Genomic DNA, 144,179 nt, shown 5'->3' on the forward strand with positions numbered 1-144,179 from the left:
GTTTTAGCGCAAAATCGGTATGTAATGTCAGAATCCGGTTAAAAAACCTTTGTAAGGATACATCATGCACCCCTGTGTTATTAGTAAGTATTGAGAAAACGGAAAATTGAGTTGAGAAATAATATATATGATTACATTAAAATTCTCCTAATTGCTTCTTGTCTATAACCGTCCCAGTTGTGCCAGCATATTCATACAACGAGAAACACCTGCAGTAGAATGAGAAATCCGACGCTGTGACCGTCATGGTAACAGGAGAAAATAAGTCAGGTAAGAAAACGCCAATCTGAGATTACGGAAGAAGGCGACATTTAGGAAGACTAGCCGCAAGTGTTGCAAACGTACACAGAAGCAGCGATTTTCGAGACCCACATCCCTCCAAGTTCTGCAATCATGGTGTAGAGAGCGTTTCAATATGACGAGATAAGTGATTTCGTAATTATTGAAGGGGAACACAATGCTCCACGGTATGGTGCAGAAATAGTAAACACTATGTCATACTTCAAATGAACAAGATACCAAATGGCATTGTAGCAGAATAATACAATACCCTACACTGCAGTTCACACGGTAAACGCGTTGAGGAATGTAGGTATTGTCGACTGGTCTGCCTGCTCCCGTGATTTCTCACTCACAGAGCACGTCTAGGGTGTGATGTGAAGACGTATGCTTTCATACCAGTCTCCAAATGGTTCAAATGGCTCTGAGCACCATGGGACTTAACATCTGAGGTCATCAGTCCCCTAGAACTTAGAACTACTTAAACCTAACCAACCTAAGGACATCACACACATCCATGCCCGAGGCAGGATTCGAACCTGCGACCGTAGTGGTCGCGCGGTTCCAGGCTGAAGTGCCTAAAACAGCTCTGCCACAGCGACCGGCTACCAGCCTCCTGCGAGTAATTTTCATGAACTGGCGTTAACAACTTAAGAAGCCGCAATGAAGGCACTAAAAGTAACATTTGCCATAGGATTCCCGAAGATTCTTCTGACAGTGACACACAATTTGTATGAAAGGAATTCAGAGATTTCTGTGGCAGGTATGGCGTAGAATAGCTATCTGACTACAGCTCCATTCCACCCTTTCAAATAGCGAAACAAAAAGATTTGTTAGGACTTTGAAGAAATGCATGAAGAAGGCCAACTGTGTAGGAATTTTTTATATCTGAACTTTTGTACATTTTAATACGATTTCTATGCATATGTGGAATCACCACGACTTTCAGTTTTCTATTTAGTTGTTGCTAATTTACTACGTTCGTGTAGTTACAATATAACTCTACCGAATTCTACTTTGTGGTTTGTCCTAAAATGCATGTATACTCTAAGGCAAAACAAAGTGATTACAACTTCAGAAAAATTGGATGATTCATTCAGGAGAAAGAGCTTCCAAGTTAAGCAAAGACAGTAATGTGTTGATCCACCTATGGCTCTTATGCAAGCAATTATTCGGCTTGGCATTGACTGCTAGAGTCTTGGATGTCCTCCTAGGGGATATCGTGCCAACATCTGTGCAATTGGTGCTTTAGATCGTCAAAACACAGAGCTGGTTGGAGGGCCTGTCCATAATGCTCGATACATTCTCAACTGGGGAGAGATCCGGCGACTGGCCAAGGTAGGGTTTGGGAAGCATGAAGACAAACAGTAGAAACTCTCTCAGACGTTATGTTATCGAAATGTAATCCCAGGATGGCCCCCCATGTAAGGCAACAAGACGGAGCGTGGAATATCGTCGACGTACCGCTGTGCTGTAGAGGTACAGCTGATGACTACCAAAGGGGTCCTGCTATGGAAACAAAAGGCACCATAGACCATCACTCCTGGATCTCGGGCAGTGTGGCGAGTGACACACAGGTTGGTATACCATCACTATCAGAGGCGTCTTCAGACACGTCTTCGCTGGTCATCAGGATTCATTTCGAAGCGGGACTCATCGCTGGAGATAATTCTACTCCAGTCAGTGAGCGACAACGGGGTACCAAACTGACTGTCGCACACCAAACAGCCAGATAATCTGCTTCTCTTAGCAGGACACCTTTGCTTCTCACGGCACCCTTGCAGCACAGCGGTACGACGACAATATTTTATGACCCGTTTTGTTGCTCTTCATTACTAGCCATCTTAGGTTTTCATTTCAGCAGCCTGCACGTGGCTTGTCTTCATACTTGCCAAACTCTACCTTGGTCAGCAAGGCCATCCGACCAGCTCGACATTTTCACAATCTAACTCACCAATTGGACAGAATTTGGCTCGATACCCCTTAAGAGGACATCTAACAAATCTATTAATCAATGCAATGTCGAATAACTCCTTGCATAAGGACTAGAGGTCGACCAACACGTTCTTGATTTGCGCAATTTGTGAAGCTCTTTCTCTTGAATAAATGATCCAGTTTTCCTGAAATGGTCATCATTTGTTTGTCTGTACATGTCACGTGACATCTATCGATTTCCATCCCATTCGTAAAAATGATCTTCGGAGGCTGTTTGTTTCCATGTTACAATAAATGCAGGAGTATATTAGTGACCATGGGGTCGCAACCTCATCCTTACGTTGAATGATGATGATGGACACCAGTTCCGAATGGAATAAAAGTTTAATTACTAATACGCATTGTCCTATGGACTTGTCCACAAGTGTCGTTTAATGTCGGGATGGTGCTTCATGGTGTAATGTTTTCCAAATCCATCAGCGTAAATGAGCTGAAGAATGGCGCTGTCAGGTCATCCGGCCACAGGAGAGGAGGCGCTGGTGTGGAAGGCCGTGACGCGACGCCGCCGGCGCACCTCGGCGGCCCCTCGCCGGCAATCCCCCCCCCACTCCGCCACCTCGGCCGCCGCCGCCACCGCCGCTGGTGACCTCGACCTTGCCCTTGGCCTGCTGCTGGCGTCTCGGCTGCTGCTGGGGTCTGCAGCCGGCCACACACTCCGCACCGAGCAACGACCTGCGTCAATAGGGGAGCCTGCAGGCGCATAGCTACAACTTGCACTGAAATGTCTCAATTGTCAAATGTTCGGGTATCGGTTAGTGTGGTACGTTCAATTCGATAACATTTGTTTTGTATGCAAGGTGTCCTACGGCCTATATGGAATTGATGACTAACATTAGAACATCGAGAAAAAGCGATTTTAATGTTTGAACAGTGATTACTCCAGTATATAACATACAACACTTTTTATTTCATAATCAAACATCATGTGATCGAATGTGGAAATAGGGTTAAAGACATCCGTTATGTTTCCAGAATCAAGCAATTACCCTAAATGCAGTCAGACGTTACCCTGTAAGGGGGAAAAGACAGGCAAGCCAAATGAAATGGCTCTGAGCACTATGGGACTTAACATCTATGGTCATCAGTCCCCTAGAACTTAGAACTACTTAAACCTAACTAACCTAAGGACAGCACACAGCACCCAGTCATCACGAGGCAGGCAAGCCAAATGAAGCAGACCCGATAATTCCATAATAATAACGACTAACTGAGTTTCTGGTTGGGATATTCAGCAATAGTACTCACATCACGTATATTTAGCTGTGGGGCAATTGACTGAAGAGCTTCACAGCACCAGAACGGAGAAACTTCATCAAACTTTGCAGATCCTTATATTTTAGCCAGGAAATTCGAAGGAGGTCTAGAATAAAATTATTGATCACTAGACAAGTAAGGAATTCTGAAGTTCGACGTACCATTACAAGAAGGTATGGGCGGTTCAAACAACTCATCCAATGGTTGGTACTATCAAGGAGTTCTTAAGTTGCCAGTTTGCATTCCTCCGTTGTATGACGGTATGACATCCACGCAGTCATTGGAAAGCCACAATCTGAGTGAACAGTACGCCATCGAGAACAGATACCGTGAGCTGTTAGTGCGACTGTTTTATGTGAGCGGTAGCAATTACAGTGCTACATTGAGAAAGTGTCGCTGACTGGAAGGTCTGAGGTGAGGCCCAATGCCATTAAATGATTTAAAGAAGATGATAATGGAATTGGAAAATATGGGTGAGCTTGCTGTGGCACCTGGGAGAGGAAGGCCTCTTAACCCAATGGAAGTTCAGAACGAGGCTGCTGCTGCTGTGACTGACCATGCAGCACTTGCCCCGCGTAGTGCTAGTGCTCGTGCAGTGTCACCAGACTTGTCCATCCCATGGTCAACAGTGTGGAACGTTTTGGTATCCGTACAAGTTTCAGACGGTGCAGCAACGTTCTTAACTTCATCTTTGGTTTCTGGTACGGACGAAGTTGACGATATATGGTCGGGCAATATTCTGTGGAGTGACGAGGAGTGGAGTGGAGTGACCTCTGATCTCCGTTTGTCTCTGAACTGTGCTGCACTTAAAATATCTGCTCAACAGTGCAAATATAGACGGTATGTTTTATTGAAAACAAACTTGTGCACTCACTTGTGGGACTTTCTGTTGACAACAGTAATGCCCATTTCACTCTTTGCCCTCCAGCTTGCATTCACTGCTGCTATGTTCAGTAATGTGTCTGCTTTTACGGCAGTTGTACATTAACAGCGATACACAGCAGTATGGATATTTTCTTGAGAGTGTAAGACAATCGATGATGCGTCGGTATACACTCTGCCGTGATCATGGTGGTCTACATTTCGAACAATACCTATAAGGGAACAGTTCTGCTTCTGTTCACTGACAGAACGGATTGTAGATACTGTGATACAAGAGTGCGAGGGTTGCTGCTGTAGTGTACCACATTGTACACAACGGTGAGGCGAGGTGGGCTACGAAGGGGTGCAGCAGCTGTTGTCGTAGGCAGCTGGACAGGAGCAGAAATGATTAGCGAACAGTAAACTGAAGTTTTACTTAACTTGTAGCTTTCTTAAAGTGTTGCGAAGAAATTCTACAAAAGAACAAACAGCAGTAAAGTCCAGTCATTACAAGAAGAAAATTGAATAACTTTGTGCAGTGTCAGGCTCCCGGTAGTAATGTATGAGCGAACTGTCGAAGGCTAGCTAACACTGAAGGCTGTCGAAGACTGCGACTGAGACTGGCCGCGTAGCTGCCACCGGCCATCCTGTATCGCAGCAGCTGAGTGCACTCGCAGTGGAGCTGCAGAAGACTTGGCTCAGCGGGCACACATCATTGGATCCGCCGCTATCGGTGTCTGTCAGAAACGTGCGCTTCTGTTGCCAGCTGTGAAACGCTGGTTGGGGTGGTAGTGATCTGTGATACCACAGATGCATTATCTCCGTTTTGTGTTGCGCATTTTGATGATAAATACACTCCTGGAAATTGAAATAAGAACACCGTGAATTCATTGTCCCAGGAAGGGCAAACTTTATTGACACATTCCTGGGGTCAGATACATCACATGATCACACTGACAGAACCACAGGCACATAGACACAGGCAACAGAGCATGCACAATGTCGGCACTAGTACAGTGTATATCCACCTTTCGCAGCAATGCAGGCTGCTATTCTCCCATGGAGACGATCGTAGAGATGCTGGATGTAGTCCTGTGGAACGGCTTGCCATGCCATTTCCACCTGGCGCCTCAGTTGGACCAGCGTTCGTGCTGGACGTGCAGACCGCGTGAGACGACGCTTCATCCAGTCCCAAACATGCTCAATGGGGGACAGATCCGGAGATCTTGCTGGCCAGGGTAGTTGACTTACACCTTCTAAAGCACGTTGGGTGGCACGGGATACATGCGGACGTGCATTGTCCTGTTGGAACAGCAAGTTCCCTTGCCGGTCTAGGAATGGTAGAACGATGGGTTCGATGACGGTTTGGATGTACCGTGCACTATTCAGTGTCCCCTCGACGATCACCAGTGGTGTACAGCCAGTGTAGGAGATCGCTCCCCACACCATGATGCCGGGTGTTGGCCCTGTGTGCCTCGGTCGTATGCAGTCCTGATTGTGGCGCTCACCTGCACGGCGCCAAACACGCATACGACCATCATTGGCACCAAGGCAGAAGCGACTCTCATCGCTGAAGACGACACGTCTCCATTCGTCCCTCCATTCACGCCTGTCGCGACACCACTGGAGGCGGGCTGCACGATGTTGGGGCGTGAGCGGAAGACGGCCTAACGGTGTGCGGGACCGTAGCCCAGCTTCATGGAGACGGTTGCGAATGGTCCTCGCCGATACCCCAGGAGCAACAGTGTCCCTAATTTGCTGGGAAGTGGCGGTGCGGTCCCCTACGGCACTGCGTAGGATCCTACGGTCTTGGCGTGCATCCATGCGTCGCTGCGGTCCGGTCCCAGGTCGACGGGGACGTGCACCTTCCACCGACCACTGGCGACAACATCGATGTACTGTGGAGACCTCACGCCCCACGTGTTGAGCAATTCGGCGGTACGTCCACCCGGCCTCCCGCATGCCCACTACACGCCCTCGCTCAAAGTCCGTCAACTGCACATACGGTTCACATCCACGCTGTCGCGGCATGCTACCAGTGTTAAAGGCTGCGATGGAGCTCCGTATGCCACGGCAAACTGGCTGACACTGACGGCGGCGGTGCACAAATGCTGCGCAGCTAGCGCCATTCGACAGCTAACACCGCGGTTCCTGGTGTGTCCGCTGTGCCGTGCGTGTGATCATTGCTTGTACATCCCTCTCGCAGTGTCCGGAGCAAGTATGGTGGGTCTGACACACCAGTGTCAATGTGTTCTTTTTTCCATTTCCAGGAGTGTATATTACAGTCTTTTTGGTTGTTGTGAAGTTATTTTCACAGAAATAACGAGAATTCAGACAAGAAACTAATTAAATAATGGCTACATTGTTGTTCTGTAATCTGCTTGGATAGCCGCGCGCATTAGCGCGCCGCTTCTGGGGTTTAGAAAGGAGCACTGGCCCCGGATTGAATCTACCCATCAGATTAACAATGAGGGTCAGTTGGTGTGCACACTGGATGTGGTTTTTAGGTGGGTTCTCACAAACGACTAGGTGAATACCGGGCTGGTACCCACGTCTTGCCTCAGTTATGCGATTCGAAAACGTTCTCACACTTTCACATGGATAACGCTAGACGCAAAAAAGTGCCGGGATGGGCTAGCGGAAGGGGAGAGGGAGAGGACGGGATGCTGGCAGGTCGGGCATCCAGACACATTCTATCACTAACATTGCAAAATACACAATTAAAATGCCGACGCGGTGCAGATACAGGATTAAGGGCAGGAAAAATAAGAAGAAAGACTACGTAATAAGCCATTGGACACTGCGGATTGGTAGTATCAAAATACTCAGAAAAGTCTGTGAGAAAACTACGAAATTATTTCTGTGGTGTTCACTTTATACAACTTCTTAGAGAACTGATGGAGTGGCAACAACATCGTAAGAGCTATATCTGTAACTCTCCTTGCTGCTGCTACGGTCGCAGGTTCGAATCCTGCCCCGGGCATGGATGTGTGTGTTGTCCTTAGGTTATTTAGGTTTAAGTAGTTCTAAGTCTAGGGGACTGATGATCTCAGATGTTAAGTGCCATAGTGCTTAGAGTCATTTGAATTTTGTAACTCTCCGGCGCGAAGTGCACTGGATAGATTTGCAATGAAACTTCATACATCAGTTTTCATTGTTCCATGTCCATATCAGTTAGACTGACAAGGAATAGCCTGCTGTCTCTCAGAAGATGATTTCCACCTGAAGTAAACAGGAACAAAGAGAAGCCCAAAATGTGGGATGACCGAGCGCATAGGCACTCCCTTCTACCCAACACAAATCCATTACTTGTCTTCATCTCGATGCAAAGTAACAAACCTTCAGCCTTGTTGCAGTTTATGTAAAGGATTTTTCTACCGCCGACGAAGATTACACACGTCAAGGTTCCGTCGAAATACCTAAAGGAACTTTCTCGGCATTTCAGTTTCTAAGCGTGTCACTTGTAGATTGTTGTGCAAACGGAAGTCTTCTTAAGGTAAACAAGAGAACGTTAGCACGTGAAGTGGCAAACGCATCGAGCGGACGGCCGCTGCCGCTGCGGCTGACGGCTCTAATTAAATTTGCAGCCCGTTGTGCCTGCAAACACAAACACAAACAGCGGCGCTAAGCCGGTGTCAACAGCGCTGCACTGGCCCGGCGTTCCGCGCGCGTCACCTCCCTAGCGGCCCACTCGCCTTCTTCCAGGTCGTCACCTATTACAGAACTGCACAGCCTACCACACACCGAGCCGGCAACAGGAAAATATAGCGTAGGCTTGAAAAACACTTAGAAAGGTACGTGAATGGTGACAGGTAGCTCAGTCTTCTACAACCCTACAATCGTCTGAAACTGCACGATATTCACGTGCTATTGCCTTGCAGCGGACGAATATTCACTGCACATGTAGCCATTATCTCTTCCTCTCCTTCCTTACAGAAATCGACTATCGCTGCATGTATTATACAAGGTGATTCAGTTGCCCTTACGAACTAGTTTTAGGCAACCCAAAACGCCTTCAAAAACCACCTGTAAGATTCTCAGTTCTGTCGCTCACTACGCGCAAAGTATTCGTCCTGCAGAAAAAAGGAATTTGTAGGAATTTTAATGTAGATAAATTTTATTTAGGGATACGTTTTTCCCGTGAGGCTGTAGTTTTCGCGTTATTGAAGAAAACTGTACAAAAGTGACCTTCTTGAATAACTGGAAAACAATACGACTAATAGTGTGCGCATAGCGAACCGAGACAATATGAAACTCTCATGTGTGGTTTTCACAAGTGCTGTGGGTTGGTCGGCCGGGGTGGCCGAGCGGTTCTAGGCGCTACAGTCTGGAACCGCGCTACCGCTACGGTCGCAGGTTCGAATCCTGCCTCGTGCATGGATGTGTGTAATGTCCTTAGGTTGGTTAGGTTTAAGTAGTTCTAAGTTCTAGGGGACTGATCACCTTAGAAGTTAAGTCCCATAGTGCTCAGAGCCATTTGAACCATTTTTTGCTGTGGGTTGCATAAAGTCCTTAGGTAGGAGCAGCTTAATCGTGCTGTGCATGAGATGTTAAAACAGCATTTCATATTTTGAGAGGTGATAATATGGACAAAATAAAGATAATATGTCCGATAACCACGGGCCACGGGTTCTGTTACGGCGTCAAGTCAAGCGCCGGTACGACAGTCCGAAACTAGAGAGCAGAGAGGGCTGTGAAGAAGAGGTCAACCAGCTGCACGCTGACCGACCCCTCTCCAGGACGACAACGCGACGGCAGCACCCCATAAGCGGAGAGGACATAAGCGTTGCGCCGACTGGTCGCTGCCAACTTCTACAGCAGCATCAAGATAAGGCACTTCAAGACCAGAGACTCAGGAATTGTATTGTGGTGTGCGTACTGTAAGACCTTCAGTACACACACCATCAGGTTATTTGACTTGTCGCTCTAACGAAGTAGGCGAGTGTCAGCAATATGTCTCGTGGTCTTATCGTGGCGTGTTTATTTTCTGCCGTTAGGTCAGACGATAGAAATGCACTTGCACGCTTAGAGTAGCAGATTGACAGTGACCAACTTTAAACAGAACTTGATTGATTTTCACAAACATTTATTAAAATAATATAAAACATAGACGTTACGTAACTTGATTCTGGATGCTGTTTACAATTGACAATCTGAAGTTCCTTTGGTCTTCGTACGTTAATCTTATTCTCACATATCTCTGATACTTGACAAAGTGTCTATACATTTATCTTCATGGCTATGTACAGGAATATGATAATCTTACTAGGCGCAGACTGAACCTGGACTATAGACTGGTACAGACTAATGCAGACTGGTAATCGGAGGTCTGTACACTCGTTATAATACCTCGCGCGTTCAGGTATCACTGTGCGAGTGCGATCCACGAGGAGGAAAGGTTCTACGTTAGCAGCAATCTCATTGGCTGCGTTACATATTAATACGCGGATCGGCGGAAGCAGAATTTGGTCCGTCTCTAAGACAGCGCCATCTCGTAGTGCGGAGACGGACGAGCGCTGCGCCTGCGCTGTTATGCTTAGTGAGGCACACTCTAGTGGGAAAGTTGCGTACGCGCCGACTACGCGGAACTATGTACACAACACGTATATACTGAAGAGATTTCTTATTTGTATGTCGCCCTTTGCTTGCGAAACTTCTGTGTTCTTGTCGAAGTATTGTCATTGATTCTTTTCATAATAAAACTCTATAATACGATTTGCTTGAATTGTTGTCTAGCGATCCGAGAAGCAGGTTTCCTGGACACCCCATCTTTGACAACTAGGCAGGATCCATCAGGTTCTATAATACATACGTTTAAGAGTTATGAGCAACTGCTCATGTTTGCTGCTGTGGAACACTTCTCTTCTACCGCAAGCTCTTTGCTTTTAGGAAATAACTGAATGCAGTAAATAAGTGATGAGACATTCCTCTGTCATTTTCCGTGGATACATCATGTAGTAAACATTTGTTAGCGTTGTTACTGAGGCGACGGTTGCTTCCATTCGTCAGACCACGACAGAATTTCCCGTGGAACAATACGCACCCATGATGCTGGTAAGTGCAAAGATAAAACTGGAGTGTAAAAGTATTTCAGAGCTCTATCAAACACAGACTGGTTTCGCTAGTACTATGTCCCACACTTGCTCAGAATTACGAATACAGTTTACGTAGCATCAGTAGCAGATGTTTACTGCACGCTGTATCCATGGAGAGTAACAGAGGAAAGCGTCCGCATTTTTTTATAACAACGTTCGTAATAGCAAAGGGCTTGCAGCAGAAGAGATGTGTTTCATAGTAGCAAAGATGAAGTAATGGGAAGCTACAAGATTAGAGTTTATCGCCCCGTCGACAGCAAGGTCATTAAAGATTACGGAAGGATAGGGAGGGTATCGACCGTGTCCAAGGAACCACTCCGGCTTGCACCATGAACGATTTAGGGAAATCGCAGAAAACCTTATCAACTTCACCCTGTTCCACAATGAACTACAGTTGTTAACCTTGAGGTTTGGAAACCAACTGGCATAGTTCACAACACTGCCACCAGAGTGCACTGTCAGTCCTACCCAACTCCTCTCCCATGACGTAAATCACGATGGCGGTCCAGAAAAAAGATGGTAACCAATATTAGACTTGGATCCGGTCACATGATAGGCCGGTCAATAGAATGGCAGCATCTGGTGACATCATCTGAAGGGATATATGGCGGGCTCAGCAACTCTGTGGCCTCCATCTCACTCAGTCAGTCAGCAGCAGCAGCAGCAGCAGCAGCAGCAGCAGAAGAAGAAGAGCAAGATCCATGAAGTGTCAGCAGCAATTCAGATCCAGCACAGCCCTGTAAAACAGGAAGAAACGGAAAAGTAAGTATCCCATATTACATCCTTGTCTGTAGTTAGCTTTTTTTGTTACTATTATTATCATTATTGGTTGTTCTTGTGTCTTGGTCTGTATGTAAGGCTTCCTCCTCCTGCTTGTCCAGCAGTAGCCTTCCACATGTCGAAGCCTGCAGGGGCGAGTGTGAACATGTCGACCTCGGCCGCGTCCGGGCATGCAGCAACCTCAGCCACCATCTTGTTGAAACCTGTACCGGTTTCTGGACCTGCAGCAGGAAGAACATCCAGCGTGTCTGAACCTGTAGCGACCACATGGGATCCTCCAACGCACATAGCCCACTTGATGGAACAGGACAAGAAGCTGTTATTGTTTGTGCCACTCATCGATTTGCGCAATGCGGACGCCTGGTCTGTTCCTAACTCTCTGAATGCTGCTGGTGGTGGTCCTAAACAACAGCAAGATGGAGGACAGTACTGGTCACCGACATACGACCCATTGCAGCAGAACATCTCTATCCTAGTGCAGGGACAGAGGGCAGATGCTGTGGATAAGAAGGTATCAAGTGTGCCCATGCTTTTCGATTCTACATACAATTTAACTCCTAGTGGAATGAAACGTGTAAAAGTGGCTATAGAAGGAGATCATGACTGGGGCTTGCACGTGAGAATATAAACTGAAAATGCATTGAAGGATGTTAAAATGCCTATTTCTGAGTTCGACTGGGACGAAATACGTCGTGCAGAGCGCTACATCAATCAGCAGATGAACACAGAGTATTATCCAACTCATAACCCCCTTGACATTTGCCTTACTAGTGTGACACTATCTATTACAATAATGTATGATGACTCAGCACTATGTGTGAAATCGGGTGACAAGAATGTTTGTCTATGGCATGCCTCAGTTACGAACTCATACGATCTGGATACTGCACTACGCCTTGCATTGGAGAGAGTGAGTGATTGGTTGCGGAGCGTAGACTCCACATACATTGATATTGCAAACCTTCTACGTGTGCGTAGTGTAGATGTTGATGGTTTGGAACAGTACCTTTGTATGGGCATGAACGCAGAGCCAAAAGAGAAACAGGTTAAATGTGTGTGTGAAAAAGTATAGCATTGTGAGGTATCCAACAGTTTGAAGGAGATACAAACAGAATTTATTGCATATCAAAAAGCTTTGTTTGGAAAATACTGTACATGTGCGAAGTAGAAGATAAAGAAAGAGTCTGATGATTTTTTTTTAAATTCTGCGTCCGACGTACGATATTTACATAAATAGTATGTATATATAATCTCAAACTATGTTTGTGTTTTATTTCATACCTCTCTCATTACAGTCTAAATATTACACTTATTCATTTAATACCATTATTTTCAATGCTGCACCTATAACCATGCTGCAGCAGACAAGTGCTTCAAACACCTCCTCACCAGTCATTGTGAAAATGAGTGATGAAGTTACTCTTCAAGACTAAATATATAGCAGAATTCTCAGTGTAGCCAATATAGCCGGCCGGGGTGGCCGAGCGGTTCTAGGCGCTACAGTCTGGAACCGGGCGACCGCTACGGTCGCAGGTTCGAATCCTGCCTCGGTCATGGATGTGTGTGACGTCCTCAGGTTAGTTAGGTTTAAGTAGTTCTAAGTTCTAGGGGACTGATGCCCTTTATAAGTTACGTCCCATAGTGCTCAGAGCCATTTGAACCGTTAGCCAATATAGTTCAGTTGAAGAAGTGATGGAGCTATAGTAGTTACACATACTATTACCATCCTTACAAGTGTACCTTATCCGACTACTTGTCAGTAACTGACGTAGTCAGTATTATGGCAAGTTGAGTGAACCATCCTAGTCAATATTATGACAGGTTGGTGAACCATCCTCGTCAAAAGGACTTTGTTGTTGGTGACTCGTCCTGTGAAGGTGTTAAAGAAGACCTGGAGAAGAAGAAGAAGAAGAGTGGAATACTCATCCTGATAATATATGAGCAATTGTTGTAGGCCCATCCAATGAGGGCAAGACTAACGTCCTCACGACGCTGCTAACACACATAGATGGAGTCCAATTTGAAAATGTTTGTGTATTTTCAAAAACAATGTTTCCGCTCAAGTATCAGCTATTACGGGAGATATTGCGTAGTGTGAAAGAAGTTACATACACGACATTCAGTAAAATTGGTGATATAACCGCTCTGAAAAAGTAAAGCCAAATATTGTGATCAGACAATGTTTCTGTGGAAAACCAACACCAAATTCGAAAATATATGTTTCGGTCGTCATATGAGCACTGGTGTATTTTATCTAAGACAAACATATTTCAGTGGGCGCTGATGACCACGCTGTTTAGCGCTCGTAAAACTCAAACACACACACACACACACACACACACACACAACATATTTCAGAATCCCGAAACGGTTTGTTAGGTATAATGCACACCTCATTATAGCCTTCAAACAAGACAATCTGAATTTCAAATACCTTTACAAGGACATGTTGCAACTGACATGTCGTTCAATGATTTTGTAAAGATGTGTGCCGATTGCTGGAATCATTCACAATATGGATTTCTCGTTTTTGATAAAACAAGAAAACTGAGCGATGGTAGGTACAGCCGAAACTACTAAGACTTTTTGTGTATATAGCCCGGTGAGTACATCAATATACGCTGAACCACGGACAAATTCGCGCGCATGTGTAACTCTCAACCCGAGAGAACGGGTGTTCACAGAAAGAACATTCGCTTGTACTAGGATGCGAAAATTCAGGCTATCGTGCATAAAACTGCAGGTATGTGCAGGGAGGTAGAGACATATTACCAGACTCTTCCGAGAATGATCAATGCATTAAATGAGTTAATTAGTGAAATCGGTAAAAAAGTAACTGATGTAACTGAAAAGGGCGAGGTTACTGAGGGGAAAATACACTCCTGGAAATTGAAATAAGAACACCGTGAATTCATTGTCCCAGGAAGGGGAAACTTTATTGACACATTCCTGGGGTCAGATACATCACATGATCACACTGACAGAACCACAGGCACATAGACACAGGCAACAGAGCATGCACAATGTCGGCACTAGTACAGTGTATATCCACCTTTCGCAGCAATGCAGGCTGCTATTCTCCCATGGAGACGATCGTAGAGATGCTGGATGTAGTCCTGTGGAACGGCTTGCCATGCCATTTCCACCTGGCGCCTTAGTTGGACCAGCGTTCGTGCTGGACGTGCAGACCGCGTGAGACGACGCTTCATCCAGTCCCAAACATGCTCAATGAGGGACAGATCCGGAGATCTTGCTGGCCAGGGTAGTTGACTTACACCTTCTAGAGCACCTTGGGTGGCACGGGATACATGCGGACGTGCATTGTCCTGTTGGAACAGCAAGTTCCCTTGCCGGTCTAGGAATGGTAGAACGATGGGTTCGATGACGGTTTGGATGTACCGTGCACTATTCAGTGTCCCCTCGACGATCACCAGTGGTGTACGGCCAGTGTAGGAGATCGCTCCCCACACCATGATGCCGGGTGTTGGCCCTGTGTGCCTCGGTCGTATGCAGTCCTGATTGTGGTGCTCACCTGCACGGCGCCAAACACGCATACGACCATCATTGGCACCAAGGCAGAAGCGACTCTCATCGCTGAAGACGACACGTATCCATTCGTCCCTCCACTGGAGGCGGGCTGCACGATGTTGGGGCGTGAGCGGAAGACGGCCTAACGGTGTGCGGGACCGTAGCCCAGCTTCATGGAGACGGTTGCGAATGGTCCTCGCCGATACCCCAGGAGCAACAGTGTCCCTAATTTGCTGGGAAGTGGCGGTGCGGTCCCCTACGGCACTGCGTAGGATCCTACGGTCTTGGCGTGCATCCGTGCGTCGCTGCGGTCCGGTCCCAGGTCGACGGGCACGTGCACCTTCCTCCGACCACTGGCGACAACATCGATGTACTGTGGAGACCTCACGCCCCACGTGTTGAGCAATTCGGCGGTACGTTCACCCGGCCTCCCGCATGCCCACTATACGCCCTCGCTCAAAGTCCGTCAACTGCACATACGGTTCACGTCCACGCTGTCGCGGCATGCTACCAGTGTTAAAGAGTGCGATGGAGCTCCGTATGCCACGGCAAACTGGCTGACACTGACGGCGGCGGTGCACAAATGCTGCGCAGCTAGCGCCATTCGACGGCCAACACCGCGGTTCCTGGTGTGTCCGCTGTGCCGTGCGTGTGATCATTGCTTGTACAGCCCTCTCGCAGTGTCCGGAGCAAGTATGGTGGGTCTGACACACCGGTGTCAATGTGTTCTTTTTTCCATTTCCAGGAGTGTAGATGCAGAGGCCCTTGTTGTTGAGAAGGGAAGCAAGCACATCGTGAGAGGAAGAAGCGCGGATGCATAAAGCCTCACGCTGCAGAGACGTCTGATTAGTGTACACCGAGATGTCAACGAAGCAGAAAGTCATTCAGGCGCGGAAAGCCGTTCGAGAGAAATCACGGTTGCTAAGGTTAGGACATATGGATCGACAGAAAACATTAAGAGAGACCTTTAAGCCGGTTACTGAATTTCTCAGGCAGCTCTTAGCAAAAACAAAACCACACGGTAACAATTGTGTTGCCATTGACGAATTCATTATCCGTCACGCCCCTGGGCAGACAGGACATTCGACGTCAGCAAGGGAAGACCATACATGCTGGGTACGTAGCATATAAATCTAACTGATGACACAACACACATTAGTTTGAGAGAATATCTGGCTTAATGAATGTTATTTTTCTAAGACCCACGAAAAACCCCATAAATTATTCAGTTAATGATAGGAAAATTTACGGCGAATTACTGCATTTGACTGATGTGCTTAAGACTGCTAAAAGCCTGAGCAACAAGAAATATAAAACCACTATAAGAACAATACTTGATAGTGAAAACAACAACAGCAGCAGCAGCAGCAGCAGCGATGGTATTGACATTGAGCATAAAGCACTGAATAATCGAATCCCGCAGTATATGTGGTATTACGACCCCAGCGAGCTAATAAGTCGACTACATCTGCTTATAGCATCAGTTGCTGCAGGTAATACAACTCATTCGAATGAGGCTGTTCCAGTAATCTCTGAGCGTAGAGAGAGAGGTATCATTGAATAAGTATGGAGACATTAGTTCGAGAACTGCACAAACTAGCACGCAAAACATACCCTCGTAGGCATGTTATGATTAAAGCTTTGGATGACTTACGGCAGGTTGATCTTGTAGATATGAGGGAATATTCGCATGAGAATAATCATTTCATATACAGGGAGAGTCACAAACTATTGCCACCTAGAATAACTCCGAAAGTATGCTAGCAGCTGAAATGTTAGCGGGACAAATTTTGCACGGGACGACAGGGGCCATAATATGATGTTGGTTTTTGGTAGTTAGGTGGGGTCGCGTCAGAGATATGAAGGTCAACTTTGTTTTTTTTAAAGAGATGCTATAGTTTGCTACTTATTTTCTGATAACGCCTATCCAGACGAATCCTAATTTGTGTAACAGTAAGGTCTTTGAAGGTCAACGAAAGTCAAAAAGGTGGCATGAACGTGCATCTACAGAAGGTGTTCGAAGTGATGACCATTGGTATCAGTGCACTGCTGTAACCTTCTTATCATGGATTGAGTGGTATTTCTTATCATTTCGTTAATTATCGAAGCACGTGCTCTGACAATTCTCTCTCGCATAGCTTCAGGTGTAGTTGGAACGTCTTTATAAATAATGTCTTTTACGAATCCCCACAAGAAAAATTCCAGAGGCGTCAATTCTGGCGAATGAACCAGAACATCGCTCCTGGTGGTCCATTGTTATTATTCCTTCCTGGCTCTTGTACATATTGCATATTACCCGTCACTCCCTACAGCTCACCCCAATTTTACTAAGAATTTCGAACAACTAACACAATTTTACATTGTCGAACGCTTTTTAGGGTATAAAAATCCTATGAATGTGTCTTTATTTTTCTTTAGTCCCGCTTCCATTATCAACTTCAATGTCAGAATTGCCTCTTTGGTGCCTTTACCTTCCCTAAAGCCAAACTAATATTCATCTAACACATCCTCAGTTTTATTTTTATTCTTCTTTATATTATTCTTGTCAGGAACTCGGATGCACGAGCCGTAAAGTTCATTGTGGGATAACTGCCGGACTTGTCGCTCTTGCAGTCTTCGCAGTCGTGTGGATGATATCTTTTCGAAAGTCATATGGTATGTCTACTGACTCATACATTCTACATACCAACTTGAATAGTCGTTTTGTTGCCACCTTCTCCAATGATGTTAGAAATTCTGACGGAATGTTGTATGCACGGAGCCACATGACGGAATGTTATCTATCCGTTCTGCCTTATTTGATCTTAAATCCTCCAAAGCTCTCTTAAATTCTGATCCTAATACTGGATCCCCCATCTCTTCTAAATCGATTCCCGTTTCTTCCTCTAGTGGTATTCCCACTGCACTCTTAATGTTCCCACCCTTGTTTTTAATTTCATCGAAAGTCGTTTTTGACTTTCCCATATGCTGAGTCAGTCCTTCCAACAATAACTCCTTTTTCGATTTCTTCGCATTTCTAATGCATCCAGTTCGTCTTAGCTTCCCCACACTTCCCGTTTATTTCATTCTTCAGCGAGTTGTATTTTTGTATTCCTGAATTTCCCTGAATATTTTTGTATTTCTTTCTTTCGTCGATCAACTGAAGTATTTCTACTCTTACATGCGGTTTCTTCACAGTTACCTTCTTTGTCAAATGTTTTTTTCGTTCCAGTCTTTGATAACAATATGAAGTCCTTCGACGATGATCGGTTTCAGTCAGTAATGACCATCTTCAGATATACAATAAAGAAAATATATACCTACTGGGCAGTCTATCTTTCAATACAATACAGCATTTCATATCACGATAGACTCTCATACAAACTGGGAAATGTAGAGATAATTTGTACCTATGTTTTTCTTTCCAACTTTTGTGATTGCTCTTTTTACATACGTCCATTCCTGTCAACTGTACTACCTACTCAGCAGTTCCCTAGTATAGCCTGAGAGAACTTAGAGCGTATCTCGTCATTCCTTAATAGGCCTACTTCCGTATCCCACTTCTTTTCGTATTGACTCTTCTTGATTAATCTCTTAAATTTCAGCCTACTCTTCATCACTATTAAACTGTGATTGAGTCTATGTCTGCTTCTGGGTAAGCCTTACAATCCAGTATCTGATTTCGGAATTTCTGTCTCACCATGATGTAATCTACTGAAATCTTTCCGTATCACCCGGCCTTTTCCAAGTATACTTCCTTCTCTTGTGATTTTTGAACAGAGTACTCGCTGTTACCAGCTGAAATTTATTACAGAACTCAATTAGTCTTTCTCCTCTCTCATTCCTTGTCCCAAGCTCATATTTTCCTGTAACCTTTTCTTCTACTTCTTTCCCTATAGCTGCATTCCAGTCCCCCATGACTATTAGATTTTGATCTCCCTTTACGTAATGTACTACCCTTTCAATATCCTGTTATAATTTCTCTATCGCACATTCAGGTTCCGACGCCGGCATGTGTATCTGAAATATCATTGTCGGTGTTGGTTTACTGTCGATTCTGATAAGAACAACCCTATACTGAACTGTTCACAGTATCACACTCTCTGCCCCACCTTCCTATTCGTAATGAACCCTATTCCCGTTATGCCATTTCCTGCTGTTGTTGACATCTTTGACCCGAGATCCGTGTCTTCTTTCCATTTCACTTCACTGACTCCTACTGTATCTAGCTTGAGCCTTTGCATTTTTATTTTCAGATTTTTTATCTTCCCTAGTATGTTCAAGCTTTAGAAATTATGCGCCCCGACTCGTAGAGTGTTATACTTTTGTTGGTTATTGAATCTTTCTATCATGGTCACCTCCCCCCAGGAGATCCGAATGGGGAACTATTCCGGAATCTTTTGCCAATGGAGAGATTATCATGACACTTTTTCAATTACAGGCCACATGTCTTGTGGATACACATAACATGTCTTTAATGCAGTGGTTTCCATTGCTTGTTGCATCCTCATGCCGATGATCTATGCTGATTCTTCTTCCTTTAGGGGCAGTTTCCTAGGACAAGAGAGTGTCCTGAACCTCTGTCCGCTCCCCCACCCTCCTTGCAAGGCCGTTGGCAGAAGGAGGGTGACTTCTTATGCCGGAAGTCTTCGGGCGCCAATGCTGATTATTGCGAGTTTCGAACCCAGGAGCGATAACGTCTTGATTACTAATCAAAGACGCTACCCCAGACCAACGGGCGCATCAGCACTGCTAGATTACCGGAATTACACCCCCTGGATTTTTAGCGCTGGGGACATCTGAAAATCATTGTGAATGCTGAACCAGTTCCTGAGGTGCAGACCCTTCAACAGCATGTTACACGGAGAAAGCCCGGAACGGGCGAAAGGGTGCGGCAATCCATGATGCGTCGTGTGAACGCGTGCATTACATCCCATAGAAGTCACTTTGTACGTCTGTTGTGACGTGGATGCGATGCAGCTCTGTACTTTATTCCGGGACGATTAGTTGCCATTGCGCACCCACCGTCCATTTCTAGACACATGTTCATAGAACGTTTTTTGCTCCATTTCTAGTCAGGAATTCGTCCCTGCAGTTTGTCGGTTTTTATTCATGTTCACCGAACCTTAGGGAAGCACAGTGACAGCCTTCAATATATACTGCTTCCCTAAGGCAGTTGTGCATTCGTGCAGCCATTGATAAGTATGCCATACATTTTATTGAAGCAACACCAAATATAGCAAGAGCAGGTAAGCGCAGGAACTGTCATACAGTCTGTTTAACTATTCCTGTATGCAAGCTGCTGGCAAGAATAATATGCAGAAAAACATAATGTTTTGCTCCATAATGTAAACAGGACTTAGCAAACAAAAAAAAAGCCTTGCAGGATTTGTCGACTTACAAACAGCTTGCGACAACGTAAAATTTTGCAAAGTGTTCTAAATTCTGCGAAAAGTAGGAGTAAGCTATACGCAAAGCGGATAGTAAACAATATGTAGAAGAACCTAGAAGAAACAATACGAATGGAAAAAAAATTAAGTTCTCGGATTAAAAACGGTGTAAGACGTGGATGCAGTCTTTCGCCCCTATTGTTCAATCTATACATCGAAGAAGCAATGACGGAAGTAAAACAAACATTCAAAGATGGGATTGAAACTCGGGGGGAAACGATAACGATTATGAGATTCGCTGATGACATTGCTCTCCAGAGTGAAAGTGAAGGAGGAAGACATTTTGAAGGGAATGCTATTCGTATAAAGAGTGCAGAATATAGTGTGTCAGTACACCGAAGAATGATGGAAGTAATGAGGAGTAGCAAAGCTGGAAAAGTGACAAACTAAACATTAAAATTGGCGACCACAAATTAGACGACGTTAGGTATTTTGCTGTCCTGGAAGAAAAAATGGTTCAAATGGCTCTGAGCACTATGGGACTTAACATCTGTGGTCATCAGTCCTCTAGAACTTAGAGCTACTTAAACCTAACTAGCCTAAGGATATCACACACATCCATGCCTGAGGCAGGATTCGAACCTGCGACCGTAGCGGTCACGCGGCTCCAGACTGAAGCGCCTAGAACCGCACGGCCACCCCGGCCGGCCCTGGAAGAAAAATAGCACATTACGGAAGAAGCAAAGAGTGCATTCCCAGCCAAGATACGACTGCTACATAGTATCACTCATCGACCATAACTTGAAAACACTTCTGCTAATATCCGTTTGGAGCATAACATCGTGTGGTACTGCAAATCATTGTGTGGCAATACCGGAAGCTTAATGTTTGAGATAATTACGTTGGACCTACACATTTGCTCATTACCCTGTCTCAAAGTTTTGGATATTGAATTAATAAATGAGACAGTAAAGGCTGCTTGCATTCTATACCTCGCCTGAAGAGCTCAGCGATAAGCTGAAAGAAATTAGGCTACTTTTTGATTCAGATGGACATTTTGACACAAGCAGCCACCAAATACAAAAGGAACAGGGTAAGTGAGAATGCTGCGGTGTACCTTGTATCATATTGTGAATAATGACTAACAGATGTACGTCAGTGCTGAACATGTAAATGTTTTTAAGAAAAAGATATCTCCCACTTTTCGGTTAACTGCAAGAGGGGAAGATGCTCAAATGTGTGTGAATTTCAAAGGGACCAAATTGCTCAGGTCATCGGTCCCTAGACTTACACACTACTTAAAGTAACTTAAACTAACTTATGCTAAGAACAACACACACACACCCACGCCCGAGGGAGGACTCGAACCTCCGGCGGGAGGGCCACGCAGTCCGCGACATGGCGCCTCAAACCGCGCGGCCACACCTTGCGGCAAGAGGGAAAAAACATTATAAAACTAGTAAGCTTAACAGTGTCGTGTCCTAACATAGGCTAGAGGAAGCGTATGAGATCTTACATGAGCTTCCAGTTTCGAGTGGAAAGCACAACAGTGTCGTGTCCTGACCTAGGATGGAGGAAGCATGCAAGATCTTTAAAAAAAAAAACTGGTTCAAATGGCTCTAAGCACTATGGGACTTAACATCTGAGGTCATTAGTCCTCTAGACTTAGAACTACTTAAACCTAACTAGCCTAAGGACATCACACACATCCATGCCAGAGGCAGGATTCGAACCTGCGACCGTAGCAGCAGAGTGGTTCCGGACTGAAGCGCCTAGAACCGCTCGGTCACAGCGGCCGGCTGTAAGAACTTACAGAGGCTTCCGATACCGAGTGGACAGCACAAGACTGTCGCATCCTTCCAGAACAGAGGAATGGTTTAAGACCTTACAACGATTTCTGGTTCCGAGTAGAAAGCATAACAGTATAGTGACCTGGCCTACAATAGAGGAAGCGTTTAAGACCTTACAGCGGCTTCTGGTTCCGAGTGAGTGGAGAGCACAATAGAATCACCTCCTCACCTAGGTAATTGGAAGTATGTAGGATCTTAGAGGGGTTTCCAGATCCGAAAAAAGGACAAAAATGTAGCATCCTGGCCAAGGAAACAGGAAGTGTATAATGCTTTACAGGGGCATCCGATTCCCAGTCGAAAACACAACTGTGTCTCGTACTGGCCTAGGATAGAGAAAGAGTCCAAGAACTTATAGGGGCTTCGGGTTCCGAGTGGAAATGGCAACAGTGTTGAGCCCTATCCTAATTACAGGAAGCATATAAGACCTTACAGGTGATTTATATTCTGGATGCAACAGTGTCACGTCCTAGCCTTGGATAGAGGGAGCGTGTTCCGCCGTAAGGTCAAGCGCCGGCGTGACAGGCCAGAACGTTAGAGCAGAGAGTGCCGTGAGACGACGTCAGCCAATAGCAAGCTGACCAACCGCTCTCTAGGACGACAACGAGAAAGAAGTGCCATTTACACGAAGAGGACATGAGCGCCGCGTCGCCTGACCGCGGCCCAGTTGAAGTCCAGCCGCTCTACGAACGCTGCAGCAGCGACTTAGGAAATGTGTACACTGAAGATACTTCTTATTTGACTGTCGCCATGTGCTTACGACCCATCACTGTAAGTGCTCAAAGTTAAGTACTTTCATTTATTTTTTATAATAAACTTCATTAATACGATTTGCTTGAATTGTCGCCTAGCGATCCGAGAAAGCAGGTTTCCTAGGCAACAGATATTGGACGAGTGGGCAGGACACAACAAAGCGAGTAAGACCTTATCGGCACTTTCAGTTCTGAGTGGAAAGCACAACAGCTTCGAGTCCTTCCTTAGGATGGAGGAAGCTTAGAGAACCTTACAGAGTCTTCCGGATCCCAGTAGAAACCACAACAGTGTCGTGTCTGGCTTAGTATAGGCCTTCTGGTTCCGAGTGGAAAGCACATCAGTTCGCGTCTGGAATAGGTTAGAGCAAGCGTATAAAACCTTACAATGCATAGAGGCTTTTGGTTCCTAGTGTAAGGCAGAACAATGTCGATTCCTGACGTAGGTGGAAGAAGCATTTAAAACCTTATAGCGGCTTCAGACTCCGAATGAAAGTACAGCAGTGTGGAGTCCTGACCTAGGGTAAAGGAAGCAGTAAGACATTATAGGCGAATCTGGTTCCTGGCCTATGGTACAGGAAGCGTGGAAGATATTACAGGGGATTCCGGTTCCAAGTGGAAAGGACTTAACTGTCGCGTCCGTGTCTAGGATAGGGGAAGCATGTAAGATGCTGCAAGGCCTTTCAGTTCCGAGTGGAAATCACTAGAGTGCCGTGTCATGACCGAGGGTAGAGGAAGTGTGTAATTTACAGGCTCTTTTGATCCCGAGTGGAATGCACAACAGTGTCGCGGCATGGCCTAGGATAGAAGAAGCGTAAAGAACTTACAGGGGCTTTCGGTTCCGAGTGGAAAGCAAAGCAGTGTCACGTCATGGTCTGTAATAGGGGAAGTGTGTAAGATCATACAAGTTCTGCCAGATCCTAGTGTCCTAGTCAAGGATAGAGGAAGCGTATAAGACCTTACAGGGGCTTCTAGTTGCAGGTCAAAAGCACAACAGTGTTGTGTCGTGGCCTAGGATAATGGATGCCTGTAAGACCTTACAGCAGGATCTCTCATTTCCGAGTGGAAAGCACGAAAGTGTCGTGTTCCAACCAAGCATAGAGGAAGCATGTAAGATCTTACAGGGGCTCCTGGTTCTGAGTGGACAACTTACAGCCTTTCGTCCTCGCCTAGGCTAGGGGAATCATATAAGACCTTTCAGGGGCTTCCGAGTGGAAAGCACAACATGTCGCTTCCTGGCCTACTGTAGAGGAAGCGTATAACACCTTCCAAGGTTCCGGTTTCGAGTGGATAGTGCAACACTGTCATGTTCTGGTCTAGGATAGAGGAAGCATATAAGACTTTACAGGGGTTTCCGGTTCCGAGTGCAAAGTACAACAGTGCCGCATCAAAACAGTGTAGCACTGGAAGAAGCGTATAAGACCTTACAGTGGCTTCCGAATCCGAGTAACAAAGCACAACAGTATAGTGTTCTGGCGTAGGATAGAGTAAGTGTAGAAGACCTTACAGCGGCTTCCGATTACGAGTGGAAAGCACGACAGTGTCCTGGCCTAGGATAGAAGAAGCGAAGAAGATCATAGAGAGGTTTTCGTTTTCCAGTGGGAAGCACAATAGTGTCGCCTAGGATAGAGAAATTTTACGAGGCCTTACAGGGGCTTTTGGTTCCCAGTGGAAAGGAAAACAGTGTCGCGTCCTGGCATTGGTTAGAGGAAGTGCATAAAAACTTACAGGGACTTCCCGTTCCTAGAAAAAGCACACAAGTTCGCATCCTTGCCTAAGATAAAGGAAGTGCAGAGGAACTTCCAGTGCGTCCGTTTCCGAGCAATCAGCAGAAAGGCAAGTCGTTTTCTTGGATCAGCGCTAAACACTGTTACAGAGCTCTCACGAGAGGTGTGGGTTTTGAGAGTCGATAGGAATACTTGTAGGAGAATCAAGGAATTCAGCGTTCTGAATAACACAAGTTATTACATTCAGGCTAAGCCACTACAATTACACCTATTTCTTGGCTTTGGATAAAGCAATGGATTCGACTACTGGCACAACAGGAGTCAATTTCCGAGTCTGAGGGGCGAGAGATAACAGAAGTAGCTAGCACTAGCTGCATCATAAAGTACAAATATTTGAATAGCAATCTGAGTGACCAAACAGACTTCCATCAGAGCTCAAATGAAACTGGTGTCGAGCAACATGGAGACTGCATCCAAATGTTTGACAGATCTGAATAAGAAAATCCAAGGTTTTTAAAGGATTGTGGTTGCGCAGTGTTTTTCCCTATTTGGAGACGGCCACCCAATCCACTGGCACTTTATAGGCATCGACACTTCCATTCTGCCTGTGGCCAACCACTTTCAGGTCTTTTCTTCTCTCCCATTCTATATGTGATGGCAGCTTCTCCAAGCTAAACATCATTGCCCTTTCTAGTTGTCTAGCAACACAGCGCTACACTTTACTTTACTCCTACCTAAGGATAGAGACTTCTCCCTTGGGAGCAGTTTTACTCATTTCACTCTAACCTGTTTGAATCCACAGATGTTGCTCTTCTCAGAAGCAACGATAATGCTAGAGCATATGTCGAGACCTGTCTGTTTGCCACAAACGTCTACTGAGGCACCTTAACAACAGTGCACTGATGGTGTATGGTTCAAATGGCTCTGAGCACTATGGGACTTAACTTCTGAGGTCATCAGTCCCCTAGAACTTAGAACTACTTAAGCGTAACTAACCTAAGGACATCACACACATCCATGCCCGAGGCAGGATTCGAACCTGCGACCGTAGCGGTCACGCGGTTCCAAACTGAAGCGCTTAGAACCGCACGGCCACAACGGCCGGCTACAGATGGTGTATGAGGTTAATTCCTTGAACTTAAACTTGTATCTCGGGACAGCTGCCCCGATAGTTTGCAATTAGCGGACTATTCCCGCTACTGTTTGCCTCGTGTAATCTAAATGCTACAGTCTACGCCTGCCATCTGCCTTACGCCTTTGGTTTCCGGTCATGGACTGCTCTAGCTGCCTTCCAACAGTTTCAGGCTTCAGCCGTGAGGAAGCCTACCATTCTCACAGGGAAAAATATCTACGTGATCAAATCATCAAAACCAAAAACTAAACGGCCTTAATAGCCAGCAAAAAGCGGCCGGAGGTGGATAGGAGAGCTTCACCGATTCATCGACGAAATGCAACGCCATGAATGAATACTAAGATGTAGTAGGCATTCCACAGAGAACATTTTGTTGTTGTTGTTGTTACTGTGGTCTCCAGCCCGAAGACTAGTTTGATGCAGCTCTCCATGCTACTCTATCCTGCGTGACCCTCTTCATCTCTGAATAACTACTGCAACTATATCTTCCTGAATCTGTTTACTGTATTCATCTCCTGGCTACAATTTTTACCCCCACATTTCCCTCCAGTACTAAACTGGTGATCCCTTGATGTATCAGAAAGTGTCCTATCAGCCGATCCCTTCTTTTGGTCACGTTGTGCCTCAAATTTCTTGTCTCTCCAATTCTATTCAGTACCTCCTCATTAGTTACGAGGTTGGGCTGCCTAATCCTCAGCATTCTTTTGTAGCACTACACTTTGGAAGTTTCTATTCTCTTTTTATCTAAGCTGTTTATCGTTCATGTTCCAGTTCCATGCGTGGCTACACTCCAGACATATATCTTCAGAGAAGGCTTCCTAACACTTAAATCTATATTCGATGATAACAAATTTCTCTTCTTCAGCAATGCTTGCTGGCCTACAATTTACATCCTCTCTGCTTCGGCCATTATAAGTTATTTTGCTGCCTAAACAGCAAAACTCATCTACTACTTTAAGTGTCTCGTTTCCTAATCTGATTCCCTTAGCCTTTAATTCAACTACATTCCATTATTCTTGTTTTCCTTTTGTTGATGTCCATCTTACATCCTCCTTTGATAACACTGCCCATTCCGTTCAACTGCTCTTTCAAGTCCTTTGCTGTCTCTGACAAAATTACAGTGTCATCGGCAAACCTCAAAGTTTTTATTTATTCTCCCTGAACTTGAATTCCCACTCCAAATTGTTCTTTAGTTTCCTTTACTGCTTGTTCAGAGTACAGATTGAATAACGTCGGGGATAGGCTACAAACTTGTCTTACTCCCTCGGCAATCACTGCTTCCCTCTCGTGCTCCACGACTCTTATTACTGCCGTCTGGTTCCTGCGGAATTTGTAAATAGCCTTTCGCTCCCTGTATTTTACTCCTGCTAATTCCAGAATTTCAAAGAGAGTATTCCAGTCAAAATTGTCAAAATCTTTCTCTAAGTCTACAAATGTAGGTCTGCATTTTCTTAACCTGTCTTCTAAGATAAGCCGTAGGGTCAGTATTTACTCGGGTGTTCCTACATTTCTCCGGAATCCCCGAGATCTGCTTCTATCAATTATTCCATTCTTCTGGAAATAATTTGTGTTAGTATATTGCAACCATGACTTATATACTGACAGTTCGGTAATTTTCATACCTGTCAGCAACTTCTCTCTTTGAAATTGGAATTACCACATTCTTTGGGAAGTCTGAGAGTATTTCGCCTATCTCACACATCTTGCGCACGAGATGAAGAGTTTTGTCACAGCTGGCTCTCCCAAGCCTATCAGTAATTCTGACCAATGTCGTCTACTGCCGTGGCCTTGTTTCGACTTAGCTCTTTCACAGCTTTGTCAAATTCTTCTCGCAGTATGATATCTCCCATCTCATCTTCATCTATGTCCCCTTTCTATAACATCGCTTTTACGTTCATCTCCCTTGTTCGGACCCTCTGTATACTCCTTCCAACTTTCAGCCTTCCCTTCCTTGCTTAGGAGTGGTTTATCACCTGAGCTCTTGATATTCATACAGCTGCTTCTCTTTTCCCCAAAGGCCTCTTTAATTTTCCTGTAGGTGGTATTTATATTTCCCCTTGTGAAATGTGCTTCTAAATCCTTATATTTGTCCTATAGCCATTCCTCCTTAGCAACTTTGCATTTCATGTCAGTCTTATTTTTTAGACGTTCCCTTTCGCCTACTTCATTTGGTGGATTTTTAAATTTTCCCATTTCTTCAGTTAAATTTAATATCTCGTGTATTACCCAAGGATTCCTACTAGACCTTGTCATTTTTACCTATTTGATCCTCTTCTACCTTCACTATTTCATCTCTTAAAGCTACCCATTCGCCTTCTAGCTACGGTATGGCTATCTGTACAGCTAAGGCAAACCACCCCACAGACAGCAAGGCCCATGGTTCATGGGGGGGGGAGGACATAAATGTTTAAAAAAAGTATCCAACTTTAGCAACTCTAGTTCGGAACACGAGGAGGTTGAAGGATGGAACAGTTGTATTACCTCGGAAGCTTCACACACACATGATTCACGCACTGATGTAATATCTCGTAACTTGAATCAGAACGGATCATCAGAAGCAAAACCAGCCCATATCGTGAATGTACTTGCACGCTGTGCACTTATGTCGGACTGACCTTGTGATTCGTTGACCACTGGACCCTTCTTGGAGTGTTACAACAGACACACGGCCAGACTGACTCGTATGTTACCAGGAATGGATATTCATTTTTCTTTGAAAGTGACTACTATTCTTAGAAAATTGCTAGCGAAACCGGCAATACTTAGAAATTGCTAAATATATTTGGGAGTTGGATATATATTCTAACCTCCTTCTCACGCTCTCTCATTATCCCTCTCGCTCCCTCCTTTTGTCCCTCTCTTCCTCCTGCCCCTGTCTCTGTCTATCTCCTAGCCCACTCTCTCTATCCATCTCTTCTTCCATCATCTCTCTTCCCATGTCCTTCTTCCACTTCTTTATATCCATTTCTTCCCCACCTATGCTGTTCATCTCCTCGTTCCCCCTTTGTATGACATTATTTATTGTTATTACAAACGAAGCCGTGATTCGGAATAGAAGTCAAAATGAAGGTAAATCGGTTGGATTCATTAGTACACAGGGTGTAACTGAGACCTTTTCTACTGTTGGATCCGTGAGGATAGTAGCTTTAACGGCTGTATTTCGCGTCGTTTTAATCTGCGAACAGGTAGTTAATCATAAGCACAACTTTCCTGTTTTCCGTTAAAAATGACTGCGAGAAGGAAAAGAAAACCGTGCTTTTTCAAAGCACATCTAGTATGTTCTTTCTCGCAGCTGGTTTGATAGAAAGTGTTTATTGTATAACAAGTCTGGACTCCGTACCATCGATACTTCCACGCGTCATGGCAGTATTTTGCGCAACGAAATAAGACAACGAAGTGAAGGTAAGTGGATGTTTGCAACACACCGAATTGCCACGAACTGACTTCATCTGAATCCTTGCTACATACCACCGACATGATCAACACCGATAACTCAGTGAACTGTTGCATTCAGTTGAATTCTTTTGTCGCCAAATATCAGTATTCAATGCGGGATTCGTTGTTATTACGAAAACATGCAGAGCAGAACTGTCAAAGCGACGGTCACCTTTCTTTCCCTGACATTTTCATACAAAAATACCAGTCAAATTTACCACTTTTCTGGTGGCTTCTCCGAAAATTTTCGTTCACGCAAACCTTGTCCTCACAATTACAAAAACAAAAAAAGGAAAACACCAGCGAAATCAGTCGAGCCGTTCTCGAGTCATGATCCTTCATAAATGCACGAATTGATTTTTATTTATACAGGAGGAACATTAATAAAACCGACACAGTGCAGAGACAGATTCCTGACTGGAAGTGAAGGAAAAAAGGTCCTTTGAACATGTGTCTGGAAATGCATCGTTGCCACGGTAGATGGCGCTGACAAATGAAAGTTCCTCTGAACACCTGCCGAGTATTCCTTGTGTGTTACAGGCTGCGTGAACGATGCAGCGGACTGTAAGGAGCGGAATGGTCCGGTATTCATGTCGGGAACAACCCGAGATGGTGTTTGTGTATGGTCAAGAACATGGGAACCGTCGAAAGGCTGAACCCGGTTCTCCAAGTCTGGTGTATGCACAGTTTGCCGCCTTCCTGCAGTTTCAACTGTCTGAAAGGACGCATGATCACACAAACGCCCAAAATGAGCCTGAAATGTTGTGTGATGTGGTTCGTGTCTATGAGGGTGCTTGTTTTGGTATAGCCGTGCTGCCTCTCAACCGTTTCCATCTGCTTGGTCGTACACAAACAACATCTCGGCCTGTTCTCGATATGAATACCGCACCATTCTGCTGCTCACAGTACACTGCGTCAATCACACGGCCTAAAGCCGTCGGCACACGGACCGTGCATCCGAACGTTGAGCGTTGAGCGTGCTGAGTTTCTGACGTCATAGCGTGGAATAGCACGTTCGGGAGTCTTTCCGAGCGTGCAGAGCAATACCTGGCATGTCAAATATTCTGATCGTGGACCAATTAGATGTCACAACGCCACATACGTCACACGCACGCCGTGTCCCTTCAGTACAGAGTTATGAGGCGCCATATTGGCATTCATTTCAAGCCTATATGTATACAGGGTGAGTCACCTAACGTTACCGCTGGATATATTTCGTAAACCACATCAAATACTGACGAACCGATTCCACAGACCGAACGTGAGGAGAGGGGCTAGTGTAATTGTTTAATACAAACCATACAAAAATGCACGGAAGTATGTTTTTAACACAAACCTACGTTTTTCTAAATAGAACCACGTTAGTTTTGTTAGCACATCTGAACATATAAACAAATACGTAATCAGTGCCGTTTGTTGCATTGTAAAATGTTAATTACATCCGGAGATATTGTAACCCAAAGTTGACGCTTGAAACCTCCGACGTTCAGTTGCGTGTTGTAACAAACACGGGCCACGGGCGTTTCATAGGACGTGGAGGACGCATAAATTGCCAGCCCGTTCTCCTGATCTTACACCTCTGGACTTCTTTCTGTGGGGTACGTTACAGGAGAACGTGTACCGTGATGTGCCTACAACCCCAGAGGATATGAAACAACGTATTGTGGCAGCCTGCGGCGACATTAGACCAGATGTACTGCGGCGTGTACGACATTCATTACGCCAGAGATTGCAATTGTGTGCAGCAAATGATGGCCACCACATTCAACATCTATTGGCCTGAGATGTCGGGACACACTCTATTCCACTCCGTAATTGTAAACGGAAAGCACGTGTGTACGTGTACCTTACCCCTCATGGTAATGTACATGTGCGTCAGTGAAAAAGACCAATCAAAAGGTGTTAGCATGTGGACGTAACGTGCTGTTCCACTCTCTTCTGTACCTAAGGTCCATCACCGTTCCCTTTGGATCCCTACGTAATTCGGTGCTTTCCGATACACACGATCGAACAGCGGAGGAGTGGTACTCAAGCATCAACTTTAGGTTACAATGTCTCCGGATGTAATTAACATTTTACAATGCAACAAACGGTACTGATCACGTATTTGTTTATATGTTCAGATGTGCTAACAAAACTAACGGGGTTCCATTTAGAAAAACGTAGGTTTGTGTTAAAAAACATTCTTTCGTGCATTTTTGTATGGTTTGTATTAAACAATTACACTAGCCCCTCTCCTCACGTTCGGTCTGTGGAATCGGTTCGTCAGTATTTGATGTGGTTTACGAAATATATCCAGCGGTAATGTTAGGTGACTCACCCTGTATATTCCGTTCATGAGCACCATCAAATTGAGAATCACTGGAAAACCCGTTGTTAACTGTGTAATTCGTTCCAAAAAAATAATGAGAAACATCTTATTCGTGGCAAAAGAATTATTGTAACTTGCGTATTATGAGAGTAGGCTATTTGAAGGCAGCGACACACTGAAGATCCACTCAAAATGCATTGTTCTTGGTGCAATTTGTGACAGTTAAATTTCAATTAATAACATAATTATCTACGATTATCCTTTTTAGCAAGGGTTAATATAATATGTCTACATATATAGCGCGTATAGTTGGATTAGCGCAGGGCTTCCCAACGTGTGGTCCGCGGACCCCTTAGGGGTCCGCCGGCACTTTCTAGGGGGTCCAGGGCCACCTTTCACCAAATAGTGTAAAATAATGAGTAAAGTTATTGAAAAAATGTGAAAATCAAATTCATCACTATTTTTTTCCTGTGAGAAACATGTGTATAGCACTCGAAAGTTAGCAATAACATTCGATCTTTGGCAATAATATTTGACAGTCGGCAACACAAACCAAAACATAGGTGCGGCTCCCGCTGTCGGAGGTTCGAGTCCTCCCTAGGGCGTGTGTGTGTGGGCGTGTGTGTGTGTGTGTGTGTGTGTGTGTGTGTGTGTGTGTGTGTGTGTGTTGTCCTTAGCGCAAGTTAAACTTAGACTAGGGACTGATGACCTCAGCAGTTAAGTCCCATAGACTTCACATACATTTGAACATTTTTCTTCGGATTTCACAAAAATCACACACACACACACACACACACACACACACACACACACACACATACACAACTGTTACGATGTTACGAAATATGCATGCTCCTTACACAACAGTTGCCAAACAGTGGAAGTGAACAGACCACAGGCGGCAGCTTGTCAACAGTGAACAGTTGTGAGGTGACGTTGATTGCTCTTGGAGGAAGGCAGCTCCAACGTGTGAAATGTCAATTACCAAGTAATACTATTCAGGCTATAGTGTGTTGAACAAAGGGAGTAAATCCACTAGTAAGTGTCTGGATACAGTGGGAATTCAAATTGGATCGTTAATTTCAAGTTGTTTTCATTCATCTCTAAACCAGACTATTGATACTTCGGTGGGGGCGGGGCGAGGGGGAGGAAGGGTCATTGGGAACATGTCACTTGCATTAAGAAGTTTTCAGTTCCCATGGGTTTTGCTCTGAAATTTAAAGTTACTGTGCTCTTCACTGACTAGGGGTCCGCCATGAATTTTCGACTGAAGAAGGGGTTCGCCAGCTGAAAAGGTTGGGAGGCCCTGGATTAGCGTAATGTGTAGCGTCACTGTTCACTACTCACTTCGTCCTTGGGCGGAGATTCGCGTCAAAACACTACAATTTTTTTTTCCTAACATTCGCGTTCTTATTAGGTTCTCATACTTTCTTTTTAGTTTAATATAAGTGCATGCTATAATATTTGATGTTATGTAAATATAAGTTCACCTTTTTTGAGGGGTGACTTTGATCGATTGGCTTAATTTACAGGACAGCTTGCGCTACTTGTATAAAGATATTTTGCTCCCTTTTCTTTTACGCTTCGTAATTCACATGTTGCAAAGATTCTGCTACTGGGTAGGAACAGTGATAAAGTAAGACTGACCTTGGGGTTTTACTAAAATGTTGGAATGATGAAATAATGTTTATCTTACGAGGAGAAGTATTCCAAATTTGTACCGCACTGTTAGTAATGGAACTTTTATAAGCCTGTGTCCTTATTGATTGGACATGGTACTTTCCTTTTCGTGGAAGATGGAGGAAATGTGCGTTTTAATAGAGCTAACGTTGGAATTTTACGCGTTCCCGTTGAGTAAACAGTGTGATTTACAAACTAAAACCATCCCTCAACTGCCGTTGGAGTGCGTTGCGATCGCGTATACCACGTTGGGGTCCACGTACCGTATGCACGAGTCGCACCGTTCCTGAGCGTTCAGCAGCACGTCGAACTTGGCACGCTCAACGATTAACGTTCGGCAGCACGGTCCGTGTGCCGACGGCTTAAGGAACACCCGGCACGCGGTCAGAGGGACTGTCATTCGTTAGCGCCGGCAAGCATACCAACGGTGTATTTCCACACACATGTTCATAGGACCTGCAGTTTGTCGGTTTCATTAATGTTCACCCTTCATAGATTTAATCAAACATTGCGTTGGTTGAAGAAACTGTAACGCCTGTCAACGAGCAGCTCAACACTGAATGGCCGCGAAAGATTTAAGGGTTAAAACTTGACGAATAGTGGGGAACAGAAGATATTGTGATGGAAATTTTTAGATAAGAACAGTATTACATTCACAGGCACGCCGACCTTCGGGTAGTGAGGTTGAAGACCGCGTCGCACTCCGGGTAATCGCAGTAGATTGCCTGGTGCTATTTATTCCGTGATGCGCTCCTATTCCGGGAGCGGCGAGGATGACGCACTCGGCGCGGCCTGAATGCAGGCACACACACACACACACACACACACACACACACACACATAGGAGCGTAGCCGCGTGATGAAAGCAAGCGTTATTGGCGGTGCCGGTCGCGACCTCTCGTTTATTTGCCTCATAAATCTCGAGTCGGTAGTCGACACGCAAAGTCTGGAGGCAGCTTCACGCCTGCGCTAACTGTCCCCCACAGTTCGGACTGCCTAGCCGGCGGTTTCTTTCTGTGGAGACAGATAGTGCCGCCTAAAGCGTATCGATTACATAATGCTTCTGTTTACGGCAGCAACCCGACGTCTTTATTGTGAGGGGGAACTTGGTTTCGTAGTAGACGTTACAATCTACAAAATACTGAGGTGTTTATATCCTCCGCTATTTGCGTTGTGGGAGAAAGCGCAGTAAGGTTTCAGAACCAAGAAGAATGAGTCCCTATAAACAAAGTCGACCAGGGAGGGGGAGGATAATGGTTATTCGACGGCATCGAAGGATCGATAGTTCTTCAGAAACGTGCTATGCTCTGGTGCAGAGGCGTTCAAAATGGTTGAAATGGCTCTGAGCACTATGGAACTTTACATCCGAGGTTATCAGTCCCCTAGACTTATAACTACGTAAACCTAACTAACCTAAGGACACCACACATATCCATGCCCGAGGCAGGATTCGAACCTGCGACCGCAGCAGCAGCGCGGCTCCGCACTGAAGCGCCTAGAACCGCTCGGTCACAGCGGCCGACCGCAGAGAGGAGAAAGATCAGACAGCGACAGAAAGAAACCCTAGGAATATTCCGTTTTACCACGGCAGACATCGAGATTCTGAACGAGCAACAATTTTGTGTAGGTAATGCACAGGAGCTAAGACAAAATTTATTAGTTTGACCAAACCACGCCCGTTGTTGCATGAATACAGTCTGTTACGTAAGATCGTGGTTATGTTAATCAGTGAGAAAACGTGTTTGACAAGAACTAAAATATATACGTACATCATATATGAACAAAAGAAAAACACCATTACAGGTAAAAACATGCCCAGTCACCTGCACCGTCTATAATTGCTTGGCATCTCCGACACTTGTTTGAAACCTAGTTTCTCGCGTATTCACGTGGAAGAGACCTCCAAATGCGTTGAATTCACGTTGACAATTACTTCAAACTGAATATTAAGAATGGGTTTCCCTAAGAACGGTTAATAATCATTTTTTGCACTTTTCGAGTCACTTTATCGACTGAGTCGAGTTCTTCAAAGCAATCCACGTTTTTAACCAATTTACAGCACATATCCAGTTTTGAACAAGTGATTTTTGATTTCCCCATATATTTAGACGCCACTTCATGACTCGTTTTCGGACCTTTGGTGTGGCTACAGAGAAACACGACTTCAAAGCGCGACGTGTAAGCTGCACTCATGTTTCTTCATGTGTATCTCGGTCAAGAATTCAAAGTAAACTAATGGGTTATGGACATTACTGTATTGGGCTAAGAAAAAACTAAGGCGATATATTTTATTCTTTGTGTGTAATACCTACCACGCTCTTACTTAACAGATTGTATCTTTCTCACCACAAGCGAAGCAACTATTTCACACAGTAGATGTTTCATTGCGTTGGATCACCAAGTCTCGAGGTATACAGTATAGCAGAGCATTCGAGACTTGTGTCCTGGTGCATTTACAAAACGAGATTTGTTGTGATAAGTACTGGCTGAATACTTGTGAACGATCGAAAACGGTCGTGATGGCTAATGTGTTTATCCGTCTGTGATTTACTCAAAGTAATAATAACGATTGTGAACTCTCTGTGCCCTATACCTGAGAAAATAATAAAAATCATCGACGCAAACAGCCGGTGAGTCTACTGCCGAACTGAGAACTACGAAGAATATTTTTTATTCCTTTGCTTAACAGTCAACTTACGCTGCTGGAACTAGAGAGCCAGTGCCCTGAAAGGAACTATTGGTATCACAACTACTCAACAACGGAGTAAAACAAAGAATGAAAAAGAGCAAAGAGTAAAAATTCGCACGCCACACAGGAATCGCGCTACTTTATTTTGGTGTGCTTTGTTGGTTTTTACAATATACGAAATCCGAAAAAAAATTCTGAGAATAACAACGCACAGACAAATATTAAGTTGTACGTGACTACAGCAGCATAAAATTTTATTTCTGGATGTGCTGACTACGTATTCACCGAAAACAAACAAATAAGAAGTCGGAAGTATCACGGATGTGGTTTTATGGGATTTGTTTTGAAGAAGCCGGAGTCGATGGTGGTATTTATTAAACCAATAACGAAGAATAACGGCACTCTGTAAAATAATCATGTTATTTAGTGATATAAAATACTTCTACCTTATGTGATTAACGGTTACAAGATATAATGGAAATTCATGTACTGAAAATACAAACAAATAAAGCCTCGTTAACTGTTAACTTGGAGTAACAAACAACATTAAGCATTGAAACCCGAGGGGACGAAATTAAACGAGAAGTCTTGTAGAGCAATAATAGGATAAGACAACTTGTCACTTTTTTTTTGCTATAAGCTTCTACGTATCCCATTTTCGATTTTTTGTCTATAATTTTTCTGAGTTGCCTGTTGCTTGGTTTATTGTAGTGTGACTGACAAGGAGGATGTAACATTCTTCATATTTAGATACGTGCGACTGTTTTAAATGTCGCCCGAGCGGTTCTAGGCGCTTCAGTCCGGAACCGCACTGCTACTACTGTCGCAAAAAAAATGGCTCTGAGCACTATGGGACGCAACTTCTGAGGTCATTAGTCCCCTAGAAATTAGAACTAGTTAAACCTAACTAACCTAAGGACATCACACACTTCCATGCACGAGGCAGGATTCGAACCTGCGACCGTAGCGGTCTCGCGGTTCCAGACTGCAGCGCCTAGAACCGCACGGCCACTTCGGCCGAACCTACTGTCGCAGTTTCGAATCCTTTCTCGGGCATGGATGTGTGTGACAATTGTGCCAACGAGGTACTGTGCAAGCTGATGGTGTTCCACAATGGTGTGGGCTGTGGTTACTTGCAATAGACTGTGTTCTCTGGTCCAACTGAACCGATCATTCTCTGGAAATGGTTATATTCGGCTACCTGGAGACCATTTGCAGTCATTCATGTATTACACGTTCTCAAACTACAATGTCATGTCACCAGGCTACGACTGTTAGCGATTCGTTTGAATAACATTCTGGATAATTCGAGTGAATGGTTTGGCAATCCAGATCGCCCGACTTCAGTCCCATCCATAGTTTCATGGAGTCTGCGCCACACTCGAACCCTACCATCAGATCCTGCCAACTTACAACGGGACTTACACGACCAGGCCACCGTTTCTGAGTCGCCTAAGGTCCAATCGATATGGCCACGAGCCCAGGAGAGGAGCTGCAGGCGATGTTGTACTGTTAGCAAAGGCACGCGCGTCAGTCGTCTGTTGTCATAGCCTATTATGGCCACATTTCGCCGTACTGTCGTAAGGGATACGTCCGTCGTACGTCCCACACTGATTTCTGCAGTTCTTTCTCGCAGTGTTGCTTGTCTGTTAACATGGGAAACTCTAAGCAAAGGCCACTGCTCTTGATCGTTAAGTGAAGGCCGTCGGTCACTGCATTGACCGTGGTGAGAGTTAAAGCCTGAAATATGGTATTTCGGCACGCTCTTGAGACTGTGGATCTCGGAATACTGCATTCCATAACTATTTCCGAAATGCAATGTCCCATGCGTCCAGCTCCAGCTACCATTCCGCGTTCAAAGTCTTTTAATTCCAGCCGTACGGCCATAATGACGTCAGAAACCTTTTCACATGGATCACCTGTGTACAAATGACAGCTCCGCCTGTGTACTGCCTTTAATGCCTTGTGTACGGAATACTTTCGCTATCTGTACGTGTGCATATCGCTATCCCATGACTTTCACCTCAGTGTACACAGTGCACAGGCATGCTCGGGGGAGGGGGTGTTTATTTTCTACAAAGTGCATTAATACTTCATTGATTACAGATATGAGTTATTAATAATATTAGGCGTAAGATACGCTTATGGACAGAATCTGCGTAAATCTCTGTGCACGGTTGTACACTGCTAAAGTAGAAATTAATTCTTAGCCATCATTCACGGCAGCTGCAGCGTTCTACCGGGAAATGGAATTTCCTCTACCACGAGCGTTGCTCACTTTTCATTTCACAGGCAGTTATACCTCCCCAGCATTGCCTGTCCAGTTCTCTTAAGTGAAAAGACAAAATAACTTCACTGAGGTCGTGTTTATATAGTGGAATTATTCTAAAAAAAATGGCTCTGAGCCCTATGGGACTTAACTTCTGAGGTCATCAGTCCCCTAGAACTTAGAACTACTTAAACCTAACTAACCTAAGGACATCACACACATCCATGCCCAAGGCAGGATTCGAACCTGCGACTGTAGTGGTCGCGTGGTTCCAGACTGTACCGCCTAGAACCACTCGGCCACCCCGGCCGGCAATTATTCTCATTTGTTAAATGAATATCGTGGTTGTTAAGTAACCTTTTATGTAAAATACGTTCCTATGCCATGTCCAATTACTGAGAAGTGAATAATTTGGAAGTGTGATGCTTTAGTGAGCTTTTGTACTGCTGGTGCGCGGAAGGGAAGGTAGATCGACAGATTGTAGTCACACAGTTCCCTCATTCATAGGTCTGAAAACTGAAGAGCGAGCAGGTGATTCCCCAAATGTCGCACATTGCTACTTTCTATCGTTGACAGCGTAATGTAAAGCCGTGCATACGTGTTGTAATCACTTGGTGGTGAATTGACGCATAACCAGAAAGTTACTGCACTTCTCGCATCATTAATTGTTTTGCTGGTAGACTTTATAAATCTCTTCCATTCAGGAGTTGCTGACACTTGCTTGCTGGCCGGTGTGGCCGAGCGGTTCTAGGCGCTTCAGTCCGGAACCGCGCGACCGCCACGGTCGCAGGTTCGAATCCTGCCTCGGGCATGGCTGTGTGAGATGTCCTTAGGTTAGTTAGGTTTAAGTAGTTCTAAGTTCTAGGTGAGTGATGATCTCAGATGTTAAGTCCCATTGTGCTCAGAGCCATTTGAACCATTTCGCTGGCACTTGTAGACTGGGCTGCACCGAGTGGAGCCGCTTATCACACATCCACATTATACCTTCCAAGGTGGGGTGAAAGTGTCTCCCTCCTGCCGGGGGTTCGAGTCCTCCCTCGGGCATGGGTGTGTGTGTTGTTGTTAGCATAAGTTAGTTTAGGTAGTGTGTAAGACCGATGACCTCAGCAGTTTGGTCCCTTAGGAATTCACACACATTTGAACGTGTATGATGGAACGGATGATCACGTCGAATTCATATTTTGATATAAAGTCACACTTTGGACAGGATCTTGAGTGTGGTAGACAGCTGACTGCTCCAGTCGTTAAACATTTTCACATAGCAGTTCACTTAACAACTGCAAATAAGTACCCTTTCAATAAAACTCCACTACGTAAACAGTAGATTACTGAAGCCTCCTCACATAAGAGAACTGGACAGGAAATGCTGGGGAAGTATAGTCTGTTTCAAAAACGAAAAGCGAGCTGAGGTCGTGATGGAGGAAGTTTCCTTTCTCGGAAGAATGCTACAGCTACCATGTTGAATAAAATTGTTTGTCAATAAACTAAAAAGCGTACAAGACAAGCAGGCAATGGTGAACATGTACCTAAATCGAAATAAGATCTGAGAGAAATAGTGCCGAGGTTCAGACACTGTATTCCCATCAGGTAGGTGCAAAGTACAAGTCCCCTCGGCCATCAAGACGTCGCTTTCTCGTGGTTGCAGTATAAAGCTTCAGGCGAATGTTGGGACGATTCCTTGGTCAAGAAGACGGACAATTTCCTTATCACGCTTGCACAAGTAAGTTTTTACGCCATCACTAATTACTCCTTTGTCGACTAGATGTGAAACTGAAGTTCTATTTTCAGAAGAGTATCTTATGTAGTGACCAAGAAACACACCTACCGTGTCTTTGCATTGGTGCACAGACATGAAGAAAATGTTGTTGTAGCTTGATGTAGTGTTATGAAATTCGCACTTTCTTCTGGTAATGATGTGATGTACTACAAGGAAAATATAAATTTTGAAAGGCCCGACATTGAAAATAGGTACAACATACTTCATTATTCTTGTCAGAACAACATATTTTTTGTAAAAATAACTCAATCTCAATTAATACAGTGCAGCCGGATACCAGTGTGGGAAAGAATAACAATTTATTTAATTAATTGATCGCATGTGTACTCCCACAAAATAAATCCCTACATCCAGTTTGGTGAGATCTGTGAAATGAATGAATGTATGGTCGTCTGCTAACCGCAGATAGTGAATGTGAATATATGATCATCTTTGAGACGATCCTTTGGCCACCTTTGGTGGAACCAAAGACATGGAATTTACCGGAGCTTTGAGCGTCTGAAATGTGGCTGACCAATACGGTAGCAAGGTGCTCCCCCACTTCGGCAGAGGTGCGAGAGGACCTGAAGAATGGCCATGTTTCGGCACTCTGCCGCTGGATCTAGTGTTGTTAAGACCTGTCTTAGGCATGCTCCGTAAGGACAAAAGAGTGGAGACATGGTATGCATGTGGAATGTTTAAGAGTAGTTTGGAATAATAATTTCTCTATTTCAGGAACTTTTGTGGGGAGAATTAAATGTCAGGCAGGTAATATTAAGGGGATCGTAGTAATCTTCGGAAGTGACCAACGGTCACAATGAAACCACATGTAGCAATAAGTTGAAATACTTCCGAGTGCTTAAGTTAAGCTGAATTACTAGCGTGTGTACTATAAGTTGGAAATATTTAAGAAATGGCGTGTGCAGGACTTGAAATTAGAGACGAGTACTTCCACGTGGTGAGTACTGTGTGAGTCTCAATCTGTGTATGAGACAAAGGATAAAGAGAAGTACTCGGCCATGGTATCAGTTGAGGACTCGCGTGTGTGATGAATATGTTCTTAATATTACTTTGCGTGTTATGTTTCCGTGTGACGCTTGATTCAAACTATAACACTCTGAGAGAGAAGCAAGGTGAGTCAGCCGTCTATCCAGCAACGCCACTTGGCTTGCATTGCACAGGAAATGTGCATATATCCTCCGGAGTTCGTAGTATGAAAGAAAAGTTACGAAGTGGGGCAGTGTCGTGTGAAACTGGGATGAATACTAATTGAAGTGGGAAAGCTGAAAGTGATGTGATTATAATGTTGTGACTATTCCTTGTGTTGTATTCCATGTTGCAGTGTGGTGCATGTCATGTAATTTAAGCATGTGTGGTTTGCATGGGAGAGTAGCAAGGTAGTTTCAGAGGTAGTGGGTTATGCATGTTCCTTTTGTACCGCTCGGTCTGGAGGAAAGTTTCGTGATGATGGTTGTGAGAGTCGAAGTATGAGATATATATAAAAAAAAAGATCCACCATCCTATCCAGAAAGTGCAGTGTAGCGTTAAATAATTACGAGACCATAAGATAGAGAATCACCTATGTAAAGCCATGCCCACTGGGCGGAATTTCTCATGTGTTTTTGTTGTAGGTTATAGAATTTGTGTGTTTAGGTTATAGAATTTATTGGAATAAATAAGATAGTGAAAAGAAAAAGATTGGTGGCATTTTCTTTCGAATAGTATGCTGTCATGATATCCAGAATTTATAATGTGTGCGCCATTCATATTCAGGGCGATGGCCACGTGTTGTTCAAAGCCGTTAAATGAGAAAGAAAATGTGGTATTGCCAGTGCGTAGTGAACAGTCAGAGTTGTGTAAATTACTAACAGTCAGATGTACGTTATCCGTTGCGTAATATTCAAACGGGAGAATAATTTGTAACTTAATTGTGAGTACTAGAGCTCAGGCTACTAGATAAATAAGAATGAATCCACTCGCTTGGCAGACCACTCATCTTGCAGGCCTGACTGCTTGATGCCACAGTATGAGCAAGGCATGTGGGTGCCTCTCAATTTTTGTACGTACCATAATTAGTCTCGACTTAGTCGGAAATTAGCAAATATGAATTTGATTCGTGAAGACGCAGTGTACGTCAATAAATGGACACTGAAGAAACGGTTTAACTTGGAGGAACTCAGATTCTGTTTTGTGACCTGTGTATTCCGTTTCTAAACAGAATTCGTAGTGAAATTCACAGAGATGGCGAGCTGCTTCTCGACTCACTTTGAGATATCCAGCAAAATTCAGAACCTTTAGTGAGAAGAGTCGCAGGGCACTACATCAATGAGCAGTGAGTGAAAAAAACGATAAGTTGACGAGAGATATAATGTCATTTAAATAAAACGAAGTCTCGTACAGAACTTGTTATATGTTGGTTGTATTTTTCAGATTATTTTTTTGGTATAATGCATGGTAGCTTGAAAATGGTTCAAATGGCTCTGAGCACTATCGGACTTAACATCTATGGTCATCAGTCCCCTAGAACTTAGAACTACTTAAACCTAACTAACCTAAGGACATCACACACATCCATGCCCTAGGCAGGATTCGAACCAGCGAGCGTAGTGGTATCGCGGTTCCAGACTGTAGCGCCTAGAACCGCTCGGCCACCCCCGCCGGCAATGGTAGCTCAGTTAGTAGATCACTTGCCCGCGAAAGGCAAAGGTCCCGAGTTCGAGTCTCGGTCCGGCACACAGTTTTAATCTGCCAGGAAGTTTTATATCAGCGGACACTCCGCTAGAGAGTGAAAATCTCATTCTGGAAACATCCCCCGGGCTGTGGCTAAGCCATGTTTCCGCAATACGCTTTCTTTCAGGAGTGCTAGTTCTGCAGGGTTCGCAGGAGAGCTTCTGTACAGTTTGGGAGGTAGGAGACGAGATACTGGCAGAAATAAAGCTGTGAGGACTGGGCGTGAGCCGTGCTTGGGTAGCTCAGTTGGTAGAGCACATGCCCGCGAGAAGCAAAGGTCCCGTGTTCGAGTCTCGGTCCGGCACACAGTTTTAATCTGCCAGGAAGTTTCATGGAAATGTAACCAGTGAGGCTGAAGTGAATGCGAGCAAAACAGTGTAATGCTGTCTTTACGCGCTTCACTAACATTAAATGTGATTTCTTTTCAAGACATTACATGTTTTAAATTGGTCGATCGTATGATAAGCAGTTTATTTTATGTACGGGGTCGAGTCGGAAAGTGCACGTATAAAGAAGTAATTGTAAGGAAACGTGGAACTGATGCTACGTGGGTCACATGAGAATCGCAAGGACAACTGGTTTTCGATGCAGTATTGTACGGGAGAAGTTATCCGTCCGCAAACGAGGAATTGCTGTCAAGCTGTTGCGGCACTGTGAGCGATGTTCACTGCCTCTGGCGGCGAAAGGACTCTGACGAGCGTGACGTACACATTGCATCGGCGACATGTTTCACAGACTGTGAGGTCAGGGGATAAACTGCAGCTGCCAAAGCTCACAAAAGAGTCGAGCAGTCTTGGTGGCGCGTCAGCGGTTTCCTCATTCGAAAGGAGAATCATCCTCTTGAAGATGGAGCGTTAGCTCGGCTGGAAAAGTAAAGAAAGGGAATGACAACAGCCTTTATGAAGAAATTGCTCTAACATTCGCGTGGAGTGATAAGGAAATCTAACACAGCTTGTTGAGAGCTGCGTGGTTAGTTTTCCTTATCACACCACATGTACAGAGAGCGAAAGTATTGCTCTCAACAAGCTGTGTTAACCACAGCGCTACCCTGCCAAGGCCTGTGATTAGACTACTTCTGCTGGCTTCCTAATGTCTTCATGGTGGTACGGAAATGTTCAGTTCATATTTCACATGATTTTTTAATTCCTACTGGTTCGCAGTCTGCACTGACGGAAAAAATCGCAACAAAAAAATGACTAGAGTAATATAACTTCGGGAATACATTTGTCTAGCTAACGTGTTTAAGTGAGTAACGTTGCAAGATCGCAGGTTAATACAAGAGCGAGATAACCAGGCAAATGTGAAATGTTGGTACATTAATACCGGATGTAGCCGCGATAACGTTGACTAAAAGCAGCCAAATGTGCATACATTGTGGCATACAGGTGCTGGACGTCAGTTTGTAGGTGGGATGGATTTCCACGCCTGTTGCATTTGGTCGGTCAGTACAAGGATGGTTAATGTTGGTTATGGATGACGCTGGAGTTGATGATGTCCCATATGTGCTCCATAGGTGACAGATCTGGTGATAAGGCACGCCAAAGCAACATGTCGACACTCTGCAGAGCATGTTGGGTTACAACAGCGGTATGTGGGCGAGCGTTGTTGTTGTGGTCTTCAGTCCTGAGAATGGTTTGATGCAGCTCTCCATGCTACTCTATCCTGTGCAAGCTTCTTCATCTCCCAGTACCTACTGCAACCTACATCCTTCTGAATCTGCTTAGTGTATCCATCTCTTAGCCTCCCTCTACGATTTTTACCCTCCACGCTGCCCTCCAATGCTAAACTTGTGATCCCTTGATGCCTCAGAACATGTCCTACCAACGGGTCCCTTCTTCTTGTCAAGTCGTGCCACAAACTCCTTCCCAATTCTATTCAATATCTCCTCATTAGTTATGTGATCTACCCATCTAATCTTCATCATTCTTCTGTAGCACCACATTTCGAAAGCTTCTATTCTCTTCTTGTCCAAACTATTTATCGTCCATGTTTCACTTCCATACATTGCTACACTCCATACAAATACTTTCAGAAACGACTTCCTGACACTTAAATCTATACTCGATGTTAACAAATTTCTCTTCTTCGGAAACGCTTTCCTTGCCATTGCTAGTCTACAGTTTATATCCTCTCTACTTCGACCATCATCAGTTATTTTGCTCCCCAAATAGCAAAACTCCTTTACTACTTTAAGTGTCTCATTTCCTAATCTAATTCCCTCAGCATCACCCGACTTAATTCGACTACATTCAATTATCCTCGTTTTGCTTTTGTTGATGTTCATCTTATATCCTCCTTTCAAGACACTGTCCATTCCGTTCAACTGCTCTTCCAAGTCCTTCGCTGTCTCTGACAGAATTACAATGTCATCGGCGAACCTCAAAGTTTTTATTTCTTCTCCATGGATTTTAATACCTACTCCGAATTTTTCTTTTGTTTCCTTTACTGCTTGCTCAGTATACAGATTGAATAACATCGGAGAGAGGCTACAACCCTGTCTCACTCCCTTTCCAACCACTGCTTCCCATTCATGCCCCTCGACTCTTATAACTGCCATCTGGTTTTCGTACAACTTGCAAATAGCCTTTAGCTCCCTGTATTTTACCCCTGCCACTTGTAGAATTTGAAAGAGAGTATTCCAGTCAATATTGTCAACCGCTTTCTCAAACTCTACAAATGTGTTATCTTGTTGGAAAACATGCTCTGGAATGCTGATCATGAATGGCAGCTCAGTATGTCGAGTCGCCATACGGACGTACAAATACGCAGTCAGGGTGCATGGAGTAACCACGAGAGTGCTCCTGCTGTCATACGAAATCGCACCCCAGACCGAAGCTGCAAGTGTAGGTCCAGTGTGTCTAGCATGCAGACATGCTGGTTACAGGCTCTCAACTGGCCTACTTCTAACCAACATACGACCATCACTGGCAGTGAGGCAGACCCTGCTTTCGTCATAAAACACAACAGACCTTCACCCTGCCCTCCCGTGAGCTCTCGCTTGACAACACTGAAGCCCCAAGTGAGGTTGGCTTGAGGTCGGTGGAACGCGCGCTACAATGCGTCTGGATCGAAGCTGTCCTTAAAGTAACCGATTTGTAACAGTTCGTCGTGTCACTGTGGTGCCAACGGTTGCTCAGATTGCTGATACAGATGCAGTAGGACGCGCCAGAGCCGTACGCCGTACATGATATTTCTCCCTGTCGGTAATCCTACGTGGCCGTCCGGAGACCGGTCATCTTGTAACCGTACATTCTCGTGATGACCACTGACAGAAATCATGTACGGTAACTGCATTCCTGGCAAATCTTCCTGCAATATCGCAGAAGGCATATCCAGCTTCTCGTAGTCCTGTTACACGACCTCATTCAAACTCAGTGAGGTGTTGATAATGACGTCTTTGTCGCCTTAAAGGCATTCTCGACTAACACAACTCGCTACATCCAACCTCATAGGTAACTAACGCTCACGACCGTTACAGCGTGTATTTAAAGCAAACCTGATTTGCATGTTCACAATGGCAGTACTACCACTACTTTATGCGACTGGCGCGAATTTGAATGTACATCATTTTCCAGATGTAGAAACACGCCTACCAGCTTTCGTTTGTTTCGCACAACTTCTTCTTGGTGTTGCTTTTTTTTTGCGTCAGTGTATTTTGAAGAAAGTATGAGGTTTAAAAAATCTATTTTCTATACATTTTTGGGTAATATTTCAGTTTCTTAAGAGACTGCTTAGATTGTTATAAATGGTGACGAGCATTGTGAAATGGCGCAATTCGTGAAGCACATTAGAAACGTTTCGGTACTTGACGATAATCGTTTGCTACCAACCATTACCTCGAGTGAAATACAGCTACGAGTACAAAAACGTTTTTGAATTGGGTGTGACACGGATATGTCTTCTTTCAAAAGTAAGATGGAGTGATCGCAAGCCGAGGGGTTGGGCGAAGTGCTAAGCACTGAAATACAGAAGAAAGACTTACTGTCTATCGATGCAGCCGGCCTGTTAAACCATTGTGTGGTTTTTGATTATCTTCGAACAGAAACTTTATTATATATATATATATATATATATATATATATATATATATATATATATATTCGAATTCCTGGTTCAGCGACGACCGTTTAAACTGCATAATCATCTGGTATGGTGTTACGGTAACTCATATTTTACTTTATAAAAAGCAACCATTTAATTCTTGTCCAGGTGTTACTACTAAATACAAAGTACATTTCACGTTTTATGTCTGCCGTATCTCCAATTCTAAAGAACCGTGCATTGCTTTTGGCAATAAAAGTTGTTTCCAGAACTCAGCCAGGGTTAAGTGAAACTTCATTTCAAACTTGATCTCATTATAACAAGTTATTAATATTCTACAGTGTAACTAAAGTGTTACCATTTCCACTTCAGTATTTGGACTAGAATATAAGAAAATGTCTCTTTAGTTTCCTACTGCTACAAACAAATGAAAATAAATGGCCTAAGTGAAGATATTGCATCAACAAGACTGTTAAAAAGATTTTGATTAATGATCGAGTAGTAATGAAATGTCAACCGTACACTAGCATCATTATTCTGAGTTGGTCTCTCGATGCTATTATTGATGGTGAAAGTAGTTTATATGCCCTTATGAGAAGCACTCCAGTTATCAACGGTACTACCTCACTATACTATAGAAATGCTTGTAAAAATGAAAATACTATAGAAATGTTTGTAAAAATGGGCTCGCCAGTACATAAACTGCTGTGCAAATTTGTTCCATAACTAAGAGCACGGAGCCTACATACAGCAATGCAGCAATGTCGTTTTCGCTCTTAAACTGCATCTGTTGAATCTAAAGTGGACATGAAGTAGCGCAGCAAGACTCGCTACATTTCCAGATACAAATAAAATATCGTAGAATCCGTATTCGGAGCCTTAAAAACATTTTGAAACAGCACCACACACACTTCACAATCCGTCTCCCTGAGCTCTCGGCCAATCAGAGGCGCTGTTGTCATTGGCTATTCGTTGTTTATATAAGCTCTCTGCTTGCGTCGAGTCAGAACTGCCGACTTTGTTGTGGTTGGCTAATTCGCAAACAGCTCTACCTTTACAAGTTTCGGCCATAAACACTCCTCGGCAGTGGCATCATAGCAGTTGTACTCTTGCTCCGGAAACAGATCTGTGTTGAGGTCTTCAGTTGCCAGCAGGGATACGAAAACCTTCATTTCTCGCTCCCACTGAATATCTACGGTTATTCCATATAATCTGCAAACTTCTGCGTGTCCTCGACAGACTTTACTGATTGTGATGTTTTTCTTGTTGTTATCAATAAAAATCTACATAGATGTTGTGTAGTTTACCATATTATATTACATGAAAATAACCACTAACTAACTTTTATGTGCACGTCATAGAGGAATCGTGTTACTTGATTTTTTGTGTGCTCACACTGAAGCTTTATATGTAGCCCCACGGTTAGTTATTGCAATACGAAACCCGAAAAAGATTCTGGGAATAACAATGCACAGACAACTATTAAACTGTAGTTGGCTACAGCAGTATAAACTTTATTTCTGGATGTGATGGATAAGTATTCACCGAAAACAAACAAATAAGAAGACACAATTAGAGATATCACGGATGTGGTTTTATAGGGTTTGTTTCCCAGAAACCAGAGTCGTTAGCTCTAGTTACGAAACCAATTGCGAAGAATCCCAGCAGTCTGTAAAATAATCACGTTATTTATTTAAGTAAAAATAATCCTAATACTTATGTGATTAACGGTTACAAAATCTAATGGAAATTGATGTTCTTCAGTGTACAAGTAAATAGTCACTTTGCCTGTTAGATTGACGTAACAAACCTCATTAAGCACTGAAACCCGAGGCTGCGAAATTAAACGAGAGGCCTTGTAGAGCAATCATACAAAAACTCAACTCGTCAATTTATTTTGCGTTAAGCTTCTACATATTTCATTTTCGATATCTTGTTTATAATTTTTCTGTTATGCGTTGCTTGGTTTCTTGTAGTGCAGCTCACGAGTAGCATTTAACATTCTTCATATTCAGCAACATGTGAGTATTTCAAAAGTCTTTTTAAGAAGTAGCTGTACCTCTTTCTCCTCAATACCTCCTGAGAGAAATTTTGCAATGCACGCTATTTGCTTTCATTTCACTAGAGGGAGGGCAGCGGACATCCTGATCCGAAAATCGCAGACATTAGCATTAGCATTCCTGGTATTGATCACATCAACTTCAGCATTGCTGGTATTCCCTACCGTCCCACATTTCCTGGAATTCCCTTCCTCCTCCTCCCCCTCCCTCTCCCCCTGTGATCAAGTGTGTGTGTGTCCTACGAAACTATTTTCATTTGCAACCCCATTCACCAGAAACAACATACACAACTGCAGTTAATAAAGTGTTTCCAACAGAGTTTTGTTGCTGCCATCTGTATCACATTTTAAATTGATAGCCATCTGGTGGTTCTGGTTGCACTACTGGCAAATTGGTAAGATACCAAATCTGGAAATTGGTAAAATTGGCTGTAAAGATGGCAGTTTGGTAGGATGCCAAATCTGGAATTTGGTAAACTGGCTGTGTAATTGGTAAATTTAGGGATGTCAGATCTGAAAGTTCGTAAAATTGACTGTAAGTTTGGTAATTTGGTAGGACACCAAATTGGACATCGATAAAATTAGTTGTAAAATTAGTGGTCTGGTAGGATGCCATTCCAGAAATTTATAAATTGGCTGCACAACTGGTAAATTGGTACGAAAGCAGTTTGGTAGGATGCCAGTCCAGAAATTTGTAAATTGGCTGTACGACTGGTAAATTGGTACGATGCCAAATCTGGATATTGGTAAAACTAGTGATGAAATTGGCAATTTGGTAGCATATAAAATTGGTAATTGGTACAACTGGATATAAAATTGGCGATTTGGTAGGATGACAAACCGAAAACTGGTACAATAAATCACAATGAAGATGCACCAGCCAAAAAAGAGTATATACATTCTCGTAGGCGTGCATTTACATTGAAAAATATTTTAGTGCTGTGTGTTAATGATTGCGGAACCGCTTCAATCAATATGCACAGTAGTGAGAGATAAAGTTAATAAAAATGACAAGGTGAGCTAGTTTGACACTGCAGTGAGTATTATATCAGAGCTTATTCTGCAAAGTGGTGGTAAATATTAACAAATGGTACTCTAACAATATTGTGCATGTAAGAGTTCTACAAAGAAAATGTTAGTCCTCTGAACCTAAAAATTTGTAGTCAATATTAGCATAACTAATACCTTGTGTATCTAGTAACAAAGTATTGAAAATTTCCTGTAATTGTTCCACAAATATCGACGCTGTGTAACGCATTTAGATTAAATATTCAGGTGCTTTAGTGTGTGTTGGCGTGTATGTATGTCAGAGTATTTCTTCAACGTTATGTCTCTGTTAGGCATGGGCGCTGATAACCTCACTGTTGAATGCCCTAAACGTGCCACCACCACTATCTTTTAGGCAACTTGCATTTTTGCTGCCCTAAACCCATGTATATTATAGACTACGTAGTTTTGTAAGCCCCAGCTTGTCAGGACAAACATTATGTCTACTGCTGTGTGCAAACCAGCGCCTGTTCGACCTTGCGAGTGTTATATTAAAGCAGCAGGAGAAACATATTTTTCTATGTTAGTCTGCAGGTTTTTCACCGCAATACCATCACACAAGTCTTAAGAAAAAAGTACCATTGTGTCGAATGCATACGATCACTTACCTGTCTATAGTTTTAATTTTTAATGAGGAAATCGAGACATTGTGGTATACGAGGTGCTATGTACAGGAGCACTGTGCTGGCTCTGAATGACGTAAAAGTGCCATGTGATAAATTAATATTACGCTGTTGTTTCAGAAGACTGGAATAACCTGTGTCGTACATCCATGTATGTGACAACACAACACCATACCGCTTATCCACAAATTAACAGAGAGCGATTGCACAGCACGAGGGTGTCAACACAGCCGCTCAGCTCTATAGCGAATGCATTTTGCGAGGTGCTGTATCTCGTTCATGGTAATGAAACATGCCGGCTTGGCTAATGTGCGTTCTCCACAGTACCCTGCAAGTGGGAATCAATAAACAGTGAATTTCTGTTAACCATATGTCTGTATAAATAGCAAATTGACGGCCGTTGCTCATTCAAATCAAAGACTAAGGCCACACAGCTCTGTGGACAGACACGACATACGCATGCTGCCCAGTCAAATTCCTAATGAAAAATACAGAATACTAGTTTCAAGTATGCTATGAAGGTGGGGCTGCATCACAATTCACATAAAACATGTCGAATATGTGATATGTATACAGAATTAACTAGTGTTTCAGTCTGATAGTTGTTCATACATACGAGTATGTGTATGTAAACAATGAACTGTTTTACAATCTCCACAGCAAAAATAGCCTTCCATCATATTTTCCCATGATAATTATAGCCCACATCTATTAATTCACACTGGCACATGTCCCACGCTAGTAAGCAAATCCTGTGTTTCGCACATAAAACAGCTTGGAAACCTGAAATGTGTTATGCAGGTGATAAATAAGTATATGCTGGAACATGACAGATATTTTATGACTGCATATTGATATGTAATGTGGTGTAACTGCAATACATTTAATCATATAATGTTATCTGTTGTAGCTTTAGAGCACTAACCTGACAGATCGAAAAGCGATGTCATGGTCTTGTTTATTCTTAACACTAGCAAAGAAAATCGTTGGGCAGGTGTTGCTTTTGTCGGGCTAATAACCACAAATAATTTACAAGTATCGTAATTGGTCTTGACTCTTTAGCAATATCCAATCCCAGTAATGTAGCTATCGAATCAGTTTCCACGTACACAAACTTACAGTTCTATATGAAAATTCCACAACAGATAACCAGACATCAACTCACTCCAGTATTTAAAAGAAATGTTCTGATAAGAAGTAACAGTCTTGTACACAATATACATCCCATACTTATTTGTTTGTGACAAACAAACAGCCATCCAACAAAACATCATCACATTGAACTAGAAGAATGTCTACAACACAGTACAAAATTTGGATGTTTATGTAAGCGACTGCTACATTAAAATAATTAAAACGACAGACATACAGAGCACAGCCTTATAACCAATCATTGGTCCTGATTACCTCGAATGTATCTGCTTCCATACAAGTCAACTCTCAAGTTGTATGTATTTTATTCTCAGGAGTTGAAAATACATGTACTTCTACACATATCAACAGTCGCCCTCACATCATATGTATTTAATTCACAGGAAAGTGTAGCTTTAGAGCCCACATCCATCCATCACAGTATTTTCGTATGTATAAAACAAACACAGGAAGGCCTTTTAGTGTAGGAATATAATCAGAATGTCAAACACCTTTCTGCTGAAGAAGCTTATTTGAATTGGTAGTCAAAACACCTGGGTAAAGAACAAGATGGTAATGCTTCTGGTACCAAGCCTTCTAAATGTGGATGTACTTGCAACCTGAATCCTCTGTTTTGTGTGTGTGTGTGTGTGTGTGTGTGTGTGTGTGTGTGTGTGTGTGTGTGCTCCTGTGTGATATGTGCTGGAAAATAGATGCAAGCCCCCTAGGGCCACTCATTCTTCTTACGGTAGCAGTCCACTCTACATTCCATCCAAATGCAAATTACTTGCAGCTTGTATATACTGGAGGTGAATTCTCAGCATACGGAATCCAAATAAAGAGTATCTTACAAATGACACTGCACTAATAATAAAACAACTCGAAGTAAGAGGACACAGAGCATGTCATTGAGTTTGTTTCCCCTTGTGTATTCCTTTACATAGAAGTAGCAGTTTAGAAAATGAATGGACACGTACCAATTTACTCAAAAATAGAATCTCATAGCCGGGAACAGAATGGATTGTGTGTATGACTCTGCACAAAGACCAACAAACAGTATTTACAATGTGCTTTACTGTACTCTGTGTGAGTCACTTCTATGTAGTATCAATTAACGAATAACTTACGGAACAGCTGTTTCATTGTGCTTAACAGTATTCTGCAATTTGTCTACTGGTGCAATAAGCCGCTAAGCACGGTTAATGTGTTCTGTATACGAAAAAGAAACCTGGAAATGGATTGCATCGAAGTCAAGAAACGAAAAACTGGATTATATGACGTAGACAGCTGCTGTGAAAGAAGAATATAAACTGTAATTGGAAAAGCAGAAGCTATTGCAAATTTGCAACCAAGGCTTACATATCGCGTTAAACATAGGGTACGGAGAAATCTGGCTACAACTGGGGAACATAAGATATTAGTATTTACTGTAAACAGCAAGGGTAAAAGAATATTTTACAAGGGAACACTCAACATGAACACTCTACTGAAACCAGTTAAATTGAAACAACTGATAAACACAATGGATACATTCAGCATCAAGATTCTGGTAATAAAGGAAACACAATTCTCGGATGAGAACCACTTTGGTTCGAAAAACTGCGGAATATACAAGGGGAAAACAGCCATAACCATTCCAGGATGAGAACTCAAATTCTTTGGAAAAGAATTTGTAGCACACAAATCGACACTCGACTTTATAATAGATTTCACTTCAAAATCAGAAGAAATATCAACATTTACGATAAGATCTGGAAACAAAGCGTATACAGTAATTAATGTACATGCCCCCACAGATAACTACAGGATGTTTCGAAAAGGACTTTACAACTTTGAAAATTCATATAAATTAATTCATAGTATCTACAAAGATGATTGTAGCGTCTATTTGTAGGAAAATATATCAAGTTTTGTCTCGCGTAGTTCGCTAGTGCTGAATCTCACCGTAAGGAACGCTAGCGGCAGTTGCGTTAAAGATGGGTGCCTTCACTGGAACCGAGCATGCTAGTTGTGTGTTTTGGTTTGAAGAATCGAAGTCGGCGACAACAGCGCAGCGTAATTTCCGTACCAAGTACGCTAATGATCCTCCTAGTAGACCTACATTTATGACTGGCATAAATGTTTTGCAGAAACAGGGTGCTCGGTAAGACACTGGAAATCATGTCGTCAAAGCACATCTGACGACGTCGTTGAGCGAGTTAGACAACGTTTTGTCAACAGCCCTACGAAATTGACCCGGCGTGCAACTCCCGAACTTCAAATTCTACGTATGACTGTTTGGCATGTGTTGAGAAACGGTTTGGATTTGAAACCGCACAGATTGACGATTGTGCAAGCAATGAAAGACACTGATAAAGTTGTTCGCAAGACCTTCTGTGAGGATACGTTAAATCGATTACATAAGGATGAACGTTTCTCGAACAAAATCATATTTTCTGACGAGTCGACTTTTCACTTAAGTGGCAAGGTTAACACACTTAACTGGAGGATTTGGGGCAGTGAAAATCCACATCAAACATTACAACTCGTTCGTGATAGCCCTAAACTGAACGCCTCTTTTTCCCCGTGACAGAACCATCAATGGGATAGTGTACCTGCATACGTTGCAAGACGCTTTGATACCACAAATCGATGAGGATGAACAACAACGAAATGCATTCAAGATGGTGCACTATCCCACTACCTGGCTGACGTCCGGGACTTTCTCAGTGACAGCTTTCCTAGTCAGTGGATGGGCCGTGATGCGTCAACTGCATGGCCTCCACGTTCCTCAGACCCGACACCACTCAGTGATTCATGAAGGATATCGTGTTTGTACCTCCTATACCGGCTTCGCTACCTGAACTTACAGCAAGAATTTACACCGCCACTGAGGAAGTTACACCTGCAACGCTACAGCGAGTTGGGAAAGAAATTGACTCCCGATGGGACATGTGCAGGATAACCAACGGAAGTCACAAATAACATCTTTAATTTAAGGTAAAAAAACTTGATGTGTTTCCCAGCTCTATATCTTCTTTCAATAAATTTACATGAATTTTTAAAGTTGTCCTTTTTGAAACACTCTGTACAACAAGAAAAACCCACAGATGATAGATTTCTGGGAAGATCTGGAAGAAACCAACAACAAAATACACACGAAGCACCTGAAAGCGTTACTAGAAGATTTAAAGCGTAATTAGGCATGGAAAGTGGAGATTTAATGCTCAGTTACGCAGGGAAAGAGGACACACAGTTCTCAAGAGCACCAACAAGAATGGAGAGAATCTGATAAACTTCTCAAGAATTTCGACCTCAAAGTCATTTCACTGCAGTACCAGAAACCATCCATCTTGTAAACTCCCGAGAACGCCCTAGGAAATTTTCAGATAGACCACATCGCGATATCCACGAAAAAGACATATGAATGTAAAAACAAGGAAAGGATTTTTTGGATCTGATCATCACCTACTCCAAATCATCTAACAGAACATTCAGAGAAAATATGACAGGACCGAAATCACCGAGCTTATGGTTCAAAAGACAAGACGGAACGCTGGAGACAAACCCGAAAAAGAGCTGCGAAATATTTACTCAGTATTTCGGCAAATTACTGAACTGTGACAAACCGATGCAGAGTCTACAATTCAAGAAGCCAGAAACTAACCTCGATTGCAGACACGTAACACATGAGGAGATCATGAAATGAATAAAATCGTTGAAAAATAACAGAGCACCTGGAGAAGATGGACTGTTTACGGAAAGCTAGAAATTAGACCACGAAAACGTTAACCCAAAATTTACTTCCGGGAAACAGAAAAGATAGCAGAAGAATGACAATTAGCCCTAATGCACCTGCTCCACAAGAACGGCCACAAAACAAACCCGAATAGCTATAGAGGAACTTCACTACTGTCTGTGACATACAAACTGCTATCCACAGTCCTGTTAAAACGGCTACAGCCATACATCCACAGATAGGAGAATACCAAGGATGATTCAGAAAGGGAAGATCATGGAGTAAACAGAGCTGGTGTCTGAGAACAATATTGACACCAAGCGAGTTCAGGAACACCGCAAAAGCATTCGCCGACTTCAAGAAAACGCCTGGCCTTTGCTGATGATACAGCCACCGTAACAAATAACAGAATAGAAGCCAAAGAAGCTCTATACGAAATCTCATCCAAAATACGACTACAAATCTCATACGAAAAATCGCAGTTCTTGGACACAAATTCCACAGAGAGACGCTCATGGATAACGAAGTGTTGGAATATAATACAAGTAGAAAGTTTCAAATAGATGGGAGAGATTATACAGAAAACAGCACTGAACTCGACATGCAACAAAGAAAGGATCACAAAACTGCAAAATGCATACAGACTTACATGGAACTATTACAACAAAAGAAGTATTTACATCATCAGGGGTTTATTAGTGATTGGGAGCTCCAATGTTAGGCGGGTGATGGAGCCCCTTAGGGAAATAGCGGCAAGGTCGGGGAAGAAGGCCAGTGTTCACTCTGTCTGCTTGCCGGGGGGTCTCATCCGAGATGTGGAGGAGGCCCTGCCGGCGGCGATAGAGAGCACGGGGTGCACCCGACTGCAAATTGTTGCTCATGTCGGCACCAATGACTCCTGCCGTCTGGGTTCAGAGGTCATCCTCAGTTCATACAGGTGGTTGGCGGAGTTGGTGAAAGCGGAAAGCCTCGTTCGCGAGGTGGAATCTCAGCTATTTGTAGTAACGTTCCCAGAACCGATCGCGGTCCTCTGGTTTATAGCCACAGGCTCAGACTATTCTGCGGAGATCTGGGGCGCAAATTTCTCGACATCCGCTATCGGGTGGAGAAATGTAGGGTCCCCCTGAAAAGGTCAGGCGTGCACTACAGGCAGGTTGCGGCTACAGGGGTAGCGGAGTACGACTGGAGTGCACATGTGGGTCTTTTAGGTTAGAGAATTCCCTCCCTAGGCCCGACAAGACGCCTCCTGAGACGCGACAAGGTAGCAGTAGGCAAAACGCAACAGGGAATAACAATATTAATGTGGTAATAGTAAACTGCGGAAGCGTCTATAGAAAGGTCCCAGAACTGCTCTCATTAATAAACGGTCACAATGAAAGTTGGCTGAAACCAGATGTAAAAAGTAATGAAATTCTAAACTCAGATTGGAATGCATACCTCAGGCTGGACAGTGAAGGGGGAGGCTTGTTTACAGCGATAAAAAATGCAATAGTATGGAAGGAAATTGACGGGGATCCGAAATGTGAAATAATTTGGGTGAAGGTCACGGTTAAAGCAGGCTCAAACATGGTAATTGGATGTCTCTATAGGCCACCTGGTTCAGCAGCTGTTGTGGCAGAGCATCTGAAGGAAAATTTGGAAAATATTTCGAGTAGATTTCCCGACCATGTTATAGTTCTGGGTGGAGATTTTAATTTGCCAGATATAGACTGGGAGACTCAAACATTTATAACGGGTGACAGGGACAAAGAATGCAGTGAAATCTTTTTAAGTGCATTATCTGAAAACTACCTTGAGCAGTTAAACAGAGAACCAACTCGTGGCGATAACATATGAGACCTTCTGGTGACAAACAGACCCGAACTATTTGAAATAGTTAATGCAGAACAGGGAATCAGCGATCATAAAGCGGTTACTGCATCGATAATTTCAGCCGTAAATAGAAATAATAAAAAAGGTAGGAGGATTTTTCTGTTTAGAAAAAGTGACAAAAAGCAGGTTTCAGAGTACTTGACGGCTCAACACAAAAGAGAAAATTTATCTCAAGTACAGATAGTGTTGAGGGTCTGTGGACAAAGTTCAAAACCATCGTACAATATGCATTACATGAGTATGTGCCAAACAAGATCGTAAGAGATGGAAAAGAGCCACCGTGGTACAACAACCGAGTTAGAAAACTGCTGCGGAAGCAAAGGGAACTCCACAGCAAACGTAAACATAGCCAAAGCCTTGTAGACAAACAAAAATTACACGAAGCAAACTGTAGTGTGAGCAGGGCCATGCGAGAGGCGTTCAATGAATTCGAAAGTAAAGTTCTATGTACTGACTTGGCAGAAAATCCTAAGAAATTTTGGTCTTATGTCAAAGCGGTAGGTGGATCAAAACAAAATGTCCATAGACTCTGTGACCAAAATGGCACTGAAACAGAGAATGACAGACTAAAGGCCGAAATACTAAATGTCTTTTTCCAAAGCTGTTTCACAGAGGAAGACTGCGCTGTAGTTCCTTCTCTAGATTGTCGCACAGATGACAAAATGGTATATATAGAAATAGACGACAGAGGGATAGAGAAACAATTAAAATCGCTCAAAAGAGGAAAGGCCGCTGGACCTGATGGGATACCAGTTCGATTTTACACAGAGTACGCGAAGGAACTTGCCCCCCTTCTTGCAGCGCTCTAGAAGAGCGTAGCGTTCCAAAGGATTGGAAAAGGACACAGCTCATCCTCGTTTTCAAGAAGGGGCGTCGATCAGTTGTAAAATTTTGGAACACGTATTATGTTCGAGTATAATGACTTTTCTGGAGACTAGAAATCTACTCTGTAGGAATCAGCATCGGTTTCGAAAAAGACGATAGTGTGAACCCCCGCTTGCGCTATTCGTCCACGAGACTCAGAGGTCTATAGACACGGGTTCCCAGGTAGATGCCGTGTTTCTCGACTTCCGCAAGGCGTTTGATACAGTTCCCATCAAAATAAGAGCATAAGGACTATCAGACCAATTGTGTGATTGGATTGAAGAGTTCCTAGATAACAGAACACAGTATGTCATTCTCAATGGAGAGAAGTCTTCCCATGTAAGAGTGATTTCAGGTGTGCCGCAGGCGAGTGTCGTAGGACCGTTGCTAATCACAATATACATAAATGACCTTGTGGACAACATCGGAAGTTCACTGAGGCTTTTTGCGGATGATGCTGTAGTATATCGAGAGGTTGTAACAATGGAAAATTGTACTGAAATGCAGGAGGATCTGCAACGAATTGACGCATGGTGCAGGGAATGGCAACTGAATCTCAATGTAGACAAGTGTAATGTGCTGCGAATACATAGAAATAAAAATCATTTATCATTTAGCTACAATATAGCAGGTCAGCAATTGGAAGCAATTAATTCCATAAAATATCTGGGAGTAGGCATTAGGAGTGATTTAAAATGGAATGACTACACTCCAGGAAATGGAAAAAAGAACACATTGACACCGGTGTGTCAGACTCACCATACTTGCTCCGGACACTGCGAGAGGGCTGTACAAGCAATGATCACACGCACGGCACAGCGGACACACCAGGAACCGCGGTGTTGGCCGTCGAATGGCGCTAGCTGCGCAGCATTTGTGCACCGCCGCCGTCAGTGTCAGCCAGTTTGCCGTGGCATACGGAGCTCCATCGCAGTCTTTAACACTGATAGCATGCCGCGACAGCGTGGACGTGAACCGTATGTGCAGTTGACGGACTTTGAGCGAGGGCATATAGTGGGCATGTGGGAGGCCGGGTGGACGTACCGCCGAATTGCTCAACACGTGGGGCGTGAGGTCTCCACAGTACATCGATGTTGTCGCCAGTGGTCGGCGGAAGGTGCACGTGCCCGTCGACCTGGGACCGGACCGCAGTGACGCACGGATGCACGCCAAGACCGTAGGATCCTACGCAGTGCCGTAGGGGACCGCACCGCCACTTCCCAGCAAATTAGGGACACTGTTGCTCCTGGGGTATCGGCGAGGACCATTCGCAACCGTCTCCATGAAGCAGGGCTACGGTCCCGCACACCGTTAGGCCGTCTTCCGCTCACGCCCCAACATCGTGCAGCCCACCTCCAGTGGTGTCGCGACAGGCGTGAATGGAGGAACGAATGGAGACGTGTCGTCTTCAGCGATGAGAGTCGCTTCTACCTTGGTGCCAATGATGGTCGTATGCGTGTTTGGCGCCGTGCAGGTGAGCGCCACAATCAGGACTGCATACGACCGAGGCACACAGGGCCAACACCCGGCATCATGGTGTGGGGAGCGATCTCCTACACTGGCCGTACACCACTGGTGATCGTCGAGGGGACACTGAATAGTGCACGGTACATCCAAACCGTCATCGAACCCATCGTTCTACCATTCCTAGACCGGCAAGGGAACTTGCTGTTCCAACAGGACAATGCACGTCCGCATGTATCCCGTGCCACCCAACGTGCTATAGAAGGTGTAAGTCAACTACCCTGGCCAGCAAGATCTCCGGATCTGTCCCCCATTGAGCATGTTTGGGACTGGATGAAGCGTCGTCTCACGCGGTCTGCACGTCCAGCACGAACGCTGGTCCAACTGAGGCGCCAGGTGGAAATGGCATGGCAAGCCATTCCACATAACTACATCCAGCAACTCTACGATCGTCTCCATGGGAGAATAGCAGCCTGCATTGCTGCGAAAGGTGGATATACACTGTACTAGTGCCGACATTGTGCATGCTCTGTTGCCTGTGTCTATGTGCCTGTGGTTCTGTCAGTGTGATCATGTGATGTATCTGACCCCAGGAATGTGTCAATAAAGTTTCCCCTTCCTGGGACAATGAATTCACGGTGTTCTTATTTCAATTTCCAGGAGTGTATATAAAATTAATCTTCGGTAAAGCAGATGCCAGACTGAGATTCATTGGAAGAATCCTAAGGAAATGCAATCCGTAAACAAAGGAAGTATGTTACAGTGCACTAGTTCGCCCACTGCTTGAATACTGCTCACCGATGCGGGATCCGTACCAGATAGGGTTGATAGAAGAGATAGAGAAGATCCAACGGAGAGCAGCGCACTTCGTTACAGGATCAATTAGTAATCGCGAAAGCGTTACGGAGATGACAGATAAACTCCAGTGTAAGTCTCTGCAGGAGAGACGCTCAGTAGCTCGGTCCTGGCTTTTGTTGAAGTTTCGAGGACATACCTTCACCGAGGAGTGAAGCAGTACATTGCTCCCTCCTATGTATATCTAGCGAAGAGACCATGAGGATAAAATCAGAGAGATTAGAGCCCACACAGAGGCATACCGACCATGTTTTTTTTCACGAACAGTACGTGACTGGAATAGAAGGGAGAACCGATAGAGGTACTCAAAGTACCCTCCGCCACACACCATCAAGTATGGATGTAGATGTAGATGTAGAATGCCAAGTTAAGGCGTTATAGTACAGTGATCTTATCTGAAGCATTGTATGTTTTAGAAGGAACAGTAATCAAGGAAAGAATGAAAATGAAGGAGATGGAAAATTAAGAGAGGAAAATACTGAGAAAGATCTATGGGCCATTTCAGAAAGAGGAGATGTGGATAAAGAGACCGACAAAACAGTAGGACAGGCAGAGGCAATTACAAACAAAGTCAAGAAAACAAAGGCAAAGTTGAAACTTCCTGGCAGATTAAAACTGCGTGCCGAATCGAGACTCGAACTCGGGACGATAGAGCACTTGCCCGCGAAAGGCAAAGGTCCCGACTTCGAGTCTCAGTCCGGCAAACAGTTTTAATCTGTCAGGAAGATTCATACCAGCGCACACTCCACTGTAGAGTGAAAATTTCATTCTAGAGACAACCCCCAGGCTGTGGTTAAGCCATGTCTCCGCAATATCCTTTCTTCCAGGAGCGCTAGTTCTGTAAGGTTCGCAGGAGTGCTTCTGCGAAGTTTGGAAGGTAGGAGACGAGGTACTGGCGGATTTAAAGCTGTGAGGACGGGGCGTGAGTCGTGCTCGGTTAGATCACTTGCCCGTGAAAGGTAAAAGTCCTGAGCTCGAGTCTCGGTTCGGCACACAGGTTTAATCTGCCAGGAAGTTTCATATCAGCGCACACTCCGCTGTAGAGTGAAAATTTCATTCTAAAGGCAAAGTTCTTCGGGCACATACATAGGATGAAAGAAAACGAGGAAACCTGGGAAGACCAAAATGAACTGAACACCTCCACAGAAGACATGACAGACAGGGAAAATACAGGGAAAACACTCAAGAAACCGAAGTTTCAGCAAACCCCAAAGACAGGAAAACAGGAAAGAAGTGGTCTGAAGAGAGGAAGAAGAAACATGGTGAAATATGAGAGGTTTCAGGAAAAAAAAGAAAGGGAAAGAAAAAAATGCCATGGGAATGATTGTGTTTTAGCGCTCTCTTTAAGGGGGAATTAACGATAACAATGATAATAAATCGTAAGTAGTGACATGGAGTACTGGTCTAAAATGTCGGAATCACAACCATTTACTGCATTAAGGGACACACGAAATAGAATGTCTTCATAAAGCTTCATTGCATTTACAAGTGACGGACCAGATGTTGCTCACCGACCAACATAACAACTGTTTGAACATTTTAAACGATGGAATAACAGCTCATAATAGTAATTTATTTGTAAAAATTATGTACTACGAAATACCATCGTGCTGCCATACGTATTGCTCTCAACGGTGCGCATACGGGTAAATTTAGGTATTCTAATCTTGCTGTAGTATTCGTACTATTGAGATTTCGCATGTGCGTTCCCACAGAATACGCAGCATAGTACAGAATTGGGCCTGGGATTAGTCGACCATAGGCGTTCGTGACCTCCCCTTCTCTCTTTGCTTTCTTTAACTGATCTTTCCTCTTCTTTCATCCTTCTTCGTACCGCGGCTGTATCCCAGGGTTTTCAATGCAGAAATGTAGTGAGAAGAGGGCACATGTGTGTGGTGGTTCACGATATCGTAGCGCTGTGAGGAAGCGTCACTCACGCCTCTGATTTGAGAAGACTGACGACTGAAGTACGAACATTTCTCAAAAGAAAAGACAGGTATGTGCACTCTTTTCTTTTAAAACTATAAATAGTAGCATAGCTAGTACTATCTATCGTTCTACTAAACTAAATGAGTGCGACACCATTGATGAAGTTTCAACCTCGAAAGAAGTTTATTAATACCAATTAGCTGAAATAAAAAACTCATCCAATCCAGAAGTCACAGTTAGAGCAATTAGTTTATGATGTGTGTGTAGCGGTCATTAATACTTAAAAGATCGTTTCAATAATTCTATCACTGTCCGTTTATGAGTAGCTAAGCAACGAATCAACAAGCTGACTAAGCAATGATTAATATTTGTCGTATCCCGATAGCAAATCGCTTCTCGCTTGCTTTAAGCATCAAGACGATTACTACGCCGCTCATATAAGTCGTTGATAGTTATTATCAAGCTATTGTTCGTCAATTACGGTTAATGTTAGTGAATCATACACGCGACGATAACGCCCGATATCCAGTCGCGTATCTTGAACTCCGCGCCGATATTTGAGAATTCGCGAGCGATTTGTTTACACCAAAGTCGGGCCGTGGTTCCCTAAAATAATTTTTAAATCAACTGCGGGCTGTAAATTAACAATTCTATGCCCATTCATGAAAGTTACAACAGATCCGCACTCGACTGCTACTTGATCGCGCATTCGAGCAACACGGAAGGTTTTGTTCTTACAAAGAGAAAACATATCATGCATAACGCAACAAGTTTATTTGCTATGTCGAAACATATTTATATCTATCTCATTAAAACTCATTAGCTTTAAATTCTTTACTCTGTAAATAATCAACAAAATTCAGAAATGAATGACATGTACAAAAAAAAAAAATCTCAAGTTGATATGACGTCATGGGTCACTACGGGTTTCGACTCCCCTACACTCATGTGACGCAAAGAACAGCCAACTACATAAGACATACTCATGTAATGTTACACGTTCACCCTAAACACATCGCGCGCCGTCGAGCCTGTAAGCACGGAGCAGGGGGCGAGAAAAAGAGTACAATTTCCAGGTGAGATGTGTTCATCAGTTCACATATTAAATGATTGGCATTTTTCCACATACAGTGAGGCCCGCACTGGAATATGGCAGCAGCCTGCTACGGACTGCTATCACTTCCAATGTCGTACAGCCATGTAAAACTTCGAGTTTGTAAGGCGTCAGGCAAATCCAACACCTTCTATGAAAACCCTGACATGATAGCAAATCCGGCAGTATGTCACATAGTTCCGAATAAATCCTGACATTAAATTAACCAAAGTAATACGATCAACGAGTAAGCAAATGGAATACCACAGACTAACACAAGAACGCCTGAATGTATGTCATCATACCTTCCCACCGTGAAACAGACGCAGTTCCGAGGGGAGAAACGAGAACAGAAGGCGAGAGCAGAGTCGTGTAAGCTCGAAGGCCCTACGATAAGGGACGGACACCCACATCGCCGGCCAAACCCCAAGAGCAGCCCCCAGCCCATGTTAAAAGATACAGCCCTCCAGAAGAACAGTATAGATCTAACGATAACACTAAAAGGGCCGCACCAGCTGCAAGTTTTAGCGTGAGACTATACGCGTCTCTGTTGCGTTGCAAACATTAAAAACATTGCCCCACCGCAAAAAGTATAACGTTTCTCATTGGATGGACAGAATTTTTGTAGGCGGAGCTTAAGGTTAACATTGAGACTCTGATTGGTCAGTTGAAAACACAGCAAGATACCTTTTTCTTAAACCAACTTCGGTAAATTGTAGTAAAGAGAAATTCGTAAGAGTTGCTTCCGAGATGGCGAGGTGCGTGGAGCTGCGCCGCCCGCCGCCCTCTGACGCTGACTAACCACCGACAAGGTAATGAATGCACGTAATGCCGCATAAGAGCGCATAAGGCTTCACTCAGAACTGCAGAAATCTCATCTCTTACATCCCCTTTTTGCGTAGTACTAGTGTCGATCGTCAATTAAAGCTCATGGTATTCACATTTGCTACTAGAAGTTAAAATCTGAAAGGCGATGATTTTTCTGTTATGTAATTATTGAGAAGCCACATCAGCCACTGTAATTTACGACAAGTTAAATAAATAATTAAAGATAATTGAGGGTCACTGTAGACCATTTTGATAGTTTTCTCTTTTATGAAAATTAACTTAAACCTAGATTATAGATGTGATATGGCATAGGTCATCCGTCGATCCATTGTAGAACTTGGAAACCCATTCAGCGAATATTCGTTCACATTTTTGTTGAACGCAGTTGGTTTTTATCATCCTGTATTAAAATATTTCCTTTTTTTAATAGTGCAATTTACAAACAATGTTTTGTGAGTAGAATAAAAATTCCAATGGTAAACTTAACTGCTTTTTCGACGTTATTTTACCAGCTAACTAAAAATAGGAAAGCCTTGAACCCCTTCCACTAAATTTAGTTAGTATTAAGATTCTTTTACAGGGAGTACAGTGGAGCTGATGCTGAAATCACTAAGTATTTGATTATCTCATCGCTAGTCTCACTGAACTCTTCTGAACTCTATATGTCATGTGTGGTCTGGCGTCTCCTTACCAGCAACAGGTCCCAGGTTCAAACTAGTCAATTCCCTAAAAAACACGCCCAGAGCGTCGTTGTGTGAAAGTGGTAGGGAGACACAACTTAGAGCAAACAGACACCACGCAGCATGTGAGAGAATGGTGACCCTGCCAGGATGGTAAAATACCATGATTGAAGGTCGACCACATGCCTGACTAGATCAGAAAAATATCCTGTTGAAAAATTTTCGTAAGGAAAAATTTTTTCTGAAGGGTATAAATAGTCGAAAACGGTAGCTGCAGCGATAGATAGTAAGAAAGTATTCAATAGAAAGCGAGACATTCTAGCAGAACAATAGCATAATTAAGTTATGGCTACTTATCACTATTGTTTACATTAAATGCTAGTGTCTTACGTTCCCCAATTGTAGCTAGATTTCTCCAAACAATATGTACACATTGCATGAACTGTTGCAATAGCTTCTTCTTTTTTCAATTGCAATTTATATTCTCCCTTTAGGGCAGTTGTCTTAGACATACACTCCAGTTTTTCGTTTCCTGCTGTCGACGTCCATTGCCAGTTTCCTTTTTCTTATACATAACACATTAACCGTACTTTGGGGTTTATTACCTTTTTTTTAAAAAAAATTCAACACCCAAGATCGCATAAAATACTTTTTTATTTAAGGCAACTGCTTTCAACAGACTGTGTTTTCATCTTAAAATCTTTTGTTGTAAGACACGCACAAGATGTCAAGTGGAGAAAAATAGCACATTATAAAAAGTTGACATTCCCTTGACATATGCTATTTTTGTCGACTTGACATCTTGTGCATGAGATCAGTGTAAAATGAACTTATTTTACAGAAAAGATTTTAAGACCTGAAGATGGAAACACAGTTTGATGAAACACGTTGCCTTAAATTAAAAAAAATATTTGATGCGGTCTTGGCTGTTGAATGGTTTTTCGTAATTGAACAGGTCGTCCTTCACTTCTCTCAAAATGAGAAAATTCAAGCTTATTACCCCAGTAGACAAACTACAGAACACTGTTGTGCACTGCACTGCAGCTGGGTTGCGAGTTATTCGTCAACTGATACTACGTGGAATTGATTGGCACGTTTTACAATGGAGCCCGTTGTAAATACTGTTTATAGATATTTGCCCAGAATCAAACACGCAATCCATTCCGTTCCCAGGTATAAGATTCTGTTTTGGCGCAAATTGGTAGGCATCGTCCATTCGTTTACTAAACTGCTACCTTTATGCACAAGAATATGTAGGGAGAAAAAAATCTTGATGATGTTTTCTTACGTCAAGTTGTTTTATCGCTATTAGTTTATATGGATACCAAATGCTGTGGTATCCACTTCCAATACATACGAGCTGCAAGTAATGTGTATTTGGAATCGTAAAATGTTTGGATACCGTCTAAAGTGGAAAGAGTCTGATACGTCCATTTAACAAAGAATAGTAGTACAAGTATACTAATGTGAATTGAAACAAACGCACAATAAGTCACTTCTTGAAATATAACAATAATACTTCTCGTGGATGAAGGCCTGTTAGTTTGTCACTGAGTTCATTAAACTCACACTTTGTGAAAGCCTTGTAGGACATTCAGTGTTAAAGTACAAACTGAACAATGAACTAAGTTTTAGCCCAACGGGAGCAAAATTGACTAAGGCTGGCGTGTAGCCATTTGAAAGTTAAATAGAAATAAATTTACAAGTCCACAAGTCTGCTATTTCGACAGAGTCCCCATCTTCTTCAGCGAGAAGGCCACAAAGACACTAAATCCACGGCTGGCAGCACCCAGGGTTGCGAAGTCAAACGTGAATGAGAGCGGCTTTGTGGAATTGACTCTCAAGTGAGAATCTGGATTAATGGAGTCGTTATAGAATCAGCACCTGGCCCAGGAAAACTCACTCAGAGTACACAGGTCTGGTCCGGCCCTAAGTACAACTTGGCACTTGGATACAGTTGGGCCTATTTTAGATCACATGCCTAGCGGAACAGAATAAGTTCATGTGGTCCACAGCCTCTTGCAGCTCTTCAGTTACCTGCTGTTACACAGTCAGAGCACGGCCGTCTGTCCTGTGGAAGACTGCTACCTGTTTGTTAGGTATCTTCAAAGCACTGATGCCATGTTTACTGCTGGCACTGCAGGCGTTAAGACTCGGTACAACATCCACCCTCCCCACCCCCACCCGCCACCCCCCTCCCCCCCAGAATGGAAAAGATGGCTATGCTCACCTTGACATTCCTGGAGGAGGCTGCTTCCATGTTGGCGACTGTGGAAGTTGGGGGAATGCCATCCACATCCACTGGTGTTGGTCCTGATGCGGTGTGTGGAGTAGTTGTAAGCCCCTCTAGTAACCTAGCTACCAGCAGTAGTTGACATAGTCCAGCATGTGTCCACAGTAGAGACAGCTGGTGGTTCCATCTCTGGAACAAAAGATAGTGGCATCTTCTCAGTGTCGGAAAACGGACCATGTTGAGGTTATACTAGGTTGCTGTGTTGTCCTGAAGTGGTACTTCACCTAGGGCCCTGCCTAGTAATTTGGAAATTACTGCTGCAAACCAATTTTAGCATCTCCTACTAAAAACAAGGGCCCAGAGTGGGTCTTCAAGTCAAAAACGATGAGTGGGTCTTTAAGAGAAAAATGGTGGCAGTTAGATCACCAAGTAGAAGGTGTTAACTGAAGGGCGAAAAATAGAAAGTTCAGACCAATGAGATTGACCATGAAGTTTCTTGGTGGGATATTACCTGTCATCCAGAGTTGACCTGTGGGATACCAGAGAAAGGATGAGAGACTCGTCCAGATATTTGTGTATTAAAAGTGTGGAGGAAGTGTGGAAGCTATGTGAACTAGGGTGATGCCATTTTTCTCCCAGGAAGTGGACAACTCTCCAGGTGCAAATTGGGGACTTTTGTTCCTGACAGTGGTTCAGGAAGTCTTTCAATGGAAACAATGAAACACAAGGTTTGAATAGTGTGATAGTTGATGTGGCAGACATCTGTGAACACACTGACCACATCTATTGTAATGAGCCAAGTGTGACCTAGAAAAGATCCCATGAAATCCAAATCAAGCCTGAGCCAAGGATTGCAAGGGTCTAGCGAAGGGTAGAAATGGCATAGAGGGGCAATCTGCTTTCTCTGGAAGGTAGTGCAGTAGGATACTATCTGATTAACAGCAGTGTCCAAGCCACACCAATAGACGTAGTGGTGCACCAGACATTCAGTGAGCACCATGCCCCAAACCTGACGTGGAGAAGCAACAAAAGATGCTGCTGGAGAGACGTAGGGATGACTGCTCCTTGGAGGAGCAGCACATCATTCAGTGTTCAGAAATGGTTCTGACAGTGCCAGTTCTGTTTGCGGTGTGGCAGCCAAGTGCACCATACCATACACAGGATTCCACAGTATGGTGCATGGTGAGTTTGGTGTCCAGTGGTAGGTTGGCCATGGCTTCTTTTGCAGCGATGTCCAGTTGGAACACACATCAGGATCTTCATGGAACAGTGAGTCCTAATTCGGGGTAAGCAGGAAAGGAGATCAACATTTGCATGTTATGTGGTAGAGTGATACTGAATATCATAATTATAACTCGACATGAACAGGGTCCATCACAATGCAGTGAGCAGTAATGGTGGGAATTTCACTGAGCAGTTGTGAGGGTTTTGGACACAAAGCCATTGGACGTTACACCCAATCAATCACGTTGAAGAAGTCTGCCCACACACCATAGTCTTACTCATCTGCTGCCAGGATAAGAGGCCTGGTGGGGTCGTAGGCTGTGAGGCACAAAATCCGAGAAGGCCTGGTTTTAAGTCTCTGAAATCTTTGTCACACATTGGGTCCACGCCAACAAGCATTTCTCCACAGTAACTGATCTAGTGGTTCAGCAGTGGGGACTACATAGGGAATGAATTTTCAGTAGTAGTTTAATTGCCCTAATACTGATTTCAACAGGCTGGTATTTTTAGGACCTGGAAGTTTTTGTACATACACTGAGGTGTGAGGCAGATGCTGAAAGCACTGAAAATGTGTGCGAGATTTTCGACTTGATGACCAAAGAAACAACACTTGTCCTTGTTATATTTCAAGTGACTTGTTGGAAGACCTTGAATAGAACATCCAAGTTGTTGCCCAGGTCCTGGGGATCTTTGCCTGTGATGAGTGTCGTCTAAGTAATTTTGTATCCCTGGAACATTGCGAGTGAGATGCTCCGGTATCGATGAAATCTCGCTGGGGCGCTGGCTATACCAAAGGTGTAGTACTGGAACAACCTGGAGGGAGTGTTTACGATTAGGGTACATGGGGATTCTTCGTCCAGCCGCAGATACGTGTCTCTCAGATCGATTTTTGCAAACACTTTTCTGCCCGTCAGATGTGCCGTGTTGTCCTCTGCCTTAGGTGTTGGGTACGCATTCATGACTGATTGGACGTTTATGGTCGTCTCGAAATTGCCACAAACGGATAAGGCATTTTTTTTTTTTTCAAAATGACAACGCGTATGGCGCCATTGGCTGTTTGGACGCAAGTGCGGATGCACTTATCTTTTAGGCGTTGTAATTACTCCTGAAGCTTATCCCTGAGCGCAAAAGTATCATTTCTAGCCTTTAAAATCTTGGGCATTGCCACTGGAAGGGGGACCACGCGCTTCAAAGTCTTTAATACCCAAAGAGGGTATGAAAATATGGAGCTTGATCTTTAAAAAGTGTTATAGTTATTAGCCGAGCGGTCTAAGGCGCTGCAGTCGTGGACTGTGCGGCTGGTCCCGGCGGAGGTTCGAGTCCTCCCTCGGGCATGGATGTGTGTCTTTGTACTTAGGATAATTTAGGTTAAGTAGTGTGTAAGCTTAGGGACTGATGACCTTAGCAGTTAAGTCCCATAAAATTTCACACACATTTGAACGTTTTTTTGTTATAGTTATGTTATTGTACTCAGGAAGTTCTCTGTGGAGCCAGAGTCGTGAATACCTAGCGCTGGTGCATTAAAAAGGTCCATGCCTAATAGACAAACAGCTGTCAGGGCATCCATCACCGAAATCCTGACCATCACGTTGTGTGTCCGATACTGCACTTGGGCTGTGAATTATCCATCTTCTTTTTATAAGATTGTTGCCATAGCTTTGCAGTGGAGTATAAAATTGTTGGGGTGGAGGAGATCCAATGCTGTAATATAATTCCCAAATGATAAGGGTTGCAGTGGACCTCATCTCTGATTCTGACACATAATGAGTTACTTTCTGTAGAGCATGGGAACACTGACTGAATATATGCTATACCTGGGTACAGTTAATCCATGTTATCTGCCTCAATGTCTGAGGGACCTGTAGGAATGCTGTCAACTGGAGTTTCAAAGCTGATTCACACACATTGGCCTTATGGCTGGATTTCCCACAAGAGGTGCACTTTGCTCGCTGTTAATGGCTTGGTGTCGCTGGTGACTGATGTAACACTGAAACACTGACTGCAGGAAGGAAGGTGTTGGAGACAGCGCCAGGGTGCCATATTTTTTTAAGTCCGTCAAAGCAGGTGTCCATAATTGGGTTTCAGAATGGCGCGTTGTCTCACTTGCGGTTACATGTGAGGCGTCTCATAGAGTAGCCGAGGTCTAAAAATATGGTTTGAATGCCCTGATGATTAGGAACACAAGTTTATAGAGATGAGTCTGTGAGATTCGAGTGAGCAGTTCTAAGACCATGTTCCAGGGCATGAACTGAAATCATATCTCTAACCAAGAAAGCAGTGTTTGGTTGCTTGCACTTGGGGTTACGACAATGAAAACGACTGTCCTTGGAATTTATCACAACTAAAATCTTGTGGTGGACTGCCCCATGTCCATTTGAGAGTCAAAATGTTCAAGCATACCGGTCTTCAGCTTGCCATAGAAAAGGGCACTGCGTTCTGCTTCCAGATTTAGTTTTTTGTAATTGTTGATAAATGTCCAGGTCTGCGTATGCCAAAATAACCCGCGCAGCTGGTCGTCACATGAGATGCCACGAGGCAGGAAATTCTGTTCCATGCAGCAACGTAATTTGCTCATGGTTCAATCTTCCTGTCGAATGGATGGAACGCTGGTGGCGCTGACCAGAAACACTTGATCATGAAGCCGATCTCAGAGAGATGGGAGGAGATTTCCAGAGATGAGGACACTCTATCAGGATGTTTGCCCTAAATACCACTCAGCTCTAGGGTACAGAAAAGCCTATTTTCGTTCATGTGCTTTGTCTCTAACGGTGCTTGGGTCGCCTTCTGGTGTGCAGTCGGAGGATGGCCGTCTGTCTCCTGGAAAACTGCCCCCTCTTTATTACATACTCTTATTTTCAAATTACTTATGTAATGTTGGTCGATGACAGTTCAGGTGTTAAGCCTTTGTACAACAAATTAAAAAAAACCAATTGCTGCACAGGGCTGCGGGGAGGGGTGGATCTACTTTTCAGCACATATGCACACGCACGCACACACACACACACACACACACACACACACACACACACACACACACACACAAAGAGAGAGAGAGAGAGAGAGAACAGTTTAATTGTATTGCAAGTACAAGCTCATTTAGAAAGCATCACAGAACATGTGACGAGAAGTGTTACCATGTCCACCTACTACTGTAAGTTTCTGGTTCAAATAATCATCACCAGCAAAAAAGAAAAAAAAAAGAAAAAAAAACTAATAGCCATTGTGATTATACTGTTCTAGTAAAACGCCTTCCTGTGTTTTGTCCTACACAAATACGATGGCAAACAGATGTGGGATATAAAGCTCCACTTTCCTGAGAATTAAATACGTACGACTTTTGGGTTGTCTTGTGCAGAAGCATATACATTCCACGTAATCAGCGCCAATGATTGGTTATGATGTTAAGTTCCTTATGGCTGCAGTAAGCAGTTGCTTACATAAACCACTAAAAAACTTCGATACAGACAGTTGCACTGTAGACAGTCTCTTGATACAATTCCATGTTGTTCCGGTGAGTGAATGTCTATTCATTGTAAGCAAACTACATTTGAGGGTAAGCGTCGGATGAGTTGATGACTGGCTATTCATTGTGGAACTTCTGTGTAGAAATTTAAGTCCGTCCACGCGGAAATCGATTCGCTAGCTAATTACTGGGGTCGAAAACTTGCTACAGAGTAAAAACTGGGTGAGATGACACTACTGGAAAACTTGTTTATATCTGCGTTTACTAAGTCTGGCAAAAGCACCACCTCACCACCGTTTTTCTTAGTAAGTCTTAAGAATAAGGACGAAATCTAGTAAGAGTTATTGTCTCCAAGAAAGTAATTATGGGAATGCAAGGAATAGTTATACAACTTTGCTAACAAAGGAGAGACCCTGATTGTCTTACAGACAAAGACAGAGATACCTAGATGAGTCAGTGTGTGGAGCAGACTTTACGCTTTACCTGTTAAGAGGTTATAAGCTAGTCACAAGACCATGATATCGTTTTTCGATATGTTAGCCTAATTCTGCAATACTACAAAAAATGGTTCACATGGCTCTCAGCACTATGGGACTTAACTTCTAAGGTAATCAGTCCCCTAGAACTTAGAGCTAATTAAACCTAACTAACATAACCTAAGGACATCACACACATCCATGCCCGAGGCAGGATTCGAACCTGCGACCGTAGCGGTCGCGCGGTTCCAGACTGTAGCGCTTAGAACCGCTCGGCCACCCCGGCCGGCTGTAATACTACAACAAGTAACTTAGCATGAGGTTATGCTGAAATGTACCCGCGAATTTTTCATGTGAAAGCTCTCAACGGGTTTTAGCTTAAAAAAACTTTATTGGTATTCTACAACCTTTGTCTTCATGTCTACATACTTGCAGTCCTCTGCCGCTAGAGGGCTCCGAGCTGTAGCGTGTAATATGGCAGTGTGTAACGTAACTATGTCGGTACACGAGAAACAGAGTGCCGTAATCGAGTTTCGAGTTCAAAGAGTTCTTCCACACATAGAGCACCCTCTCCTGCTGAATAACAATCAATACCAGATCACTCACGAGCTCTGTGACACGCACAACAATCCAAAGGCAAATGTACTACAGTGAAGGTATCAACAAACTAGTCTCTCACTGGGAAGAATGTATTCGCTGCCAGGATGAGTATGTTGAGAAATAAATATGTAGACATGAAGAATAAAGCTGTAGAATGTTAATAACGTTCGTTTCATTAAAAAACGCTACAAGAGTTTTCATATAAAAAATTGACAGCCATAACTTTTCAGCACGCCCTCATATGTTCATATCTGCTACAGGTCCACCACGCTACGCTGATGTCATCATGCAGTCGTACAATCCAACGATTACAAGTCATGTTCGATCCTATCTATAATTATTTATCACCTACATAGCACGTTTCGTATTTTCATTGCATGTTTGTGCAAAATACTGAATTTGTTTTTTAGCCCGAGATATTTAGCGGGTTGAATTGATAGATGCTTTTTTTTTTTCGTTTTAGTCTTCAGTCTTCCGACTGATTTGATGTGGTGCGTCACGAGTTCCTCACCTGTGCCAACCTCTTCATTTCAGGGTAGCACTTGCTACCTAAATTCTCAATTATTTACTGGATTATTCCAGTCTTAGTCTTTCTCTACAGTTTCTGCCCTCTGCATCTCTCTCTAGTACCATGGAAGTTATTCATTGATGTCTTAACAGAAACGCTTCCATCCTGTCCCTTCTCCTTGTTAATGTTTTCCATACATTCCCTTCCTCGCCGATGGTCCGGAAAACCTCTTCATTCCTCACCTTATTAGTCCACCTAACTTTCAACATTCTTCTGTTGCACCACTTCTGAGCTGCTTCTATTCTCCTCTTTTCCGATTTTTCCACAGTTCATTTTTCACTACCATATAAAATTACCACGAGAAAATGTGTTGGTGGTGGTGGTTAGTGTTTAACGTCCCGTCGACAACGAGGTCATTAGAAACGGAGCGCAAGCTCGGGTTAGGGAAGGATTGGGAAGGAAATCGGCCGTGCCCTTTGAAAGGAACCATCTCGGCATTCGCCTGAAACGATTTACGGAAATCACTGAAAACCTAAATCAGGATGGCCGGAGACGGGATTGAACCGTCGTCCTCCCGAATCCGAGTCCAGTGTGCTAACCACTGCGCCACCTCGCTCGGTAAATGTGTTGGAAACCTATTTTTACTGAGGAGGTGGTAAACCAGTGCAGTGTTCAGATATGCTTATGTCCGAACAACTATCACTAAAACACAAACTAATTCTGTACACATGTAGAGTTTCCGAGTATCATGTGGATTTTGATGCGGCATTATCACAACAGCATACTACGAACTACTATTCTACACTTCGTGTTAGGCAGTTGAATAGACAGTAGGCGTGCGACGTCTCTGTGCATGGGGCTGTGATGCCTCGGAATTTGTAACACCAAACTAAATTTCAGACATAAATACAAACCGTTAGAACACAAAGGTTTACATTAACATCGTAATGAAATGTACACACGGATGCTTCGGTTCTTAATTGTGAAAATAGGCGCACTTCTTACCACGAATGGGAAACAATAGTATGAGTAAGTCCTACGTATTTCTTGGCTTAGAATCCAAATATGCAATTAATCTGTGGATTCCTATTAAATAATACAAAGTTTTAATCTGGGGATTCCTATTAAAGAATACAAAGTTGATCCCGCCCACGCACGAGGGTTGGATAGGTGGTGGGTAGTTGTAGCGAAGACAGGCGTTCGGTTAACTAATATTAACTTTTCACCTAGAACATATTTTTCATACGATGCGTCGTTTCCTAGGTATTTAGTTGCCTCAAAAAAAATTCAAATGGCTCTGAGCACTATGGGACATAACATCTATGGTCATCAGTCCCCTAGAACTTAGAACTACTTAAACCTAACTAACCTAAGGACATCACACAACACCCAGTCATCACGAGGCAGAGAAGATCCCTGACCTTGCCGGGAATCGAAGCCGGGAACCCGGGCGCGGGAAGCGAGAACGCTACCGCACGGCCACGAGCTGCGGATTTAGTTTTCTCAAGGTAAAATAAAAACGTTGCATGTGTGGGGATCTGCTCCTTTGGACACGTTGAGAATGTACATAACTTGAGAATTTATATCACGAGGAAAGTGCTTTTAGATTAATTATCACATCTGAAGTAAGCAATAAACTGCCGAAACCGGGTCGTTCAGCAACCTGAAATTGCTGAGATGGTGATCCATTGTTCACATCTGAAGAAATGATACATTCTGGCTTGCCCTCATAGCGTTCACTCTAATGATTATACGGCTGTAACTACACCTTCTGTGAGAGAATAGCGAAGGAGCTCTGGACCAATGACGAAGAGAGAGATTTTATTAGAAGACGAAGCCATAGTTGCTGGCTTGCGAGCAAGGGAGTGAGTGCAGTTGGGTAGAGAAAGGCCACGTCAGAGCAACCGGACAAGTTGACTACAGCACAAACAGTCTGTCCCTCTGCACAAATACCAAACATTTGCTCACCGCTGAGCCCCGGTGCTTTCAGGCTTGCCTCACAGGCGTCGTATTTACCCAGAGCTGAGAGCGGTCGCTCGTTCCCGCGTTTCTTGTCAGTTATGAAAATGCCTGACGTCACGGTCAATGTTTCTCGAGTTCTGCTCACCTCGACCCGGACGCTCGTTCCTCTATTTTGGGCCAAATTCGTGCCGCCCACGCCACTAACACCTCTTACAGATGGGCCGAAGCACGCAGCTGGGAAAGGCGGCAACCACGTGTGGCGGTAATAGAACCGAGAAGTCCGGGAAGCGGCCCCGGCAGAGACGTCTTGCGTGGGAATCGCCGACAGCGCAGCGCCGACTGCCTGCCTACTCCACCTCATTTGTGTTTTGACTTCCGCTCTTCAGTCGGCATTTGCTACCTCCGCCGCCCCGTGCGGTCACTTGCCGTTCGGGACAGCCCTGCATCGGGTCTGCTGACTGAGTGCCTTTCATTACGTCGTGAGAAAGGAAGCTTGGTCGTTCAGTGCGAACCGACAGAGGTCTGTCCACTCTTTGCAGTTCGCTCACGGTACTGCGTCCATTAGAAGCGGTAATATTCGAAAGTAACGTCATAGCGAAGTGCTGAACGAGTTTAACAAATTTCCAAATACGAGCGTCGCATATTAAACGGATCATTGAAACTTCTCGATGCCACCAAACACTCGTCTGTTGTAAAAGTTCCCGTCACGCATTTGATTTGAAGTGTTATCTTCCCTTATTTTCCCTCACATGTTCTGAAGCATCAAGGAATCACCAATTTAATACTGGAGGGTAGCGTAGAGGGTAAAAATCGTAGAGGGAGACCAAGAGATGAATACACTAAGCAGATTCAGACTCATGTAGGCTGCAGTAGGTACTGGCAGATGAAGAAGCTTGCACAGGATAGAGTAGCATGGAGAGCTGCATCAAACCAGTCTCTGGACTGAAGACCACAACAACAACAACAAGAGTATAGAAGCTTTCAAAATGTGGTGCTACAGAAGAATGCCGAAGAGTAGATTGGTAGAGCATGTAACTAATGAGGAGGTATTGAACAGAATTGGGGAGAAGAGGAGCTTGTGGCACAACTTGACTAGAAGAAGGGATCGGTTGGTAGGACATGTTCTGAGGCATCAAGGGATCACTAATTTAGTATTGGAGGGCAGTGTGTAAGGTAAAAATCGTAGAGCGAGACCAAGAGATGAAGACACTAAGCAGATTCAGAAGGATGTAGGCTGCAGTAGGTACTGGGAGATGTAGAACCTTGCACAGGATAGAGTAGCATGGAGAGCTGCATCAAACCAGTCTCAGGACTGAAGACCACAACGACAACAACAGAAGGATGTAGGCTGCAGTAGGTACTGGGAGATGAAGAAGAATGCACAGGATAGAGTAGCATGGAGAGCTGCATCAAACCAGTCTCAGGACTGAAGACCACAACGACAACAACAACATTTATTTATTTATTTTATTTTATTTACGGTTACAAAGGAGAATGCTTACAAAACACTCGTACTTCTTTGAATATTCTCAAGCTTATGGGACTCATACCAAGAAGGACTAACCAAACCTTATATCCACCTTATGCAGGTTAATACGGGCTCCGTGCTCTGTCGCAGCTTGGAGTTTTTCGCAATAAAAAACCGTTTGCAAAGGTGAAAGAAGCAATAAATGGAAAAAGACCATAGCAAAAATGTGAAATTGAACCCCAGACCTTCAGAGCTACCGGATTCTGCGAACACATAGTGTAAGTGGCAGTCAAATGTAAACTGCAGACCTTCAGAGATACCGTATTCTGTAGACACATTGTGTAAGTGGCAGTCAAATGTAAACCGAACGCTCGTCACAACGGGACCATGGAATGGCCTCACTCAAAAGTAATCATCACACACCTTAAGGCATTTATCCCACTGGGAGACGAGACTATCCATATTTCTGTTTCGTAGAATGCAGTCAGCCACTGACGCACCCCGCTCTTTCACTGCCTCTTCCGATTGAAACGACGTCCACGCGTGTCTTTCTTCAGGTCGCTAAAGATGTGAAATTCACACACTGAAAGACCACGGATGAACGGAGGATGCTGCAGTGTTTGTGAACAAAATCTCTGAAGCGTAGCATTCACCCGATTGGCGGTGTGGGGGTGGGCGTTATGGTACTACAGGGTGATTCTATCCGATGGTATCCTCACAGCCCTAAGGCAAACGGCAAAGCCAACAGCGGAAACATCCCACAACTCTCCCGCCAAAGAAATTCAAAGCTGTACACACAAGTTCCGGTAAGGTCATGATGATCTCCGACTGTGGGGGTCCTCTGCTGGTCGAGTTGCTCGAGCGAGGAATCACAATCAATGAGTAGCGCTGTGAAGACACTTTGCAGTAACTGCGACACGCCATAAAGTCGAAACTCCCAGGGATGCTGTCGGACGGAATCATCCTTTTGTATCACTACACCCTCCCCCACACTGCCAGTAAGACGAAGACTATGCTTCAGTGATTTGGTTGACAACACTGCACAATCCTCTGTACAGCGTGGATGATTCTCCGCGTGATTTGACCTGAAGGAAGACATGCAGGAGTTCGTGTCAGTCAGACGAGGAAGTGCAAGGGTGGGTGCGGTTGTGGACCCTTTAGCGATGTTTCAAATGGCTCTAATCACTATGGGACTTAACATCTGAGGTCATCAGTCCCCTAGACTTAGAACTACTGAAACCTAACTAACGTAAGGACATCACACACATCCATGTCCGAGGCAGGATTCGAACCTGCGACTGTAGCAGCAGCGCGGTTGCGAACTAAAGCGCCTAGAATCGCTCGGTCACAGCGGCCGGCCTAGCGATGTTTCATCGTACGTGGTGATTACTTTTGAATGGAACCATTCCATAGTCCTGTTGTGGAGGGTAGTCGGGTTTCATTTCACTGTCACTCATAATTTACTAATGAGGGTTCCTAAATCTTTGTGTAAAACATACGTAAATCGCGAGAATGAAGTTGGCAGGTTATCAGTTACGAAGCAAGAAAAGCTACCGGAATTTCAGTAAAAGTTCCACTTGAAGATGCAACATGTTGCTGCTTTACTTAGTCTGCTAGAATAGTTACTACCATTTAGGATCACCATGCACTGACCGTAGGTTCGTGCACGACCAAAACGCCTTTCTAACGACGCCATGAATGTTAACCATTCAGCAGCTCGGACGCCAGTGTGCCCCAAAGTGCATCCCATGCAGTCATGAGGACGCAGTGTACATCATGTTTTGCACATAAGAGAGACATCTTGCAGGCTCGCTCGTCAGAAAAGCTGCTACTGGAAGAAGTTTTTCTGCACTCACAGGCTCTTTGCTGGATTTACGTTTCATTGGCAGCGTCACGGTCGAGTGCAATAGCACAAAAAGCAGCAGATCCAGCAAGCTGAGAGTGAGTCCATACGACTCAGCTGGAGACTGAAACTGAATCAGACCTGAAGTAACAATTCTACATATTTTCACGATTTTTTTCCAGCGGGAGGCATGTTCGCATACAGAAATGGGGTATAGTAATGCTGCGAAATAAATGGTAAACAATTTGTACAGCATCATAAACTTGTATGAATGATCATAGACAATTTTATTATATTGACGTATGTTTAGATGTACTGTCTTTCTAACTTAGTTAATAGTATACTTACTGACAAGTTATCACAATCAAGAATAGCTGTAATTAACAAACACATTAACATAACATAGCTGGACAGCATACTCATTTCGCTGAGCGGAATAGATATAAAAGCTGTTAAATAACGTGGTTCAACCACATTAATGTGAATACCACTTACGTCCGACGTCAGCATGCAGTAACCACTCACAGGTGGCAGGAAGCAGCACTGGCAGTTGTAATGTCACTTCCTCGGACGAGAAATGAAAAAAAAAAAAAAAAAAAAAAAAATTAGCTCTAAAATTCCCAAAGATTTCCCCAAAACAAGTTCCAAATTCCATGAAAAATGAACAAGCAAACAAATTTCCAGTTAACAGTATTATTTGGATATTAACCAAAAACTGAATCAGGAATCTAATACTTAGTAATTTGTTAACATACGAAAGAAAGATAGGATTCCAGTAAAATCAAACTCAAAATTCAATATCATAGTAAATCGTAAAATCATTATAATTAAAATTCGCAAAGTAGAACCAACGTTCCCAAAGAATACTCCGTGTGAGTACTCTTTGACATTCATGAGTAATGGCTAAGGCTAATTCAATCCATTTTCACTACGTTACGCGAGTTAGCCGAAGCAGGCCATAATTTTGAATGATCGTATATGTAGTCGCAATTACACTCCTGGAAATTGAAATAAGAACACCATGAATTCATTGTCCCAGGAAGGGGAAACTTTATTGACACATTCCTGGGGTCAGAAACATCACATGATCACACTGACAGAACCACAGGCGCATAGACACAGGCAACAGAGCATGCACAATGTCGGCACTAGTACAGTGTATATCCACCTTTCGCAGCAATGCAGGCTGCTATTCTCCCATGGAGACGATCGTAGAGATGCTGGATGTAGTCCTGTGGAACGGCTTGCCATGCCATTTCCACCTGGCGCCTCAGTTGGACCAGCGTTCGTGCTGGACGTGCAGACCACGTGAGACGACGCTTCATCCAGTCCCAAACATGCTCAATGGGGGACAGATCCGGAGATCTTGCTGGCCAGGGTAGTTGACTTACACCTTCTAGAGCACGTTGGGTGGCACGGGATACATGCGGACGTGCATTGTCCTGTTGGAACAGCAAGTTCCCTTGCCGGTCTAGGAATGGTAGAACGATGGGTTCGATGACGGTTTGGATGTACCGTGCACTATTCAGTGTCCCCTCGACGATCACCAGTGGTGTACGGCCAGTGTAGGAGATCGCTCCCCACACCATGATGCCGGGTGTTGGCCCTGTGTGCCTCGGTCGTATGCAGTCCTGATTGTGGCGCTCACCTGCGCGGCGCCAAACACGCATACGACCATCATTGGCACCAAGGCAGAAGCGACTCTCATCGCTGAAGACGACACGTCTCCATTCGTCCCTCCATTCACGCCTGTCGCGACACCACTGGAGGCGGGCTGCACGATGTTGGGGCGTGAGCGGAAGACGGCCTAACGGCGTGCGGGACCGTAGCCCAGCTTCATGGAGACGGTTGCGAATGGTCCTCGCCGATACCCCAGGAGCAACAGTGTCCCTAATTTGCTGGGAAGTGGCGGTGCGGTCCCCTACGGCACTGCGTAGGATCCTACGGTCTTGGCGTGCATCCGTGCGTCACTGCGGTCTGGTCCCAGGTCGACGGGCACGTGCACCTTCCGCCGACCACTGGCGACAACATCGATGTACTGTGGAGACCTCACGCCCCACGTGTTGAGCAATTCGGCGGTACGTCCACCCGGCCTCCCGCATGCCCACTATACGCCCTCGCTCAAAGTCCGTCAACTGCACATACGGTTCACGTGCACGCTGTCGCGGCATGCTACCAGTGTTAAAGACTGCGATGGAGCTCCGTATGCCACGGCAAACTGGCTGACACTGACGGCGGCGGTGCACAAATGCTGCGCAGCTAGCGCCATTCGACGGCCAACACCGCGGTTCCTGGTGTGTCCGCTGTGCCGTGCGTGTGATCATTGCTTGTACAGCCCTCTCGCAGTGTCCGGAGCAAGTATGGTGGGTCTGACACACCGGTGTCAATGTGTTCTTTTTTCCATTTCCAGGAGTGTAGATGGTTTTTTCAAAAATGGCTCTGAGCACTATGGGACTTAACATCTATGCTCATCAGTCCCCTAGAACTTAGAACTACTTAAACCCAACTAACCTAAGGACATCACACAACACCCAGTCATCACGAGGCAGAGAAAATCCCTGTCCCCGCCGGGAATCGAACCCGGGAACCCGGGCGGGGGAAGCGAGAACGCTACCGCACAACCACGAGCTGCGGACATATGGGTTTTTCAGAATTGATTATTGCGATCTACTATGGCGCAGTGAAACGATACTTTGACTTCAAGTATTACGTTATTTAGAATTCAGATAGAGGACTTCCATGTATTAGACAGAAGTGACTTTTAATTAGATAACCTGAAGTTAACACTATTTAGGAAGTGAACACAGATAGACAATTTCATTCGTAATAAATAATCGACTATGAAACTTGGCGATGGTTACGAAGCATATAATTTATAATTCCCCCCAACACCTGGGAAAGCTTCTTCCTCACGGCTCTGTTAGGAAGTGACTAATATTGTGTAATAAACCAGCATATCGTGTCAATTCACACATTTATCATTCAAGTTTTGCAATATTATTTATAGAGATAACGTGCTGCGATATTATTTGACTGAAGCGCTCGGCGCTTATATAGAAACTCTTTGACGTTATGAATTAATAACACTGTTACGACTGATTATAGATTTGAGATTACAACCAGTCTATAGGGAATTTGGTGTCGCTGGAACTAATTTGAACATCATTAATATTCAAATAGCAACTGATAAACCATCGATTATAAACGATTTAATTATGACATTTGGTGAAATAAATGTCTCGCACAAGTCGCGAGTTCAGTTCGTCAATGTTCTTTTTGTAACGTCGATACCGATACATAAGAAATAACAATCTCATTGCTCTACCGCTGAGTGTTAGCCAAGACCGAAGAGCCGAAGGACGTTACACAGTGGAGGGATTACTAAGTGTGTCGGGAGAACGCGGATAACAGTGTAGTCATTGTCGCAATGCGGATACGTAGCGACTTATCTGCCGTCCAGAAAGGCATGATCGTTCGCTTTCGGGCCAAGGGTGGAAGCATTTCCGAAACGGGTAAGTTTGTAAAATTTTCGCTCGTTGCCGTGGTGACAGTACACGCATGGCAAAATGGCGCTATACAAAACCAGCACCAAGCAACTGCACTGCACGAAGGGCCACAGATGATAGGGGTGAACGACGGCTGCAGAGGTGCTGAGCAGCTGACAGCCCAGGTGAACCAAGGGGCCACTCAATGACCGTTCAGCAAACACAGCCGCGTATGGGCCTCCGTAGCGGGCGCTTGGTTCATGCACCCTTGCTGACTACTGTTCGTCGGTGACGAAGGGTGGAATATGCACCCCAATACCGCAATTAGATGTCTACTGGGTGGCCTGTTCAGATGAATCACGTTTTGTGCTCCATTGGACAGATGGCCGTTGGCGTGTATGGCGTGAGACGTCTGAAAGCAAACGCCATGCGTGTTTAATGGTTTGGGGAATGTTTTCGTAACATTTCCTCCATTATCTCATCATTCTGGAAGGCACAATGGGTCAACACAAATATGCGTCTATCCTTGGTAACCGTGGCCACCCCTGCATGCAGTTTGTTTTTCCTCGGAGCGATGGCGTCTGTCTCACACAGCTCGCTGTGTGCACCCGTGGTTCAAAGAGCACCAAAATTTTACTGTACTCCCCTGGCCAGCAAATTCCCCGGATTTAAACCCACTCGAGAATCTCCAGGAACACCTCTATTGGTAAGTTCGCCACGGTGTAAGCTTCGTCGCTGACATAGAAGATCGCAAACCTTCTTTCCTTCCCGTCTGGGCAAGCTGTGCAGTCACTAGGGTACATGTAAAGCTTGCTGGGACAAGTTAAATGTTAGCTACAATGAAGTCGACAATTCGATTGTATTACCGGCATTTAATTTTGATGTTTTCCATAATTGACAGAAATTACAAAAATGTGAATTTTCTTTGACCACCCACACACTCCTGAGAATGGCACACAGACTAATTTTCAATTACGCGCCCCAATTACCGGCAGCTACGTTGATGAATACTCGGCACCTCGCAAGGATAACTACAAGATCAAAAATACTATACAAGTTGTTGGAAGTGGTTAAGCGTTGGTGAAAATCTCGTTACTGAGCGCACAAAGAGCTCTAAGCGCAGAAGTCTGCATGGAACGCGCGTTGGTGCAGTGCTGCGATACAGACCGTGTATCTCCCTTCGAAGACGATGGCCAAGACGCCGTCTCCAAGTCCGTACCGTTCAATGGCTGAAGGCGAAGTCCTCTCTTTCCAAAATTCTCCCGTCTTTCATGCGTACGAAATTGTGGCGGAAGAATACTCTGTTTCGACCAATGTCGAACGCTGTAACATCGCCGAAATCCTGCCAACGCCATTTCTGAGATTCTACCCTATGTTCGAGTAGGTCATATCACCCCTAGGCAAACGAAATTCCCGTCTTCGCGACGTGTTCCCCAGCACAGGTGGCTCCGGATGCCGGGCCATCCCCGAAAGCGCCGTATTGTCCCGCGTTTCCGGTGACCTGTATCTGCCGGCCACGGCGGCACGGCGACCTACGGCCAGTTGCAGACTTCATATTCCACAATTCTCAACTTCGGACACTTTTCACCAACGCTTTAAGTTAGTGACTTAATCATGCAGAGATGTAGGGAATACTACTCGAGAGTGCCTCATATTCATCGTAATTTAGTAAAGTCATGATCTGATGCCCTTGTCAGTCCCATTATTATTAATACTAATGTTGGTAAGCTAGCGTGTAAGTGCTCAAATCCTGGCACCTTACAACGGTACTGGAGTCGGCATGGCGCTGTCTTTTAGAACCTGATTCATGCTCCTTCTGCACGTCTCGTGGCGATCCGCGCTGTAAATGTGCTTAATCTGGCGTTTGACAGGTGTTCACACTAATGTGACTAGACAGTGTATGTAACACGACCTGCTATAGTACCTAGATAGCGCATCAAAATTCAAGTGTAGCATATAAATAAATAATATCCTAAGTGATCTAATGCGGGTTAGAGTGAACCACCCGGCTCGTCCTTACGGTGCGATTCCTATTGTGCGGCTAGCGGCTGCGGCAGATGAATCTATGCGCCTATTAATTTTTCAGAAGTATCGCACTGCCCGCCGAAAAACTGAGAGGAGGCTTGGTTAAAGAAGTGAAAATGATGCCATCTCTGATAGTTATCTGTTGTGGCGTAACAAGACAGCTACGCCACACTGAAGTAGCCGAAAGGCACGTGTAATCTCACGTAGGCTAGATAGAGGTCTGAAACAGGATACGTAATGAATGGTAGCAAGAAAAGTACGTAGTTGCTTTAATACTTAACTTTTAATCCTTCATGTGAATACAGCATTCCTTGACGATACAAGTGAGACTCTATCTTAAAATGGTTAATGGCGCCTTGCTAGGTCGTAGCCATTGACTTAGCTGAAGGCTATTCTGTCTCTCGTCTAATGAGAGAAAGGCTTCGTCAGTGTAGTCGCTAGCAAAGTCGTCGTACAACTGGGGCGAGTGCTACTCCGTATCTCGAGACCTGCCTTGTGGTGGCGCTCGGTCTGCGATCACACAGTGGCGACACGCGGGTCCGACATGTACTAAATGGACCGCGGCCGATTTAAGCTACCACCTAGCAAGTGTGGTGTCTGGCGGTGACACCACATTATCTATCTGCAAAATTGAACAAAATTCTTCAGAATTTTCAGTCAGTATCTTCAGCATATCCAGCTTAATAATGACACAAATTTTTCACGACCAGTTGCGAATTTTGCAAACAACCATGCGACTGATTGCGCATATCATGACAGGGTAATAAACTTCAGTTCGTTGTAAATAGTTTTCATTGTTCCACACAAAACAAATGTTTAATAAGACAATGTAGTCGACAAAGTATTTTGACTTTTCTTACCTTAGTGTTCGGCTAATTTTTCGTCAGGTGCTATTGGATATAAATATGTATTTTATAAACCCTGTTTGAGACATTCTTTGGCCAGATCTAGGATCAGTTAAACTGGACGATATTTCACTTGAATAACCCATGGAAATTTTGGTCATCGTGTAATAAATGACGATTTATAAGTTCACGATAAAGGATGACAGCCTAAAACAGTTGCAGGATAAAAATTTATTAAAATTCTTGACCAAGGTTTCGGTACATATAAATATACCTTCATCAGAAGTAAAAAATCTAAAATTACATCATGCAATGGAGATTAATAAAACAATTGTGCCAAAGGCGTCGTCAATAATTAGACATCTTCTCCATTTGTACAACATGACTATGGGCACAGGGTCAAAGCGAACAGTTTAGCACCATTCCTTCGCCTTTATCGTGAAGAATTTCAACAGTTGCTGTTGCAGCCATGTTTAAAATCTCGATTTATAAGTATTATAATTTCAAGCCTTGTCCTGAAGATGTATTTTCGCATTTCCATCATCTAAGTATTGTCGAGAATGTCGTCTTCTTCAACATTCTCTCCCAACAGTAAGCATAACAATAAACGGCGATCATCATTCTGAGAAATGTAGTGTACTTCCACTAACTGCTCACGACTGAAGTAGAGAACAACACTTGGCTCCGGGCTACTTGCACGTGGTGCGCTCAAGCAGTGCGCTAGGCTTTAAGAAATCATTTAACTTCTATTTTCTCTTTGCTGATCTTAGGTATGACTTTCGTTCCAGCTTTAAAAACAGTTTTGCTATGCTACCTAGATTTCATACCCGGCAATGTATCATCTAAACTGAACTAAACGTAAAGTAGCCAGTGACCACATTGCTTAATTTCCGAGTATTTCATCATCAAGCTGTGATGTGAAACTATTATATGCTTACTAAGAAATCAGTTCTGTGTGAAAATTAGTTTCCTAAAAATAGAATTAAAAGTATTATACAGGGTGTTTGGAAATTCCCGTTGCAAATTTGTAGGACTTGTAGAGGGAAGTGAGTACATAATATTTTGAATAGGAACCCATGTCCGATGTTCCATACCTCATTACACTCAACCTAACGGCCCAGCATACTTGCTCTTCCTATAAAACGTTTTGGGCCCGTTCGTAGAAGGTATACCACTGCATGTACGGCAGGAAATGTGATTTCAGGATGATGGTGCACCTCACTTCTCGCTTGTGGCTCGGAGACATCTCAACAGACATATGGTGAAAGGTCGATAGTCTGAGGTATTCCAACAGCGTGCCCACCACGATCGCGGCAATTAACTCGGATGGACTCCTAGATGTGCTGGCACGAGTTCTGGCCGCTGCACTAGAAATTGAAGAGACACCAAGTGGGGTGAGGAGTGTGTACCAGAACACGTTTCGTAGGTACAGTGTCTCTAACAACTTTGGTGGCCGCCACATCGAGCCGCTCTTGTAATGCATCAGAGTTGTTCTGTGCGTACTGTGTGCTGGATTCTTTATTGTTTCGGGATAATGTAAATATTTAATGTTTAAGTGTCAATAAAAAAAATGTGCTGAAGTGATAAATTGACGTTATGTTTTCTTTGGAACTGTTATCTCATAATTGTACTGCATCACGCCTAATTCAATTCCTCAAGCAGAAGTGGGTGAGTTTACATCTGAACTGAAACTGTGTAACGCCGGAAATGCATATCCTCCTATTTCCATCTATTGTACTATGAATTAAATTTTTGTCCATATTTTGTTACCTGAAGATATGACATTTCTGTGTCTTTATATATTGTAATTGTTTTACTATTTGTGTATATATATATATATTGTTCAGAATCATTTAATTCAAGTTCAAAGTTAAATCTCTTATTTCTAAATTGCGTAGATTCAAATAGCTTGTGAAATGAGTGTTGAGGTAGCCCAAGACTAACCTTATTTTATTGAATTTAGAAGTGCTTCAGAAACAAAGTTCACTATTAATTTCAGTTACTAAATTAACTTTCAATTTTCAGGTTTATTAATTCTTTTGCTAAATTGAGTCAGAGTGTAGCGAAATTTATTACTTCTGACAAGCATTCAGTTTTCACACAACACGTCTCAACCTTCAGTTGCCATGCTTTTAGTGTTAATTATCTGTGCAATAACCTTTCTTTTTCAGTTATTATAGTAGTTGTCCATAGGACTGGCGACCGTAATTTAACCCAAATCTCAAATATCTAACTAAAACCAGTTAATTGTTAACGTAACGACCGCTCATTTACTTTCTTTATTAACTTTACCATTTTTCAAAATTAATTTCCACCAGATTCATTTGCATTTTTCCTTTTATTTAGATGTAACCCTTCCTCCCTCTTTACCGACAGATTAACTTCGGTGACGATTGCTTTTCCCAAACTTCCATTAGGTACACGTGGTTTAATTTTTCACTGTCATTAAGGTCGATAAGTGAGGGGGGGGGGGGGGGGGGTTACAACTGTCGTAAAACGAAAACGGTATTTTTCCGGATATGAGTTCGTGTTCAAAATATTATATACTAAGCCCCCTCTACAAGTTCTAGAAGTTTGTAATGGGAATTTCTGAGCAACCTGAAGAGTGAAGAAAATGCACGAATCCGAAACAAGTGTTTTTCAATCATTATTAAAAAAGGAGAACCCCTTCCGCAAAAATAAATCTAGGAATTGATGTAGTTTTGTGCCATTTATATACACTATTTCTTGCAGCGAGGAAATGAGAAAACTGATTTTTCTCGTGGGTTGTTCGTCAGCCGCAAGCCACAGTCGCTTCGTTGCAACCGCTGGTTATGAGCCTGCCACAAGTATCACTCACAGTGCGATGACCGCAACAGCCAGCCGCTCCACAGGAATCGCCACACGTTTATACAGTCAGCGCAACAGTTTCTTATCACTTACCGGTCGGAGTCAGCTCCATTTCTTGTTTGTGGCCTGGCTATATGTGAAACCACACAGATGGCTTTTGCGAGGAGTGTGTACAGTGCGGCTGATCTTGAGGATATTACGTTTACGCGGCACAACATTATCTGAGAGCGTCCATAAAATGTTCAAACGATAGCAGAAACATCACGCATATAAAAACTTAACTTTCCAAATTACAAAAATTCAGAAATATTGTGAAAACTGACATAGGCATATATCCACGCACTTAGCGCTGCACTTGGCCTTACACTTTACTGGCGGACAAAGCGCAAACCGACATGCACTTGCTAGGAACATCAGGTCTGAGCAGTGACTATTAGCCGCTTTTCATCTACATCTACATCTACATCTACATGGATACTCTGCAAATCACATTTAAGTGCCTGGCCGAGGGTTCATCGAACCACCTTTACAGTTCTCTAATATTCCAATCTCGTATAGCGCGCGGAAGGAATGAACACCTGTATCTTTCCGTACGAGCTCTGATCTCCCTTATTTTATCGTGGTGATCGTTCCTCCCTATGTAGGTCGGTGTCAACAAAATATTTTCGCATTCGGAGGAGAAAGTTGGTGATTGGAATTTCGTGAGAAGGTTCCGTCGCAACGAAAAACGCCTTTCTTTAAATGATGTCCAGTCCAAATGCTGTATCATTTCTGTGACACTCTCTCCCATATTTCGCGATAATACGAAACGTGCTGCCCTTCTTTGAACTTTTTCGATGTACTCAGTCAGTCATATCTGATAAGGATCCCACACCGCGCAGCAGTATTCTAAAAGAGGACGGACAAGTGTAGTGTAGGCAGTCTCCTTAGTAGGTCTGTTACATTTTCTAAGTGTCCTGCCAATAAAACACAGTCTTTGGTTAGCCTCCCCACAACATTATCTGTGTGTTCCTTCCAATTAAAGTTGTTCGTCATTGTAGTAACTAGGTATTTAGCTTAATTTACGGCTTTTAGATTAGACTGATTTATCTTGTAACCGAAGTTTAACGAGTTCCTTTTAGAACTCATGTGGATGACCTCACACTTTTCGTTATTTAGGGTCAACTGCCACTTTTCTCACCATTCAGATATCTTTTCTAAGTCGTTTTGCAGTTTGTTTTGATCTTCTGATGACTTTATTAGTCGATAAACGACAGCGTCATCTGCAAACAACCGAAGACGGCTGCTCAGATTGTCTCCCAAATCGTTTATATAGATAAGAAACAGCAAAAGGCTTATTACACTACTTAGGGAAACGCCAGAAATAACTTCTGTTTTACTCGATGACATTCCGTCACTTACTATGAACTGTGACCTTTCTGACAGGAAATCAGAAATCCAGTCACATAACTGAGACAATATTCCATAAGCACGCAATTTCACTAGAGCCGCTTGTGTGGTACAGTGTCAAAAGCCTTCCGGAAATCCAGAAATACGGAATCGATCTGAAATCCCTTGTCAATAGCACTCAACACTTCATGTGAATAAAGGGCTTTGTGTTTCACAGGAACGATGTTTTCTAAACCCTGTGCGTTTTCCAAACTTTGAATAATAGTGCATCTACCTAGGAATACGATCTGAAATGATAGTATGTCACTAAAAGCATCGCTGTAAAGATGTCAATCGCTGTGAAATAATATTGGCATATCACTGTGGCGTAATTAATAAAAACATAGAGTTTCCATGACACCTCTGAATATCACTGTATAATCATCGGTTTAGTCAACGGTTATCACGAAGTACTGGCGGTTTGGCACCAATATCTGCACCCCTTTCCTGCAGTAGCAGTGTCAGTCGACGATGGTTCAAATGGTTCAAATGGCTCTGAGCACTATGCGACTTAACTTCTGGGATCATCAGTCGCCTAGAACTTGGAACTAATTAAACCTAACTAACCTAAGGATATCACAGACATCCATGCCCGAGGCAGGATTCGAACCTGCGACCGTAGCGGCCGCTCGGTTCCAGACTGCACCGCCTAGAACCGCACGGCCACTCCGGCCGGCAGTCGACGGTGGTCCTCACGTTTTAAGCGACACATCACGTTAGTGCCCGCTTACAGTTAGTCACCCGTCACTCCTTCTAAAGAATAGTCGTACTCGCATTCTTTAATAAAACTTCACCTATTGCGACCAAGCCGCCTTTTACCAGCTCTGTTAAAATGACCCATAAAATAAAATCGCGAAAAGGTTTACGCTCTGTGTGGATGATGTCAGAACCTCTCTACTAGTTTGGTATCTTTAACTGAACTCGCATTTGCTGCGCAATGAGTTGCGTTTGTCTTTTCTTGAGGCAATATCATTGGTGAGCTCTTAACAGGATTACGTTACTACGCTAATGCGTCGATGGTGGAGTCAGTTCTGTAATCTTCCACCTGCTAATGTCCTCTCTGTCTTTTTTATAACCTCTCGAGTTTTTTCCGTCTCACTGTTACATGATGAATGATTAGCTGTGCCGTTTTTCTACAGGACGTCCGTTCTAGTATTACTTATGTCCATTGTATTACTTATGACCTTTCTGACTTGTTCCACACCCACGAGAATCATCTCAACTTTGGGTCAATGGAATGAAAACTGAATCTAATATAATCCAGCTCAAGCGACTGAATTAAATTAATTTCTACGTGATGTAATATAAATAAAAAAAATCACAAAACCCGAATTTCGAAATGTCTTGAGGAAAATAATCATCTACAATGCAAATTTATTACGTGATTAGCCCTTACTGGTAACATAAGCTAACATGACTACAAATTAATTGTTACATCAATGAGACATACACTGTGAGCTTGGCAAATGATAGTTCTCTCGTGAACTTGATATACAAAATGTGGCACCCATGCCCATAATCTACATACACACAGTATAATTTGTAAAACAGACGTAACCGAAAGGAATGAGGTAGTGAACACATCATGGTCAGGCACATTCAGAGGAGACGGGGTTCTAACACTCGACCTACAATCAAACTACAGAAAAAGCACCCCATCATCAAAATCCAGAATCCTGAAGGAAGGCTTGTGGCTCGGAAATCAGTCCACATGGGGAAGAATTAGAACAAAAATAGTATACAATAATCATAAAAAATCTCAATATTCCAAGTCACTGTCTGAAAAGATATTTGTATGGTTATTCATTGAGTGGGGATTAGTGTTACTGAACGCGCTAAAGTAATATTCATTCGATTTTTGGTGCGGTAGAAACATGTGCTTGCAGTTTAAGTGCACGCAAGCGGTTAGATTCAAGACTATCTTCCTATGATACACCAGAATAGGAACAAAGTGGCTACATGCATGTGAAGCGTGCTAACTGGAAATTTCAAATATTCACAGAGAACTACGACAGGGAAATGAATAAGTAAGTGGACTTCATTAACTAATTGCACGGTACTTGAAGTAGCCTGCTCAGCTGTTTAGTATCGAAATATTAACGCGTAGTACTGCAAAATATGTACCGAAACAATGAAATAGGGAAATAGAATCCTGAAATGAAAATTGTTACCCAGCAAGCCAGAGTAAATATTTTAAAGCCTGATGCTTTAGACTTATTGAAGGAGAAGTTCTGACCTCAGAGAATGCATGCGATTGCAGTCTTTCTCTGCGTATTCCACTGATGAATTCTTCTCGGGTTATCAGCCGAGTGGTGGCGTCGTCTTGTCGCAACGTTTCAGTGAGTTTCGTACCCATCATCTTCTGGCGAAGTCAGAAGATGATGGATACAGACAAGTGATTGGGCAGAAAGATTAGGTATCTTACGCCGCAGGGAGGAAAAATTTGCTTTCTGAGCCCTACTCGCTGGTGACTAGCCTTGGCAATACTCTACCTCAAAGTTGGTAATATAATCTTAAGAGAACTGCTGCCTCTCGAGCTACGGGAAACAGACTACAACAAGAAACAGACTAGTAAAAAAAAGTGGTGAAACAACATACTGCTGTGTTTCACTATTTGAAAACTCTCCGACGTTTGCGCAAGGCAAGTGCACCACCACGGCGGCTTTTCCATACATAAATACATGTGGGTTAGCAAGGTTGCAGCTGTTATTTTGATAAAAAGGGATATCAAGTCGTTTACAAAACACATTTCTTTTGAACAGGCCCTCGCAGGTTTATAAACAGTATATCGTTGATTAAACGAGACTACAGCCACGTTACCATTGTCTTTTAGCATCCTCTTCCTTTTCTCTTTTGTTCTTCCTAGCATAATCACCAAGTGATGCAGTCGCTGTGTCACTGGCTTCTCAAACGCTTTTCGCCGTTGATGCTGGTTATATCAAACAATACGAGTTTACTGCTTTGATCCATTGCCTTCTAAATCAGGATGAAATTGATTCAGGAATAATAGTACAGAAGTTTGGTTTGCTAATTAATTTAACCTACGTACAGAATGTCCTCGGCAGCTGTAAAGTAGCTGTTACTCCTGTCTGCCTTGGATAGTTGCTTTAGGCGCCACGCACTTCTGTTAGACGAATCAGTTTCTGTTAACCTTCCTCGTCAGTCTCCCGATTGTCTGTTCAGCACCACAACGATATGCATTAGTCTATTTTTTTAATAATTAAAGTACTAAAGCACTGCATCACTCAACTTTTTCATGCGCAGCATGACACGTTTCAATTCCCCTTTTTCAAGCAATGTGTACATTATTTTTGCAAGCGGTCTACATGAATATAGCCCTGTCCTTCTTTCTCTGCACTCGGTTTTTTGCAGGCTTTCGAAAAACATCGTTCTTTACATCAGCATGTTATTAATACCATTATTGATCCAGTACAGGGGTTGTATTTGTCCAGGCAGCTGTAAACTGAGTGTTAAACCACGAATGCATTCCTACGTTCACCTCTGGCGGGAGAGACAGATATGCTATACACTGAGGTGGCGAAAGTCATGGATTATCTCCTAATATCGTTTCGGATCTCCTTTTGCCCGGCGTAGTGCAACAACTTGACGCAGCACGGACTCAACAAGTCGTTGTAGAAATATTCAGCCATGCTGTCACTGAAGCCGTCCATAACTGCCAAAATGTTCCGGTGCTGGAGTTTCTGCACGAACTGACCTCATGATTATGTCCTATAAATGTTCGATGGGTGGGCATATCATTCGCTCGAACTGTCCAGAATGTTCTTGAACCAGCCGTGCGGTCTCAGGCGCCTTGTCGGGGTTTGCGCTGCTCCCCTCGTCGGAGGTTCGAGTCCTCCCTCGGGCATGGGTGTGCGTGTTGCCCTTGAAAGGGTACAGTACCACCCGACATTGAAAATAGGCACAACATACTTCATTATTTTTGTCAGAACAACACATTTTTTTTGTAAAATAACTCAATTTCAATTAATACAGCGAAGCCGGATACCAGTGTGGGAAAGAATGACAATTTATTTATTTAATTGATCACATGTGCACTCCCACAAAGTAAATACCTACATCCATTTTGGTGAGATCTGTGAAATGAATGAATGTATGGTCGTCTGTTAACCGCAGATGGTGAATGTGAATATATCATCATCTTTGAGTCGATCCTTTGGCCACCTTTGGTGGGACCAAAGAGATGAAATTTACCAGAGCTTTGAGCGCCTGAAATGTGGCTGACCAATTGGGTAGCAAGGTGCCTCCCTACTTCGACAGAGGTGGGAGAGAACCTCAAGAACGGCCATGTTTCAGCACTCTGCCGCTGGATCTTGTGCTGTTAAGACCTGTTTTAGTTGTGCTTCGTAATGATGAAAGAGTGGAGACATGGTATGCATGTGAAATATTTAAGAGTAGTTTGAAATAATAATTTCTCTATTTCAGGAACTTTTGTGGGGAGAATTAAATGTCAGGCAGGTAATATTAAAGGGATTGTAGTAATCTTCAGAAGTGACCAACGGTCACAATGAAACCACGTGTAGCAATAAGTTGAAATACTTCCGTGTGCTTAAGTTAAGCTGAATTACTAGCGTGTGTACAATAAGTTGAAATATTTAAGAAATAGCGTGTGTACCATAAGTTGAAATATTTAAGAAATGGCGTGTGCAGGACTTGAAATTAGAGACGAGTACTTCCACGTGGTGAGTACTGTGTGAGTCTCAATCTGTGTATGAGACAAAGGATAAAGAGAAGTACTCGTCCATGGTATCAGTTGAGGACTCGCGTGTGTGATGAATATGTTCTTAATATTACTTTGCGTGATATGATTCCGTGTGACGCTTGATTCAAACTCTGAGAGAGAAGCAAGGTGAGTCGGCCGTCTTTCCAGCAACGCCACTTGGCTTGCATTGCACAGGAAGACGTGCAAATATCTCCAGAGTTCATAGTAGGAAAGTAGAATTACAAAGTGGGGCAGTGTCGTGTGAAACTGGGATAAATATTGATTGAAGTGGGAAAGCTGAAAGTGATAGTGTTGTGACTATTCTCTGTGTAGTATTTCATGTTGTAGTGTGGTGTATGTCATGTAATTTGGGTATGTGTGGTTTGCATGGGAGAGTAGCGAGGTAGTTTCAAAAGATTAGTGGGTTATGCTTGTTCCTTCAGTACCGCTCGGTCTGGAGGAAAGTTTAGTGATGATGATTGTGAGAGTCGAAGTGTGAGGTATAATAAAAGATCCACCATCCTGTCCAGAAAGTGCACTGTAGCGTTAAAAATAATTACGAGACCATAATATAGAGATTCACCATTGTAAAGCCATGCCCACTGGGCGGAATTTCTCATGTGTTATTGTTGTAGGTTGTAGAATTTGTGTGTTTAGGATAGAGAATTTATCGGAATAAATAAGATAGGAAAAGAAAAAGATTGGTGGACTATTCCTTCGAATTGTATGTTGTCATAATGTCCCGAATTTATAATGCGTGCGCCATTCATATTCAGTGCGGTGGCCACGTGTTGACAAAAACCGTTAAATAAAAGACAAAAAGAAAATGTGGTATTGCCAGTGCGTAGTGTACAGTCAGAGTTCTGTAAATTACTGATAGTCAGATGCGTGTTTCCGTTGCGTATTAATCATATAGGAGGATAACTTGTAACTTAAGTGTGAGTACTAGAGTTCATGTTACTCGATAAGTAAGAATGAATCCACTCGCTTGGCAGACCACTCATCTTGCAGGCCTGACTGCTTGATGCCACAGAATGAGCAAGGCATGTGGGTGCCTCTCACCCTTAGCGTAAGTTAGCTCAGTTTAGGTTAAGTAGTGCATAAGCCTAGGGACCGATGGTCTAAGCAGTTTGATCCCATAGTCCTTACCACAAATTTCCAAAAAAAAATTTTCTTCAACCCAGTCGCAAGCAATTGTGGCCTGGTGACACGGCACTTCGTCATCCATAAAAATTCCATCATTGTTTGCGAACATCAACTGCAAATGGTCTCCAAGTAGCCGAACATAGCCATTTCCAGTCAATGATCGGTTCAGTTGGACCAGAGAACCCAGTAGATTCCATGCAAACACAGTGGCCACCATTATGGAGCCACCATCAGCTTGTACTGTGCCTTGTTGGCAAGTTGGGTCCATGAATTCGTGGGGTCTGCGCCACACTCGAACCCTACCGCCAGCTCCTACTAACTGAAAGTGAGACTCATCTGACCAGGTCATAGTTTTCCAGTCGTGTTGGGTCCAACCAAAAATGGTTCAAATGGCTCTGAGCACTATGGGACTTAATATCTGAGGTCATCAGTCCCCTAGAACTTAGAACTACTTAAACCTTACTAACCTAAGGACATCACACACATCCATGCCCGAGGCAGGATTCGAACCTGCGACCGTAGCAGTCGCGCGGTTCCAGACTGAAGCGCCTAGAACCGCTCGGCCACTGCGGCCGGCCAGGGTCCAACCGATACGGTCACGAGCCCAGGAGTGGTACTGCAGGCAATGTAGTACTGTTAACAAAGGCACTCGCGTCAGTCGTCTGCTGCCATAGCCCATTAAGGCCAAATTTCGCCACACTGTCCTAATGTAAACGTTCGTCATAGGTCCCACACTGATTTCTACTTTTATTTTCCGCAGTGGTGGTTGTCGTTTAGCACTGACAACTCTACGTAAAGCCCGTCGGCCCCAGTGTTCTCCGTAGTGAGAGGTAATGCCTCAGACATGGTATTCTCAGCACGCTCTTGTCATTGTGTCTCGCAGTATTAAATTCGTTAACGTTTTTCGAAACGGAATGTCCTATGCTTCTAGCTCCAGCTACCTTTTCACGTTCAAAGTCTGTTAATTCCCATTGTAAGATCATAATCATGTCGGAAACTTTTTCACATTTAACAAAATTTTCTCGGGCTTTCAGACGCGTCAGGTGGGTAAAATCCCACGAGCTTCCGACCGAGCTCTCCTCAGTCATTGTCAAGTGGTAAGAATGACTGCTGTGTCACGGTGGCCGCGTCGTTATATAGCCGCACTGCTGGCTGTGACGTCACTAGTGCTCTCTTCCTCGCCATATATGGCAATGTTTTCATCCCGCATCCGTCGCGCCCGTTTTAACCTTGCGATGGCCAGGTCCCAGGCTGTGCTGAGCTGCAAACCGCCGTCCTTGTTGATGGTGTTTTCAGAAGTTTTTATGTCAATTGCTTCTTTTACGACGCTATCCCAAAATCCCTTCGTCCTCATAACAACAGATGTTTCGTCGAACAGAATTTGGTGCGCATTTTCTAAGGCTCGTGTAGGCGTAAGCACCTCTCGTGTTCCGTCCGGCGTTGCTCCACAGTGCTTACTGTCTGGCCGACGCAGTAACAGCCACACTGACATGGTATCTTGAGCACTCCAGGCTTTCTTCAGGTCGTCCTTCACAGGCCTCATGAGCTGTCGAATTTTTGCTGGGGGCCTGAACACCGATTAAATGTTAGATCTCTTCAGCACCCGGCTAATCTTTCCCGACACTGTACCACAGAAAGGCAAAAACACAAGTTTCTGGTTTCTTCTTCGGCTGTGTTCTCTTCTCTGTTGGTGTGTTTCTTGCGTGTCACACCTATTCACATTTATCACTGGAGTACAAATGACAGCTTTCATACCTTGTGTACGCGATACTATCCCCATCTGTGCATGTGCATCTCGTTACCCCATGACATTTATCACCTCAGTGTATATTAAGCAAGTAAGTAAAATTAAGGTGCAAATTTTACCAAGAAAATTAAATGCACGCGAATTTCTAAAACTATCAATGTATTGTGAAAGTATAGGACTAACGTGCTGTTAACAATAGCACTAGCGTCGACAGCCTGCTGCCACAGCCCATTAACCCCAGATTTCTCCACCCTGTCCTAATGGATGCGTTTTTCGTACGTCCCACATTGATTTCTGCGGTCATTTCACGCAGCTTCTCAGCACTGGCAACTCTACGCAAACTCCGCTTCTCTCGGTCGTTAATTGAGGGCTGTCGGCCACTGCGTTTTCCATAGTGAGAAACTTGGTATTCTCCGCGCACTGTTGACACTGTGGATCTCGGAAACTGAATGCCCCAACGATTTCCGTAATGGCGTGTCCTATGAGTCTAGCTTCAACTACGACTCCTCGTTCAGAGTATGCTAATTCCCGTCGCGCGGCCAAAATCACGTCGGAAACTCTTCGACCTGAATACAAATGACTGCTCCGTCAATGCACTGCCCTTTCATACATTGTGTACGTAATACTACCGCCATCCGTATACGTGCATATCCCTATCCCATGAGTTTTGTCACCTCAGTGTGTATTATCCCATTTTGCAGAAGCTGCAAAGAACGGTCACTTCCTCAGTGTGGACAATGGTCGATTTTGCTAACTCTCCTCTCTTTCCGAGCTAAATAGTTCGTTTATGTTCATTGTACATAGCTTTTACGTGGTGGAGGACAAGAGGACAAACGGCTCTATTTGATAAAACATTCGATCGATAAAAGTCAGTATACAACGCAGGTCCAGTTTACTTCTATACGCCAAAGACAATAAGAAAAAAAAGCATATTGAGAAGTGGACTGAATTTCGAGTTCGTTGCAGGGCGGTACAGCTGGCTGCGCAGAGGAAACCGTGGCGAATGTTCATTAGCGCAGAGCAAGCAGCCGCTAAACGAACGTGGCTCGAGAGGAATGTAAAGAGACACGTTTCGTAAATATTTAGCGGCGCTGCGCTACACCTGGTATGAGATACGCACACGCCCTCGAGCGACGGAGCGGGTGGCAGGCGGTACTCTGCTCTTTAACAAATGCGTGATCGATCCATCTTTACAATAGCGCTCAGTCGCAGGTGGTGTTTAATGGCTGACGTACGAGGGTCGTACAGAGAATGGACAATGTGTTGGCAGTATTTAATAAAAAGAGAAGATATCAACACAAAACTTTATTAACACAGTTACAGTACTTTACTCATTTTTCAATGTAGTCGCCAGAGCTGTCTAGGCACGTGGGACCAATTCTTCAGTTTCCATGTTTTACTCCTCTACTGCCAATAACCTGAGCCAGGATGTCACTGCTTATTTGAGGTCTTCATTTTTTGCAACTTGTTCCTCAACGTAAAAATTCCTTTAGTTTCGGGAATAAACGTGGCGCCAAATAAGACCTTGAATTTCTTTCTGTATACGTGCTGATGCCGTAATGAACGACGGCTTCCCAAACCGAAATTCGTCGTGTACACTGGTTTTCTTTGTTTGAACACGTTACACCATTTCCTCACTGAAGACCTGTTCCTTGCACTATCATCACAAACGTTCTTTATTTTCCTATTAATTTTCATACACTACTGGCCATTAAAATTGCTACACCAAGAAGAAATGCAGATGATAAACGGGTATTCATTGGACAAATATATTATACTAGAACTGACACGTGTTCACATTTTCACGCAATTTGGGTGCATGGATCCTGGTAAATCATTACCCAGAACAACTCCCCTCTGGCCGTAATAACGGCCTTGATACGCCTGGGCATTGAGTCAAACAGAGCGTGGATGGCGTGTACAGGTACAGCTGCCCATGCTGCTTCAACACGATACCACAGTTCATCAAGAGTAGTGACTGGTGTATTGTGACGAGCCATTTGCCCGGCCACCATTGACGAGACGTTTGCAATTGGTGAGAGATCTGAAGAATGTATTGGCCAGGGCAGCAGTCGATCATTTTCTGTATCCAGAAAGGCCCGTACAGGACCTGCAACATGCGGTCGTGCATTATCCTGCTGAAATGTAGGATTTCGTAGTGACCGAATGAAGGGTAGAGCCACGAGTCGTAACACATCTGAAATGTAAAGTCCACTGTTGAAAGTACCGTCAATGTGAACAAGAGGTGACCGAGACGTGTAACCAATGACACCCCATACCATCACGCCGGGTGATACGCCAGTATGGCGATGACGAATACACGCTTCGAATGTGCGTTCACCGCGATGTCGCCAAACACGGATGCGACCATCATGATGCTGTAAACAGAACCTGGATTCATCCGAAAAATGACATTTTGCCATTCGTGCACCCAGGTTCGTCGTTGAGTACACCATCGCAGGCGCTCCTTTCTGTGATGCAGCGTCAAGGGTAACTGCAGCCATGTTCTCCGAGCTGATAGTCCATGCTGCTGCAAATGTCGTCGAACTGTTCGTGCAGATGGTTGTTGTCTTGAAAACGTCCCCATCTGTTGACTCAGGCATCGAGACGTGGCTACACGATCCGTTACAGCCATGTGGATAAGACGCCTGTCGTCTCGACTGCTAGTGATACGATTCCGTTGGGATCCAGCACAGCGTTCCGTATTCCCCTCCTGAACCCACCGATTCCATATTCTGCTAACAGTCATTGGATCTCGACCAACGCGAGCAGCGATGTCGCGATACGATGAACCACAATCGCGATAGGCTACAATCCGACCTTTATCAAAGTCGGAAACGCGATGGTACGCACTTCTCCTCCTTACACGAGGCATCACAACAACGTTTCACCAGGCAACGCCAGTCAACTGCTGTTTGTGTATGAGAAATCGGTTGAAAACTTTCCTCATGTCAGCACGTTGTAGGTGTCGCCACCGGCGCAAACCTTGTGTGAATGCTCTGAAAAGCTAATCATTTGCGTATCACAGCATCTTCTTCCTGTCAGTTATATTTCGCGTCTGCAGCACGTCATCTTCGTGGTGTAGCAATTTTAATGGCCAGTAGTGTAGGTCGAACATTTTGTGCACTCAGAAAAGAATGACATTACACACTTTGCGAATTTTCGATGAGTGCCGCCGTTTTGGAAGGTTACAAAACAAAGTGGCGTGATTGCCGGAAACAAGACTCGGCTCATACTGAGACGGGGGAAGGAGCTAACTGCCACGCTTGCGATCATGGTGGTGGGGGATCGACGCCGGACGTGGGGCGCAAACCATCTTTACTTTCTGGACGACCCTCGTAGTTCTAAGAAACGTTGACCATGTGAAATCCAGTGGCCATCGTCCCAAACCAAACTGTTAACGTAGATCGTTATTCCTGCGTTTCCAAAGTATGTTTGGCGCCACATATCGCTGTCGACATGCACGAAGAATAAATCACATGGAAAATAGTACCATACCGTTCTCTTCTGGTAGAGTTTTGCTTAGTCAACAGAGACATCACTTGGTTGTTTTATAAGGAGGGTTCAATACAAAATACTTCAATGCTTAATTATGTAAGTGTTTATTTTTCTTGTCAGGTTCCACTTTCAAAATCGTTAAATATAAAATATGGAATTGAATTATTCGCATTATATACGTCAAACGTGCCTGTTTGAAACGAGTGGTCAATTAGATACTTTGATCAGATATTGTTTAATGCTGCATTGCACTGAGTAGTGTATTTAAATGATTTGGAGTACAGCTGCTTGCACAGTCATGTCTGAGGTGTCATTACCGGATTGCAATGGTTACTAACACAATGTGCAATGAGTCATGTACGGAATATACATTGCAATGTAGTCTGGATGTGTTGTTACACTTCTGTGAGGGAAGGCATTTCTTTCTTGTCAGTTCGCTGTTATCGGAGTAATGTGATTTATATCCGTCGTGTGATCTCACTGCGTAGCTTCTCAGCGACCTATGGATTAATTATTTGTAGCTATTGCGTTTCATTTCGTGACAAAATGTTTTTTATGTGTTTCTAAATTAATCCACGCATATTTTGGAGAGGAATTATTTCATGATTCATTGTATACTTACGTAATCTCATCCCTACCCAACAGTCAGTTAATCTTGGCAGTAATTTGCCCGATTGCCGTTAAAACTCAATCACAAGCCTAGTTAGTGCTGAGATTAACTTCAGAGTGTAGCTCTGCCTAGTAAAATTTATTTTGTATGCGTGCTAGTAGCCAGGACGGCTGGTTGTAGGCCAAACTCAAGTGAGTTTTTCGAGTTTAAGGATTATGTATTACGATCTGAAGGCATTCCGTACTTCTTCTTCTTCTTCTTCTTCTTCGCGGATGGATCACTTAGGACCACGCGTAATCAACATTTGTTGGCCTTCCTTTTCGCCCAGTATTCCTTCATAAACAACGAATCGACTAGCTTTCGTTGCGTAGACCATGTATGTCGGTTAGTTTTTCTCTCTTCTTCCTCAAAACCCCGTGTGTTTGTGATTTTTCTGATTTCATTTCTATCATGTAGATTTGGAGACCCTAATTCTCTCAGGTCTTTTTCCGTCTGTTTGTACCAGTTCGGTCTTGTAGTTTTGTTCTTTAAAAATGTATGGATTTGTGCGTTAACCTGTTTGAGTCCATTCTTTCTAAGTACCCCATGAATTGGATTCTTCTCATGCGCATTGTGTCTGTTATTTTGGAGATATTTTTATATATTTCTGCATTGGGTTTTGGATAATGTACCCATCTTTAGTTCTTGGTCCTAGGATTTTCCTCATTATCTTACGTTCTTTCACTTCTAATTCCTCTTTTAGTGTTCTGTGTTGAAGGTTTAGTGTCTCAGATGCGTAGAGAGCTTCGGGTCTAATTACTGTTGTGTAGTGTCGTATTTTGCAGTTCCACGAGAGACTCTTTTTGTTGTAAATGTTTTTTGTTAACTGAAACGCCGTCTCCATTTTCTGGACCCTTGATCTGACAGATTTCATTACAATTTTCTGCAATCCATTCACCTAAATATTTAAATTCTTTTACTCGAGAGATGTAGTTATTACCAATTTTGAGATCAGAAGGTGCATCTTTGACGTCAGTCATAAATTTTGTTTTTTCAAATGAAATTTGTAATCCTATTTTAGCTGCCTGTTCTTGTAATAATTCTAGCTGTTTCTGTGCGTCAGTAATGTCTTGTGCGATCAGGGCCATGTCATCAGCAAATGCTAAACAGTGTAATTCTATGCCCTTATGTCTTGGTCCCAGTCTGTGTGCTGGTGCACCTGCTTTTTTCCATTCTCTAACAACTTTTTCAAGAGCACAATTGAAGAGCACTGGGGACAGTACATCCCCTTGTCGTACTCCTGTGTCTATTTCATATTCTGTGCTCAATTCTCCCATAAATTTTACTTTGGATTTCGTCTCCGTGAGTGTTTCTTTTATGATGTTTGTTGTCTTTTGATCTAGTCCAGATTCTACTAATACTTCAAAAAGGGATTCTCGGTCTATACTGTCATATGCTTTTTTAAAGTCGACAAACGTGATGACATAACTTTTGTTTGAAGTACTATGTAAATATTTCACTGAGTTTTTCAAGTTAAGGATTTGTTCTACGCAAGATCGACCTTTTCTGAACCCACCTTGGTATTCACTTAGTTTTGAATCCAGCTGAGGTTCTGCGCGGTTTAGTAGGGCTCTAGACAGAATTTTGTATGTTATTGACAATAAAGAGATTCCACGATAGTTGTTGGGGTCTGTTTTACTTCCTTTTTTGTACAGAAGATGTATGACTGCAGTCTTCCAATCTGTGGGGATTTTTTCAGTTTTCCAGATTTCATGTATAATTTCTTTGAGTTTTGCAATAAGATTTTCTCCTGCATTTTTCCATAATTCTGCGATGATTTGGTCTTCTCCTGATGCTTCGTTATTTTTCAGTGACTGAATTATCTCTTTAATCTCTTGTAAACTTGGTGGCTTTGAGTCTGGGTTTCGTTGTGTACGATGGAACTCAAATTTTTCTGCAGGCTTTTCACAATTCAGTAATTTAGAAAAGTATTTTGCAAGAATTTCACAGTTTTCAGTGTTGGTATGAGCAATTTCCCCATGGTCATTTTTGAACTGGAGTGATGGAGGAGAGTACTTTGTTAATTTTTTTTGAATACTCTGTAGAAATTTCGGGAATTGTTTTTCTTGAAATCATTTTCTATGTCTTGCAATTTTTTGTCTTCATGTTGTTTACGGACTGTTCGTATTGCTTTTGTGACTGTTTTCCTGGTATTTTTGAGATCTTCCAGGGTCTTTTGATTTTTGTTGCACAACCAATTTTGCCATGCCTGTTGTCTGAGATTTATCAGTTGGTCACACTCATCTGTCCACCATGGGTGTTTACATGTTCTTGTTTGCGGTGCTACAGTTTCAGCTGCATTTAAAAGTCCTGCTTGCAGTTTTTGCCAATTTTGTGGTTTTAAATTTTGCGTTTCTTTTGTAAATTGTTCATTGCCATTTATCTTCTGTACATCATATTTACGGTGTGGAGATTTCTTAGTGAATTTTCTTTTTTCTGGAATGACATCTAGGGAGAATTTTTGTTGGGTAATGGTCGGAATCTAAGTCTAGTCCATTAAGGACTTTAAGTTTCATGATTTCTACTGTATTTACGCGGGAGATCAATACATGATCCAACTGATATTCACCTAGTAATGTATTAGGTGAGATCCAAGTTTTCGTTTTCGAGGCTCTTTTCTTGAAAAATGTTGATTTGAAAAATAGGTCATGGTTTTTGCAGATTTCAATGAGTCGCATGCCATTCCGGTTGGTCTGTGTATGCCCTGACCATTTACCTACCCAATATCGATATTTCTTTTCTTTACCGATTTGTGCATTGAATGTATTAACTATGCATAAATTTACATAAATGTTTCGCTACAACCGTAGCTTTTCTAGAAAAAGATTTGATTTTGACTTGGACTTTGATTAGCGTGGCCGGCCGGAGTGTCCGAGCGGTTCTAGACGCCACAGTCTGGAGCCGCGCGACCGCTACGGTAGCAGGTTCGAATCCTGCCTCGGGCATGGATGTGTGTGATGTCCTTAGGTTAGTTAGGATTAAGTAGTTTTAAGTTCTAGGGGACTGATGACATCAGAAGTTAATCCCATAGTGCTCAGAGCCATTTGAACCATTTTTTTGATTAGCATAATACGCTGTTTAGCGCAACAAGGCTACCGTATAATACCTACGTTTCTTCAGATATCGCTATCGAAATGCTTCTTTTGCACAATGAAAAGAAAAAGGGAGTCATTATTGTTAGGCGTCATCGATTGCTTTCCGGGTTCGTAAGCAATCTACTCAAGCAGTTTCCTCACTTTTCGAGGGAGATGTCGGCGTCGGGAAAGTGTGAAATGGTTTTTTCCTATACTTAATACATGACAATTGAGTCAAACTAGAATTGTGTGTGCAGTGTGCTGTTCACCATGATGGCCAATGCAGCCCATGCGGTTCATTTACGAGAGCCATATTGGGGTCCTGCCTTATTGAACCGCTGGAGCGTACCTTCAGGTGCAACTGCTCCGTTGCTCCAAACTGCTTCTGCTGTCCTGTGGCCAGGTAGTGCTCTCACAGAAACAGTAAGCGCGTTAGAATAAACCTGACATTTTATTAACGCACGACGACATGGCATACTATACACCTTTCTTTACTCACGTGTAGAATTATTTTACATATACACGAGGCAGTAAGTTGTAGCATCTGGAGATATTGGTTTTAGATCATTCAGAAATCGATATCAATACGTCTTATGAATGTAGTAGTATTAAATTCTAGTTACCACCAGACATGCAAAATTAGTAATACATACATATTATAAAAATGTATTATGTATGTGTGTGTGTTTTATCTCGCCTCCTAAACCACTGGATCGATTTCAACCCGAAGTGGTACACATTTCTCTTATATATATGCTAACTGCTTAGCACGCTGACGCGTGGTGAAAGGGTTCCGAACGCCATCCATCCCGTTTGATCGAGGCTTCCCAAGATTTTCATAGATCGATTAAAGTGAATACCAGGATGGTATCTTTGGACTGGCCACAGTCGATATCTTATCGCATCCTTCCACCAGGTGAACTCATGCTCCCTTTTTAATTACATCATTTTCGGTAGTACAGTAAGCCATAGTTTTCGTCCATAAAAGAATTTGTTGTCATTTTGACATTTCCTCCATATTTATCTGGTTGTTGGGTTTTCGGTTCCTATCTGATGGGTCTGTCATGGATTTTTAGCATTTGTGACGGGTCAAAAGGCGATGTTTTCATGTTGTTGTCGCCACGGTAGTTTTTTCGTCTTAACCTAATGGTGTAGTAGCGGAAATTTACGATGAATATTCATCGTTATTTATTCTAATGTTACTTATATGTGTGTCTGTGTTCAGTATGTAGTAGAGTACCGGTGCAGAAGCAAAAAACTGTATCCACACTTCGAGCGGCAAAGAACGCAGTTACATCCGCGGGGAAGGCAGCATCAGTTCGAGCGGTAAAGACTCTGCGATAGCAGTAACCGGGCCAGAGATGAAGAGTCGACCGCCATCTGAAATAATGGCTTAACTGTTGGAAGTAATATACTTTTGTTTGGGTAAATGATTCCTAAATAGTTTACCATAGATCTTAAGGGCAGCTGTAAAGAAGAAGTTGTAACGAGCAGTTGTCCAGAGGCAGTTGCCCTGAGGAATGGTGCAGCGTCAGTTGTCGTTGAAGTTGTCGGGCGAAGTTGAACGGGACAGTTAAGTTCACACGGGGCACTCTCAGCGTCATTGGCGTGCTGACCTTCGCAATTAGCTGTGGTACGGATAGTCTCCAACATGTAGCCGAATTTGCCGTGGTAAGATTTTGATGGTTTAACTAATTAAAGGTCTGAGTAATTTCCGCTTCGACGTAATTGACTATGCGAATTTACACCAGTGAAATACTTGTTGGTGTTTTCGCACTGTGAATCGTCGAAAGTCTAGTTAGGGGGTTCAGGCTATACAATGGCAAATAGTGGCTTCGTTAGTTTATTGCATGATTCAAGAATTTCCTAGTGAGAAATGTACTGAGAACTAGTGTTACTTTTTATATGTGACTGGACTTATGACCAGATGCTGATCTGGATCATTCTCTATTTTGAAGCTCGTGTTCCTGTTCAACAGCTCAGAGGTGACTCAATATTGTTGTAATTTTGTTTGTATGGTTAGCGCAATCTGAGAGAGTCGAATGTTACACTGACGGAAAAAAAAATCGCAACACGTGTTAGCATGTGGCGTGGCCTATTAGATGGTTCTTAGAGTGTGCAAGAGTCGCCCCACATGATCTACTTCCCAAACTGGTGGGCGCGCCCCCCTGGGGATGCGTGATGATGTTGCAACGGGGGCGCGGGTGGAGTTAGCGGTATAAACCTAATACTTCTTTTTAATATCGATATTTTAATAAAAATGAATGTGCAGGTATTAATGATAGATTATGGTGCTAAATGCAATCGTTTGGCGTCCCACTTCCCGCAATCCTATCTCAATAACCTATCCTAGAACATACAGCTTTTGAAGATCACGTTTAGAATGTCTCGTTTAGAATGTCACACACAGAAACTCTCAAAATTACGAAGGCGATATGCGTTAATTCTAATATATCAGATTTGTAAACAACCTGCTTCTGACAATTGGAAAACAGAAAAGTCAGGTATTAACTATTCCGTACATTTGTACACATGAACGTAATTGTACACTGAACTTCATCATGTTATAACTTTTAGCCGTAGTAGGCTATGTTCATCGGAGTAATAATCACTTATACTGTGTAACTGCAAAAATGCCGTTTTATTACCCCGTCAACCCGCGGATCCCCATGTGATGCGATTACAGTGACTTTAGTAGACTGTATACGCTTCAAATGAACTGGCGGGTTCGTATTTGGACGCCAGGGTTATGCCCTTTATCACCAGAAAAACGTGCACGACGTGAATGCGAAACTAGTACAAGTGTTCGTCCTGAGCAGAGTACTTCGCGCCGTTCTGGAAACATTGTCGTGACTGCTAACAATGAAACATAACCCAGCAATGAAGTCCATTAGTGAGGCTATTTTTTTCGAACGGTCAGCACTACAGCTCTTTCATTCGGATTACTTATCTGACGAAACAGTTATTTTTCTTCTGCCTTTTTGAAATACGGCACAATTTCTTTTGAAATTAGTCTACGTTCTTTGCTGCGACAATGGCTTCTTTTGGTACGAGTACAGAGATAACTGCTTGGCACTGTGCACAGTTTCCAGCGATGTGTGAGGTGTATTTATGACCTTACTTAATTACTGTGAAATTTGACAACCAATTCATTGACGTTATCTCAAAACTTATAACGTTTCGTTTATAAGTAACGAAAGATAGGGGCACGAAAACGATTTTCGCATAAAACTCCAGCCTGCACTGCTCAGAACAGCACCGCACAACAGGTAGCAAATTCTTAGGGTGCCTGTGGGCTGTTTCCGCCCTAATCCGGGAAACGCCCGTTTCTCCCAGCAAGAGCCCTGCTGGGCCACCAGGTCGCAGACAGACAGTGCACTGACTACCTGCGCTGCGGCTGGGCTTCCCCGTTCTTCGCCCCACTCCTCACAGGCAGTCATCTGAGGTGCCGACAGATGACAGTAGCTTTCCTTTATTTCAGTTGTTGACACATCCGATGTATTGGATTTTGCTGAAATTGCGTTGAATCTTTCACAGTTGTGCCTCAGTAAAATTCAATGTTAGTGCGAAATTATACTGTTAACTTCTTGTTTTCTTTTTACTTCACCATGAGTGTCGTGAAAAAACGTAAATATTATGATGATTATATCAAATACGGTTTTGCTTCCATACAAAAAAGTGGTGTTGACCAGCCGCAATGTGATATTTGCTATGAGGTATTGAGCAATGATTCCATGAGACCTTCTTTCTGGAACGCCATTTGTGGGCAAAGCATGGTGCATTGAAAGAGAAGCCGAATGAATTTTTTGCTGCAAAATGTGATAATTTGAAACGGATAAAGTTGGACACTGCTCGATCCTTCGCTCAGACATCAGAAAAGGTACTGGAAGCCTCGTATGAGTTATCGCTACTTATTTCAAGGACCAATAAAAGTCATATTATCGGAGAGACACTAGTCAAACCCTGTTTGTTGAAAGCTGCCGATATTGCTATTGGGTCAGAAAGTAAACAAAAACTTTCACAAGTACCTCTTTCTGGCAATACTGTGAAACGTCCGATTGATGATATGGCCGAAGACATACAAAATCAATTACTTACGGCCATCAAACAATCGCAGTTTTTCGCAATACAGTTAGACGAGAGTACCGACGTTGCGAATTGTTGCCAACTGCTAGCTTTCGTTCGCTATATAGAAAATGAAGCAATTAAAGAAGAGTTGCTGTTTTCTACAGAACTAAAGACAACTTCAAAAGCAATTCATATAAAGGCAGCCGTCTCTGAATTCTTTCGTAAAAATGAGTTATCATGGCAGAAAGTGATAGGCGTATGCACAGACGGCGCCCCATCAATGCTTGGATGTCGCTCAGGATTCGTCCAGGTGGTCAGAGAAAAAAAACCCAGTGTTACTGCTATCCACTGTGTAATACACCGTCAAGTATTGGCAGCTGAGACACTTCCAAAGGAACTCAATGATGTCTTGAAATTGTGCATCAAAATCGTGAATCATATTAAAAAGAGTGCGTTAAATTCCGGGTTATTTACGGCTCTTTGTGAAGACTTGGGAGCAGAGTATAAAACACTTTTATTTCATACAGAAGTACGCTGGCTCTCAAAAGGAAATGTGCTAGGAAGATTACTTGAACTTCGAGACGAAGTGATGCAGTTTTTGGAAAATAACAAACAAACTGAAGTGTATGTGGAATTTAGAAAGCACGGTGTTCATGTTGCATTGGCTTATCTGTCAGATATTTTCGAATCTTTAAATACATTGAATTTGAAATTACAAGCTGGAGAGTCAAACATAATTTTTCGTCGGGATGCCATCAAAACGTAAAACGTAAAATTTTAGCCTGCAATTATTCCTGCTTTCCCAGATTGTTTGGAATCCTGGAAGAAGCCCGATTTCACAACGATTTTAAGGATACTGATACTAAGAGTAAAATATCGAACCATTTGCAGCACCTCATTGATGAATTCGAACGATACTTCCCTAGCAGTTGTGATGATAAAATTTATTATAGATTAGCGACGGATCCATTTCACGTTGACGTGGATGTGTTGCCAGACAGACAAGAAGAGGAAGTTTTAGAAATAAACAATGATTCTGCAGCGAAGTGTGACTTTGAGAAGATGGATAAGCCTTTATTTTGGGTGAAATATCTCACGGTGTATCCCAGCACAGCAGAAGAACACTGAAACTGTATTTACCATTTTCAAGCACTTATTTGTGCGAAAGAGCATTTTTAGCGGTAGTGGCGATAAAAAATAAGCTTAGAAGCAAACTCAGTATTGCCAATTATTTACGTTCCGCAGTTTCTACTATTCACCCAAGAATTCAAAATCTTGTTAAAAAAATATGCAAGATCATCCTCCACATTGATTTATTTTTTTGTTTCTTGCGATATGTGTGTGGAAGTAATATTTTTATAATAAATACGTCACATTATAAGAGAACTTGTTATTTTTCTCCTAACTATCCTTACATGTAGATAATACTGTAAAATTATAAAAAAACTATTTCTAAGAAATAATATAAAATAAACATAGTGAATCTGATTTAAATATAAATCCTGCGTGTGATCCTTATGGATTCTGATGTTACGTGTGGTATGTTATTTCAACTAATAATAGTATTTCTTCTGGATGAAGACACAGCGAAAGTTTATCCTAGATATGGCAAGCGAAGAGTAGTCCTAAAATCGTATACTGGTGAAGAAATGGTGTGCAGCAAGGGAATGTAATCAAGGTAAGGAAGTTGTTTTACTCATATTTTTTAAAGTTCTGTGCAGTCTGCAAAATTATTTAGTAAAACTTATTTTGCATTTTTTGTCTGGTTCTGAGAACTGAGCGTTTGTCGGCGTTCGATAACTGTCGTCGTTGACATAAATGCCAACCTATGCGCAATGACAATTGGGAGCGCTATAGGCGTACAAATCAGGGATGTTCGTTAACACCGTGACTGAGTGACTATTTTTGACAATGAGTGAAAGTAATAAGCTAAACTCAACTTAAAATAATGGCCCGCATCCACTAATCTGCAAAGGTAGCAAATATTTTTCCTTGTTTACCAAGGACTTTCTTTACTTTAGGAGTGGCTTATAATCACTAGACTAGACTGATGACGTAATAACTGCGGCTCGATACATTAACAGCCCACCAGGTTACATGACGTCACTATCACAAATTTTTCAATAGTTTCTTGATAATTAATAAAAATCTCTATTTTTTTTAGAGGGGTGGGGCACGGAAGTTTTCTTTTCGGCAGAAGGGGGGCGTGACAAACAAAAGTTTGGGAACCTCTGATCCCCTACGTGGTAGTTTTTCATTGTCGTCGTCGGACATCAGTTGTGTTACAGAATGGCACCATCGCTAGTCTGGAAGTATTTTATGAAGTGTAGTATCAGTGAAGTATAACGCTCAATTTGCTTTAAAAGAATAAAAACGGGAGCAGCCACAACAAACTTGTGAGTTAATATAACGAGAAAACTTTAAACTTAACAGTTTATGCACAGTTAGAATAAAAATGGAATGCATTTTATCTGCTACCTGCATCTACATAACACGCCTCAGCTTGTAACCCTTGGAAACGGACAAATTGACACGAAAAATAGTTCTTGAACCTCAGTTTTACCCTTTAGTACTTACTATCCGTAACGTCCTGACAGTGGTATTATTCCAGATTACAACATCATTTTTCAGCAGAGATTAAAAAAATTACAATCAGCAGGAGGATACTTGTGATTTTTTGTAGTAGTCAGCCATCTTATCACTTTTCGTGAAAAGCAGCGAATCGTGGACCGATTTAGCTTTCCTTTACTTGCGTATTTAATTTAATATTTTAATTCTGCACATTTTGAAAGTGAGAGAGTCAAAATTTTTCAGTCTTTATTCGATTTCTGCGTTTACTACAAGAAGTGACAGGAATAAAAAACTGAAAATCAGTTATTTCAGAAACTGGTTATTTTGAGCGCTTTTAACAGTCCTTAAACTGGGGTTGAAAAAGAAAAAAGAATGATAATACCCAAAGCTGACCATTTCAGCGATAGCCGCCATCCCTAGCCTGCAACGAACCTATCTGCGTGCTAGACACATTGAATCTATGCCTGGAGTTATGGCCTGAAATGCGATTTCGTATGTCAGCAAGAACGCTGTCGCGGTTATTCCGCGCACCATGACTGCAAATTTGTTCGTCAGTCGCGTGATTCGATCTGTTGTGCTGCCATTCATGAGCAGCATTCGAGGGGATGTCTTTCAACAGGATAACGCTCACCCACATACGGCTATTGTAACCCAACTTGCTCTACTGAGTGTCGACAAGTTGCTTTGGGCTGCTCGATCACCAGATCTGTCTCCAACCGAGTACATACGGCACATCATCGGACACCAGCGTTATCCACAGACAGCAATAACAGCCCCTGTATTGACCGACCAAGGGCAACAGGCACGGAACTGCAGCCCACAAAGCCGGCCGAAGTGGCCGAGCGGTTCTAGGCGCTGCAGTCTGGAACCGCGCGACTGCTACGGTCGCAGGTTCGAATCCTGCCTCGGGCATGGATGTGTGTGATGTCCTTAGGTTAGTTAGGTTTAAGTAGTTCTCAGTTCTAGGGGACTGATGACGCCAGATGTTAAGTCCTATAGTGCTCAGAGCCCTTGAACCATTTTTTTCCGTCCCACAAACTGACATCCAGCACCTGTACAACACAGTGCATGCACGTTTGCGTGCTTGCTTTCGACAGTCTGGCGGCTACACCGCTTATTAATGTAGCTGCATTTCACATTTGCAATGGCTTAGCTTCCGCTTCTATTAACCCGATTACTCACTTAAATATTGTACCTAGGCAAATGTATTCCCAAAATTTCATCCCCTTACATTAATTTTTTTTGTTGCAATTTTTTCTCCGTGAGTGTATTTGGTGTTTTGTGCACAGTAAAAGGACTGCCTGTTGCGCTATTGATGTGGTAAATGGATTTTTAGTTGCACTGAACGACAGCGACTCAATTGGCACGAGGCACGAGGGCATTTCGGAACGAAGCTGAATGTTGGTCGTACCGTGTTAATCACCCATAACTTGCCAAGATTTTTCCCTCGACTATAAAAATAGCAATACTGGACCCATCCCTGCAAGCTTGTGACAGATTTGAAGCTGCGAGTGACGAATTAGGTAAAAATTAGTGGGCTGCTATTTGTTAACACGTCAAGAGGCTTAAATGTTAGAATTGCATAATTCCAGGGCCCAAAGTAGTGGTAGCGCGTGAGATTTGTGTCTGCATTTCCTGTGAATCTTCTGTCGCTATACTCGGGAATAGAGAATTGTTGGTCCTCGTTCACTACCGTCGACTTCTGATGTACTGGATAAGTTAAAATAAAGCCTCCGTATGTAAAAATAAAAAATTGTTCCTGAATGTTATTTACAGAAAACTAAAGTTTCCCCCACACAATTTGAGTTCTTTAATGAAAAGGTTATTGAAATTAATTTAAAGAGGCGAGACTTTAAGAAGTTTGTATAAAAAGGTATTTTAAATGCAGAGATATCATTTATTTGTTAGTTGCTAGCATGGAGTATAATAAGGGGTCTTGGCACTACAGACTTAGGCTGTGCGTTGTTTTAAAGCCGGAACCGCCGTATTAAATGCATGAGAACATTTGCAGACTACTGTTTAAGATTGCTTCTTGTTCTTAATTTCTATAATATCCACACAATAGTGCAAACCATCGCTTGCTTTAATCATAAATGCATGTCCGAGTGATGCTAAATGTTATTATCTTTACGTAAAGAAAAGTATTATCGTCTCAATAACCTTCAAATTGTGAGCTACACCCTTAATTTTTATATACGAAATTAGTGAGTTTACCCATGGCGCTTTTGTTGCCTATGTCTGCGATCACTTGCAGAAGTCGAATTAATATTTTGGGAAACAATTTTGTCTATGGAGTGCGTGATTGATTACTTTGCAAAAAATTTTTTGTTTATTTATGGGCGCAATCACATGTTTATGACACAGTCATAACCGTTTTCGGCCATACAATGACCATCTTCAGATTCTAAAACAATACAAAAGAAAATTTATATTAAAACCTAAAAATAAGTGCAATGTTTAACCAGGCTTATTAATAATCTAACTGAATTTATGCGAAATACCTATATTTCATATCTACAGGCGGCATATAGTGAACACAGGTTCATGTGTTGTCAAACTATCTATAAAATGTAAAACATCAGTCTTATACAGATATAAAAAATTGTTAGATTTTGTTCACCCTCTTTGAGCTAGATGCGCGCGTCCTCTATAAGGTAGTCTTACTTTTTCAAAAGTCTAAAATATACAAATTTACTATTAATATTTAGGTCAAATGTACATAAACTTTAAGCTTGCAGAACAGATCGTTAAATTAGGAAAATAACATTTCAGAACAAGGAGAAAACATTACTATGTATAAAAATAGTAGTAGCACTTGTAGAGTGTATTTCTGACGCCCGATTGCGCTGTATTTCCGGCTATTGCCTGTTTATGCCGTTGTCCATTGGTACGGCAAGGACGACACGGGCAGGACGACGAGTGTAGTGCTCTGCTGCAGGTGGATGGCATGCTCCTCAACCTTAAAGGTTGTTGACATCTGCTGCGGCCCGCACTAGACAGTGCAATACTCGACTGCCGGAATTAATAATCAAATTAACTAGTAAGATTGAGCCTTGAATTGCTGGTGTATTCATGTACCACCACAATAAAATAAAACAGTTAATAGTTGAGGGAGGATGAATGAGAACAGTAGTGCATTTAAGTTTACAAAAATAATGACAAGTTGTCATTAATCCTTCTATACCTACAACGAGCAGATATTTTTTACAAAAAACCGATAAACACAAATCAGAAAAAGGGTGGTGGTTGACTGGCAAAGCATTTACTGGGGTGTAAGCTACACAAAATCTCCCCTGAATTAACCCCATTTAGAACGCAATCTGACTTTGTTTACATGCATTCATAGTGAGGCCCAGTTCTTTTCAAATGGAATCAGCTAAGACCAAGTGCACCACAAACTATGATTCACCAGAGAACAGTGAGCCGTGGCGGGGTTGCTGGCGTCGCCTTTCCAATTCCTGGTGGCACTTGCTCTGTCGCGTGATGTCCCTCTGGTCTGAGGCCACCAAGATGTTTGCTCGATGTTGTTGATGGGGGACGGGGCGTGTTATGTCGTGACGAGTTGGGGAGTTGACCGCACGAGAGGTTGGAGTTTGGTGGTTTACCTTTCCCGCTGCTCTGTGAAGGGCAGGCTGTTGCGCCAGCAGCTCTTCCGTATTTCCTCAGTGGGCTGTGCCGTGTGGGGACCACGCGTGGTGCGTGTCCCTGTGTTTTCAACGGAGTTGTTAGAACGACCTGCTGGTAGGAGATACTTTCTGCTCCCCCGGTACTGCTGGACACTGGTTCTGTCAACTGAGTGCGGGTAAGAGAGGGTTTCAATGGACGTAGTTTTGTTCCGTGTAACACAGTGAATTTGGTACGTTAGAAAGGTTAATACATCCATAATTTAATGCAACTTCGTCATATCATGACATGGTTGGAGACCATGGCTGTTATTTGAAGGCAAAAAAAAAAAAAAAAAAAAAAAAAAACGCACCACATGGTGAAATGAAAGCATGAAAACCGTCTGAAAATGAATTGTACTGATTCGAGACCGGTAACGGTACCTTTTGAATAAAGGAACTGAAAATAAATTCGTGGCTGGTTGCTGTCTCAACACCATCAACATCCATAATTGACTCAAGTTGGCATTTTTGGTCAAAAAACTTCCACCAGAAGCTAAAGTGTGGGGCAACTAGCAACTACTGTGCTAGCCGTCAGCTTCAAGTTTTTAATGTTGTAACAGTTTCCCTCATTAAACCTTCAAGGTTGCCGGAAAGAAAGAAAAAAGTTTAGAGATGCACCAACTTAACTTTACACTGACTTGATGACAATATTTCGCACCTAAGTGAAAACAGCTAGAGAAGGGAAGGTTATCATTATCGATGGCTGATATCTGATGAAATACCTCAGAGGAAACCTTAAGAAAAAAAAAAGACATTGAAGAGGAAATAAAATATTTATTTTACACTGAAACGAAACAGATATGAACAGTGTCGATTAAAACTGTGTCGCTCACTTTGTAGTTAGTTATCTCTCTGGTTCATAATTGTCGACATACGCACAATTTTATGAGCAACATGGTGTTTAAATTAATTAACTGTGGGTAGTGGGTGGGTATAGGATTTGAAATTAATTAACATAAGTTTGTGACGCGTAAGGCAACGATTTACTGAAGGATAAACTGCACATATAGACGCACGTTCTTACAATTTGGACTCATAAGATCAATACTAAAAAGTGACCTATCAGTTAATTTATTGAGATAACTCAATGCTGATAGGCAAGCACAGATATTATTCATGAGAAATAAGGTCAACTAATAGTCTGCACTGATGCATAGACAACAGAGCATTCTTCATCGTATTACAAATATACAGAGTACTTGACACCAGTTATTTCTATATAGAATATGGACTGAAAGGCATAATAGTACTTGATTCAAATTTCAACATTTACTTGCAACTCATTTACGATACCTAGCATTCATGGTTATTAGGCAGGTCAAATACGCTTGTGCAAACTGTAACCTCCCCACAAAATTCATTCACATTTAGTGTAACCTCAAAACAGAAAAATTCCTAAACTTCTCAACAGTAGAAATTATAATTATGTCGTTCACATTCAGTATAATGCCCCACCAAAAAAATAAATTCAGTAACCTGGTGATAATACAATGTAACTAATCTCTCAATTAAATAGTCGCTCACTTATAATATTTCAATAATTGACTGTGAATTTAACCTGGTAAATTTTGGACGTCAGTAGTGCTGCGTCATGGCCCTGAAAGATCATTCTGAATAAAAAAAAGAACAATTCTTACCTCAGTGAAGTCGCCGGATAACGCATATATACCTGCTCTTACAATAAATTTTTCTGGCACAGCCCTGTGCAATGCTGGCCGATAGATTTGTCATTCATGAAAGGAAACAACTGTTTTTTTTTTTTTTTGCAATAATCGGTATGATCATGGATTGGAGAAATTAGTAAATTCTTTAAATTGAAATGAATGGTTGTTAAAAGTTATTTTTTTATGAGAAAGATTATTATTAGGACATTTTTAAAACATTTACATGGGACTTGAGATGACAATATTACTTATGCTTTTTTACCTTATACAATAATGCTCAGGCTCCGGCATCGCTGCACCACGACCGGCCCAGCCAACACGATACACCAGACCAGACCAGACCAGACTGCTCGCTAGCAACAACTTACTGCTACAGCTACACAGTTCCTACTGCAGTCAACACTGCACTCTGGTCTGAGATTCTCTTATACCTTACATATCGCAGGCAGCGCGTGAGCAATACATCGAAATTACACCTGCTCGGACCTCTTACAAAACATTTGCTTATACGAATTCTCAAACTGAAATAAAAATAGACGTGTGAACGGCGAAGTATCAATACATAAACAGGGTGCGACAAAGCAGGTTTGGCCCCAATCATCCTACTTTCTCTTTAAATCGGGGGTTGGGGTGGGGGGTCATGAGTTGGTGTTGATGGAAGCTCCCCTTCCGTGACCTCAGCTCAGCTGCAAGGCAGGACTTGGTTGTAAAATGCACAATGGCTGGTACCTCCCATAGCTGGCCTAGCTGGCCTGGCATACCGATTTTCGTGGAGAGCGCACCAGTGACTCCTCACCTGCCGGTATTTTTTTTTTTTTGTTTTTTTGTTGCATTCTCTCCCATGCCTGTACCAAATCCAGCATGCTTCTCATTTTCGCACACTCACAGAAAGCACAGATAAAACAAGGAGGACCTACACCATGTTAATTGTAATGATATGAACTCAGTAATCCAATTTATTTTTAGAAAATATTGCTATAGTATTCAGTACCATTATTACCCTTTTAGTACTGATTCATCTTCAGATTAAATGAGAAAGGGCATTTGAAATGACTTAGCATTTTTCATCGCACCCCATAGGCCATAAAAATTTTGTGTAGGAGATGACCTGAAGATGTGTAGTGGACAGCAATAGGCAAAATCTTGCTACACACAATCTGCCCGATTTTCATGAGAACGTCTTGTTTTCCCAAGTGACAGCCAGCATTAGTAACTGAGAACAGCGTAGAAGACGCAACCGTGCCAACCACAATATGTAAATAACAACCAAACCACACACAGATACAACTGCTTACTCCCTCCATGAAACCATACGCCAGCCACCTCTTCCTACCGCAGCCAACCTGCCAGTAACGCAGGTAGCTAACGCTGGATTGCTACCTGCTGCGCTCCGACCAGCCTGCGGTTTTCGCGGGCTTTCCGACGGGTTTCCGACAGTCGCTGACTCGGAAATTCTGCCGTTTGCTGACGAGCCAACTGCCCAGAGACCAGATCAGCCATACCTCCCTCCTCAGTCATCATAACAAGACGTGTGTGCACAGCGGCCTCCATCTTTAAAGTCTTAGCATTTCGTCACATTTTGCTATTACTTGACAAACCGCATTAGAATCGTGAACACAATCTTATAGAAAATGATTACGAAACAGATGAATTTGGTATGGGGTATATGATACTGTCAGAAGAGCTTGATAGAACACAGAAAGATCGCAGTTTAAATAAGACCACTACAGTAGACACCTTTCACTCTGAGTTATTACTGTCCTTGGAAGAACATACCAAATACTATTATTCTGTCTGGTATGAAATATATATGAGACAGGCGAAAACCCTCATACTTCAAGAAAACTGTAATATTTCAGTTCCAAAGAAGACAGGTTCTGTCAGATGTGAATGATACCGAACCATCAGTTTAATAAGTCATGAATGCAAAATACTGACCCAAGTTGTCTGCGGAAGAACGAGATAACTGGTAAAAGAAGAGCTGGGTTCTGGAGAAAAACGCGAGGCAGTACTGGCCTTACGTCTTGCCTTTGAAAACACACCGATGAAAGATAAACGCACGTGTATAACATTTGGAAATCTAGAGAAAGCTTTTGAAATTGTTGATCGGAATGCACTCTTTGAGAATATAAAGGCAGCAGGGATAAACTACAGGGAGCGCAAGGTTGTCTGAGAATTGTAAAGAAACCACAGTGAAGTTATAAGAGCCAAAGGATCTGAAAGTGAAACGCTAGTTGCGAAGGGAGTGAGACAGGGATGTTGCTTGTTCCTGATGTTACTCAGCCTGTACACCGAGTAAGCTGCGAATAAAAGGAGGAAGAGTTTGTAACTACGATGATACAGGGTGTTCCAAAAATGACCGGTATATTAGAAACAGCAATAAAAACTAAACGAGCAGCGATAGAAATACACCGTTTGTTGCAATATGCTTGGGACAACAGTACATTTTCAGGCGGACAAACTTTCGAAATTACAGTAGTTACAATTTTCAACAACAGATGGCGCTGCAAGTGATGTGAAAGATATAGAAGACAACACAGTCTGTGGGTGCGTCATTCTGTACGTCGTCTTTCGCTGTAAACGTGTGCTGTTCACAACGTGCAAGTGTGCTGTAGACAACATGGTTTGTTCCTTAGAACACAGGATTTTTCTGGTGTTGGAATTCCACCGCCTAGAACACAGTGTTGTTGCAACAAGACGAAGTTTTCAACGGAGGTTTAATGTAACCAAAGGACCGAAAATCGATACAATAAAGGATCTGTTTGAAAAATTTCAACGGACTGGGAACGTGACGGATGAACGTGCTGGAAAGGTAGGGCGACTGCGTATGGCAACCAGAGAGGGCAACGCGCAGCTACTGCAGCAGGTGATCCAACAGCGGCCTCGGGTTTCCGTTCGCCGTGTTGCAGCTGCGGTCCAAATGACGCCAACGTCCACGTATCGTCTCATGCGCCAGAGTTTACACCTCTATCCATACAAAATTCAAACGCGGCAACCCCTCAGCGCCGCTACCATTGCTGCACGAGAGACATTCGCTAACGATATAGTGCACAGGATTGATGACGGCGATATGCATGTGGGCAGCATTTGGTTTACTGACGAAGCTTATTTTTACCTGGACGGCTTCGTCAATAAACAGAACTGGCGCATATGGGGAACCAAAAAGCCCCATGTTGCAGTCCCATCGTTCCTGCATCCTCAAAAAGTACTGGTCTGGGCCGCCATTTCTTCCAAAGGAATCATTGGCCCATTTTTCAGATCCGAAACGATTACTGCATCGCGCTATCTGGACATTCTTCGTGAATTTGTGGCGGTACAAACTGCCTTAGACGACACTGCGAACACCTCGTGGTTTATGCAAGATGGTGCCCGGCCACATCGCACGGCCGACGTCTTTAATTTCCTGAATGAATATTTCGATGATCGTGTGATTGCTTTGGGCTATCCGAAACATACAGGAGGCGGCGCGGATTGGCCTCCCTATTCGCCAGACATGAACCCCTGTGACTTCTTTCTGTGGGGACACTTGAAAGACCAGGTGTACCGCCAGAATCCAGAAACAATTGAACAGCTGAAGCAGTACATCTCATCTGCATGTGAAGCCATTCCGCCAGACACGTTGTCAAAGGTTTCGGGTAATTTCATTCAGAGACTACGCCATATTATTGCTACGCATGGTGGATATGTGGACAATATCGTACTATAGAGTTTCCCAGATCGCAGCGCCATCTGTTCTTGAAAATTGTAACTACTGTAATTTCGAAAGTTTGTCTGCCTGAAAATGTACTGTTGTCCCAAGCATATTGCAACAAACGGTGTATTTCTATCGCTGCTCGTTTAGTTTTTATTGACTTTCAAATATACCGGTCATTTTTGAAACACCCTGTATATGCGACAGTAAAAGTAGTAGATGAGCTTTTTATTTGGACAGCAAAATAAGAGACGACAGCAGAAATCATTTCTGAAAAAGAGAAGTTTGTTAGTATCGAACTGATTTGTATGCTAGGAAGTCTTGTACAGGAGTGAAACGCGGTCTGTAAATAGGTCACACAAGAACAGAATAGAAGCTTTTGAAATATGATGGCAAAGATAATTGCGTAATGAAGAAGTACTGATTCTAAATAGGGTTGAAAGAAATTTTGTAGCGCAATTTGACAAAAAGAAAAGCTCGGTTGACTGGACACGCCCTTGAGCATCAACGCAATGTTGGTTTTGTATGGAGGGATGTGCATCATGAGGGGGGGGGGGGGGGAAGTGAAGTGGTTGGTAAAAGTTGTAGTAGAGGTAGACTAAACTTGATCAGCACTTGTAATGAAATGGGTGTATGATAGTTATACTGGTTGGACTACTATGGAGAGCTGCACCAAACCAGTCTTAGTCTTCAGGCTGAAGATCACGACAACAACATACAACATATCTTGTTTGGTGGACAGGTATGTGGGTACCTCTAATGAACTTTATGAATATTTCTGTAACACAGAATTACACCGTAGTCACACTAACATAAAATTAAAAGCAACTGATATAAAAGGTGAATGACACAAATACTTGGCACTGACCAGTGACACTGAAGTTGACATAATGAATTGTACATCAAGATTTCTCCTATTGTTCGCTACCAAGATTAACGAAATTAATAAGTGTGGTTAAAGGAATGCTGTCTCATTGAATAACAATTGTCATTCAAGATAACGACATATTTATTTCCGAAAGATATGCATAATATGGGACACGTCTATTACATTTGTGCTTCTGTTTAATAAAATGAAGCATGTATTGACGCACTGTTGACGAAGATGGAAAGAAGGTGAAAAATTGACTCTAATTCTGATTTTAATCATGGAAAATGCAATATGACTGTAACTAATTCATTTGGCAGTATTTGTCAACTGCTAATCAGGAAGCTCGCACAATATGCTTCAATTGGATAGTGACTAGTGCTGTTGTAAAACCACCCAGCACTTTGGGAAATTCGCCTTAAAGATTCCCAATGCCGATGCTGTGACATGCTAACGACATGAATGTAGATGTCTAGAATGTGGTGGTTTGTGCAACTCTGCTTTCTCTCGTCTGGATCCATCTTTGTGCTCAAGAGTCTAAATCTATCTCCTTGTCATGTCCACTGCCCGAATTTATCTCTGATATACTTCTCTCTTGCACGGCCACCACGCAAATTCAGCTTCTTCACACCCCACTCAAGTCCGAAAAACATTCCACTTGGAATACGCACCAGAAAGCTAAAGATCACCAGCAGAAAATAGCAGCACTCTCATGTGCCAATAGCACATCTCTCTGCATACCTACAGCCTTCCCCCCCCCCCCCCCCCATCCAACGCCACCCCCAGACGACGAGCAAAATCCGTTCCTCCAATCCTAATAGTTGGCGTCGCAATCAAAATGCTTTTATTTTGCGCTCACAGGAAGAAGCATGGCTTGGGTGCCTACGTGACCCCAAAAAAAAGCAACAGCGATCCTGGCGGCATGGTATTGGGATCCTGCAGTGCCGGTTCATTTCATATACTGAGACGAAATATTTTCACAAACCTTACAGATACTGATCTCGCAGGAAGGTACACGGGACACATCGTAAGTGAAACTGCAGAATCAGAGGAATGCTCTGTCCTCAGTTGAGAACGTTTCCTCGGTGCGTCACAAGTTGGTGAAAGCAGTCGTAAAATGTTCTGCCACTGGCCCCTGGGACAATGCACCATAGCTTGCTTCGAGCTCTCCTCTGCCTGTGGTTATTAGACCCCCTGCAGCTCCAGCCGTGTCCTACACCGTGCCTTCTGTTGCGTGAAAGTGCCTACCAAAGCCTCCAGTGGCTCAGCCGATATACCTCCTCCAGCACCCGTCCTGGTTCTCCGAACTAGCACCACTAATGCGCATCGGCAGCAGCTGTGACTGTTTGACAAAACATGCATTCGGTTCCACCACTTCTACTTCCTTCATGCAAGTAACTGTCATTAAATTCAGGGTGTCAGCCACTGTCACCCAGTATAAAACTGTTTCACATGATGTTTATAACTATGGAATCGTTAATCATCAGGAGAACTGCTCGTTACAAAGGATGCTAGAAATATCCACCACTTCAATAACCGGTGTGCATACCGGTTCTGCCTGAAGTTTGGTAGCAAGAGCGTTTTCATTGTTTTGCTGTAGCACTTTCAGTCTGCAAGGATTATTTAAGAGTATCTAACCAATTAATTTGCCCTGTAGCTAAACATCATAGGAGGAAAGTGCATGTGATCTTGAAGGAGAAAATGTTTTACTGTTTTAACTGGAAATTCTGTCCTCATTGAACAATTGATGAAATTGTTGCAGTGTGGCATATGATATCTGTGTTACTGACCCTTATTGGTGTAAATAGCCATATTGTGTAGACTTTCCCCAGTTATTGCAGTCACCCCTTATTTCCTTCCAAGATACTCATTCAGTGACTTGTTACCAAAATGCATGTCGGCACAACAAATTTAGAAACTTCTTCAGAAATAAGAGTGGATGAGACAATGACTTATATGGCAACACACAACATAAACTCATTACTTAAGACCAGAAACTCAAGAATTTCACAGATCAATTAAATAAACTAAAATTTTAATAGTGGGGATCCAAAAAATGAGAAACATAATGGAGTGCCCATTCGAATCACAAGGATATAGAATTTACTATGGGATACCATGACAGAGCGTTATGAAACAATGTCACCAATTTGCAAGAGGACTTATAATGAACATAAAAATAATACATTCAGTAACTGATTTTCAAACAACATCAACAAGAATTCTAGCTCTGTCATTTTAAACAATGAACAAAATGTACACAAGTATAAATGCTCATACCCCTACAAATGAAAACAATTTTCTAAGGAAAACAGAGGAAGAGGTAAATAAATTTTGGGACCTTATTAAACAAATTGTGAACAGGATAAATGAAACACATTTAAAAATCTTCTTGTGAGAGATCAACGCCCATCTGGGAAAAGAAAGGAAATATAAAGATACAACTGGAAAATGGAGTCCACATAACTTTGCAAACAAGGATGGTCAAAGACTGGTAGAACTCTGCAGAGAACACAACCATATATCTAAATCAACATACTTGAAGAGGAAGCCAAATCAACTTAAAACATGTAAGCACCCAGACTGGAGGAAGGGAGAGTGGCAGCTAGACTATATCTGTATAGACAAAAATTTTCGTAAGGAAACATACAATTTTAAAGTATTGAGAGGAGCAGACACAAGCTTAGACCACTATTTAATTAAAATTAAAATCAAATTCACTCCTTTAAAGAAAAATAATGAAAAATTAATCAAACACGGAGATACTATCTGTACCATCTACTTAAAAGTGATGAATACCAACAAATAAAAACCCATCAAAGCAACAGATAATCTAGAAGAACTGGTGCCAACTCTCAGGAAACAAGCTGAGAATCTAGCTCCCTTGAACCCACAAAGAAAACATGTGTGGTGGACTCTGGAATGTGACAAATTCAATGAAGAAAGACATTAAGAATGGCTAAAGTTTCAAACACATAAAACATATGAAAATACTATCAACCTCAAAAATGAAAGGAAAAAATTCTCAAAACATTAGGAGAATTAAGAGAGGATTCAATAAAGATGTAATAAACTCTATTCCAGGAAATACCATGAAATCTGTGGGAAGTAACTAAAACAGTAAGAGCCCTTAACACTAACACTGAAAGTTTCAGAAGAAAGAAATGCACACAATAGCAAAGAAAATGCTGAAGTCGTGACAAAACCATTTAATAAACTTTTGAATTGTGAAGAACCTGAAGAACTCTTACAGATCTATGTAAGTACCCTAATTAAAGCCAAACCTAACAAATTAGACTCCTCTGCTTTCCATGAAGTAGAAAGAGTCCTCAAAGGGCAAAAAATAAATAAAAGGCACGTGGAGAAGATCAGGTTTTAGTTGAAATGTGGAAATATTCAAGTGACACAGTTAAGACCTCCTTACACAAAGTGCTAACAAAACTTTGGATAACAGAACAATTTCCTGAACATTGGGTACAACTGCCATACACCCACTACACAAAGAGAGGGATAAGAGCAATCCACACAAGTACAGAGGAATCTTTCTCCTAGACTGGACATACATGATTTTATCCAAGATCCTATTTGGAAGAATCAAGAACAACTAGAACAGGAGTTAGGGGATGTCAAGAAGGTTTCAGGCCATGCTGAAGCTGTGCAGAGCAGATCATTAGTTTAAAATTGACCATTTCATACTACATAAAACAGAACAAACATCTACCAATAACTTTTTAGATTTTAAGAAAGCATTTGACTGCTTCCAGAGACCTTCAGTACGAAACTAATTAAATTAACAGGACTTACTCTAACCAACACAAAATCGAGGGTTAAGTTTAGAGGAGAAATTTCTGAACCATTGCTTATAAAAACAGGTTTAAGACAAGGAGAGAATGGTATAAGGAGAACCCAAGGAACATAAGAACTGGAGTGCTAATATTTACGTAAGTTTTATTTGCTTCGGATCTGCTGATGATTTTGCTTGCCTAGCCAACAGCATTCAACAAACCAGGCAACAAGTTAAATCACTACAAGAAACAGCACAGAAAATTGCCTTCAGAATATCATTTGAAGAAAGATTGTGCTAACTGACCCACTACCTGCAAACAAAATTACAACAGTAGAACAAGAAATCAAAACTGTTGTTACCTTTAAATATTTAAGTGAAATCTTATCAAACTATGTAAATGAGGAAGCATCATGGCAAAACAGAATTAAAAATCTGAACAAAGCAAATTACATCACCCAAACCACATACAGTAAAAAAGGCCTATCTACAGATGCAAAATTAATACATTATAAAAAACAGAAATACCTGATTCTGTTGAAACCATCTTCAAAACAATTAATACAGCAGAAACTGACAAAATACTAAAGATAGAAAGAATAACTAGGACATGCATAAACAAACAACAGCTTCAAATGAAATAATGTACAAGAAGATAGAAGCAATAAGGATTACGATCAGGAAGAAGCTTATCTCATTCTTTGGACATCTGATGAGGACACCAAAAAATAGAATTAGTAAGGGAATAATAGAATACATGTGGAATAGTAAGAGTAACATTAAATGGATCACAGAAATAAAGGATTACAAAAGAGAACTCCATATTACAGTAGACGACTTAAAAAAACAAAACAGAGAGAAGCAGAAAACTGTAAGACACACAAACCAAGTTATGTACGAAGACCAATAAAAGGGCTACAGGAAGAGTGATTTCAGAAGAAGAAAGAAAATAGATGAAACGATGTAGATGTATTGGACAGAACAGAAGAGCAAAACACCCTTCATATTATAAAAATTATAAACTCCCCTTATAACTAATGCACTACTGAATTTCTTATTGAATTATTATTGAACTGTATTATACCACTGAATAACAACAACCTGTACAAACCTTTGTATAACTGATAAGAGTGATGGAATGAAGGCCATAAAATAAAAACAAATAAACAAACAGCAGCGTCTTCACATTTTCTGTTTCCATTCGTTGTGGTTTATGAAAATCTAACTGTTCCTCTTGTTTTCACTTTTAGTTTGTGCACCAAAGGCGAAAAATGTCCTGTGATATAATGTTGAGAGAATGCAATGCAAGCGCCAGGACGAAGCTGAACCAGTCGTCTCTCTTTCTGTGAGAGGGCAGCACACCTTTGTCTCACCAAATCTGCTCTCAAAACTTCGATCGTCGCACCCTCGAAAAACACACTCCATGGAGGATACTCCCATCTTTTACCCCTGTGACCCACGAGAATCTCCCAAAACTCGTATAACTGCAGGGGAACCCTATCGAAATTTCTCATCCATAGCTTACAGTAGCCAACTTAGCAAGCAAAGGTCGGCACTGGTTGATAGCAGAGCTCCATTCACCGATCGTGTCCTCCCTGCCACAGTGCAGAGGCGAACCAACTTACTTGACTGGATGATAAACCTCGAATGCTAGACATCGAATTCTCTCTCGGTGCGCGGCAAAGCTGCGGCGGTGCGCTCTTACCTCTGCCTGTAGGAATGTGGCTTTAGTGATGCTCAATGAATGTCTGGGGACCTGCGGTAGCTTAGCAAATGCTGCAAAGGCGAACTCCGTCTGTGTCGACAAAAGCATACGCCTGGCCTGGCCTCGCCAACTTCTGCAAACCGCAGTCCCTAGGGAAGCTGTTTCCCATTCACAACAGCATTACAACCGACCACCAAAAGCAGAAACGCACAACTGGATATGCTCTCTCTGTTGTAACTGCGCTTTTATTTTGGTACAAAAGTAGAAATACCGATTCTGAATGATCATCGCGTGTCATGAAAGTGTCTTTAATAAGTCTTCATAAAATTAATATTGAACTAAGAAGTGTCAAAAAGACTAAGAATGACAATGTCTAAAGAACATGAAGATGTCACTTGTGTACAATTTTTAGTATATATACTGACGTAGACATTGTTTTAGCCATTCCTGCTCCTTGTCCCTTGTCTGTGGTGTCTTCTATTTTGTGTTTATGTATCTGGTGTCTCGTCTGAGTTTGAAAAAGAAAATACAACACTTTTGAAATCAAGTGACTTCAAGACGTGGAAGGCAAAGATATCAGGTATTTCAGTATAATAATAAAGGGGAAAGAATTCTTTAGTCCAATGAGATTTTCCTAACTAGATAAATGGAACACAGTCTTTTAAATGCGATTCACTATGAGTTGTCTTAATATTAAAAGTCGGAAATTTCATATTATATGCATAGATTTCTAACTTTTACCACATTCGTAAATCTTGGGATGCACCCATACCCACTGATAAAACCCTATTCATGAAATAAATCAGCCTAGCAATTTATTGAAATAGTTTGTATTTTTTGTAAGTTTATGTATTTTGAATATTCTTGCATTTCAATGTCATAATAATGAGCAGTATTCCATATTAGTGAAAAATGTTACCTTGTGAATGTTAATTTTGTTACAACAGGGCTGACGATTGGGGAATTTCGAATTACATAATATGGAAGACGATTTACTCCAGCATTTTTTAGTTGAGCACTTTTTTAAGTAACTGCACTTTTATTAACTTTTTTCCTCCAACAAAAGATTGTTTGGTAACCACTTCCCATAGACTAACTTCTTCTCTTGCTGCTTCTACAACATTGATAAAATTTTCCTTGCACAATGTAGATAGGTTCCTAGTGTTCAATGACTTCAGTTTAACAGCTTTGGTAACAAGTTGGTAAAATTCGTCATCCTGAATATATATCACTATTGCTATTACACATTTTGCATCAATTTTTGCCCTGCCTAGAGCCGGTGCTTTAATTCTCACATTCTGTCCAACTGAAGGTTTTAGAAGTTTGTTAAATGAGGCTGCTTTCATTTTCTTTGCTGCAATAAAAGACCTTATTTGGCAACTTCTCGCATCTGTTTCACTTTATTAACACTATTAGAAGTTGTCAGCACCTCGTCACAATTATCATCTGATGCTGGTGTCTCGTTGTTAACTGTCATCAGATCTTGTGTCTCTGGTGCTTCCTCACCTGTTTCAGCTGCACTTTCTACCTCTATTCTTTCTGTTCCAGTACTTGATTCACTGGCGTCTATTCCTTGGCTGTCATTTTCAATTTCCTGTGAGTTAGTAGAAGAGGTGTTTAACATTGTTTCCAAGTCTCCTTCAGGATTTATATTTTTTATTCAGTCACATAGAGCAACTGAGGCCACAATGCCCATTTCCGTTGGAACCCCAAACATGGCTTCGTATGGTGAATATATTATTCTTTCATGATGAGCCCTATTTTTCTTTGCTTGCACAAACCTCAGCCCTTCAGACCATTTTGAAGATTCATTTGTTTCCATCCGAGTTGATAACATATTTTCGATATCTTGATTTGCTCTTTCGACTGATCCCTGAGACTGACTGTGCCTCGGCTTCCTGTGGACTAGCTTTATATCACTCCACAACCCACATACACTTTGAATGACTTGGTTACAAAACTCTCTACCATTATCAGAATGAAGGATACTTGGGGCACGAAAGGTGGCAAAGATGTCCAAAAGATGATATGCTACTTCATCAGGCCTTTTCGAAGTTAGTGCACAGAGGATAACAAATTTTGTCAAATGATCATGGTATACAAGTATGAACTACGATTTGTTGTCTGGGTTTGCCTGCATGTCGATTAAGTCAATTTGGAATCTTGAATTCATTTCAATGTGTATGATAGGTTTCACTACAACACCCCTTCTTAATGTTTTTTTTTCCTTTTTTTGACGTGATTCACATAAACTCAAATAAGTAACGAATGAGTCAACAGTCACATTCTTATAGATATGATTCAGTTCCACAGTCATCTGTGTTCGTCTGCCATGTCCTATAGCAATGTGGGTCTCACAGAAGACAGTTCGTCAAAATGAACGTAATAACGAATTTCTTCTTTTCCAGCGGACACCAGCGCTATGAGTTTCTCTTCATCTCTGATGTTGAGAACTTCATACCGCTTCAAATGTCTGTAGTGAACAGATTTTAGCATATGTCACTTCTCTTAACACAATATTATATTGCTCAGCAATTGCATAAAAATTATTGTTCTTTTACTTTTTACTGATTCACTTAAAAGTTCGTAAAAACTCATGCATAACATCACTCATTCTGATGCCGACTTGCAGAAGAAATATCACTAAAACATGTCGCAAAGATGACCATAGTTCTGGCCATTGTCTTTCAAATGTTATCACAATATAAAAGAGTTGTGAAATTAGTCTTTTGTTTAGTCATTTCACTCTCTAGAGTAATGAAGAAGATGTATGACATGCTACTATTTGAAGCTAAGGGTAATTCCAACAATATCTGTATGGAGTTCAACAAACAGTGCCTCAAGCTACAAGTAACCCTAAATTTTGTTTATGTTATATTAAACTGGTAGCACCTGTAGTTAACGAAGTGAAATTATGTGGATGAAATATGATATTGGAGCCACATTGAATACAAGAAATAACTCAACTGCTAATCATATCAACACACATTCAGCTAGCTAAAACTTGTCCCCAGTGCAATGTGACTTAATAACCAGATTAGTTACATTCATGCACATGTTGTGAGTAAGAAAGATAGAGAAAAACATATTAAGAAAAACTTCGTAATTGACAATCAAACGAAAAGAACTCACAAAGACCACATACTAATCAATAACTTCAAATTTTTCAAACACATAGAAAATACGTCAGATAAACAGTTCACAAAAACAGAGAAGTATCCCTTGAATAACGGATTAAAATTTAATCCATATTCCTAGCTACAGAGTAATATGACTAAAAATCTTACAATTAACTCAAAAACAGCACCAAGCATGTTGCAATCTCCCACTGTAGATCAAAACACAGTAATTTCTGAAATTTTCAAAATAATTTCAGAACAAATGAAGTATGACAATGGCAGCTAGGAACTAAAACATATACACTATGAAGTATTAAGTTTAAATGATACAATTGGTATATACTATGACAATGGCAACACATTAGTTATAATTCAATTTGATTTAAATAACATTTTTGATATTTTGGAAAGATTAATACAGTTAAAATACAACATAACCCTATGATCAAATCAGGAAAGCCCTGTGTTACATTTACAAGCAAACCTCCATACTGACTTAATGTTAATAGTATTGACAGCCCCTCATGTATTTTCTGCAAAAAAGTCAATTACTTACTCAACAACGTCCATACATTCGAGCAGAAACACAGAATAAGGAACACACAAGAGTCAATTGACCAGTTCAAAAATACTAGCACTCCTAAAACAGTAAACTGTTTTCTTTCGATGCTACTAATCTTTATAAAAATATTACCATTAAAGAAATCACAGAGACAAATAAAAAAGTTAAGTGCAAGAACTAATGTCTCTGTGAAAGCTGTAAGCTTATTCAACTCTTGCAACTTATTCTTTCTTATTGAAAGGGTACAGTACCGCCTGACATTGAAAATAGGTACAACATACTTCATTATTTTTGTCAGAACAACATATTTTTTTCTAATAATAACTCAATTTCAATCAATACAGCGATACCGGATACCAGTGTGAGAAATAATGACAATTTATTTCTTTAATTGATCACATGTGCACTCCCACAAAATAAATCCCTGCATCCAGTTTGGTGAGATCTGTGAAATGAATGAATGTATGGTCGTCTGCTAACCGCAGATGGTGAATGTGAATATATGATCATATTTGAGACGATCCTTTGGCCACCTTTGGTGGGACCAAAGAGATGAAATTTACCTGAGCTTTGAGCGCCTGAAATGTGGCTGACCAATATGGTAGCAAGGTGCTCCCCCACTTCGACAGAGGTGCGAGAGGACCTGAAGAACGGCCATGTTTCAGCACTCTGCCGCTGGATCTTGCGCTGTTGAGACCTGTCTTAGGTGTGTTCCGTAAAGACAAAAGAGTGGAGACATGGTGTGCATGTGGAATATTTAAGAGTAGTTTGAAATAATAATTTCTCTATTTCAGGGACTTTTGTGGGGAGAATTAAATGTCAGGCAGGTAATATTAATGGGATCGTAGTAATCTTCGGAAGAGACCAACGGTCACAATGAAACCACGTGTAGCAATAAGTTGAAATACTTCCGTGTGCTTAAGTTAAGCTGAATTACTAGCGTGTGTACTATAAGTTGAAATATTTAAGAAATGGCGTGTGCAGGACTTGAAATTAGAGACGAGTACTTCAGCGTGGTGAGTACTGTGTGAGTCTCAGTCTGTGTATGAGACAAAGGATAAAGAGAAGTACTCGTCCATGGTATCAGTTGAGGCCTCGCGTGTGTGATGAATATGCTCTTAATATTACTTTGCATGTTATGTTTCCGTGTGACGCTTGATTCAAACTATAATACTCTGAGAGAGAAGCAAGGTGAGTCAGCTGTCTATCCAGCAACGCCACTTGGCTTGCATTGCACAGGAAGACGTGCATATATCTCCAGAGTTCATAGTAGGAAAGAAGAATTACGAAGTGGGGCAGTGTCGTGTGAAACTGGGATAAATACTAATTGAAGTGGGAAAGCTGAAAGTGATAGTGTTGTGACTATTAATTGTGTCGTATTCCATGTTGTAGTGTGGTGTATGTCATGTAATTTGGGTATGTGTGGTTTGCATGGGAGAGTAGCAAGGTAGTTTCAGAGGTAGTGGGTTATGCTTGTTCCTTCTGTACTGCTCGATCTGGAGGAAAGTTTCGTGATGATGATTGTGAGAGTCGAAGTTTGAGATATAATAAAAGATTCACCATCTTATCCAGAAAGTGCACTGTAGCGTTAAATAATTACGAGACCATATGACAGAGAATCACCAATGTAAAGCCATGCCCACTGGGCGGAATTTCTCATGTGTTATTGTTGTAGGTTATAGAATTTGTGTGTTTAGGTTATAGAATTTATTGGAATAAATAAGATAGTGAAAAGAAAAAGATTGGTGGCCTTTTCCTTCGAATTGTATGTTGTCATGATATCCAGAATTTATAATGTGTGCGCCATTCATATTCAGTGCGATGGCCACGTGTTGATAAAAGCCGTTAAATAAAAAAAAAAAAAAAAAGAAAAATGTGGTATTGCCGGTGTGTAGTGAACAGTCAGAGTTCTGTAAATTACTGATAGTCAGAAGTCCATTTCCGTTGGGTATTATTCATATAGGAGGATAATTTGTAACTTTATTGTGAGTACGAGAGTTCATGTTACTCGACAAATAAGACTGAATCCACTCGCTTGGCAGACCACTCATCTTGCAGGCCTGAGTGCTTGATGCCACAGTATGAGCAAGGCACGTGGGTGCCTCTCATAATTTCGACCCTGCCAGGATTCTGCTGTTAGGGTTTGCTGTTAAGTTTTTTTTATGGAATGTATTGTGATAGTGCTACGAAGTAAAATTTTTTTTGTTTGCAATTTCTTTCTGGATTGGTGAGGATCTTTTATTTTTTTTATGGAATCGCTTGCTACGTCATCTAAGGTTGGAAGATCGTTGTATAATTTTTTTTTGCATAATGTCCGTAGTAACTAGGTCGCAGTCGAAAAGTGTAGTCACCATGGAGAATAGTGATTCTGGCGTGAACGTAGCAGTGCGGCAGGAAGTAGCTGTCGACCATGGGTTAATGAGCGAGAACGGCAAACACTCGGAAGGGGCTGAATTGTTCAGCGGACCACGGCTAGGTGATCCTTTATGCGGTGGGCTTTGTCCACAAACGGGGGCTTTTCCCGACGACGCGGGCGAGCCGGGACTAGGTCAGGTATGCAGTGAAAGTGAAGCTACCCTTGGCGAAGCTACAGTTTCTCAGACGAACGAGGTGAGCGCACCGAAAGTAGCAAATGACAATGTGCTACTGCAGTTCTTACAGAGGATGTATAGAGATAATAAGGAGAGAGATAGGGAGAATAAGGAAAGATTGGAAGCGATGGATAGGGAGACTAAGGAAAGATTGGAGGCAAATAAGGAAAGATTGGAAGCGATGGATAGAGATAATAAGGAAAGATTGGAGGCAATGGATAAGGGAAATAAAGAGGCAATGAGGAAGCTACACACAGTTATCGATGAGTGTCTGTCCACAGTTAATAATCGGTTAGATGAGGGGGAGAAGAATCTGGATGCGGTGAAGCAAGTATGTGATGCCGTGAAAGAAAAAGCCAATAATTTGGAGGTACGAATAAGTGCAATAGAGAGCGATATTACAGAACTCAGGGACGTGTTGCTGGATGAACGAATCAAAGAGATAGTGGAGGACTTACTTGCAGATAAACAAGGGGCATTAACCAGCGTGGAAGCTCAAGTCACCCGGCAGGAAGTGGCGCTAAATAAACACAGGGATGAAGTTGCGGAGGTAGTCATCAGAATGAATACGATTAGCGCAGATGTAGAAAAGATCAGTATAAGAGGCGAAACAGGCTCTGACAGTATGCAGCGAGAGGTTTATGCCGACCAGGATGAGATACAATCACTATTACAGTTTAAAGAGGCACAATTATAAACAAATAGGAAACATAGGGAAGAACTAGCACAGTTGCAATAGCGTGTAGAAGCGAAGGTGAAACACCACCAGGTAGATAGCAGAGGGAGAGTGAGATAAATTCAAAAAACGAAAATAGGCAAAAAGAGGAAGAAGAACTCAGAGAGTTAGAAGAACAGTTGTGTCGGATAAAACAGGTGGCAAACCCAACTGGGTATAGTCCAAGTTCGGAAAACATAAATGCGGAAGAAGAATGTAGGAGGCACTTCGTGTCGGCACAAACGTACACTTGTTTTCCGGATCCTGATAATTACCAACATCCATGCCTGTGGCTGTCTCAATTTCAAGATTCATTACCTTCATCGTGGGGACCGCTTCTCAAAATGAAGTTTGTGTGTAACCATTTGAGGGACGAGGCTAGAGCGAAAATGCAGGAAGTTATTAAAGACTGTAGTAGCTACAAGATATTTTGTGACAAGTTTTTAAATGAATTCTGGTCGAAAAGTAAGCAGGACCAGGTTAAGCAAAGCATATTGATGATACCAAATCGTAACGAAGGTGGTATAAGAGATCCAGTGTCGTGCTATCAGGAAATGCTGAGACGAAATAGGTATTTGGATGTGCCATACGAAACTGGGGAGCTCATTAGGATCTGTATAACGAAGTTGCCAGTGAGATTGCGCAGAGATATAGTGATAGCAGGCAGAGGCTTAGACGATTCCGCGTCATTTCAGCACTTGTTACAGGAATTGGGTAATGAGAGCAATGTCGTGAACGGAGACACGACTCATAAGTCAGATAGTGTCGAGGACAGGAATGGCAGAAACTATCAGAATGACAGGAGAGCGTGGAATCCTGGCATTTCATTCTTGTCATAATGGATTGAAGGATAGGAGAAACTAATCCAACATATCAGCCCTTAACATCTTGCTTCAAAATACATGCAGCTGGCACTGAAAATTGTCTATGTAGCAGACATACTCTACTGATATGTAGGAATGCAAATACCTTACTTCTGATCATAGAATAAAACACCAGTAATGGAATCTGTTAGGCTGGTCTCTCACAGCATAATTTGCAAATTTTTATTTGTAACACTAAAGTAAAAGGACTGTTTCCTCAAAAATCAGTTGCTAAAAATATTAGGTTAATGCCAATGAGTCCAGTTTAATTAGTGCGATTTGACTATTGCAGGTACTTAACACGTAATGTAAAAAGTCAACGTTGTGATCGAAGTTTTTAGATTAGCTGCCATCTGATCGGTAGTATGTCGTTGTCATAGTGACAGTTATAATGAGGTGTTGCGTATGGTTGTTCGGAATCTGGTGTTAGTGAAAGAGGCCACTAGCACCAAAGTTTCTAACACTTGGGCTGTCCCATTTCTCCCAGCTTGTATACTCTCTGCACACATTTAATTTTCGTGTAAGCACAGATTCCTAACTAGCAAATTCTTTGCTGTGTATAGTGGCCATTCAGAGTGAGGCGGATTGTCCATAAAAATGCTGTTCTGATTCAGACGATCAAGGGAAAACAATCTCGTGGGCTTCATCACATTTCTAACATCAAATTATGGAAAAGTTAAGGATAGATCGAAAGTAGGCAATTTATGGTAGATAGTCAGTGTATTTATTTGTGGTGTGTAACGTTGTGCAGGGTCAAATCGAACACAACAATTTTCAGGCGGGATGTCATGAAGTATGGCGGAATAGACTGGTCGAATGAGTCATGAACAGGAGTCGACAGAGTGGTGTATGTACGTATTTTTTGTCATATGAACAAGGATCAAGCAGAAACGACGTGATGATTAATTAGTGGATAAAGATGGTAGATAGAGAAGCGACGTGATAAATAGTAGTGGATAAAGGTGATATTTAAGGAGAGAAGCGAGGTGAAGCAGTGTGATTAATGAAGAGAGATTCGACGTGATGAAACAGTGGTAAATAAAGGTGAGTAGAACTAATAATGTGGAGATGTCTTAGAGGTATGTTACAGAGAGGCCTGTGTATGCGCTGCAATCGAGATTGATGCGAATGGCGAAGGAAGACCAGGAAATGATGGAGTAATCGACGGACGGAGAGCCGAAATATGAATGAAGAGATGAGGACAACTGCACAACGTGAAAGGACATAAAGGGAGTATGAGATCCAGATGGTGAACGTTGTGGAATACTGACGTAAGATGTAATATAAGTGTAAAGCTAATTCTTACCATAACATTTGCGATATGAAAAAAATAATTTTTGTTGTTGTTGTTGTTGAAGCCTGGTACCAGTATAACTAATCAAAACGGTACCAAGGATGTGTACAGTTATTCTGCAGGATGAATAATTTGTGTATTTTTTGTTCTTAGATGAAATGTCGCAATTCTAAGTTGATATTTAGCAGGATGAATAACCGGTTAAGTGAATGCAGAGGTAAGCCGATGGAGAGAGGTGCCAGAGTGAAAGGACGAATTCGGAGACTGGAAAGCTATCTCCGAAACAGCTTCATGTGTTATGTGGTTGAGTATAAGGGAGCAAAGGTATGGTATGTTGTCGTGAGTGTGGTGGTGTTAAGGTTAGCTGACTTCTAGACCTATTCTGTTAGTGTATTGATGGATTGAATGAGAAGGAAAATGTGATGTCTGGTGAGTGAGAGTCGTAGAGTAGTGTGATCAATGCGCACACTCCTGTAAAGGGGATGCTACGGATCCATAACTAAAACATTATTGAGCTTTATTGTTTGATTTGGAGGAACCTCGATGGCAGGCCAGGATCTGACATCACGTGGATGGTTCATACATGTCCTAGAAATGTTGTTATATATAATAAAGGTAAAATATATAAAGAGATACGAATTTCAGTCTGTCACAAGCACAAACGTGCATTGTATGTTGTAGATTTAGAGTCATCAGTTTCTAAAATGTTTATTGTGTTAGTATGTTAAAGTAGTTTACTATTTAATAACATGTGGTAGGTAATTGTGAGCTGGGTAGATTATTTCTTATTTTTTTGTTAGAACACTTTCAAGGGGTATTAATTTCAGTCTGTCACAAGCACAAAGGTTCACTGTATATTGTAGTTTTAGAATAAACAGTTTCTAATATTTTCACTGTGATAGGATGTTAGAGTAGTCTACTATTTGATATTGTAATTATGAGCTGTACAGATTGTTTCTTATTACTTTTGTTTTTTTTTTAGACTTTCATGTTTTGTATGAGGGACGACGGGTACAATCAATAGCACAAGTGTGGGCCGTATATAGAAAAGGGATAAATGTTGATGTTGTATGTGTAGAAAACTAGGGTGTATGATTTTACGTTTCTTGGAACAGAGATTCTTTTATTACCAATGTATCTAATAGATGATACATGTAATCAATGAGTATTTAAATACTGTAAGAATATCCTTTTGTATGTAATGTTGCGAGATGCACGGAAGGGTCTGACTGATTGGGTGTTGTAGCGCTGAGGTGTTACGCAGAACGCGCCCATACCGCTACCGGGAGGCCAAGCTGACGTCGCCATGGGAGAGGTGACAAAGTCGCTGCACTCCCCACTCCACTTTCGGTTGGGGTACACTCTACGCGCCCTTTACAACAGGTCAACGGCCTGGGGCGACACGCACGTACCACTGGCCATTCATAAGTTCTGCCACCCTTACGACTGGGGAAAGTATCCCGCAGAGGCAACAGCGGGTGGTTTCTTCTGCTCAACGGCTCGGGCGGCGGCGCCACGGCAGAATGAACGACGCGCGGCAGAGTCCGGTGGGCATTTGTTAAAAGCAACTATTAACTAGTACTGGACTGTGGATCCGTGAAACAAGACGACTGCTCGTATGTCTCCATAAGGTGGAAAGTGAAGGACTGGTGTTCCCACGTTGTGACTGGTGGAAAAGATTTTGTCTTTAGCAGACAGGACGATTGTTTTGTTTTGTCTTAACCACTGGATAGTGGGATCCATAAACTTTTGGCAGTGACTGGTTAAGTGTGCTTTGTGAATTGCATGTGGGACACTTGGTATTCTTAAAGAGGTCAGTTGTCGTTTGGTGACTAATTATTGTATGAACACAAGAAACTAGAGTGGGACAGTGACATTTGCGTCTGTAGTAGGAGACATTTCCTTAATTGGTGCGGGAATAAGTGCTGTTTGTTGGAACTTACGACTTTTAATTACACCATGAACTGAAAGGACAGAACTGTGGGTAATAGTAGTTGTAGGGCCATTTCTGGACGACCAGATTCGTATGGATGGTACTCTGAGAGTGACTGTGACATTTGTGTTTGATGTGAGATACAGTTTACTGTTCAGTGCGTGTTCAAAATGCCGATTTAAGTGACTTAAAGGATTTCGTCCGGGTAACCATGGGAGAGCTTTGACACTGAGACAGTGTTTCTAGGGAACCTGTCAGCAACTTTTTTGATCCCAAGAAAATCACAGAATGAAATGATTCCGTGTGACTCGCAAGATAGGGAATAATGTATTTGTACTTGTAATTGTGTAAATTTTTTTAATATGTTTCATTCCTGAAAGGACAGCAAGTGTAATTGTATTTCATTAACATTTGTGTTTAGAATAGTTAGTGTTTTTTTTTTTTGTTTGTTCTGGGTTATCAAGTTCATGTAGCATGTTTATTAGAATATTTGGTACAATGATATTTTAATTATTAGCCAGTGGCGTAATACTAACGTAGCGGCTCTTGCTGCATTGGTCAGTAAGGTTGTCACAGGGGACAAGAGTTTGCATTGCACAACAAATACCGGAATTAACTGATGCATTTTGATGTCGTGGACAGTAATGATCTTGTTGGTGTGTTGACTGAAGCCAATTATTTGCATTATCACAGTGGTGATATTTCACATTAAAGTGTGACGAAGGCTAGTCGAAATGCAAGTTCTTGTCGTCTAAATGTGTAACAACAGAGAAATGAGCAGTAGAGTAAGATACGAGAGCTACTGGTGAATTCAAGCACTTATTGCTAACTATTTACTGCGTGTATTGATCAAAGTTGATGGACTGACTAGCTCAGCAGCAGGTATTTGTACTGGTGGACAAGGATAAGGTTAAACTCGCAGTCGAGTAGTGGTGGCAATTGGTTAAGTGATGGTAGTTAATGAGGTATGACATGATGTCTTAGATGAACTATATCACGTAACCAGTATGTAACTTGTGGTATATATCATTGTTTTTCTTCTGAGTTTTATTTCTCTGTACGTTGATGTATATTTTAGAGTAATGGTATGGAGCCTGACATTATACATGTAATTAGTGTACGCAATTTTGTCTTTTGTTGATTTTGTTTTGTATTTAGACATTGCCATGTTAAAGATTACTACAATGCAATTTATGAATGTCAGATTACTTGTTCTGTGTTTGGATGGTGAGCTATTTAAAATTTCATGAGTACAATTAGTATTTTTTTATTTGTCATAGAATTAGTGAAGTTTGATTTACTCATAAAAATAACGAAGATTCCAGTAACTAAGAAAATTATTATCTCAACATTATTTTTTATTTGTATGATGTAATGTTTTATTTGTCATGTGGATTGTTGTAAATTTGTATGTGTACGTTACTCCGGATTGTGGAGAGTACAATATTGCAACAACTGTGTCAATAATCTGGTAAAGTAACAGCAATTGGTCGTCTATTTGAGGTCACCAGGGGCTAAGGTCTCCTCCTCGTTATTTTGATAACTTGCTACATTTGTTCTAACACAGCTTTCTTAAAAAAATATTCAGAACTACCCTCGCATTGCAAGGATAGTACCGTGCCATTTTTTTCTGCATGGGTAGCCGGTGGTGAAAGGGTACAGTACCACCTGACATTGAAAATGGGTACAACATACTTCATTATTTTTGTCAAAACAACATATTTTTTTCTAATAATAACTCAATTTCAATTAATACAGCGGTGCCAGATACCAGTGTGGGAAAGAATGACAATTTATTTATTTAATTGATCACATGTGCACTCCCACAAAATAAATCCCTACATCCAGTTTGGCGAGATCTGTGAAATGAATGAATGTTTGGTCGTCTGCTAACCGCAGATGGTGAATGTGAATATATGTTCATCTTTGAGACGATTCTTTGGCCACCTTTGGTGGGACCAAAGAGATGAAATTTACCTGAGCTTTGAGTGCCTGAAATGTGGCTGACCAATACGGTAGCAAGGTGCTCCCCCACTTCGACAGAGGTGCGAGAGGACCTGGAGAACGGCCATGTTTCAGCACTCTGCCGCTGGATCTTGTGCTGTTAAGACCTGTCTTAGGTGTGTTCCGTAAAGACAAAAGAGTGGAGACATGGTATGCATGTGGAATATTTAAGAGTAGTTTGAAATAATAATTTCTCTATTTCAGGAACTTTTGTGGGGAGAATTAAATGTCAGGCAGGTAATATTAATGGGATCGTAGTAATCTTCGGAAGTGACCAATGGTCACAATGAAACCACGTGTAGCAATAAGTTGAAATACTTCCGTGTGCTTAAGTTAAGCTGAATTACTAGCGTGTGTACTATAAGTTGAAATATTTAAGAAATGGCGTGTGCAGGACTTGAAATTAGAGACGAGTACTTCAGCGTGGTGAGTACTGTGTGAGTCTCAATCTGTGTATGAGACAAAGGATAAAGAGAAGTACTCGTCCATGGTATCAGTTGAGGCCTCGCGTGTGTGATGAATATGCTCTTAATATTACTTTGCATGTTATGTTTCCGTGTGACGCTTGATTCAAACTATAATACTCTGAGAGAGAAGCAAGGTGAGTCAGCCGTCTATCCAGCAATGCCACTTGGCTTGCATTGCACAGGAAGACGTGCATATATCTCCAGAGTTCATAGTAGGAAAGAAGAATTAAAAAGTGGGGCAGTGTCGTGTGAAACTGGGATAAATACTAATTGAAGTGGGAAAGCTGAAAGTGACAGTGTTGTGACTATTTATTGTGTTGTATTCCATGTTGTAGTGTGGTGTATGTCATGTAATTTGGGTATGTGTGGTTTGCATGGGAGAGTAGCAAGGTAGTTTCAGAGGTAGTGGGTTATGCTTGTTCCTTCTGCACCGCTCGATCTGGAGGAAAGTTTCGTGATGATGATTGTGAGAGTCGAAGTTTGAGATATAATAAAAGATCCACCATCTTATCCAGAAAGTGCACTGTAGCGTTAAATAATTACGAGACCATAAGACAGAGAATCACCAATGTAAGGCCATGCCCACTGGGCGGAATTTCTCATGTGTTATTGTTGTAGGTTATAGAATTTGTGTGTTTAGGTTATAGAATTTATTGGAATAAATAAGATAGTGAAAAGAAAAAGATTGGTGGCCTTTTCCTTCGAATTGTATGTTGTCATGATATCCAGAATTTATAATGTGTGCGCCATTCATCTTCAGTGCGATGGCCACGTGTTGATAAAAGCCGTTAAATAAAAAAAAAATAAAAAAGGAAAATGTGGTATTGCCATTGCGTAGTGAACAGTCAGAGCTCTGTAAATTACTGATAGTCAGAAGTGCATTTCCGTTGTGTATTATTCATATAGGAGGATAATTTGTAACTTAATTGTGAGTACGAGAGTTCATGTTACTCGATAAATAAGAATGAATCCACTTGCTTGGCAGACCACTCATCTTGCAGACCTGACTGCTTGATGCCACAGTATAAGCAAGGCACGTGGGTGCCTCTCATTATAACTAAGAATGACATATACTCACAGCCAGACAATTTTCCATGGGGAATTGTATGCAGGAACTGTGGCTGACATATTCATTAACCACAATGACAGAATATTTTTTTGAGAAATTTAGTTAGGTAGTTCATAAAATTATCTGTTACACAGACTAAGTCGATGTCACCTTAGTCCTATTGGATGGTACATATGAAGATATTGCTAGTATTCATTCATAACTCAACAATATGCACAATAAGATCAAAGTCACCAGTGAAGTGAAAGTAAATAACTGTATTAAGTTTTGCATGTTACAACAAAGAATGCAAAAACTGAGTATTTTTAAGAAACCAACAACTACATACACATTAATCAGAATTGGATCATGTCACCCAGAAATCCATAAGAAAGCTTACCTTCATGCAGTGTTAAGGAGAATCACATATCTTCAAGTTGATTAAGGTGAGTTGAACAAAGAAATATCAGTCACTGAAAATTTAGGCAAAGTGAACGATTTTGACCCCCACATGATTAGAGAAATGCATAAATAAAAATTGAAAATTAAGTAGAAGTCAGCCACTAACCACATTACTTTAGAGAGAGAAATGACTAAACAAAAGACTAAATTTACACTTCACCCATACAAGGTAACATTTCAAACAATAGACCTGAATCTTTAATACATTAAAAACGGATTTCACGAAAAATGCAATTTGATCTATTAGGAGGCAGACCACTGATAGAACAGAACCATTAAATAGATCAAAAATACTGACATATAAAATTGAATGTACTGACTGTGACATGATGTACATTAGGAAAACTGGAACGAATTTTCAGATTCCACTGGAAGAACAAACAAAATCCGTCAAAAGTAATCCAAGTACGTTCTTGAGCCATTGTGTATGAAACAAACACATGTTCTGAAACATTTATGATAATCTCTAAATCCTATATTGTCCAAATGAAAAGAAGGAAATTGGTAATTTAGAAATATCGAAATTATTGTCACTTTAAAAATCAATTAGAAATATTCATCAATGAATAACTTGAAATAAAAAACAAAAGGTATCTAAACAGTTTTACTGGTATTTTCTTACAGCTAATAAAATCCGAAATGTCAATTCCATTCATAGTGTCCACACTAACAGATGGAATCAATCATTCACAGTTTTCACATAAATAGATAAGATTGTTAACTCTAAGTTAAATTACAAATATTCTACAAGCCTCTTTTCTTTGTGTAAACACACCTTTCCCAGTTTTCATGCACAGACTAACTGTCAAAACATCTGGGCAGTTAAATTTGTGTAAACGATAACGAATGGAAACAAAATATGAAGATGCTACAATTTTCAGATGTACAGCAATTTTTTTTGTATCTCTCTATTAACTTACTTTCATACCACTGTGTTTCCTATCTTGTAGACGTAACATAGTGTGCTTTTCTGTGCAGATAATCACTGGAAAACAGGTTAAAAGGCTGAAAACGGTTGTGAAATGGAAGAAAAGTTCAAATAAATAACAGACTCAGTTGGAAAAAAACCCTCATTTATACAATTGTTTCCTTGCATCACATTCTAATATGCTTGTCCCTGTCTCCTTGTTTTCTCAATGTATGTTTTTGCGGCTATTGGACTCAAGTTTGATTGCTGTACTGGGAGAAGAGACAATGTAATGAAATAAATGTGACAATATGAACACTTGTCTCTTATACTTCTCAAACATTAAAACCATTCAGCTGAAAAACGAAAATGGCACATTCAAATAATAACAGTGCAAGTCACATTACTTTGTTTTTTATTATTGTGTTTAGTACATAAAACACTTAACTATATTCATACTGAAGTAATAACTGCGTTTTCGTATTTATTAAACAAGTAATAACTAATAATGGAAGCGTTTTCACGTATGTTCTACTATCAACATGTTCCTGCACGAAAGCTACTATTTAACAGATGCATTACTGCTACAACCACAAATCTCAAAACTAATCCTGCTCTCCTTTGTGCAGAATAACTAAATTACTCTACACTTTTCCCCTATGAAATGACGTAAAACTTTCAACTCTCAAATATAGTTTCTATAAAACGTTACACACTACTCATCCAAGATATTGCTGCATGCGACTACTCCATGATAAAGCTCAACAATGACTCCCAAACACACCAAGATGATTCATGACCAGTACTGTGAGGGCGTTGTTGAAGTTATACAGCAAGACAAAGCTCCCTTCAGAGAAAAGGCACATTTTGCTTAGAAAATTCCAGAAGCTGACAATAACATAGGAGTACAATATCGTTGCATCATAATATATCAAAGATAGCAGCACTCTTTACACCCCTCCAGTAGAATCTTTTCAAATATCACGAAAAAAAAGTTTTTACGAAAACACAAAAAAGAAAACAGAAATTATGACCCAGCAACAAGACCCTCCAAAAGCAAATAACAGTGAACAATCCAGTACCGATTTCCTCCAAGTTATACTGTAATACATTGAAAATATCGGCTACACTTCACACTCTCTCGTCCCTAATCAATAATTTACGACTGGTTACATTTTGATTAATATATGTGACAAGTGGACAACTAACACACATAGAAGTGAAATTGATTGATCAAAAAAATAATAGAATTCCTTTGTGCATTAATTAATTCTCTATGGTATACAGCTCATTGTAGTCATTAATTTTTCTCATCAATAAGATCATAAAATAACTGTGATAAGGGTACATTCACAAAGATCTGTAGAAGTTTTGTGCACAGATTGTTCGAAAAATAGTGAATTTACGATATCATTAATTATCAAACAATTTAAAACATTGTCTACTTTTCTTTTTCTCTGGCTCAGCGTCACTGAAAATATTTCTTTACTGTAATCATGTATGTCTTTTCACTTCCTTCAGTCATATTTCAATAAACGAGCACTTATGGTACCTCAACTTTCCCTTGTTTACAAATATTGATCAGCCTACGCAAAAGGAATGTTATTATGTATATAAATGCTGATAAGTACATAGAAGAAGTCATGAAGATCGAACCTAATTAGTTACGAACTAGTCACCTAATGTGGTACAGGATCTTATAATTCTACATCAAACGGAGCATCATTCTCATATGGCATTCAACAATATGACCTCAAGTTGAGGCGTATTAACTAACATCAAGTAAAGAATTAGATAAACACAAAGAAATACAAGTTTATGGATACTCAGCTGAAAAAAATCACTGGCAAACACATATATAATCGACGTTTTACTTTTCTGCACAGAATTCTAGCGGATAGACACAGTAGCTGATTTTGATACTTAATCTCTTATTGAGGAGAGCAGTTCGTAGGTTGTGTTCCAAAAGTGAACAGCATACAGACAGAAATGATGATACTTTCTGCAGGACCTGACCATCTTTTTGCAGGAGATCGCTCAAGCACGTACAGTGCAAGCTGTTACTGACTTGTTTGACTGAAGGGGCTGCTAAGTGATACATCACCTACTGTACTCCCCTGACTTAAACCCTCGTGAGTTCAACTCGATTTCTAAACTGAAGGAAACGCTTTACGGCATTCGCTTCAGAACTGCTACAAATTCGTCGGGCAATAGACCGCGCCACTCGAACTGTCAACGCAACTGGCAATGCTAAGAGTATCTTACGACTTCCACATCACTGGCAA

The sequence above is a fragment of the Schistocerca serialis genome, chromosome 5, assembly GCF_023864345.2.
Source record: "Schistocerca serialis cubense isolate TAMUIC-IGC-003099 chromosome 5, iqSchSeri2.2, whole genome shotgun sequence".
NCBI classification, from domain to species: Eukaryota; Metazoa; Arthropoda; class Insecta; order Orthoptera; family Acrididae; genus Schistocerca; species Schistocerca serialis.